Source organism: Cibotium barometz, chromosome 2, assembly GCF_041138505.1.
Source record: "Cibotium barometz isolate CiBa-2024 chromosome 2, ASM4113850v1, whole genome shotgun sequence".
NCBI classification, from domain to species: Eukaryota; Viridiplantae; Streptophyta; class Polypodiopsida; order Cyatheales; family Cibotiaceae; genus Cibotium; species Cibotium barometz.
This window is the reverse complement of record NC_141047.1, coordinates 36135237-36272524: the sequence shown is the minus strand read 5'-3', so window position 1 is coordinate 36272524 and position 137288 is coordinate 36135237. Positions and strand designations below refer to the sequence as shown.

Below are 137288 nucleotides of genomic sequence, written 5' to 3'. Positions count from 1 at the left end.
ATTTATGAAAAATACTTTTTATGCATATTTATTTAATTAGAGAAAAGAGAGATTTTTGATATATTTATTTAAAAGAGGAATTCCCATGATATTGTAGATTCAAACATTTAAATGTTATAAGAGGAATTTTTGGTATATTTCAAAATATGAGTATTCTTATTCATTTATTAAAAGCAAAATTCTGAGTATCATCATTTTCTTTAAAAATATGGGAATGAATTTATTTAATAAATTTTATGCAAAAAGAGGATTTTTGAGCATTATCCAATTGACAGAAAAATAAAGAAGGTTATGCAAATTTTTTTTCTAGAATCATTCAATTTACGAGAATTATGGAAATGATTCATTTAAATTAGTGTTTATATTGAAAGAAGAAATATAGGTATAATTGATTTTGTAAATCCCATGAATATTTTATTCAAAAAAGAAGAATATTGAGTATATCTTATTTTGAGAAATTTGAGAAAGAATGTGAAAATATTTATCGAGAAAACTTGGATAATTCTTAATCAGAAAAGGAATTTTGAATACTTTTGACCTTTGGAAATTTGAAGTATATGTCTAGATTCTCGGAAGATAGAATCTTGGAGTACTTTCTGAATGGGAAAAGGACTTCCTAGAAAAAAACCAGAAACACGCTTAGTTGAATGAACGTATGACTAATTTATTCCTAGTTTTCCTAAAAAAGGAATCTGGAATCTCTGATAGGATCAAGGATCCAAAAAGTGAACGAAAATTTAGATTTAATGGAAATTTAGATTTAAACATGGGATGTCCATCTATAGAATCCAATTCATCGATCAAAAGTCTTCATTAATGAAGCTTAAGGAATGAAAATACAATACGTAAATGCTCTTCCTGAGTTTTTACTATAAATTTCTGATAAAATTCATTTTTTCTTTTTAAGCCTTCAACAACACTCTGATAAAATTCATTTTTTCTTTTTAAGCCTTCAACAACACTCTGATACTTAGATTTAATGGAATCGAGAAAAAGTTACCTTTAACTAAGCCAAGTAATTGGCAAGACCTCGAAAAGTTCTGTCAGTATTAAAAGTAGAGTAACCGTACTCTCAAGCTGATGTGAATGGATCTGAATGAATGAGATGTGATGTGAATGGATGTGATGTGATATGAATGGATCTGAATGGATGTGATGTGATGTGATATAATGTGGATCTGAATGGATGTAAATGGATGCAAATGGATGCGAATGGATGTAAATGGATGCAAATGGATACGAATGCGAGGAGGACGACGACGATGACTATCTTCCCGAGCAAGAGGGTAACTCCAAAGACGAAGATCTCTCAGATCCAGGAGGTAAGCCTAAATCTTCACGGGCTAAGTCTAAATCTTTACGACCTAAGTCCAAACCACATATGTTGTTGAAAATGAAAAGAAAGATTAAGAATGAATTTGTCACACAGTCTTGCATGATGACGGGAGCACACACGATTTTATTTCTGAAAAGATGGTAAAGGCACTTAATCTTGAAATCACTCCATCTCGTTATAAGGTTAAGTCAGCTTTTCAAAACCAAAAATATAATTGCACCAAAGAAGTAAGGAATTTAACAATATCACTTTCACCTTATGAGGGAAAACGAACTTTTTTGGTTGCACCACTACAAGGTGTAGATGTAATACTTGGCATGCCATGGTGACACTAGTACAATCCATATATGAATGGATGTGATGAGATGTGAATGGATGTGATGTGGAACCTGGATGGATGTAAGTGGATGTGATGAGATGTGAATGGATGTGATGAGATGTGATGTGAAACCTGGATGGATGTAAGTGGATGTGATGTGGAACCTGGATGGATGTAAGTGGATGTGATGAGATGTAAATGGATGTGATGTGATGAGGATCCGAATGGATATAAATGGATGTGATGTGGATATGGAATGATGTGAATGGATGTTGGACGATGTAAATGGATGTGATTGGATATGGAATGATGTGAATGGGAATGGATGTGAGTGGATATGGAATGATGTGAATGAGAATGTGGATGTGTTATGATCTGAATGGATGTGAGTGGATGTGAGTGGATATGGAATGATGTGAATGGGAATGTGGATGTGTTATGATCTGAATGGATCTGAATGGATGTGAGTGGATGTGTTATGATCTGAATGGATGTGAGTGGATGTGTTATGATCTGAATGGATGTGAGTGGATGTGTTATGATCTGAATGGATGTGAGTGGATGTGTTATGATCTGAATGGATGTGAGTGGATATGGAATGATGTGAATGGATGTGAGTGGATATGGAATGATGTGAATGGATGTTGAACGATGTAAATGGATGTGATTGGATATGGAATGATGTGAATGGATATAGGATAATGTGAATATCAAGGGTTACGACCTCGGGCATTGGAAAGATCCTCACGATAGTTGCGGTTCTCCAGGTAATCTCTTTTTGGATGTGTTTCAAGGAAGGTTAGGGTGAACCATAACATTTTGACAATTCCTGAATATAGTCAGCAGTACCGGTACTCCTCGCCAACCCAAAGGGTTGATCCACTATACATGCCTATCAAGCGGAGGCTGGCACCATTACAATTCCATCATGCCAAACACTGAGATTCTCATGTTTGCTATAATTTTCCATGATGCCAAACACCTCGGTAATGAAAAGATGCAAGGGAGAAGAGAGCTTGAGCTCTTGCAAGCACACACACACTCACACAAACCCTAGAAGAGAACACACAAGGTGAGAGGCTGAAAATTCTTCTTCTTCTTCACACAACAAAAGAGGTCTATAAAGAAGATAAAGTGACTAACACACATAATAGAGTATATACAAGCGGTCCATAATGTGAACATGCTAAGAGGAGTGAGTAGATATGGACTAGTTAGTGTAGTCCAGCTGTTGAATCTTTGGTGAAGTTATGTCGTTGGCAGTAGCTACCAAACCCGCCAGTGATATAAATGTCAAACGGTCATGCAGGTGCCTCGTGAGTGTCAGCTTATGTTGAGCTTGACATCTGAACACTTCCCCTCAAGTTCAACTCCAGCTCATGAACTCCAAGTATATCTCAAAATCTACGGAGCTTCTTAGCTCCCAAGGCCTTCGTAGGCCAAGTTGATGTCGCCTGCTGCTAAGACTCTCTCCTTGATGAAGTGGTTATGTACCTCAATGTGTTTTGTCTGTGCATGGAAAATTGGGTTCCTGGCCAACTGTATACTGCTAAGATTATCACAATATATGGCAACCTTTCTCTCTACATGCAACCCCAAGTCAGTAAGTAGCTTGCGTAACCAAGCTACCTCACATGTTGCCACCGCAGCTCCTCTGTACTCGAAAAGGCAACTGTGGGCTGCTTCTTGCTACTCCATGTCATAGCAACACTCCCCAATGAAAACATAAATCCACTGGTAGATCTCTTGTCTGAGATGCTACCTACCCAATTTGCATGTGTGCCCATATAGCTCCAATGGTACACCTGTTGCATAAAACAATGCATAATCAATAGTGGCCCTCAAATAATAAAGCGTGCGTTGCACACACTGTCAAGATGTGGTTTGCACAAAACCTACATAAACTGGCTCTCTAAGCCAATAGTGATTCAAATCTGGCCTCCTCATCGTGACATAGATCAAACTCCCCACAATCTTCCTGTATATAGTGGGATCCTCTAACACATAACCTGTATCCACACTAAGCTTGCCATTTTGATCTAATGGCACCGAGATTGGCTTACAATCAGCCATCCCATACTTGGACAACATGTCCAATACATACTGTCTCTGTGACAACCAAATACCCTCAGGTGTGCGAATGACCTCAATTCCCAAAAAGTAGCGCAGGTCTCCCAAATCCTTCATCTCAAACTTCCTTTTGACAAGACTTTTCACATGCTCAATCTCATCCAAGTTGTCACCCCCAATAATAAGATCATAGTGATGATCATATACCCTTATCACTCTTGTGCACCTACAAAGAGTGATCTGCATCTGTCATATGAAAACCAATAGTGACAAGATACTCAGCAATCTTGTCATGCCATGCTCGTGGAGCTTGCTTCAGCCCATACAAGGCCTTACGAAGCTTACATACATACTCTGGGTGACCTGTATCCTCAAAACTAGGTGGCTGATCCATATACACCTCTTCTTGCAAGTCACCATGCAAGAACACATTTTTTACATCCATTTGATGTAAAAACCAGCCTTTAGCTGTAGCCACTGCAATCACAACTCTCACAATTGCCATCTTTGCAATTGGGAAAAATGTCTCCTCATAATCAATCTCATGTGTTTGCGCATATCCTTTGGCTACCAATCTAGCCTTGTGCCTGCTTATGCTGCCATCACTGTTATGTTTCACCTTATACACCCACTTATAGCCAATAGCTTTCTTGCCTTCAGGCAATGGCACCAAATCCCAAGTCTCATTTCCATACAATGCATCCATCTCCTCATCCATATCTTTCTCCCAACACACATTTCCAATAGCCTCATCAAAACATGTGGGTTTTACAACCTGCACAACTTTTGCCATATAAGCATAGTGATATGCTACATAACCATATAAGTCAATCTCTGCATAGGGCTTTTGACTCTTCCAGATCTTTGTAATTTTGCATTCATGGCTTCCATAGCCTTCTTCACACAGGTGTCCTCATTGCTGGAATCCTAAGCTCCTCATCAAGGCTCATCTTTGAGCCACCAGAATCTCCATCAACAAGAGAATGCCCTACAGAAATATCAGGCATACCAAGTGGCTCAACCACTTTCTCTTTGCCTTTATGTGATGCACCAACTACATTTCTAGGACTGGTATTATGATGTAGCCTGCCACTCCATGGTCTATCAATAGAACCACTTGATGAGGACTCTCCTGGTCCACTCAATGAGTGTGATTGTTGCGGACTTGCATTCTGTGTGCAACCACATTTCCACTTACATCAGCCCCAACAACATCTTTTTCAGTAGCATAACAGCTACTCATCTCATCAAATACAACATCCCTGCTTACCCTCAATTCATGTGTAGTAGGATTATAACATCTGTATCCCTTTTGCTCAAGGGAATACCCAATAAACACACAGTTTTCTGCATTTGGATCTAGCTTAGTATGCAACTCATTTGGCACATGCACATATGCAATACATCCAAAAACTTTCAAGTGAGACAAATCAGGTTTCTTGCCAGTAAACTTCTCCTTTGGCATTACATCATGTATGGTTGCAGTAGGAGTCCTGTTCATGATATAAATTGTTGTAGACACAGCATTAGCCTATAGCTATGTGGCATATTCTTCTCTGCCATCAATGCCCATGCTATCTCTGCAATGTGCTTGTTTTTTTGCTCAACAACTCCATTTTGCTGCGGAGTGTATCTACATATAAATTGTCTTTGAATGCCATTCTTTCACAAGAATTCAGAGAACTCATTGGAAAAGTATTCTCCCCCTCCATCCGACCTTAGGTACTTCACATGCATTCTTGTATATTTTTCAGCCACATAACTCTGAAATTCTGAAAATGAGTGAACACTTCACTCTTCTCTTTCATGAAGTATACCCACACTTTCCTCATGTGGTCATCAATGAATGTTACGTAGTACCTGTAGCTACCCATAGACATAGTCTTCGCAGGACCCCATACATCTGAATGCACAACATCTAGTATATTCTTGCTCACATTTCTGTCATGTGAAAATACATGTTTTGTTTGCTTTCCAAATTGACATGCTTCACAAACCTTCTGCATACCTTCAACTTTAAACTTAGGCAGCCCTGTCCACAATTTCTTTAGTATGCATAGACTTCTTCATTCTCTACACATTTACATGCCCAATTCTCTTATGCCAAATGTATGTATCTATAACAACTCCTGAACCATTTGCAAACATTGTAGCACTTACTTTAGGCATATTTACATTCAATGTAAACATTCTGCCCACTCTATTACCTTTTGCAACCAACCTGCACTTATCTTTAAAGTCTCCTACATAGCATCCATCAGGGTTAAAACAGACGTGCAAATCTTGTTCAATCATCTAGGCAACAGGAACCAGATTTTTTGTAATGTTTGGAACATGAAGTACATCTGCAAGGTACTTCAACTTACCATCCTGCATAGACAATGGCACATCTCCAACATGGGCGATCGGATGAGCAGTGTCATCCCCTGTTACGACAAAACTTGGTCTTTCAAGACTCTTCATTTCCTTGAACCACTCACCATGACTTGTCATGTGGTTCAAAGCACCTAAGTTAACATACCATACATCATCATCCTTACATGCTGCTACATCATTTTCAGACACAGCATTAACCACATGTTGCATAACAAACAACCTCTCATTATCCTCATTATTTCTGCTAAAGGATGCATATTTGTTTTGCTGCAATTTTCCATTTTGCATGTCACTCTGTTTCTTATAGCAATCTGCCTGCACTTGTCCAGGCTTACCACAATAAAAACACCCTCGTGTATCATTATGCTACCTTTGCCACCAATTACCACCACGACCTCTTTGACTCCCCCTGCCTCTAAATTGGCCTCTTCCACCTGTATGTTGTTGTTGTGAATCTTGGGACTGTTTTGCTGTTGCTGAATATAATTCTGATTACCTATTCGGCCACTACCTTGGCCATGTCCACGACCTCTACCTCGTCCTCTACCTAAACTTGTGTAGAAGGCATGCTGCTCTAAACTACTTTTGTTTTGTGAAGACTGTTGATCTTCACCCAAGTTCTTCTCTTCAATGATTAGCATTGACACCAATCTATGAAGTTGGGAATGTTCTCCCAAGTTTGAATAGAGATCTTGAACGCCTTGTATTGTGGCCCCAGACCACGCAGACACACTTTCACCTTATCATCATCATCAACAAAAACACCAATTGATGCAAGGGATTCCACAATTTCCTTGATCTTCAAAGCATAATCATTCACAGTCATATTCTTCTTCTCCACAATATGAAGCTCATTCTTCAATTGAATCTTTTGTGCCTTGGTGTTGGTTTCATACAGCTTCACCAAAAGGTGTCCCATGCCTCCTCCTTAGGTGACTTGGCATCCTATATATTCTTCTTCTCTAGATTATGAAGCTCATTCTTCAACTGAATCTTTCATGCCTTGGTGCTGGTTTCATACAGCTTTACCAAGGTGTCCCATGTCTCCTTAGGTGACTTGGCATCCTGTATATGCCCAATCATAGTGTCCTGTATGCTGATAGAAAGCCAATATATGACTTTCCTTGCTCCTTGATTCCAATCCTTGAACTCTTTTATATCTGGAGTAGTTGGATTAATCTTCGATATCTCCGGTGCCTCCTCATGTTCACCTTCAATGTAGTCCTAGTAACCTTTTTCCATCACGAAATTTGTCAATCTAAACTTCCAAGCATGGAAGTTGTTCTTGTCAAGCTTCTCTGCAACAACCTACTTTATTCCATCATTCGACATCTTTTCTCTGTAACACAAATTTACCAACAACACAAACTGTTGTATTCTCTACAGCGGTACTATACTGCACCCAAATTGTCACAACAAGTGACCTCAATTTGCATACATACACCCAATGATAACTTTGAGAGCTCTTTGCAGTACACATAGTGTCTGCACAACTAATCACCTTGCTTGCAGTTCCAAATCATAGTGTCCTGTATGCTGATAGAAAGCCAATATATGACTTTCCTTGCTCCTTGATTCCAATCCTTGAACTCTTTTATATCTGGAGTAGTTGGATTAATCTCCGATATCTCCGGTGCCTCCTCATGTTCACCTTCAATGTAGTCCTAGTAACCTTTTTCCATCACGAAATTTGTCAATCTAAACTTCCAAGCATGGAAGTTGTTCTTGTCAAGCTTCTCTGCAACAATCCACTTTATTCCATCATTCGACATCTTTTCTCTGCAACACAAATTTACCAACAACATAAACTGTTGTATTCTCTACAGCGGTACTATACTGCACCCAAATTGTCACAAGTGACCTCAATTTGCATACATACACCCAATGATAACTTTGAGAGCTCTTTGCAGTACACATAGTGTCTGCACAACCAATCACCCTGCTTGCAGTTCCAAAAATAGAGTTCTGCAGAGAATCAAAACTTACTCGTAGTGCCTATGAACACTTGTTGTGCGAACTGAAAACCGGAGGTCCAGACGTGCCTGAAACGCGGTTTCAACCCCAAAATATCGTCCAACAGACAGTATAGTTGCCTTGTAGCTCTCCTCCCGCAAAGAAAGCCCCTCAATCAAAGCTCGTTTGCCGGTGCCTCCCGAAGAGCTCCCGACAAGGGTGTAGTAGCCAACACAAAGGGGGGAGAGTAGATGAAGCTCTTACCCTTGTACCACTTCCTATTCTTCTCTTGCTTGCCACTTAGCCCTTAGCATAAACCAGGCTCTGATACCATGAAAAGATGCAGGGGAGAAGAGAGCTTGAGCTCTTGCAAGCACACACACACTCACACAAACCCTAGAAGAGAACACACAAGGTGAGAGGCTGATAATTCTTCTTGTTCTTTACACAACAAAAGAGGTCTAGAAAGAAGATAAAGTGACTAACACACATAATAGAGTATATACAAACGGTCCATAATGTGAACACGCTAAGAGGAGTGAGTAGATGTGGACTAGTTAGTGTAGTCCCCAGTTGTCGAATCTCTAGCGAAGATATGTCGGTGTGGCAGCTACCAAACCCGCCAATAATATAAATGTCGAATGGTCATGTAGGCGCCTCGTGAGTGTCAACTCATGAGGAGCTTGACATCTCAATAGGTAACACGTTTTGAGGACAAAACCTACATCAGGTGGGGGGGATGTTAATTCCATTTTGGATTAACAAATATGCTCCTCTATTCGAGGACATTAATAAGCTTTATGCAAAGGCACTATAAAAGTTGTACATTATGAGATACTGGCCACCCAATGCCTTAGTTTAGTAAGTTTTGGGTGCTTAAGTGTGAATAAGGGCTAGTTGTATATAAGGTAATTTCTCATAATGGAAAGACACAATCCCCCTTTGTGCTATGAGAGCTCTTGTACTTTGTCTTTAAAGAGAGAGAGAGAGAGAGTAAGAGTGTTCTCTTGTACATGTGCCTCTTTTATGCATGCGTATGTGCCTCTTTTATGCATGCATGTGTATGAGGGGAGTGAGAGGTTGGTTGCCTTGCATACGTGGTGTGAGCGACTCTGCAGTGACAACGTGGAGGTGGTGTTTGGAGGAGTGAAGCTTTGAGCTTGGGGAGCCTCAAGGGACACGAGCATTGGTAAGTACCCAACGATTGTTGTGTCTATTTCTTCTCCCATTGGTGTTTGTGTGGAGTTCCTTCTTGCGAGGTGCGGTAGCCCATAACAGTTGTGCTCTTTTTTGCTGCTGCCATTGGCTACAATACCTTTTCCTCTCTCATTTATCTATTTGTTTTCCCTTTTCTCCCTCTTTGTGGATTGTGCACCAGCCATATTTTCTTTCATAAGCTTTGCCAAGCTTAAACAAAGGTTTTATCAAAAATAAAAAATGTATCTTTTTACGCTTCCTATCCTCTATGTGAACAGCCCCGAATTTCACTATCTCCCTTTTCTCTTCGCTAAATTTTGTTGCCTCATTTCCTTCTCTCTCTTCCTTGCCAGTCATCATCATCGTCCCAAACCCCTTTCTTCTCTCTCCTTATTACAAATTGTCTGCTCTGTCAACATTTCTCTCTCTTCCCTCGACTGCTTTACTTTCTCTCTCTTCCCCGTGCATTGCAACAATAGCTTTCCATTGTGCCAGGCTTAGAAAAATCTTGAAGCTTTTATATCGTAAGTTTTAATGTATATATTTTTACCTTTCTCTCTCTTGTTACATATGCTGCTGTTGCCCACTCTAGGACCTTCTTGTTTTGTTAGCTAAAGTTACAAAACAAAAAAACCCTTTATTACTTAAAAGCTTAAAGGCTTTAAGAGTTTAATACCTTATAAGCGTATAAGCTTTTATAACTTTTCTTAATTAAAGCTCTAAAAGCATTACGCTTTCTTAAGCTTAATTTTCTATGCTTTCTAGATTTATTATCTTAAGCTAAAAAAATAAAACTTTAAAGCTTTAAAATTTTCAAGCTTCAAAAGCTCTTAAGGTTAAAAATTTAAAAGCTTCAAAAGCTTTATATCCCTACATGCTTGGCTTTCTATATTTAAAGCTTAAAGAGCTTCTAAAAGCTTTACCTCATAAAAATCATAAAACTTTACAAGCTTGAAAGTTTTATACTTTAACAAGTTGTAAAAGCTTGCCACATGAACCTTTTTAGACTTAAAACTAAAACCAAATCCATGAGCTGAAAAACTTTCAAAGGCTCACATACCAAAGTAGGGACTATCAAAGGACTTCTCACAAGGCTTACAAGTAAAAGGAAAATTTCAAAAGACTTCTCACAAGGCTTACAAGTAAAAGGAAAATTTCAAAAGACTTCTCAAGGCTTGCTTTTTTGGAGATTTCATCATGGGATTCAAAGACAATTCCTCATTAAATAGTTTTCATCTTTCAAAAATTTCATCAAAAGGGTTGCTTTTTGCATGATTCAACCATGAGGATGATGACTTCTCTCTCGAGCAAGAGGGTAGTTCTGAATATGAGAAAGGAGACTTAATTTTGTAGAGACCAATCTACCTTCTAATTGGCATATTTAAAATTCTTTCCATATTAGGCTTTTGAGACCTTTTAGAGGATATCTACCTTCTCATCGTATTTTAGGAAAACCTCTTGAATTGGTAGATGAAGAAGAACATCTAGTGCTTGAGTTTATCATTGACCACATGAGACCATCACTACATGCACTGGCAACACTTATGTGAAGTATTTTGTGACTTTTAAGGACCAACCTATTGAAGATGTCAAATGGATGCTAGAAAGGTTTTGTTCTTACCAAAATCTCATCCACTCATACTATCCATGCAATTGAGGTCAATTGCAACTTGAGCAAGAGGGAATGTTAGTCATAACCTCTATGGGGATGCCCATTATTTTATTTTAGGTTCACCTTTTATTTATATCATCTACCAAGATTAATGTGTTTAATCAGTTGTGTGTAGTGGTTTGATATCTCTTAGCATTAATGTGTTTAATCAACTGTGTGCACTGGTATGATATCTCTTAGCATTAATGTGTTTAATCAACTGTGTGCGCTGGTATGATATACTCAGAATTAATGATTTTAATCAATTGTGTGCACTGACTAATATTGTTTTGGATATAGGTGATGATTAAGTGGTAGATATGTGTTAATCATCATAGGTAGAACATGTGTTGGACCACTATGAGATATTTTAGAAGACGTGTGAACACCTATTATGGTCGTATATTTTGGCATTAGTGTTTTTTGTAAGGCTAAGGCCTCAAACATTTGTATATACCAATTAGTATTTTATACTTTTGTTAGGCCTAAGACTTTATATTTGTTACTTGCTATATTTTTTATAGAGATTTTACGCTCAAAAACTCAAACGCACTTGTGCTTTGTTTTTGGAGTTATCTTTTTGAAAAGAAAGCTTTTTTAATACATATAAATATGGGTGAATGGTACAAGGGCCACACTCATCTAGGGGAGATTTAACCCAATCTTGTGTTGACGGTGATATCTTTTCTATTTTCTCCATCTCTCTTGTTTATTTTATTTTGTTTATCAAAGTTTATGCTTTTAATTTATGCGTCTATGGCATGCTCTAATTTTTGTGCTTGAGAATTAGAATTACAAACTAGTCCTGGGCAAATGGAACCATTTTAAGCCATCGATGAGGTGCTCTCTAGTTTGAGAGTTCTCGGGTCGATGAAATTCGCATGGTTGAAATACCTTTCTAGGTGGAAGTACACAATCTTCTAGTGAAACCCTTGAAGAGAGCAGAGGAGGAACTTTTCCTCGCCACACCATTGGGCACATGTTCTCAAGGAAAAAGGGAGAGGAAGATGGAGAATCAGTGAAGTTTAAGTCCAGCCATGTATGTAGATGTATCTTAGTGAATCCAGAAAACAAAAGGATCTCTTAACTTGAGAACTTGGTTCTAGGATCAAAAGACAACATTGTGCCCAAGGTGCTATACAAATTTTTTCTCAAATCTTGTTTTTACTATAAGAGATATAATGACAAAAAATTTTCCTCAAGTGAAGCCATCGCCCACTAGAGAGGAAGGAAGACAAGGTGAATATCACAAATGTGGTAGAAGACACCAAGGTATATCCCTATTCAATATTCCAATACAACACTTAGGGGAGAGTCAAAGAATGTAGAGCTAGAAATAATGGAGGAAAGGATGAGCAGAGAGATCATGGATTCCGTGGAAACACTAAAAAAGGCAAGTGAAGAAGCCATCGCCAAAGAGGGAAGAAGACAAGGTGAATATCTCAAAAGTGGTAGAAGCCACCAAGCTATCCCTTATTTAATATTCCAATACAACACTTAAGGGAGAGTCAAAGAATGTAGAGCTAGAAATAATGGAGGAAAGGATGAATAGAGAGATCACAAATTTTGTGGAAACAATAGAAATAATGGATTCCGTGGAAACACTAAAAAATTCCAAAGACAAAGAAACAAAAATAATGAAGGAAAGGATCAACACATAGATCATGGATTTTGTAGAAATTATGTGGAAACACTAAAAACGTCCAAAGACAAAGAATCGATAGAAGAATTCATCCCTCTATTTTTATGACCTGAAAATGGGCACACCCATTGCTAAGAAGTTTTAAAAAAATCATTAAGCTAGGATGAACATCTTAATGTGAAATTATTGTGAAATGTAACATGGGAGATCACATGCTTGTGATGTTAAAAGCAAGACTTCTCCATAGGAGAGCTATACCCCAAAAAAATTTCAATTTCAAATTAAACTCCAATATTTTGAAGAGTCAACACTTAAAGCGTAATTTTTTATTGATTAGCGTAAAGATATAGATGACCAAATGATATATGGAATAAGAAGATGGAGAGATCAGAATCCTTCTTCCTACAATGGAGAAAAAGAGTGACTAAAAGAAAAAGAAAGAGAAGAGCAATTATCTAGAAAGGGAATGACCTATTGACAAAGACATTTGACAAAGATGCAAGAGGAGGAAGAGGATGTACATCTTGATAAATAGTTATTAACCCCTTTCCATACACCATAGCTTAGCACTATCTACTCTCTCCACATGATAGTGCACATGCACATATATATGCGTATCAATTTTGTGCACATATCCTATATTATTTGACATAGGATATTTGGGTAACATTGTGCTCAATGTATATCTTTTTGAGGACTCAAGTGCTATGCTTGCCATATGGCATTGTGCATATGGGATAGAGAGCATGGGTGAGGGAGATCTCATTCTGCTCTAGCCCAAGTTGTGGATTCCATCCTTGTGTTCCTGCTTAGATTAGTGAGTTGAGAGAGTTTATCTCCTCCTTGTTCTCTTAAGAAAGCATTTTCCTTTACATAGAGAGCATGGGTGAGGGAGATCTCATTCTACTATAGCCCAAGTTGTGGATTCGATCCTTGTGTTCCTGCTCTCAGATTAGTGAGTTGAGTGAGTTTATCTCCTCCTTGTTTGCTTAAGAGTCGAACTTAGGACATGGTGTGTTTAGGCATGGTTTGCTCACTCTTGAGCACTCCACACGTGTGAGAGGATTGTGGTTGAGAGGTTGTGTGTGGATTTGCCATCTTCTCATTGCCATTTGTTGTCATTTGCTTGAGCTTAGGTGAGTATAGAGTGAGAGTGGTTTTTCTTATCATTTGTTGTCATTTGCTTGAGCTTAGGTGAGCTTAGAGTGAGTGGTTTTTCTTATCATTTGTTGTCATTTGCTTGAGCTTAGGTGAGTATAGAGTGAGTGGTTTTTCTTATCATTGCCATTTGTTGTCATTTTCTTGAGCTTAGACTTATGAGTGAGAGGTGAGTATAGAGTGAGAGTGAGAGTGAATGTGTTGTATTGCTTTCTTTTTCCTTATTCCCCTCTTCTTCTTATTCCCATCAGATTAGCCTATTCAACTAGACTACAAATGAACAATCTTTATTCATTATTCTTTTCTCGAGGGATTGGGTGAGAGATAAGCTCTTGATGCTTACTTTCACATCAAAGCTAGGCGTCCTAGGTTACCATTACAAAATTTGGCTTCTCAAGAAGTAATAGCCTAACTTACACAACTACTCTCTTCCCATATAGCACACTTCCTTTATGTGGTGTCCCTTTCCCTCCAAGTGCCTTGTCATCTCCATGGCATCAAGTGTAAAGACTTGAGATTTTGGCTATTACACTTCACTAAGACACTTTTGATGTTGAATTGGTACATGACCGACTAAACTCTAAAACACAATTTTTAAAATGTTAAATTATGAGGGATTATTTTCAAAGATGGGATTTTTTGTGGTGGGATTTATGGGTGTTATGGGTGTTCCTTATATTACATATACACATAAGTTGTCCAAGTGAGCTCTTGAATTGAGCGATTATTATTCAATAATTGTTACAAAATTTTTAGCATGTTGTTTCAACTTTTTTTTTTCAATTACCTTATTAGCTGGCTAGTTTGACACATGCTTCTTACCACTCATGTTTGCCCACCTCTTCCGGTACCCTAGCCTATCCTATACGGATCTCCCAGTTTCATCCTTTCCAAGAGGATTGATTCTTGTTACATCAATATTTCTCTTACAATTATCATTCTTGGGACTTTGCTTGTTGGGGGTACCATCCACTACTCCACTCAAGTCTCGTCACTATCCACTACACATTGTGGCCTATGTCAAAAGAGTAGGCATGTGTGAGTTGTTAATTTTGTTGCTTTTTAGAAGAGAGATGAAGTCTAGAAATATTATGATGGGATCAAAACATGGTAGTTCTTATAGAAAAGAGGTACATGGGATGGATTGCACATTGACTAAGGGATTGCTAACCAAGTGACTAACTCACTCAAGACAATTGAGCTATAACTGTTACTAAGACCACAATCTATTAACCTAGTGTAATGTTTTTTATTCCCCTTGATGAGTGGAACAAGAAACCTTATCCTCCTTATCGAGAACCTGTGCGTTCATAGTTAACATGAATATTCCTCTTTTAGTGAAATTTACTAAGGATACCATTGGGGTGGGTAGTTATTATCACTGCTAGATAGATGTTATGACCCATGTTATTTGACAAATGATAATCATGGTCATTTAAATTTATATTTTTTTTTATGATGCCTATTTCTCATGAACACGTTAGGATTGATTGATGTGATGTCAATTGATTGTTACTACTGACGTGGTTTATGTTTATGAGTTTAGGTGATAAGGTGTGCAAGGGTACCGATTTAGGTGTTGCACAGTGCGAGGGTTTAGGTGTCGCACGGATGGTGGATCGAGTCATGGCGTGGGGACCGATCTCACAATATTTTGTGGCTGTATTATGGCGATTGGATATTATTTTAACATCAGTGTGATGTGTGTGTGCGCATGCGTCAATTTGTTGTACAGTGTGCGTACGAGCACTAGTTGATTTATTTTGTAATGTGCATATGTGCACAAGTTAGATTATTGTATTAGAAAAATTGTGCAAACCTTAGAAGGTTTGAGGACAAAGGTTAATTGAGGACAAAGGCTAATTAAATGGCAAAGTCCAAATATGGATGTGTACTTTATTTTTGGCTTAAAGCCTACTTTTGGAATATATCACATATACCCACGTGAGAAGAAGCCACTCACGTTGGGGGGGGAAGATTGCACCCAGTCTTGTGTTGCCTTGTGTTGATGGTGATGTATTTCTTTCTCTTGTCTTATGTTTTGTTATATGCTTTAATTTTCAATTTAATTCAAGTAGTTGTTTTAATATTTGATAAATTTATGAGTTTTTGATTATTGCTTAATTAAAGGCTTATTAACCAGCATAAAACCTTTATATATATATATATAAGTTGCAAATATTAAAATCATTATGCACTAATTATAATTTCCTCCAAAGCTTTTTTTAAACAAATCTGCGCTGAACTTCATGAATTCCAAGATGATTGAATTCACCTAATCATTTCATTTGAGCCTTTATTAAGCTTGGGTTTAACTGTGCGTTGGATTTAAATTAGTTAAAAAAAATCATGTTAAGCAAAGCTTTTATTAGTAAGCTTAATTAAGAAACTCTTTGAGCTTTAATTAATAAAGCTTTAATTTTAAAAGTACATGGATTATTTCTTGAAAAATTATGCATTTGTGTATTGAGCTAACTTGGCAGGACTCACATCTAGTTCGACATTCCATATGAGATAAGAAACCCTATCTTTTCTCTTGTTTTTAATTTTTTTCCCTATTCCTTTTAATTGTCAAGAAATGGGTGAATATCCGCAGCACCATCGTACTATTCAGGAACAGCTTGATTCTCTCTATATTCTTTTGAATCAAGAACGAGAGCATCGGGATAACTTTCAAAGAAAGATTGAACGACATCTGTCTAGACTGAACAATTATATTAAGAAGAAAGTTAAAACTGTGGAAGCATCTGACATGCATAGCCTGACCAATGACATCATATCCAAGCTGTCTATTGTGAAGTGTTTTAGGTGTAAGATGTTGGGACATTATGCTAAATCTTGCCCAACTAGAAAGAAGAACCAAATTGCACAAAAGGACATGCTTGACACCGAAGAAGTTAGCGCACTCGATACATTAACCAAAGGTGGAGGTATGTATAATTTTTTTTATTTGATACAATTTCTTGTTTGCTTTTGTATCTGTTTTCTGAATATTCTTTTCTTCTAGACCTAGTTAGAAAACTTTAGCTCCTGAAAAGAATTTTAGATACAGTGACCTAACTAGAAAGATCGAGACAAGATTAGCAAATGTTATCTTCAAGATCTAGTTGCCCAAATTCAAGTAAAAATGATTGCTATACATTTCATAGAAGATTAAGACTAATTTGAAGATTCAAGAACCAAGCAAGTTTCTCTAGTCTTTGATTCAAGTTATCAATTGCTTCACCATCGAATTTAGTGATGATGAGAAAAGTAAAGAAATAGTTCTCAAGTGACTAGAAACCAAGCTTAAGTTGTATACCAATCACAATTACGAAGTTTATACCAATTCAAGTAAAGTTTTGTCTAAATTTTCAAGTGTTCTAGTTTAAGATCTATCCAAGTACAAGATTCTTTCTAGACCAAGAATTGCTCTAAGTCAAAGATATATTCAACCACAAGATTTAAACCCCTTAAAAACAAGATTTATTCAAGAATTGCAATTATGATTAATTAAAGACTAATCTCTCAATTTTCGTCCATTCAAGTATTTTTAATCTAAGCCAAGATTCATTACTAGTATATCAAGTTCTTGCTATCAACTAGGACGCAAGATGTCTATCATTATTCAAGTTGTGATTTCAAGTTTAAGATTAAGCTTAAGATCAAGATTCTCTTTAGATTTCATTGTTTACAAGTAAGATTTACAAATTCAAGAATTATATACCTATTCAAAGATTATAATTTTTGAATTTAGTTAGACAATTACAAGATTAAGATCAAGAACAAATCCCTAGAATTCATCAAGTTATTGACAGTAATGTAAGTGATTATTTTTCAATCTTAAGTTGATAAGAATTTCCATTTCGACCTAATTCATTTTTGAAATAAGACTTGTAGACTAATTTTGAGGATAGAGAAAAGTTATGTCGGAATGAAAGTTTCAGAGGGAATTAGCTACTCCGTCTCAAACTTCTATTCTTAAGGTAGTGTCGTGTGGAATTAATCTATGGTATGGGACATTAGATTGGTTTTACATGCCTACCCCAGACGTATCTATGTCTTCTATCTTTCACCAATGAGTGTTTGTATGTGGAAGGTACCTCTGTGGTATGGGACACTTAGATCCCTTTTACATGCGTTCACTTGTTTGGTTTTATTTTCAGAAATTGTTTGATGTGATGATCTTGTCTTCCACTTGTGCCATGAAGCCATCCACTCATTGATTGCATAACTGAGGACAGTTGATTCCCAACAGGGGGGACTGTTATGACCCATGTTATTTGATGAATGATAATCATGGTCATTTAAATTTATATATATATTTTTTTATGATGCCTATTTCTCATGAACACGTTAGGATTGATTGATGTGATGTCAATTGATTGTTACTACTGACGTGGTTTATGTTTATGAGTTTAGGTGATGAGGTGTGCGAGGGTACCGATTTAGGTGTTGCACAGTGCGAGGGTACCGATTTAGGTGTCGCACGGATGGTGGATTGAGTCATGGCGTGTGGAGCGATCTCACAATATTTTGTGGCTGTATTATGGCGATTGATATTATTTTAACATCAGTGTGATGTGTGTGTGCACACGCGTCAATTTATTGTACAGTGTGCGTACGAGCACTAGTTGATTTATTTTGTAATGTGCATATGTGCACAAGTTAGATTATTGTATTAGAAAAATTGTGCAAACCTTAGAAGGTTTGAGGACAAAGGTTAATTGAGGACAAAGGCTAATTAAATGGCAAAGTCCAAATATGGATGTGTACTTTATTTTTGGTTTAAAGCCTACTTTTGGAATATATCACATATACCCACGCGAGAAGAAGCCACTCACGTTTGGGGGGAAGATTGCACCTAGTCTTGTGTTGCCTTGTGTTGATGGTGATGTATTTCTTTCTCTTATCTTATGTTTTGTTATATGCTTTAATTTTCAATTTAATTCAAGTAGTTGTTTTAATATTTGATAAATTTATGAGTTTTTGATTATTCTCTTCAAGAAAATTAAAGGGTCCGGTTGCAATAGATGAAGGTTTCTCCTTTCATTGTATTGGCTTCTTTTTGGACTCTATATGGATATGGTACATCCACGTGGAAAGTGGTAATAAGCATTATGCATGATAGCATGCCTCCCTTCATCCAGAAAGGCACTTCTATATGATTGGTATGAGTGATCTAGTGCATCCCTTGACTAGTCCTCTTGTATTGCTTTGACCTATCTAACCTATGGTATTTCTCCTCCTATGCTTTTTCCTTTCTCTCCTCCTTTCCCTATGATGCTCTGGGTTTTCTCAGAATCAAGGGCCTCAGGCCTCTTGGTCTTCCTTTCCACTTGACTCCTCATCCACAGTTATTGGAATGGAAGCTACCTTCTCTTTTCCACGAATGATTATGATAAGGAAAAGCCCTTGGTATGAAGTCTTTGGGTGTTTCTTCATTTGTGCTTTTATAGTGTCTTTCCTCCTCTTCTAGCCCATATACCCATTCTGTGCTTAAAATGAAGATGGTAGGGTTATCTAAATAAGTCCTTCACTAGAGGAGGTCCCTATTTCTTCCTTAGTCTCACTTGTCTTAAGCTCTAATGTTAGGTTCCATATCTCACCATCTAGTGGGTTCTAACAATGGGCTTCAGCTGACAACATGAGTTTTTTTTTGTGAGATAAACACGAGAGAGAGAGAGAGAGAGAGAGAGAGAGAGAGAGAGAGAGAGAGAGAGAGAGAGAGAGAGAGAAGTGGGTGAAGAGGCTAAAGGAGAGGCTAATGGTAGAACATAGGGCTTGAGAGGCTAGGCTATGAAGAGGAGGGAGGCTTACAAGAGGAGGATTAGTTTAGGGTCATAGGTAGGGTTATACTTGAAAGGTTGAGGGGTTTGGGCAAGTTAGAGAGTGTAATGGGTAAAAGAATCACTTCAAAAGGGGTTTGGTGAAGTGAGTAAGGGTGGAAGAAGCATTTCAAAGGAGTAGGAGGTTTATTTGGTGGAATTGCCACTCTCACGTACTAGTACTTATATCAATTTGCACAATTCAAGGAAGGTAGGTATTAGGACATGCTTCTTTTTGCCACTATCATGTACTAGTACTTATATCAATTTGCACAATTCAAGGAAGGTAGGTATTAGGACATGCTTTTTTTTGCCCAAAATTTTATGAAAAAAAGAAATGCTATTTTTTTCATCAATAAGGTTCAAGGGTGTTGCTTTCCATATGCAAGGTTTGCACTTCATTTTCTTTTAAGTAGGGTCCACTAGGAGAGTGTGTGCGTCTGTGTGTGTGTGTGTGTGTGTGTGTGAGAGAGAGAGAGAGAGAGAGAGAGAGAGAGAGAGAGAGAGAGAGAGATCATATCTAAAGAAGTTGGGGAAAAAACCAAATGGTAGCAAGGTAACTCAAGAAAGAAAGTGGCAGTAGCTCAATTTTATAGATTGAAGTAACCTATATTATTTGTAATGTATAGATTCAAGTAACATCAAGAAAGAAAGTGGTAGTGGCTAAAGGATAACACACTTAGATTGAAGTAGCCTATATTGTTTGTAAAGTATGGTGTACAAGGATATACGAAAGGAATAAAATTTTAAGGGCCAAATTGGTGGAAACTTTATTGAGGCACTTGCACATGTATACATGCATATATATGTACATGAATAATATATGTCATACACTACATGTGAAATATGGGGATTAATTCATTTCTCAATAAAGGACATTAGGTTTCACAAAATTTAGAGAGTTGTCTTGATAACTTAAAGTGGTATCTTAAAACTCTTTATGGTGGAGGGATAAGGACAATGAGTAATAAATATACAAATCTAACATAAGTTGTTTAACTTACAAGACATGTATTAACATGATCTACTTGTTATAAAGATTGCTCCCTCATCAAAAGATATAATATGTACTCAAAAATCCCACTTATAAGACATGTATTAACATGATCTACTTGTTATAAAGATTGCTCCCTCATCAAAAGATATAATATGTACTCAAAATCCCACACTTGTGAATTCGAAAACAAGCATAAGCTATAAAAAAACAGAGTGCATTTGCAAGCGAGAATAAAAGAATCATGTTGCACCGCCTTTATTTCTTCATCGAAATTATATTTTTAAATCATCGAAAAAAAGTCAAAAGTTATTTGAATGATAAGGGTTTGTAACTTTATTCATTACTTTATAGTAAATAAAGTTTGCATTTTTTAATTTTAAAGTCATGACCATTTTATGACTTTTTTTGCTTGATATTTAAACATGCGCAAGTGATGGTGATCCAAAACCAATAGGGATTTCCCTATATATTCATCTTAAATTGCACATGCTTTAAATAGTACAATTAAAACTCCATACTTGTAGCTTGTAAGAATGCATAGAGTCCTTTTGATAAAGAACAATTTTTAAAACCTTCATTTTCTATACATACTTATATAACCAAACAATTCACCTCTTTAGTATTAAAATCATGTGAAATTGTTATGCCAAGCCTAGATGTTTTGGCTAATCATTTTCCTTCTTTGATGATAGTATAATGCTATCATATTAATGACTTTCGAGTTCCTAATTAAAGCATGATGGTTGGATGTATATTTAAAAGGAAAGACAAATTAACCATGTTTTCTATAATACACATGCACTTTTATTTTCTTGAAATCACCCAAATTAGTTTACACTTGATTTCACATTGATTATTATATGAATGAATAGTGTTTTAAAAATGAACAATAGAATGGTTCTATTAAGGTATGGATAAGAATGCTGTTGGTCCACAAAATATCCAATAGTTCTCGTAGTTCATATTCACTTATGTTGCAAGTTGCAAGTTAAAATTTGCAAAGAGAAGCATGCCAAAAGTAATGCATATGAGGTCCATACACTTAAGAAAAAATGCATTTGAAGTCCATGGACTTAAGCAAACATGCACTATAGTATAGGTGATTTTTTAATGGCTTTATATGAGGATGATTTGGATGGAGGCGCACATGCTTAGTTAAGGAAAAAAATAAAAAAATTGTGATTGATATTTTACAAAGAAAGGGGGATAAAGGTAGGCAAGCGAGAAAAATATGGAAAGGAGCAAGAAAAAATTGGTGAAGGTGGGATAATGATGTGTGTACGTAAGCAAGTTTTCCATTAGACATGTGCGCACCAAAGAATATATCACAAATGTTGAGACAACACAACAAAGCATGACAAGTTCATTTCAAATTCAATACTCAAAAAGTTTATGGCATTAAATAATTAAAAAAAGGTTTCATATGCATGTCATTTTTAAACATCCATTACCTTGAGTGCTTAAAGCCTTTACATAATGTCTTCAGTGCTTAAAGCCTTTACATAATGCCTTGAATGCTTAAACCTTTTAAAAATGTGAAAATGGAAGAACTTACCAACTATGCAAAAATAATAAACTGTTTAGAATCATTTGATGAGAGTGAAAGCCATCATATCCTTCATCCTTAAGTAGAGATTATAAGGCAAAAATTGATGGAGAATTTTGGAATCAAGGCATAAGCGCACCCACGTTGATTATCATTAAGGTCTTGAAAGTAAATTGAAAAGCCATGTAGAAATCAAGTAAGTAATTGTAAAATGCTATCAAAACGAGTGAGTTACTATGAGTAAATGCATACAAGGTGTGGATCTATTTATATTGTGAGGGTTAGAGTAGGTAATGCAAAACAAAATCCTATGTGTTAAGCTTGCCAACCACACCAATGTGGACTAATTTGTGTTCTTTCTCTCCGAGTTACAACTAGTTTTTATTTAGAGCATGTGTGGAAACTGGGCCCTAGGAAGTGAGTTAGTAGCCACGTTCCACGCAAATGTTTTATACTTGTAGCAGGACTAATATCTCCAAAATCCAAGTTCTCCTCAGGGAGTGAGTTAGGAGCCACGTTCTCCACGCAAATGTTTTATACTTGTAGCCGGACTAACATGTCCAAAATCCGAGTTCTCCTATAGTCAAAGTATTTTTCCTAGTCAAAAGTCTTTTGAGAAAGGCTTGGAGGACATTGTATGGTCAAATCAATCATCACTTTATATTCTCCATGAAGAATCTTTGGTTTTCCCCCTTTGTGTTGTTTTGGCTTTTTGAAATAAATGGAAGACTTTAACAAAGCATCTTAATTTCTCCTTAAAACTAATAATTCATGAAAAATTTGGATCAGGTGTAAAGAGTCTTACGGTCGCGGTGTAAGTACGCCCTATGAGATAGGGCAGGTGCAAATTGTGGGCGTAGACGGAGGGAAATCTCTCGTTTTGCCCTATGAGATAGGGAAGGTGCAAATTGTGGGCGTAGACGGAGGAAAATCTCTCGTTTTGCTGTTAGATTGGCAGAATCCAGCTCGCAGTTGGGCTCTGACTTGGGTGGATCTCGGAGTTGCGAGCATATATTGGACGGTGGACGCCCCAGATTGGGCGGATTTGAGGAAGCTTCGGCGGATTTTGGCGCACGGGCAGCCACGTTTGCTGGCTTTGAAGCTGCGGGCGCCCCGGGGCGCTCGAATTGGGTGGATCTGGCGAGAATTGGGTAGTCCGCGCTAATTGGGCGCTCAGAAGGATGGCGGTTCATCAGCTCTGGAGGTTTCCAAGGGGTGAAGAGGACCTGGCAGCGATGAGAGGAGAGAGAACAACGATCGAAACAGCGCCGGGTCTGCAGCAGTTGAACAATGAAGAGTTTGCCCACCTGCAGGACCTGATAAGGCGCCACCACACGCACCCTATAACCCAAAACCAGTGCCGTTCCATGGTGGTGCAGCGCATCCGGGCGCCCGTGCAGGTGGTCTGGTCAGTGGTGCGCCGCTTCGACAACCCACAAGCCTACAAGCACTTCATCAGCAGCTGCTTCATGAGCGGAGACGGCCAAGTGGGCAGCACCCGAGAGGTAAGAGTGGTCTCTGGCCTCCCTGCAGCTTCCAGCACTGAAAGGCTTGAAACTCTAGATGAAGAAAGACATGTATTTAGCTTTAAAATTGTTGGGGGCCAACACCGCCTCAGAAACTACCAGTCTATCACCACCCTTCATGAGGTCCAGATGGGGGGCATGCCTGCCACCATGGTCATTGAATCCTATGTTGTTGATGTACCTGATGGGAATACTAGAGATGAAACTAGGGTCTTTGCAGACACCATTGTCAAGTCCAACCTCCAGTCCCTTGCCCGGACCTCAGAGCACCTTGTGTCACCCTCTTAATGGTATACGACACCCATCCGAGAGCCAGAAGCCCGCCTCTTTACTGATGTTGGTTTGCCGCAATGCCATGGCAGTAAGCCTCCTCATTTTGTAAGCTTTAGTGATTTTGTGAGTGCGTGGAGTTGAGTTTTACAACTGCAGAGATGATAGGACCCACCAGAGCACACTCTATGGAGGTGATGTGAGTGATGGAAACCTTATGTGGCTCATACTCAGTCATCTGCTGCTGTTTCGATACGGACTTCATATTACTGGCATTCCACTATGACATCCATCTATCACAGAAGTTTTGTGATGTTTTGCCCCACTGGTTATGGGTTGGGTCTTGGCTTGCATCAATGGCAGCTGCGGATATCAGCACAGGTATTTAAGTGCTCAAACAAGTTGTTTGGGGGACCACTGCGTGTCTACGCTTCTCCTAAGAATTGCTGAACATAGCTATTTATGGCTTTAACAGTTGTGTCTCAGTATGTAAACTAGGTGACTCTTTTTATTTGTCACAGTATGTGTATTAGCTAACATAAACTATCTGTGGGGCTGTGTATATGTGTATTGTGTGGATTTGTATTAGCTAACATAAACTATCTGTGGGGCTGTGTATATGTGTATTGTGTGGATTTGTTTCTCTCTTTGCTTCTGTTAAAGATAAAAAATTGCAGTGTAACTCATTAGTGTTTAAGATGGAGCCTGTGTCTGTCTGTCTTTACATGTTTTTTGGTTATCACCTTTATTGATTGCAGTCTGATGTGCAGGGTGCGTGTGCTTGTGTTGGCGCATTGTGTGTGCACAGAATTAGACCAGAAATTTGATTGATCACAACCATGCTAGCATGTAGATTCTGTTTATGCTGTTATTCACAGGATGGCTTGAATTGTTCCCAAACTTGCATGTGTGCATAGCTCAACTCTCTATTTTAACCATTTGTGAAAGTGGCTCTATGTTGCTTCAACCTATCCTTTTTTCGATCGAAGCACATCATTGGGTCAAGTGGGCATACATGGGTATACATGCACACATAGATGACAAGTTATGGAAGCATTGGAATGGAGGAGACACCTGTATATGTGAAAACTATGTTTGCTTTTAAATATATAGGTTTATGTAAATGTTTAATGAACTTATGAAAGGTAGTGGTGATTGAATTTGCATTGGAGCATGCCTTTTAGTCTGATCCATCATGTGCCATGGTCAACTCTTTGTATCAAGGCATGTGTTTGAAGTTGTGCATAAGGTTTTGCCAGATGTTTCCAAGACCATAATGCTAATCCCTATTGCTCTCATCTTGTCCAATGTGCAAATAGGCTGTCACTTGCATTGAGCTCCATTTGGAAGACTGTGGAGTAGTAGGTCAAGCCATTGTTGCTTAAAGAGTACTTATTCTCTTGTCCTCTGCGGGTATGCAATAAGTGCAAAGACGTCATAATTTCATTCTTAAGTTTTTTGATTAATCAACTGCTAATAGAGATGCAAATGTTTCTGTAATCTTGAGCTGTGATGTCTTTTATCATCTTGTATATTTTTATGTGCGCTAATGTAGGGATATGCGTAATTGACGAAAATGTATCAAACTTGATGAAGTTATCCAAAAATCATGCTTTTTCTTGAAGCTCTTAGAATATATCAACCTTATATAGTGTAAAAAATTGCAATGAGGGCAAATTGATCCTTGTTGGTTCCTATCAAGTGGGTGTCTCAAGAGACAGAGGGGGGTAAATGCATGGGCAATTGAGCCAGTGAGGGGGCTCTTGTACATCCTATGGACATGGAAGTCACATTTCATCCATAGGCCTCTCCTAGTACTAACAATGATTCTAACTAGATATATAGATGCACATCGGGCAATGTACCAAAATTTGGAATGTTTAATGCAACTAGGTCATTAGATGTATTGTTTCTTGACGTCTATCCAAATTTGGAAGCAAGATTTTGACAAAGGAGAGCATTCCATTTCATGGTTATTAGAGGCACAATGAAGTGCTTGGAGTTAAGTATGGTGGTGTTCAAGAACAAGCAAAGCATTGACATATAACCATGCAAGTATTGTAGTTATTTGACTAGCTAATAGGATTTCTATTAATATGTAGCTAACATAAAGATATCATTTAAAAAAAAAATTCTTTTTAAATACAAATCCGTGACTTTTTTTTTCCTCAACTCAACTTGACTTCCCATTTGGTATAGGCTTTTTACTTTTAGTCTAGACTATTTCTAACTTCTTTCAAATAAGTCAACCTTTTCCTTTAAGAACTAGATTGTAAAGAAATTATGAGGTTCCTTGGTATCTTCTTTCAAATATGTCCTTCCTCCTATGAGATAGGTCAACCCTTGTCCTTGCGCATTAGTTTGTAAAGAAGTTATGAAGTTACGAGAGTGCACGTGCGTGTGTGTGTTGTGTGTGCGCGCTCATGTGCGTGCATGCGTGTGTGTGTGTGCATGTGTGTGAGAGAGAGAGGGCGGGAGATAGGCAGGGAGAGAGAGACTTACAATTTAGCACTTAATGGCACACACACACTAGAACTTTAATGGTGAAAATATTGGTAAGCTCCAAGAATCACAATAATGGCATGACAAGACAATGATAGGACTTGGAAAATGACAAGCTCACTACTAGCATTTTAATGACAAAAAGTGTCTCAATCTCCTATGATTGGAATGACAAAGGGTGCTCTCTTTCTAGCTCCAACAAGTGAAATTACTATGAACTAAGGAAAGAATGAGTGACGTTGCTCATTTCTCTTGCATGCCTTCAGTGAGAGAATAGATTTTGCTAGACCATGTGCACACTTCTGCTTTAGATACACACCTTAGTCCAAACATATGCACCATATCCCTTTCTTAAGGCTCAAATGAGAAATGCATAGACAGCGAGGACTTGCAAGCGGTAGCATGTATGGGTGTGAGTGTTGTGTTGTACTTTCTAATTCCAACCAATTCAAAAAACTAGAGAAAAATGCATAGAATTGAGATAATAAGCTGTGTATGATATATCTTTGTCTCAATCTAAGGTAACAATTGGTTCCCCAATTAGAAAATTTGAGTGATGATGCTTCTCTCAAGAAGTATTATTATGTAGAAGTGGCCCTTGCTACAATTATCTTGCTTTTTGTGTACATTCCTTAATAGTGTCTCTAGACTTAATAATATGATTAAGCATAATTTCCAATTAACAAAAAATGGCATGTCTTCAAATGTGACACATTTACGTGTCGGCTTCCATTTCCAACCCATTTCCAACAAACCCGAATAATCAAGACAAAGCTTGGCTATGCGTTTGCCTTTTCTATTGATCAAGTATTATGTCAGATTTGTCATCCTCTCTTCTTGACAAGCCCTCAAGCTGAATGACTTCTCTTGAGAAATTGAGATTCCGCATCATGCAAGCTAGATTTTAATCCATCTACATGAAATACGCGATGAATCATGATCTCATCACATAATTTCCATTGCTATGCAATTTCTCCCATTTTCTACATAATTTGATAGGTCCACTATAACTTGGGGATAACTTGTAATGTTTCCTAGAGTGAACTACTTTTGAATGCTTAGGAAATCAGAGATAACCCCAACCAGCTAACTTGGTAATGATTCTTAGTGTGAATTAGTTGTCAATCCTTAAGAAATTAGAGATAAACCTAATTACCCTCAAAATTTTGAAGTATGCTTTTTAGATTAAAGCAGATATAAGTGCAATATGTATTCCCACTCATGTTCCTTTAGGGAAACATATGCTTGTAGCATATCCTCATGTGATCTATTAGGCCATCAGATTTTGGATGATGTGAGCTATGCTAAAAATAAAGGTAGTTTCCAGTTTAGCTTTGGAAAATTTCACCAAATTGAAAGCTTTTGAAATAAGTAGAATTTGTATAAGACTTGCCAATTTTGCTCACTTATCAAACACAACCCAAATAGCATCATGCCTATTTTGAGTTCGCTATTGTGTAGTCACAAAATCCATCAATAGACTATCCCACATTTTTCTGGAATGCCTAAAGGGTTAACCAACCCAACCACTTTTTAGACCTCTTGGTTTTATCCACTTGGCATTGCTTATATTTTTGGACATAGTCCTCAGCATCCACCTTGATCTTAGGCTAATAAGATTTTTATCTCACAAGATCTAAGGTACGTTGTATGGATTAACGAGCTATATTCACACAACTTCCCTTATAGCATGGGTTTTCACCACCATATTGGGTACATTTGACCACTATATCTACCACTAAGAAAGATCTAGCTAACATCCCTCATGCTTGAGTTTTGTAATTGTCCTCAATTAAGTGTTTTCTTATATGAGTGGATGAGGTCTGGACAAGTGCAGGCATCCATCGAGTATATTCTATAGGATGCTGGTCCTTGAAGGTCAAAAGATACATGGTATAAGTGTTTTCCATGCCTGTGGTGGCAGTGTGTTGATGATTAATGATTGTGTTAGGTTCAATTCTTTTCGTGATCAATAATTGGAGGTGGCTTTCCATAAGTAGGATGTGAAGGAGATGTGAAGGAAGTGGTCCTCTATTTGAATTAGTATAAGTGTTTCCCATGTGTGTGGTACTGTGTTGATGATTAATGATTATGTCAGGTTCAATTATTTTCTTGTTGTGATCAATAATTGGAGGTGGCCTTTCATAAGTAGGATGTGAAGGAAGTGGTCCTCTAACTGATCTCAACAAAGTAACATGGACAGAATTATGAATGTGCCATTGTGATGGCATATCTAATTGATATACAAGATCATTAATCTTTTTACTGACACTAAATGGTCCATAAAACCTTGGTGCCAATTTTAGTATTGGATTCTTCTCAACACTCTTGAGGCGTCTCTTTTTAATTCTTAAGAGAACATAATCACCTTCAAATCTTTTTGAAGTGGATAGAGATTTAGACATAAGTCCAAATCTTCAACCAACGGGTTGATGATTGAGATTAAGATAAAGTCCAAATCTCTTGCCAAAGAGATTTAAACACAAGTGCAATTCTTTAAACCAAAGAGATTTGGACACGTCTAAATCTTAGTCCTCAACTAATTGGCTAGAGATTTAGACTTGTGACTAAATCTCAATGTAAATCAGTATAAGATTTGGACATAAGTCCAAAAAACTAGCCATTCAATTGAGGATTGAGTTTTAAACATATATACATATGTACACACATAGACACATACACACACACACACACACACACACACACACACACACACACACACACACACACACACACACACACACACACACACACACAAATGTGTGTGTGTGTGTGTGTGTGTATACAACACACATACATGTGATAATTTATTCAAGTATCTTAAAATTAAAACTAACATAATTTTTTTAAATTAAATCTTCTATCTAAAAATATACACATATTATCATTATATATTCATAATTAATTAATTAATTAATTAATAAGCATAATTTATCCCCAAGGAGAAGCTAGATTGAAAAAAAGGGTTATATACTATTGCTAAAGTCAAGGGGGCGCGGACCATGGGGTGTCTCTTGAGGCGACAAAAAGAGAGGAAATGACCTAAATTTTGGTGTTTGATTACTCAAATAGTACTAGCAATTTTGACATTTTCTTACCCAAATGTGATTAGCCATTTTGGCCCTCAATGTCTAAGGGAAGATTTGGAGTCAAAATCTCTAGGAATTTGAGGGATTTATACTCAATGCCTATATATTTGGACTCAAGTCCAAAACTCCCCTTCAATGCTGCCTAGAGATTTGGTTGAAGTTCAAATCTCTAGGCATTATGCCTATATATTTGGACTCAAGTCCAAATGTCCCCTTAAAGCCTAGACATTTGGACTCAAGTCCAAATGTCCCCTTAAAGCCTAGAGATTTGAACTTAAGTCTAAATTTCCCCTTAAGGCCTAGAGATTTGGACTTGAGTCCAAATCTCCCCTTAATACTGAGAGATTCTAAATCTCCATCAATCCCTAAATCTGGCATTTGAAATATCACTTAATAATTTGAAAATACCTAGAGATTTTAACTCAAGTACAAATCTCAATGCATTTAGAATTAAGTCCAAATCCTTATCAATGTGTATACACAAGAATATTAAAAATGAGAAATTGTTAATTTCTCATTTCCTATTAGTCGAGTTGTGTATACACTATCTTTCTAATAAGTTACATGGTTCTTGTAAATGAGAAGGTTTAAGTACTCGTATTTCCTATTAGTTGAGTTGTGTGTATACTATTTTTCTAATAAGTTACACGATTTTTGATATTGAAGGTCGCAAACATGTCTAAGAGAATCAGTAATTTAACATAAGCAATATTGATAGGCCTTCAACAAACATGTATCAAACAATCGTTGATTAAACACACAAGTGAGTGAATTTTTTTAATGAAGTTCATGATACTGATTCTTGGGATTAATACTTGGAATTTTATAATAAAGAAGAAAAATGAATGGTGGAGAACATCTAGCTTTTTATGCTCAAGCCTAACATTTCCACCTATAAAGGTGTCGGGTAGTAAGAAGTTTCGTGAGAGCAAGGTGTGCCGTGTGTTTATGTGAATGTGGGAAAAGATAAAGCTTTTTTTCTTGACCCAGTTTGTTATGATGACACATGAATGAAGGCATGATAGTATGATAGAAATGGGGTGGGATGTGGATGAGGAGGGTGAGGAAGCATCAATCAAGCACATAACTAATGATTATGCTAAGGTGAAGGTAAAGCTCAAGCTAGATGTTTTTGTAAAAGAATCACAAAAACCACCAAAGAAACCAAAGATAAGAGGTCAAGGGACATCTTCTGTGCTAAAGGAGGATATGGGACAAACACATCAATGCTAATTTCTGTTTCTAATACTGTGTTGTTTATTGACTTCAAATAAATAAAGAAGAAACTATCTTCTAAGAGTAGTGCCAGACGATCAAGCTTAGTGGAGTATGAAAAAAATTATATTGTTAGATCACGAGCATAATTCTAGATGCCTAGAAATAATTAACTTCCAAGCACTCTCACAATGTGAATAGAAAGATAAACATAGGACACATTAAGAAGCTAGCTTTGAATTTTGTCATTAACTTCACTCACCATCTTCTTCTTATGCAGATCAAATGCCATTTCATAAAGTTGATGTGGCAAAAACATATACCCTTTAATATTGGATACTTTTCATCCACAACACTCTATCTATGTTGCAAAGGTGTTCATTATCAACCCAAATCCAAGCATGGAGCAAAGAAAAAGTTACTACATGACTAGGGCTTCATCAGCAATCCAAATCCACCCATGGTGTAAAGAAAAAGTTACTACATGACTAGGACTTCTAGGATTCTAGTAAATTGTTAGAAATATCAAAGATGGCAAATTTGGAATCACAAACAATTGTCATACATAGATGTTCTAAAACAATAGGTCAGGGATCAATGTATAGCTTTTGATCAACCACTAAGAGCATAACAAGGCATAACAAAAGGAAGTCCACAAATGAGCACAATGAGACATAAGTCCAATACTTTTTCTTGTCTATTAATAATCAATATAGAGATTTTGGGAGTCACGGGTTGAATCACCTTTAATGGGACTAAGATTTGGACTTAAGTCCAAATCTCTAGACATCGAGGGAGATTTGAACTCAAGTTCAGTCTCCCTCAATGCCTAGAAATTATGACTTCTTGAGTCCAACACTTGAAGGATTGAGGAAGAATTAGACCTAAGTCCAACCCTTCCTCAATGCCTAGAGATTTGTACTTGAGTGTAAATCTCCCATAATTCCTAGAGATTATGACTTCAGCTCACTCTTGAGGGATTTGGACTCAAGTCTAAATTTTTATCAACTTAAGTACAACTCTATACACAATAAGGGAGGTTTATCAAGTACAACTCTATACACAATAAGGGAGGTTTATCAAGTCCAAATACCCATCAATGCCTATGGATTTAGTCTTGATTCCAAATCTCTTGAGGGAAGTTATTAAGACCAAATATCCCATCAATGCCTATGGATTTAGCTTTGATTCTAAATCTCTTGAGGGAGGTTTATCAAGTCCAAATATCCCATCAATGTGTATGGATTTAGTCTGTATTCCAAATCTCTTTTACATGATATTCTTCCTTGATCCAATGGAGGAGAGATTTGGACTCTCTAGGCATCAAGGCAAACTTGGCCTTCAAGTCAAATCTCAAGTCAAATTGGCATGAATGCCTAGAGATTTGGAGAACTTAAATTTTTTGAGACAAGTACAATGTAATGGTGCTTTCCACCTGTATGTTCTCAAGTAGAGCGTGGATGAAAATCTAGATAGACTCTAGATGGAGGAAGTACTAAGTGTGGAGGGTTTGGATACTCATAAGCATTTTTGAGACAAGTACAATGTAATGGTGCTTTCCACCTGTATGTTCTCAAGTAGAGCATGGATGAAAATCTAGATAGACTCTAGATGGAGGAAGTACTAAGTGTGGAGGGTTTGGATACTCATAAGCATTGGATGCCTTAGCTTGTGATAATTGTGTCCATATATAGTGCTGCAGATGGTGTGGTAAACGCATATACAACATGGATGGTTATGTGGTATAGAGGTGGTCGCCACCCGTGTATCAAGAACATGGCCAAACATCACTGAAAACTTCTCGACATAAACAAGTTCAAGTGGTACTTGAATGGAGGGTGGGAGACTCAACCAACTATAATGTTTTGATGCTTATAAGGGTTGGTTGAGGAGCACAGTAAAGTGATCTAAAGGGATATCCTTGATGGTAATACTTTAATGAGGATGAAGAACATAATACACAAGATAGTTATATATCACTAAGAAAATGAAAGAAAACAAGGTCTCTTCTTGCAAGATGAGTTGATCACATCTATTAGTGAATTAATGGATTGAGCTCAAAGATCTTGGAAAGAGTGAGAGGAGTATTACAACATTTATCAATGAATTCAATTGATGGAGTCCAAATATCTCGAAAAGAGTGTGAGTATAACAACATCACACCAAAATTATATGAAAAGATTATTAGATGTTGTAATGTTTGGATAAAGAAGAAACTTGCATGAGGAAACGATTTGAGGAACCGTGCCAGAAATGTTATTAAACTGCTACATTTTATGGATAATATCCAAATTATGATCTAGGAATTTCCCATGGAGTATCTATATAGTGGGACCTAACATGGAAGGCATTAAATTTATTCATAGTGTCTATTAGGATCCCATGGTAGTGGATGTTGTACATGGCACTCAAAATATTACTTAGGATTCTCAAAAGTTTAAACAATTTCTCAAGAGTCTAATGTCCATTATCTTCAATCGTGTGAAATTATTACTTGTGGCCTTTGTTTTAAGAAAATAGATGTATGCTATGGAGAATGCTTTGGATATAATGTGGCTAGAAAGTATGTGATGGAGACATGCAGTGACATGAGACATTACAATAATGAAAGAGTAGTGTCTAGTAGAAAAGCTATAGTGCTATGGTGCTCCTATGAAAGAGTTTAATGACAATAGTAGAAAATCTAGTATTACTAGATAATGTTGGTGCTATGTTCTAGGACGATGAGGAGGATGATGTTGATACGAGGATGTAGATAAAGAATTAAAAAAAAGAAAACAAAACTCATTAAATAAACTATTAAGAGTTATCCAAAGAAGACGAGTATACATTTTGATGAAAGAATTCAAAAAAAGAAAGAAAAGCTCATTACACAAACTATAAAAGAGTTATGCAAAGAAGACAATATGCCTTTTGATGTGTTTGCATCTAGAATTGTAGTAAAAATAGGTACAACAACCAAAAGGAAGACAATTGCAATGGTCTTACATGTGTTGGAGAAGAAGAAAGTGGAATCCTTATGTTGGCACTGTGCACAAATTAACCCAAACATTAGTGCTTGGGCAGAGATCATTTCAAAAGAGACACTTGATAAGGAAAGTGATACAAATTTGTTGAGTGGTGATGAAGAAGGTGCTCGACCCCCTACCATGTGATCTTAAGTATCAAACAACCTATATCTATTTTAACATGAGGGAGATTTGGACTCCAGTCTAAATCTATCCAAAATTCATTAAGATTTGGAATCAAGTCCAAACATCACCCTGTCATGGAAATATATCATCAGAGGGAGGTTTGGACTTATGTCTAAGTCTCTTAAACGGAATAATTCAAAACTCAATGCTGCAAGCTGAATGATATTGCACGTTTATCTTTGGTTTCAATTTTAAATAAAAAATCAATATATTATGTGTCAAGTGTTAATCCTCCATCTCAGTTTTAAGATATTTTATGTAATAATTAGATAAATCAGATGATATTTATTTTAGAAGAATTTATACATTTGGATTGTTTGTATATAAAGAGAGATCACCTTTCAATATATTCATTTATATTAAGTTTGTGGGAAAATTTAACTTATTATGATAAAAAAATATTTTTTTATAAGAAATAGTTCATGTCTTGTTAACTTGTGTAGAGGAGGAACCCAGAGGAATTTCACCAAATGAAACTAAACCAAAGATGGCTATTATCTTCGATTTGAATGGATTAATTTTACAATGTTGCTTCACTAAATCAAATAAATACACAAGTTTACATTGTGGCACTCAAGCTGCACATCAATTCTACTTGTCTTTCTTCATCGTGCTTTTTCTTCATGGCACATTCTGCGCTTTGGTGTGTCCAGGTTGTTGACAATAGTAGCATGTGAAGGTTGTAGAACCACCAGCATGTCCTTGGCCTCTTCTTCATGAATAATTTATGTGGCCTCCATTCCCGTACCTTCCCATTCCTGGGGGTCTTCTTTCCACTCCTTTCATAATGTTCACCATGGGAGCTCTATTTTTCATGTACCTGCAGTTCCAAGTACTATGATTGTACATGTTACAAATGGTACAAGTTGGTGGTACAATGCATTTCTCCTTGAGGTGACCTTGTTTTTTTGGGAACAAAACACATTTTTGGGAAAATTTGAGCCTTTTTCCTCTTTCATTTCTTGCATCGGCTGCTTTACCTACATCAATTCTCCGAGGCTTGCTTGTGCCTTCCCAATTTTCTTCTTTTTGTCTTTCTTTTTTTTTTTTTACCGCCACTGTAGTGTCCTATGAGGAGTCGCTTGAATCGTCCTCTTCAGTGTGCTGACCCTCTTCTTGGGCTTCCTCTTTTGCCTTCTTTCTTGATTTCTTTTTTCTCCATTTTGGCCAGCTCAACCAGTTCCTCGAATTCCTCTTCAGTTTTTGCTTGCTTTGTGCTAATTGCTGCTTGAATGTCCAGCTTAAGCCCTTGGACAAACCAATCAACAAACAATTTGCATTGAGGATTGGGTTTGTTCCGCCACTCTCTGCCTCAAGATTAGCAGCTTTGTTGCATAGGCTTCTACATCCATGTCCTCTTGTCGAAGCTCTCTCATTTGATCTCACAGAGTTGAGTTGTAGACTTTATCTTGCAAAATCTTCCTAGAAAAGCAATCATGACCTCTTCATAGGTCTGGAAATGGTTGTCTTGATATCTTGACACCTACTCCGTGGCTCTGTCTTTGAAGGTATTCATGAAATCATCTCTGCGGATTTCACTCAGTTCTGGCTCTTTCAGATCCCAAGGTCTGGCCACTTTCCCAGTATTGCTCAAACCTCCTCACATGCAGATCTGCATCTTCCCCTTTCTGTCCTGAGAACATTGAGAATTTTTTGGCTAATGACACCATGGCTCCCTTGAACCTTCTTCGCGGGTTTTGTTGTGGTTGTTCTTCCTGGTTTTTTTACTCCACCCTTTTTGGGCTTTCTAGACCTAGACTATACACGGCTTCTCGCTCTTGGGACTCCTTTTCTTGGTCTAAATTGTGTCTGAATTATGACACTCCCTCTTGCTCATGCAGGGCTACATAAGTTTTCGCTCACTGACTTCTTGATTGTAATGGGTGCGAGAGGCACTCCCAGCTACAAGCTTTCTAGAGGATCTCTTGGAAGGCACTGCTTTTCTCCATCCTTAGGTTCATTATCTTGCGAAAAGCATGCCTAAATCTAGTTGGGTTGTGTGGTGAAAGGTTCTCCACACTGACTTTTCTGAAAAATTCCTTCCATGTTATGGTTTCTCCACAAACTTGTTTTAAGTGGACTCACAACTTTCTTTTTCAAAGTTTTCTTAGCCTGAAGGTGTAAAATGCTACTCAGTAGAGGTTTTCCTGCTTCGCCACGATTTCCTCAACTTAAGAGATTTCCCGCCAAGATGCTATAGCCTTTCTTCCGCATGAAGTTTCCCAATGAAGTTACAATAGCGGTCCAGTAGAGTTGCAATAAAGGTTTTCCTCTCAGCAGCACAGTTCCCTGTAGGAAGTTTGTCCCCAGGAGGATTGCCAGGTGTTTCTCTTTGCTAATTTCCCTCTCAGCAAAATGGCAAGACAGGAGTCTAGTGTGCCAGACCAGTCAGGCAATGTCGTGGGAGATGTGTAGTCACCCGCCAGAGTTTCTATATACAAACACCAACTCTTAAGTGGTCATGGGACACTCAGAAAACCACTCTGTTGTGCAGACCTTCACTCACACTCTCTTGGCTCTCACTCTGCAACTCACCCATTGCATATCTCACTCACTCTCTCACACATACATGGCATGTTTATTAAAACAGAGACACAACATGCTTAATCAACACAGTGCAGAGGATAATGTAGAGACATGATGGAATGGTAACATCAATCTTGATTACTTTCCAAAAATATTACAAACTATTATAGAGCATTTTCCCAACACAAAGCTATGACTTTTTGAGGACTATCTCTATAACAAGCTTCATAACACTGACTATCAACTACTAGTTGAGAGCATACAATGACTTCACCCTTCATACATCCATTCTATATGTGTGTCTATCTCTCTCTATATATCTCTCAGTAGTGATCAGTCGCCCTTTCAAGCTAAGACTTGTTCTTACAACGGCTCTCTGATGGTTACAGTCTGCCACCTTCCCACGTGTGATACCGAGGTGGTGCTCAGACGTGTGGAGTGGGTTGACTAAGCCTTCTTCCACCTCTAAGTTGCTGGGCGCAACAGTGCCCAAACAAAAGGGGCTTTGTAATTATAGGATATTCTATCGGATTATAGTTTTAGTTTGCTCAAATTTTCATGTGATGTTTCATCAGAAGACCTTGAAGTGAAACTCCTTGGTTAACTAGGAGAGATTGGCCATTCCTTGGTTAACTAGGAGAGATTAGCTATTCCTCTTGAAAAATTGCTTGTTTTTAGGCTAAACCCAAGGGCGCCCACTAAACACAAAACTAGATAACCTCATCTTGCAACCACCCTATTGCTCTTGCTCATGCTTCACCTATTTACATTCAGATTTTGTTTATCAATGTTGCTTATGCTTGAACCTCATATCTTTCTGATCAGATTTAACATAGGTTTGATAAACCACTGGATGGGGTTCTATCCAAATACAGATTGATTCAAAGTATCATAGCCTTGGATTAGTATGATGAGATGTTTTTCCTTAGATGTTTTAATGGAAGGCACGAACCAAGACCACTAGAAGAAGGTAGCCCCCAACACTTCGAAGTAGAAGTTTTATGGTTGGTTGATGTTGTGGCCCTTGATAGTATTATACTAGTATGAATGAAATGCATGCAACTCCAAAAAGAAAATAAATTGAGAGCTAAAATTACTTAAAAATGAACTATTTGTAATAATAAGCATTTGCAACCACACAGGAAGCCCTCACAAGACCAATTTAAAGCTAGCTAGAGTATGCATGGCCTGGCATGTTAAAAGATCATGCTAGTGGAACTCAGGTGACTCTATGATGATGACCGTTCAGTTATAATGATGGCACAATTAGTTCATATGATATGGTGATAATAATGGTAAAAGTAATAATGAGTGTTGCATATCTATTAATGGTCCCAACTAATAGGATCGATGTGGGTATGATGTTAACAAATGGTACAACTAGTAGAATGTATGACCCTTAGATAAACTAGGTCAAACCCATTTGTGATATGTGTCATGATGGGGTAGCCCATGGGCATATAATCACATCCAATGCCAAAAAAACCATGTGGCATGATTGGGTATCCTATCTAGCAAACCTTGCCACCTTTCGTTGGATCAATCCAATGCCAGAAAAATCATATGGTGTGTAACTTTTTAGCTCAATCACAAAGGCAGTGGGATGTCGAGCATCATATCATGCTCAAAAGAATTTGGTTGCTATTAGTAGTTATTGTCCCTATGTTCAGGTGGATCTTATTTATTTTTGGAGCTTCTATGGAAGCAGGTTTATCCATGTCCTTAGATTTCTCTACTACTCCCTTATTACTATTGGTCATTAGAGGATGACAGAACTTTCTCTCTTGGAAATTTCATGGGAACAAGTTTATCTATGTCCTTAGATGCCTCCCTTGTTGCTATCAAAACTTTTGCGTATTGCCTTGGAATATTAGCATCCCCGGGAGGTGTCTTTGGGATTTTGTGGACTATGAAGAGGGGTGATGTTTTGAGAGAATAGAAGGTTCTACCTTTTTCCACATTGGTTGTAGTGGAAGTCCCTTTTCCACCATGTAAGCTCCACAAGAATCTAGGTAATATTCTCCTCTACTTAGTATATTGTAGGAGATTTGTTCTTGCTTTGTTTCCTTATGGGCATTCTCAAGATCCACTCTATGTTTCCAAATACATTTTCCTTTAGTGTGGTTTTCTCTTGATTGAGCTTTTGATTGAGTCAAATTACTATCACCTAAACACTAGAATTTTCTCTTCTGTTTGGTCTCTTTCCAAGGAATGAGTCATTCTCAATAATTAATAGAAACTTTGTATTCCTTATTCTTTACTTCTAGCTTCTTAGCCCATTTATTTAATTGAAACTTCTTGACTGAGTTGAATTATTATCACCCAAACACTAGAATTTTCTCTTCTGTTTGATCTCTTTCCTAGAACAAGCCATCCAACTAATATAAACTTTGTATTCCTAATTCTTTACTTCTTCTAACTTCTTAGTAGCCCATTCCTATATGGCATTCTCTTCCTAGGCCTACATTGTATCCATTCTCACCAAGTTTAATAAATAAACAGATGACCACAATGTGTCTATTCTAAGAACAAGCTAATCCCAAGAGCCTAAGGACACAAGAAACATCAGAGTCATAGGAGTCTTTTGCCTTTATTTCTTTTATGCACATGACAATTTTTACAAACAATGGCGACCTCCCTAAAGCAAAACTAGCATCGACCCTAGTGCCATGTTTACCACAAGGCCTTCTCCAGGAATCTACTAGCTCACCTTAGGCAAGGCTACCCCCTACCAACCCAGGGCATCGATCTGGAGTGGAATACTCCTCGCCTACCAAGTGTCAATAGGGCGATAGGCCGACATGAAAGCACATAACAGACATACGTTGCCATTTTTTGTAGGCCTTTCTTTTTATTTTTTATTTATCTCTTTGGATTTTTTCTCCCAAATTATCATGCGTTCTTACATCCTTTCGACAAAGGGGTAGAAGCTATGTCTTAGAGGTCAACACACACGGCCAGGTTGTTCAAGCATTAAGATGGTTTTAACCCTAAACCTAAGACAACCATATTCCAAGGTTAACTAAAGACATCATGCATTCCCAAGAATATCTAAAATAAGGTTAAACTCAATTAATGATTTACACTAACACCTTATGCAACTTCAAAAACTAAGTAGTGCTTAACAAATTCCATGTGGTCATGCATTATAGTTCATGCAATTAATTGAACAGTAAAAATGAAAGAGAGTGGGCATGGAAGAATTACACCTGTATTTTGGAGATCTCCTTGATTCGATGAGAAATGCCCGTAATTTGATGTAGATATCCATGTATGAACATTGCGGCAGTCCATGGCCTATGAAAGCGAACCCACCTCAAACTTCTCAACCTGTACAATTAACTAACAAGCACTACACTTTGAGAGGCACATCAGTGGGAAAAAATAAGGACTCGTTTAAGGACACAAAACTAGAAACAACTTGAAAACACTAACCTACCTACCAGTCACACCACACTAATACTGAGGATCAAGAGGTAAGAGGATGTTGTAGAGTTCTGGCTGTAGCCCTAAGGCCAAGCCTCTATCCGCATCATCCAAATAAATAAAAATCAGCCTCGGTAGTGCCATGAGTCTCATCCGTCCATTCATCGTCAGGTATATCTTCTTCGTCCTCCCATCCACATAGACTCGTCAAGAATGTAACTATGCGAGGATAGTCATCCTGTGGAAAAGTAAAGACTTGGTCTATCGGGGATACGTCCTCTACGGAGTAGGGGTCAGTCGTGGTCAATAGGCGAATTAGCCATTCTAATTCCTCAACATTTCCCTCGCTGGCTAGTACATCTATATGACCCAATTACAAGATAGCACATGTGAAATATCTGAGAAAGATGAAGTGTGTGACGCTCATGCACTGCCATATCTGCAAACATAGATATAGCATCAGTAGGTTCATGAAGACAGGTCAATCTTGTTTCTAATTGTGTGCGGATAACTCTCCTCTTAATGTGCTCTTGCTCTTTTTACTATTTTTTTTTCTTTTCTTTTCTTTTTTGTGTATGAAGCTATATATATACATTCCCTCGAATTTGGGAGTTACATGGTCAGGGGAGAAGGTTAACGAGGAAGCAATAGAATGTCGAATGTGAGTACATGCTCCCCCTTGGGTAGATCATTTTTTTTGCAATGATGTTATAGCCCCTTGGAACCAATTTGTCCAGTGGGTTATGGGTGGTGATGTGGGCAGATAGCTTTTTATGACCCTTGTGGCCACATCAAGTTGCAGAGATGGTAGTGTATGCTCCCATGAACGAACGGAGGATATGGCTTCCGACGATACATTTACAAGGGGAGACGTAGACTCATTGATTTCTTGGTGGGTGGGTATTGACAAGGGTAGGTGTAGAGCGTGCAAAAAATTCCTTTAATGTGTGAATGGCATGAGGAGCTAGAAGCTTCCTGCTGTGACTCTCCCCTTCCTGAGCTAGGTGTGGTATCGATCGATATCGTTTGGGAATCCAAACTAGCTCTGGAAGAAGTGGTGTGGAGTACTCTGTTACCTTTCCCTTACCACACAGTCTTGAATTGTCGTTGGGGTGGCAACATTTGGCTTACAAGATTTTACAGGTGATGTAGAGGAATTCAGCTTATGTTTAGGGACCCAAATCTGGTCATTCCCTTCGTAGTACCCTTGGGCTCCTAATAATATTTTAGGAATCCAATGTGATATTACCTTGCCTTTTCTAGGGCGGGTAGCTGCTTTCCTACTACGAGGCTTCTTGTCTGAACGAGATTGAGTAGTAGAGGTAGCCGTTAATGAAGCTTTTGGGACCCATTTGTATGTACTCTTTGGTAAAGTAAGTAGAGCCTTGGGGACCACACTACCTGTCTCCACTCTTGGCGTTGAAGCGTTAGAGGGGTGGCAAACAATTAAAGATGGTGTAGCCACTTAACTTTGTGATTTTTCCTTATCTAGCGTTTTGTCTAGAGTTGATGGCTTGGGTGCGGGACCCTGAGTGGTGAGCCGAGCTGGTTCTTGCGTTGTAACTTGTCTGGTTGCCCAATCAATATTGCACTTGGTGGCTAACATCCATTTGCACCCTAAGTTTACAGTTCCCTCCATGGTACCAGCAGGCATAACCAAAAAGCTTTGAACCACAGTCCCCTTGTCATAGGCAACAGGAGTGTGCAGAATTCCCGAGAGAGTGGTTTTCTTCTTATTGATACCCTTAACTTGGATGGTACTCTTGGATAAGGGTGGTTTTCCAAGTTGACACCACACTCCATATGACAGCAAATTGTGTTGAGCTCCCGTATCCAATAATGCATTATATAGCACCTTCCCATAAGGACTCTGTAGCTCAATTGTGTATCATAGAGGTGGGTCAGATTCTAGTGAATCCTCCTCTGCCTCCTTGAAAAATGCTTGCGTAATCCCCAAGTTGGCCTCTCGCGTTGGCACCTAACACACTGCTGACGTTCTTTAGCTTCAACTCTCGCTTGTATCTTCTTAAGCTCAGCCTGTTCTTTAGCTGCCTTCTTCTGATGGATTGCATGTAGTTCCTCTTGGGTTAGGGGGTCATATTATCTTTTGAATTTACTCCCATTGAGGAATCCAATGGTTTCAACTCCGTCAAGAGTCTCAACTCGAATGGTACCTTGCAGGGTAATTTCACATACTCTATACGGTCCCTTACCAGCATATTTTAGCTTCTTCTTTTCGTTACGCACTCCATACATCAGGACTTTATCCCCAACTTTAATGTCCTTGTATTTTAGGTGGCGATCAAACCATTTCTTCCTTCTATCCTTCTCTACAAGGGCATTGTACACCGCCAATTGTCTTTCTTTGTCAAACCGCTGATATACAAATGCTCTACTAAGGGATTACCATCCCATCCCTCTTGAGTAGCAACATGAAGACTAGGAATGACAAATTCTCACGGCATGACTGCTTCTTGGCCATATACCATCTTGAATGATGTGCAATTAATAGCCACTTTCTATGCAGTACGATAGGCCCATAAAGCTGACGTAAGCTTTAGATCCCAATCCGTGCGATGAGTGAAAGAAAGTAACAGGGGTGGGTTAGTCCCTCACCAAGGGAGTGGCTCATGAAGGAGTCACCACTTAGCATCTCACGGGAGAAGCTCACCATTGATTCTTGGAACAGATAACATTATCATGAATGAGCCATAATCCCATTTACATTGGTATTTATACTCCACCCAAGAGTTCACACCTACTTACTAGTTGTCCATGGCCTTGGGCCCATAATGCTTTCTTACAAACCATCCCTTCCCCAATGGTTTCGTCCTCGAAACCTCAAATGAATACCCCAAATTCGGAGAAGAATGTTCCATGTGGCTGAATTTACACCAACCCATATTGCTCTATCAATGCTTCATATCCCTCCAATGCTGAAATAGGTTGCCATGAAGCTTCTTCCTTAGGTAAACCTTTCCATTGAACAAGATACTCCACCAAGGTACGAGTGCGAAGTACCTTTTTCCTTGTACCCAAGATAGCTTCTGGAATGTATTCAATCATTCCCTCTTCATTCATTGGAGGTAACTCATCAACCATTTGATCGATCATACCCACATATCCTTTCAAGTGAGAGACATGAAACACATCATGAATCTTTGTTGTAGATGGAAGTAAGAGTTGATATGCAACCTCCCCAACTCTTCGTATCACTTGATAAGAACCATAATAGCGATGAGCTAGTTTGGTGTTGGTGCTTCCCTTCAAAGACGCATATCTTGACTTTGGTATTCTCAAAAGAACCCAATCTCCCAGTTTGAATTCCAATGGTCTTCGATGAACATTGGCATATTGTCTCATTTTCTCTTGTGCAACCTTCAAATTACTTTTGCATTGTTGCAACAAAGCTTGCATCCTTTCAGCTTCCTCCTTGGCATTATGGTTAGAAGTCTCATATGTACCCACCAACATAGGCAAATTGACCTTGTAACCATATAAAGCCTCAAAGGGTGACATGCCAATGCTCACATGATATGTTGAGTTGTAAGCAAACTCAGCCAAAGGTAACCAATCATCCCATGTGCTTTGAGTATCATGACAATAGTGGCGTAGATATGTTTCCACCCATTTGTTTACTCTTTCTGTTTGACCATCGGTTTCGGGATGATAGGCGGTGCTTGGAGTAAGCTTGGTTCCCATATATTCAAACAATGTTCTCCAAAAAGTGCTCATGAATTTGACATCGCGATCACTCACAATTTGTGATGGCATACCATGCAACTTGAAAACCCCATCAACAAATTGCTTGGCAACATTTTGGGCTGAATATGTGACCTTGGAAGGAATGAAATGGGCCACTTTGGTCAATCTATCCACCACAACATACAAGCTGTCCCACCCTTTCTTTGTGCGCGGAAGGTTAGTAATGAAATCCATTGATATATGACTCCATTTGCCTTCGGGAATGGGCAATGGCTGAAGCAAACCTCCCGGTTTATGTGTAGGATCCTTGTTCAATTGACATGACCGGCACCCACTTACATAAGCATGAATGCTCTTCCACATCCCCTTCCAAAAGAAACTTTTCCTTATTGCATCAAAGGTTTTGTAGACACCCAAATGACCAGCCATAGGAGTACAATGCATCTCTTCCATGATCTTCTTGATAAATGATGAAGTAGGAACCAAGTAGACTTTTCCTTTGTAGTAGAGAAGACCATTTTTCAGCTCATAATGGGGTAACTCTTCACATACACCTTGCTGTAATTTCTGCACTATTTGTGAGGTTTCTTCATCAAACAAGTACTCTTCTTGTATCTCCATGATCCAATCTTTATGCACCTCAGAAATAGCATACAATGAGCAGGCCCACATACGAGACAAGGAATCGGCAACCACATTTTCTTTGCCCTTTGTGTATGTGATTTCAAAATCATAGTTTTGTAGTGTTGCTACCCACCTTCTTTGCTTAGGAGACAAATTGGGTTGTGTGAGGAAATACTTCAGCACCCTATGATCACTTCTCACATAAAAATGACTCCCATATAAGTAATGGTGCCATTTCTTGATAGCATGGAGTATAGCAATCATCTCTTGCTCATACACATGGAGTTCTCTTTCTTTGTCATTCAGCTTTCTACTTTCATAAGCAATGACTCCATGGTCTTGGTAAAGTACCGCACCAATCCCTCTTCCACTTGCATCCGCCCTTATTGTGAAAGGTTTGGTGAAGTCTGGACATACCAAAATAGGTGCTGATGTGAGCATCTTCTTCATATCTTCAAAGCTTTTATTGGCAATGGCATCCCAAAAGAAGGTTTCCTTCTTCAATTTGTCCGTCATTGGGGCTGCAATTTCTGCATAGTGGGCAATAAAGCGCCTATAGAATGAAGATAACCCCAAAAATCCCCTCAATTGAGTAGTGTTTGAAGGAACTGGCCAATTCCTAATACATTCCACTTTCTTTGGATCCACACAAATGCCATCCTTGCTCACAATGTGACCCAAATATTCCACCTCATGTGCCATGAAGGTACATTTTGTCTCCTTAACATACAACTTGTTTTGCCTCAAGACCTCCAAAACCTCTTTCACGTGCTTCAAATGCACTTCCTCATGTTTGCTATAGATAAGTATGTCGTCAAAAAATACCAATACAAACTTGTAGAGGAAAGGTTGAAGCACTTTGTTCATCAATGCTTGAAAAGTTGCCGGTGCATTGCATAATCCAAACGGCATAACCATGAATTGGTAAAGACCCCTTTCTGTACGAAATGCTGTTTTGAACTCATCACCACTTTTCATCCTTATTTGATGGTATCCGGAACGCAAATCAATCTTTGAAAAGCATGTGGCACCCTTCAACTCATCCAAAAGATCATCCACCCTTGGTATTGGAAAACGATTTTTGATGGTGATCTTATTCAAATCACGGTAATCAATGCACATGCGGAAAGTACCATCCTTTTTCTTCACAAGTAGCACCGGAGAAGCAAAAGGAGATTGACTTGGTTCAACCCATCCCATGTCAATGAGTTCTTTGACTTGCTTTGCCACCTCTTCCTTTTCAACCTTTGACAAACGATAGGGAGGCTTGTTGATTGGTTTGGCATTTGGTTCCAAATCAATAGCGTGATCAACACTCCTCTTTGGCGGCATTGATTTTGGCATAGTAAACACATCTTCATAATCCTTGAGTAGCTTAACCATGTCCACATTTTCGATGCAATCCTTTTTGCTATTATCTTCCTCTTTGCAAAGCTGTAGTACATAAACATAGCCCTCTTTCTTGAACTCTTTCTTCATTTGAGTAGCATTGATCATCATGAAGAGCTTGGACCCTTGCATTCCATTCAATGTAATAACCCCTCCATGATGCACAAAACTCATGAAACTTTTCTGTAAGTTCATGGTAAAAGAGTTCAAAGTGGACAGCCAATCACATCCAAGTACTATGTCAATTGGTCCCAACTCAATCACCAAAAGATCAACTTTGCAAGAGTAGCTCTTGGACAACTCCAATTCTGTACTTTGACACTTCATATTACAACCCATTGAATCACCATTGGCCACTTGCACCATGTGCTTGTTTGGTAAAGAAGTTGGTTGCATTTTGAGAGTGTTCAAAGACCTTTTATTGACAAAATATGTGTGCTTCCAGTATCAATGAGTGCATATGCTGTTCTCCCATTCACCTTGATCTTCAATCTCAATGTGTTGGCACCCTTACTTCCCGCATAAGCATCATGAGAGATTGTACACAAGGTAGTATGTGCACTATTGTTTTCATTCCACACGCATAGAGGCATCCCATCATCCATTTTGTCATGAGCAAACTTTAGTTTCCCACCCGGATCAAAAGGAAACTCGGGATTTTCTTCATCAAAACCATCATCATGAGAACCTCCACCCTCATGAGGATCTCCCCATCCTAAGGCATCATTGCATTCAAGGAATTCCTCCTCCTCATGATTAGCATTGTCCTCAGTGATAATGTAGCTTATGGACATATCCTTGGATTTGCATACTTTGAAGTGATCCTTGTTCCATTTTTCTCCACATTTGAAACATAGACCTTTGAGCCTCATTTCATGCAAACGGTCCTCCTTGATAACCTTGCTTTTTGAACCCCCATTTGCTGGCTTGGACTCATTGTATGTAGCTTTGTTGGACATAAATGGTGGTTTAAATGGAAGTCTATTAGACCCTCTACCATACACGGTAGGAAATCTTGGAAGATTAGGTCTTGTGTTTGCATGAGAACCCATGTCAGTCCTTGCGATCACTTCCCCTTTGATATTCCCTTTGCTAGCCCACTTTGTCAAGTACTTCTCTTCATGAATTTCTGCAAGCATCATTGCCTTCTTCAAAGTGGCGGGTTCATAAGACTTGACATCACCACTAATAGGAGCTTTCAAGCCCCTTATATACTTGACAACAAGATAATGCTCATCAAAGTCGTCCAAGTATAATAGAAGCTTTAGAAACTTATGAGAATATTCCTTCACGGTAGTGATTTGCTCTAGCTTGTCCCATTCCACAATGTGATTGTCCCTTTGCATGCGAGAAGTAAACTCTTCTGCCATGTCATTCTTGAATTCTTCCCAAGTAGTGATGACATAACCATGAGATTGCTTCCTCCTCCACCAAGTGTGAGCAAAACCTTCAAGATGAAGTGAGGCGAAGTAGACTTTGGCAATCTCGCTCCTTGGGCTGATTTCGAAGTAGAGATCCATCTTGTTTGCCCACTCTTCAAAGTCTTCGATAGAATTTGATTCTCCTTTGAACTTATTAAATATGATTTTGTCCTTCACAGCATTGTCAAAATCACCATGCATTCTTGAACCCCTCTGCCGTGCTCTTGGATCATCAAATCCTCTTCCTTCACCCAAGTGTCTATGCATTTGCTCATCTTCCAATTGCCAATCACCTGCATCTTTAAATCCCTTCTGTTCATACCCTCTTCTTGCATCTTGCATAAAGGATGAAGTTCTTGGAATACTGGCATTGGATCTCTCATAAGAAGCATCACCCATAGGTCTCTTGCCCTTGTCCATGTAAGAAGAATGTGGCATCATTTGAGGTGGCATCATTTGTCTTACTTTGTTCTCTTCTGGCATAGAAGGCTTTCCATCATGTTTGGCATCATAATGTACACCATCCATTGCATTCATATCGGCTTCTTGGTTGAGCTTGAGAGGAGCCAAAGCACTAATGGCTTTCTCCAAGTCTTTTAACCCTCTTTGCATCACGTCATCCAGGTAGTGGTGTCGCTTGTCGAACCGTTCCATGAGGTGTTCACCAAATTGTTGTTGCCGATTTGTTTGGTTATTTTCAATAGCCATTAACATCATGTCCACTGTTAGCAGAGTAGTTCCCAAAGATTGAGGCATTTCCACTGGCTGAGATTCATCTGGAGATGGTGCTTTTATGGTTGAACTTTCTTCATTCCTCGTTGATGAACTCGTTGCCATCATTGCTTCCGGTTGTCTTTGATCATTTTCATTCCGGGCTCCCTTGTTTTGACTTCCTCTAGTCATTTCCATACGCGTAATTGATCCCTCCTTGCAAAGACCACTTACTTGATTTTTTTCTCTCTATTCAAACGGTATCCGATTTGGGTGATCTTTATATCGATGCGAAGCTCTTGACGAGACGAATAAGAATCCCCAAAAACAGATCTGAAAAAGTCAACAATCTTTGACCAGTCAACTGTACCGGCTGAAAGTCAACTCTTGATGTTAACCGCTCAATTCTTATCCGATTTGGGTGATCTTTATATTGATGTGAAGCTCTTGACGAGACGAGTAAGGATCCCCAAAAACAGATTTGAAAAAGTCAACAACCTTTGACCAATCAATTGTTCTAGCTGAAAGTCAACTCTTAACTTTGACCGCTCAATACTACTCCGATTTGAGTGATCTTTAGCTTGTTTGAAAGAGGTTTTCGGGTAGATTGAAGAGCTTTCAGGACAGATTTGAAAAGCTTTTGAAAAACCTTAGAAATTCAAGGATTTGTCCTGGCTGCAAGTAGGCAAATTTTACAAAAATTTTGCCATGGTCTCCCCTCTTTTTGCACCAAATCTCAATCAAATCAAAGCATCTCAATCAAGTATTAAAAATCCTTATGCATTTGACCACTATAAGCAAATCAATCCTCAATCATTTTTCCATCTGAGCATGTGACCTTATCGCATCAATTTTGTCCTTTTGCATAAGAAGTCGATAAAGAGGATTTGCTAGTTTGCTCAAGTCGAATGAAGTGGTCGATGAAGCGCGTCGATGCTTGCCGATCTCCTGGCCAAGAACTTCTCACCCCTTCACCAAGTTACCAAGGTGAAGGTTGAGGCCATTTCTTTACCACCAAGTACCTAATCCTCTTCCTTACCGCGTTACCCGGCACTAACGGCAAGGAAGATTCAAGACATTCTCCCCTTGGCCTCTCCTCCAAATGCCAAGGTACCCTTACTTCATTCTAGATTCTAGGAATAAAGTGGGGTACAATCGTGAGTGGAATGTGGTTACAAGCTCAAATGAATGAGTAGAGTTGACTTACAATTGATTTATAGCATGACTCATGCTCATTCATATCATAATACATGGTTCATAGTGCTTCCTTCATCACATCCACTCATGGCAATGTCAATACATTTCCACATACATCAACAACATCCAAGTGTCACGGAGCGGTGATCTCGGGTCGTGTTCTGGGCACGAGTTCCTGCTCGGGACTAGAAAATCCAGTACAAAAGTGAAAACAGAGAGCACTTGCTGAATCCTGCACCTCAAGACCTATAGCTCGTCTCGAAGAGGACGACGAGCCGGTCGTTTTGAGTACTAGAACTCCAAAAACGGAGTTCGTATGAGAGAGTTATGACCAAAAACGTGCAACCGGCAATGAAAAACGGTGTCACCAAAAAGTGGGCTTCCAACCCAAAATATTTTATTCAATCCCCCAAATGTGCCAAAAGCTATGCTCACTTATGCCAATATGCAAGGCATAGCATTGAATGGCTATGTGTAGCATTCAAGCATTCATAATGCATAAAGAGCAGCATGAATGGCCATGATTAAAGTCCAATTTCTGAAAATTAGGGTTTTATGTGTAATAAAACCCTAATTCACTCCATAGCTTGAAAGAATGCTTCAAAATTGTAAGGAAGTGATGGAGCAACTCACCAATGTCACCCGGGAAGCCTTAATGCTTGAATTTGTTGAAGAAGATGAAGATTAGGGTCACTTTGGTGAAAAACGTGGGCAGCTTTGGTAGTGATTTTCAGCCACATTGGGAGCCCCATTGCTCATGGAAAATAGGTGAAATACTTCATAAAACATTGCTAGATACATGAGAGACTCAATGCCCTTTGCTCATGTTGAGATTCCATGGCTAGGGTTTGCAAGAAAGCTCCCAAACAAAAAAACGTTTTTGATTAACAACTGCTAATCAAGATTAGAAATTTTTCCCAATTTGGTCCACTCATTCAAAAAAAATAGGTCCATGTGCTCAGATTTGAACCACAAACTCTACCTTAGCCATATCCCCTTCCCCCATGAATCAAATGAAGCAGAAATTTCACGAAATGAGAAGAAGAAAAGAAAAATTAAAAATCATGGATCAAAAGCCATGCTCTGATACCAATGAAAGAAAGTAACAGGGGTGGGTTAGTCCCTCACCAAGGGAGTGGCTCATGAAGGAGTCACCACTTAGCATCTCACGGGAGAAGCTCACCATTGATTCTTGGAACAGATAACATTATCATGAATGAGCCATAATCCCATTTACATTGGTATTTATACTCCACCCAAGAGTTCACACCTACTTACTAGTTGTCCATGGCCTTGGGCCCATAATGCTTTCTTACAATGAGCCTCAACTGTCTTTGTCAGAATAGAGATTAAGGTCTTGTTGGTACTCTCGGCTTGGCCATTTGCTTGCGGATAATAAGGAGTAGATTTATAATGGGATATCATGAAATTTGTTGTAAGCTCCTTAATCACTTCATTTATAAAATGCGTACCATTGTCGCTCACAAGTTCAAAAGGACAATCGAAGCGTGTGATTATATTTTCAAAGAGGAACTTGGCTGTTGTCCTCGCATCTGCCTTACGTGTCGCTTTCGCTTCAGCCCATTTGGTCACATAGTCAGTGGGCCACAATAATATAGCGAGATTGTGTGTTACGGGCCGCTGGGCTAATTGGACCTACAAAGTCTAAACCCCACTTTTCAAACGGTTGGTTTACTTTAATTGGATGTAGGGGCATCTGATCTTTCCGCTGGGGTTTCTTGTAGCGTTGGCATTCATCACAACCCTTCACAAAAAGTGATGCATCTTGGAACATAGTGGGCCACCAATACCCTGATTGCAATATCTTTCGCGCAGTTAAGTCTCTTGAAAAGTGACCATCGGCTACGCCCATATGTGCCTCTTGCAAAATATATAGATACTCATCCTCTTAGGCACAATGCCTAAGAATGTCATCCTTTCTCTTTTATAAAGAGTCCCGGCCATTAGGCAATAGGGTTCACATTCCTTGATCAGCTTTCGAGCTATATCTTTACGAAGTTCTTTGGGTGGAAAACCATTAACCAAGAAGTTAACAATCTTCTCACTCCATTCAGGCATTGTCTCCACCATGAACAAGGAAGTGTCAGGTAAGTCATTCAACTCCCGTAGGAGCTTCACCATTAGGTATGCGAGACAAATGATAAGCCATGACATGTTTTTTGCCAGGTCTCACAACAACGGTGAAATCAAACTCAAGAAGAATCAACAACCATCGGTTTATTCTTCCTGTGGAGCATGGTTTGTTCACTAGATACAATAATGCTTGATGATCCATATAGAAAACAAACTTGGTGGCAAGAAGGTAATAACGAAATTTCTTTACTGCATATATCATTGCCAACCCTTCTCGCTCCGTAGTGGTGTAGTTCATTTCAGCATTGTTCAATTGGTGACTGGCAAAGCTAATGGGGTAGTCTAGTTTATGTTCTCCAGGTTGAGTTAGTATACACCCAATAGCAAAGTTTGATACATCAATATGCACATGGAAGATTAAAACCCAGTTAGGCATTCACAAGATTGGAGCAATCGACAGGGTCTTCTTTAATAACTCATATGCACGGTCACAATCGACAGGGTCTTCTTTAATAACTCATATGCATGGTCACAATCTTCGGTCCAAATAAACTCGATGAGAAGCTTGTACAATGGTCGAGCTATCTCAGCAAAGAATAAAATAAACCTTCGATAATAACCAACATGGCCCATAAAGCGCTGGACTCCCTTATAGTTGGTGGGTGGGGACAATTCCAAAATGACCTTTATTTTATTTTCGTCGGTGGAAATCCCATTTTTGGACACTATATGCCCTAGAGTAACTCCATGTTTAACCCAGAATTGGCATTTGAAAGGATTCAATGAGATGCGATATAATCTACACCTTTCAAATACTTTTCGTAAACACATCAAGTGCTCGTCCCAAGAGGAATGAACACAAAGATCATCTAAGAAGGCTTCACAAAAGTCCCTTAGATATTTCTTAAAGGCTATGTTTATCAATCGTTGGAATGTTGCAGGTGCATTGGTTAAGCCAAAGGCCATGACGCGAAAGGCAAACACTCCAAACTCTATTATAAAAGCTATTTTAGCTTGGTCCTCTACTGCAATTGTGATTTGATTATAACCAGAGTACCCGTCTAAAAAGCTATAAGCCTCCTTGCCTGCAACTCTTTCAAGCACATGTTCCGAATACGGCAAGGGCTAATGATCTCTTCTGGTGCTGCGTTAACCTTTTTGAGATCAACGGTCACTCTGAGTTTCCCATTCTTCTTTGGTATAATGACTATCAGAGAAACCCATTCTGAGTGCTCAATAGGGTATATGAATCCACATTTTATAAGCTTTTCAATTTCCTCTTGTACAACCTTTGCATACTTAGGATTCATTGGGTAGAGACATTGCTGGACTGGTTTAGCAGTGCTAATCATTGGAATTGTGTGTTGCACCACAGAGGGTGGAACACCCTTCATATCATGGTATGTCCAAGCAAATATGTCCTTGAATTCTTTAAGAAGCATCTTAAGTGTAGCTTCTTTTGTCTAGTGAGGTCTTGAGCAATAAAAACTGGTTTAGACTCTTCACCTGGATCTGCTAGTTCTATCTCCTTAACTACCGCCGAGCCATCGTAGACACCACTACTCCCATTGGTGGTAGGCATTCGTTGGGCTTTTGTATAGACAACTTTACATTCCCCCGTGGGTGGTAAAAGATTTGAAATGCTCGGGTGCGGGGTGTAAGTCTACCGGTTCTTGTTGTGCCATGCTTTTTTCTTTAAATTCCGCTTTCTTTTGTTGTTGAGCTAACTCTTAGTTTTGATGCCTTCTCGTAGTACGACTTAGTTTTGGCTTCTCTTCGATTTCTAATTGGGCGATGTCATGAGGTTGCGGACTACACCACATGACACTTTGGAGGTATTCTCCCCAATTATCCACTAACTTCCGCCGATGAGCGTCATATGCTCCTACACAACTAAGCCATTCTGCAGTGGATCTCTCTTTGTTTATTCTAGCTCGTACATTAGCTTGATAGCGTTGTCGCTTATGTATCATCTTCTTCTTACCTAGTTTCTGATTTTTGTTTATATCATATTTAGACTCACTTGATCAATCTTCACTTGTGTCCCCCTCACTCTCGGATGAACTGCAAGAGGTTACTGTCCTAGGCCTTGAGCATATGTCTTCCACAATTTGGGTGAATATTCAATTCATACCCCCTATCAAGTTGAGTCAGATTCTTCTTGAGATTCAGACTCGGAGTCACATTGGTCAGAGTCTTCGCTACTTTTAGTATCAAGGGAGTTTGCCACTTTCTTGCCAGAAGTCAAGTGCATAACACCTATCATGTTTGCTGGCACTAATGGTAGCATATCTTGCCCCTCAGGTGTTACCCAACTTGTGCCTCTATTTCCCCATGTGTCTATGGTTGCCACTAGGTGTACCCAATCTACGTTATCTGACTCAGTCATGCCCGATAGGACATCAATATAAGGAGAATCTTTCCCATCATCGGTCTCTTTTTTGCATGTATAGCAATACTTTAATGGGGCTGAGTGAATAGTGCTATCCGATCAATTATCTCACTGATAACCTTGCTTCCTAAAGGATGCGCGCGACCATTCTCAAGATCAACTTGAATGACAGAGTCCTAGAATTGTAAGTAGACATGGTTTTTCGAACAGTCATGCACCATTTGTGCTTCCCTCATGAAAGGACATCCTAAGATCATTTGATATGACATAGGATGCTTAGATAAATCCATTACAATGAAGGTATGCCTTACCCTTGTATCCCAGAACCTTGATCTTAAGGTCCCTTAGCATTCCAATAGGTTTAGCTATAGTTCCGTTTGCCATCTTAACCACTATGTTTGTGACTTCTAGGTGAGGTCTTCCCATAGATTCCCAGCGGTTTTTAGTCACAATGCTCACTCCAGCACCACCATCAAGTATTCCCTTTAGAGTTAATCCCTTGGTAGTAATGGGGAGGGTTGCATTAGATTCATCACCTTCAAAGTACTGTCCCAACTTGTTAACAGGTATTTCAACGACCGAGTCTTCATCTAAGTTGGGCTGTGGATCCAAATGTTCCTCCACATCTTGAAGCGTGTTGGGTTTATCCATATTTGCAAATTGTGGTAACCCCACCTTCAGTTCTCCATTGAGAAATGCCCGAAGAGCTAAGAATAGCTCAGGATCTCCGTATAACTTGGATATGATCGTGGTTCTGATTTCAGAGGACATGAAATCTATTAGTTTGGACACATTCAACGATACTTTTGAGATATCGGCCCTTGACTAGGGCTGTGACTACATTTGCGGGTACAACAGGTGTGGTTCCTAGTGCCTCATTGGTGACCTCAACCAAATTCAATGGTGTAATCTTGGGTGCAGTTGGATTATGTGGACATATGTAAGTACCAGCATTCCCGATGTGCTCCCTTGATTTGGTTGCATTTGAGTAGCGATCTTCTGTAGCCTATTAGGGCACTCCGCTACACGATGCGGTCCACCACAATCGTAGCATTAAAGAGGTGGTCTCCTGGCAAAGGTATTAAGGTTTTGCCCTCTTGTGGGCGAGAGCAGTCACTTGATATACAGGCTTGACTTGCCCGAAATGATCCTCCATGTAGTACTGGGGAGTCATTTCAAACGTATCAATCCCATATGGAACAGTGGGGTCTATATCCTCTTTATAATCCCCACATACACTATGTGACTCACAACCCATCTGGTTTATAGGGGTAACCCTTGGATGCGGAGGTTGTGGTCCTAGCACTGGCGGTGTGGTAAAACGGCACAGACTGGACTAAATTTGGGTTCCTTGGAACTATGTGTTGTGACGGTTTCTTGACAGGTGGTGCAGGCATCAGTGCGGGTACTTGAGGTGTGTTTGACCAGGCTAGTGGTGCCTGATTTGCTAACATACGCTTAAGTACTAGAGGTAATCCTTAGATTGATGGCCATACTTACCACATGTATTGCAAGTCCCATTGAATTTAACTCTGAATGTGGGACATTCACTCGTGCTATGTGGTCCTAAGCAAACCGAACACCATTGTTGCTCTCTTCTTGGGTACATATGGCTATTTTGAGGAGCTCGATTACCCCTAAAGTATTCTTGGAGAGCCTTAGTAAGGTCAGCTCTATAGACATTTTGGATATCTTGGGCTCCTTGGCAATAGGTTTTACAGTCATTGGCTCGTGCCTAGATACTTGCGAACTAACAGACTTTGTCTCCAAAGACACCTTTTTACTTGCAATCATCAAGTTGTCTTCTAACTGGATTGCATTGGCAGTGACTACATAGTAAGACCTCTAATGACTAGGCCATTGTGTATGTCCTCGTGGCGCAATCCTCGGATGAATCTATCAAGAAGTTGGTTGTTATTGAAGCGCTCATCGAGAGTACAGTGAGAATTTAGATCCTTTAGTCGACTAATAAAGTCTCTCACTGACTCTCCTTCCTCGCGTTCAGCTTTTTGGAGTTGAGATTCAACCCTTAAAGTTTGATACCAATCTCCGACTTTTCCACTCAAGGTTAAGCCTAAGGCTTTACACTTATGTAGCTCATTGTGCTCTTCCAAGGAATCACACACGTGTTCAAAAACTTTAATGTGCTTCCTAACATCTTCGTTATTACCACTTAAGATCTGAGTGAGCTTGGAAACTTGTACCGCCTTGCTTCTAGGCTCTCTCTCAGGTATGCCACGCATGTTTTTCATAATAGATCGTCCGATTGTTTGAGCAAATGCTGCTAGATCACCTAAGTGAGCATGCATAACTTCTGGGATGGCCTGGTTGACAGGAGTTGGCATTGGTCTTGGTATGTATGCAGCTGACGCAGAATATGATATGTGACTAGGCATAGCTCCTCTTGGATAAGGGTTCTGATAAGGCATTCATGGAGCATACGCCATTGGCTTAACAGGAGGCATAGGAGCTACATGAGCATGAGTAGCGATAGGTACATATATGGTCGATATGCACTGGTACACACTATTGTAGGTACTGTGCCACTAGGTAGCGGTGTTGTACTAACTACAGTGGTAACGGGTGCACTTTCCGTCATGCTCATCATCGGAGTAGGCATTGTTGATTCCCTAATGGAAAGTTGAGCCAAAGTTGGAAAGCTAAAGTTACTGCTCGTGGGCTCAACTTGCATTGAGACTCCAGGTGAAACACATACGAAGGATTTATGAGACTCACCGAGGGAGTCTCCAATTGCGAAGGCTAAACACATACGAAGGATCTACGAGACTCATCGAGGGAGTCTTCAATTGCTACAGGGTTGGTTGTTTAGCCTTGCCCGTAAAAATCTCATAGGGCTAGATGAAACTAGGTTCACTCCCGTATTCTACCTCTCGAATTGGATAATTCTATGGATAACTTCACATATTATTTGTTGTTGTTCATCTAGATTGGTTGGACTAGATGTAGATCGTATGACTTCTAACCAACCTACATGGTATGTGTAACCCATGTATAGGTCAGTCAGAGTCTCCATGTGTGTAGGTCATATTCCCAATTTTCATTGAGAAATATCCCATCTAAACTTGGCATGCCAAAAGGTTCTCTCGAAGTGGACGCAATGTCACTTCTTGTGGTTTGACTTCTAGGGGCCTCTACTTTAGGAAGAGCGTCAGAAGAAGGTGGTAGCTCAGTAGGGCCTTCATTAAATGAAGTGGGTAGAATATCCACATGGACACTCTTTGGGAGGGCAGGGTCTACATGAGATGTGAATGGTGAATATACTTCCCCACCTTCTTCGTTTACTTCACTTGTCGTAGGTTCAGAGCACGTAGCTCTACTAAAAGTCTCTATTAGACGACTAAACATGCTAGATCTGGGTTGCGGGGCCCAAACTGGCACATTTTGGCTTGCTTCCTGAGCGTTCTGGGTAGGATACCCTTCCATGACTTCAGAGTCATGACTTCAGAGTCAGAGGACGAGTCACTAGCCGTATTCGTGGATCTTGGGTTGCACTTCCTTGGGTTAACTGAAGGCCAAGATGCTAACGTGGAGGGATGGTGTGAGCCTGCATAAAAACTGAAACGCTTTCTAGTTGCTCAGACTCTAGCACCCAACCAGAGCGTAGATGCATGTGACGTGGGTATCCTACGGGCATTGGTAACTACCCTTAAAGCCCACACAAGTTTCTCAGGTGTTTTGCACCCCGTTTTTACTTGTTTTTGTCTTGTTTTCAACCCGTTTTTACCCCCTTACTTATGGTCAAAATTGGACTAAGGCATGTGATAGCTTAAGACGAGTGTATTGTTCAAGGGGTCCTAGCGTACTTTACAGCACAGTGTTCGCCTATTCGGAGCTCCCATGGCCCTCAGAACACTCTATTTGTGCCTAGGTGTGAGGCTTAAATTAGAAAGTCCAAGGGTGCCTGTGGGGGGAAAGGTGAAGGCTTTGTCCCACATGCCCACTCCACTCCTTAGGGGGGTAGACTCTATATAGAGCTTCACTCCCCTTAAGCTTTCACTTGAGAGAAAGCTATGGAGGTTCACTCTCCTATATATATATATATATATATATATATATATATATATATATATATATATATATATATATATATATATATATATATATATATATATATATATATATATATATATATATATATATCAAAAGACCGAGACCGGGGGTCGGGGTCAATTGGGGGTTTTTTCTTTTTCAATAAAAAATTTCTTTCCACGCGGGTTGGGTTGATTTAATTTTTTATTTTTATTTTATTTTTTAGAAAAAAAATAAATCTTAAGGATAATGTTTTAGCTCATGTGCACCTAGGGCTGGCCGCTTGCCGCCGCGGCGCCCTTTGCGGCTGCCAAAACAGCAGCATAGCGTGCATCGGCTCTTCCACCCTTTGTCTACACATGCGCAGATGCACACACTAACAGCTAACACACGAAACTGAAATGTGTAGAAAATGAAGAAAACAGAACTGAAAAATGACTGAAGAACAGCAGCAAACACACACACAGCTCCATAAACCTGCACACAGCAGCATACACACAAACACGCCTCTCTTTGCCTTTCCTGTAGGATAAAATAGACTTCAAACAGTAGCCCGAGCTGCATCTAGAGCTTGGTGCAGAGGGCAATTCCCCGGCAGCGGTGCCAAAAATGTGCGCTCTTGCCGCACGTGTTGTCGGAGCTAGGGACTTGCCAAGCACCGTGTGCGAGCCATGAATGGCTGCAAGCACACAACCAAGAAACCAGAAAGCTCAAAACAAGGAGCAATGGTGTGTCACTCACCGCTCAGACTGCCATCGTCTCGTGAAGGATTCTCGCGCCGCGATGAAGAAGGAGCCGCCGCCGTCGCTCTACTGCCTCGCCGCCGTGCAATGCTCGATCGCTATACACATACACACACACTGTCTCTCTCTCTCTCTCTCTCTCTCTCACACACACACACACACACACACACACACACACACACACACACACACACACACACACACACACACACACACACTGGAGAAGGAGATGGAGAAGATGAAGCAAGAACACTCCTTGTATTCAACACTCAGAGAATGAGAGGTTTTAGGTTACATTTGACTTTTATATGTGACCTGGCTGTTCACACATGGACGCCCACACATGGCTGGCCGATCCTAACCCCTGATGAAATTCGAGGTGCACCTCTCATCAGCGATCACCCAATCCCCTACCCTTTACATGTGGTGCCGACAAGCCCAACCCATGACTTAGAATACGTAAAATAATTATATGACATAAAAAGTAATACGTCTCTATTCAAGATATCTTAATTTGCTATAAATCCTTTAAGTCTATAAAAAATAACAACACAAGTTAGCATTTATATTTTAAAGACAAAAGATAGCATTAATGTTACAACACAAGTTAGCATTTATATTTTAAAGACTAAAGATAGCATTAATGTTACAAGCTTTCTCCTACACATTAAAAAGTGTTGGATTTTTTTGGGTTTGTGATAAAAGAACATAGTTTCTCTTTGACTAACGTTGATATAGAACTCTTATATTTTCAATATTAAAATCTTAGCTTGAGCTCCTCTGCTAAATCTTTTATTATATCCTAGTCACTCATAGCATAGTACATTACTTCCATGTCTTTTAGTGTAGACACTAAAGGAATTCTTTGCAATTTCACTAATTATACACTTCTTAATGAGAATAGGTGGTGGAGCATGAATTTTACGTGTTATTCTTAGTTGATTATATCTGGCATTCCCTTGAGATTGATTTGATGGAATCTGTCTTTTTTTATAAGCTCAAAGTTGCATCATGCCCTCCTTCTGCAGTTATGTTCTTATTCATCACATCCCATCCTTGAATTGCCATTAAAAATACTCATATAATGAATGACCATATTGGATTGGTTATTCTCCATATCTATTGGTTATGACATCGTGTATATCTTTGGCAATATTTAAATGTAATAAAGATTGTAGTAGGTCTATTACAAAAATGTTGTCTCCATGATCAACATTAAATAATGTAGGCATATAATTTAATACTAGACTTAAGTAACCTTTATAAGGGATGTCCTCAATGACCATGGTTCTTAGCAGCAATCACCACTCCACTAGCACCAAACCTTTAGAAGAGCTTTAAGCATTGTTTCAATCCTAATTTTGTCTAGCCTATAGATCTTCTCATAGTCATTTGTGTAGTAGCTTCTTGTCCCCATACCATGAAAAATGGTAACTCATTTCCTACACGTTTCTTTTGCCAAATTTTGCACCATAGATAGAATATTATTTTTCATTATTGTTGGCCATATCCTAACATGAGACCTCATGATATGCAGATGAAGGTTCATGGCCTCCAATTAGACAAGCATAGAATTTACTTATAGATTAGAGAAATGCTTATGAGAAGCTTCATTTCAATTGAGAATAGGACATAGGAATGACCATTCTTTGGGGGGGAGAGAGAAATTCTTAAAAACCATTATAAATTAAGCATAAATGGAAATTTATGTATTTCTTCATTACAATACATTAAAGAACTTCAATAGTATTCAAAAGCCATTCAAATTAATGCTTCTCAAGCTTGAGAGGTGTTGAGAAGAGAAACATTTGGAGATTTAAGAAAAAGAAGACAATAATCCACACTTTACCTTCTAAATTACTTGATTCTTTGATCACAGTAGAGGCCCCCAACCAATCAATTGGTTTGGTATGTTGTTGGAGTCACCAAGAAGATTGAAGAGAGAGAAGCTCCAATCTCTTCAATTTGTAGAGGATAATAGAAAATATCATTATTTCAGTATAATACTGGCATGGTATAGTTCTCATATTTTTTCACAAAGGGCTAAGGATCTATTTATAGGTGAGGGAGGCCTCTAACCAAGTCCAATTAGTTTCTAGAATTTTCCAGGTTCAGATTGGCTGAATTTAGACAAGATTTGGACCTAGTTTGGCTCCCTTTTGATTTGGTTTGATCTAGGAGAGAGGAGAGATAAAAATATCACAATATTTTTGAGTTTAAAACTCCACCACACAAGTGAAATAGGTGCCTCCTTGAAGAGCTCCCTTCTCCTTACCAAGGTGTCAAAATTGAATCATTATACCCAAAATATCTCATTTTTTTAGTAATACTCATAGTTTTTTTACTAATAAACCTTGTCCTTTAGTCAACTCTTCATCTTATGTGAGCATTTACTCATTTTTGGGGGTTTTTCTTTTATAAATTGGATTTACCTCCTCCCCACACTTGGATTGATCCTATTGGGACATAGGAACCTTAATTGGATCATAATAAAAAAATTTCTAAAAATCTAGACCCTTAGGCTAAGGTCCTTTATACTTCTTTTCAATTAATTCCAAATGCACATTGGAAAGTTCTTTTTGGATTTATGTTTCAAGGAAACCATTTTAGACAGTAGGAGGATTTTTATATCCAAAAATATCTCAATTTTGGATTATCTCTCTCTAGGCATTTTCTCTCTCTCTAGGCTAAAACAGGGTAAAACAAAATCTTTCTTTTATTTCAGAGAGGGGAATAATTACAAGATCAGAAGGGGAGGTTCTTACACCTGTACACCTCAAAAGCTAGAGGGAGGAATCTTACATCCACAATCTCTTTAGCCATTAATTGTGAGAGAAAGAATAATGTTCCGAAGGAGAATAGGGGCTTTGTTTTCTCTTGTAGTTTACAATATGTGATCTAGCAATGTAGTTTGAAAACTTGATTAGTTTACTACTCTTTTAAGCTAACCACACATGGAACAAGTTTTGGAGAGTACATATAGGTCTTTGTGCTTCTAGCACTTACATCCATGCTACTTACATGATGGGCTATAACTTGTCACACATATAACATCAATATCTACTATTTGATTTTTAAACCTTAAATAGGGGGTACTTTAATTTTATAATTGGGACTCATATGCTTAGAAAGGGGTATAGTGTATTTTTTAGAGAAATTTAAATAGGGGGTTTTTATAAGTTTCATGCACACAGGTGACGTCCCCTTTCTATGGAAAGTGAATTCCTTGGGAAAACTTGGATTCTACCTCACCCCTTAAAGGTGAAAATAAACCAATAGCAAACCTATCCCTCTTCAAAACATTTGGTGATGCTTCTTCAAGCGAAAGAGAGGAACTCCATCTAGTCCACAAATCTTGAAATTTAGTTTCATAATACCATTGAAAATCTTGGAGAGACTCATGTTGATGTAGGAGCAACTACTACCATAATCATTGTGGAGTATCTCCTTTTCCATATTTTTATAAGAATGCTTGGCAGAAGATCTCCTATCCATCCTTGTTGGTAGCTTGCAGAAGGGTTCCATACCAAGTTCTAGCTTCCTCCTTTTTAGAACAAGGGGGAAAGCCCTAACCTTAATGTCCTCAGTGTCTCTCCCAGAAATGAGATGGGCCATCTCCAAATCATCCATGGATTCTAGAGCATCTTCATTAGGTTTTCCATGAAAAGTTGGAAAGGGGGTAGCCATTGGTATAGGTTTTGGAAAGGGGGTAGCCATTGGTATAGGTTTTGGAAAGATGAAGAAGGATAAGAAACAAGATGTGGAAAATAACGTTTAGGACATCAAGATGAACATAAACACATAAAATGTGAGCTTGTAATTGAGAAGGGGCAAAATGAAAGACTCAGGTGATGCATTTGTTAATCCAATTCTAGGATTAACAAGAGCTACCGCCATTATATTACATCAAGGAGTCATGGTAAATACACCAAAGGGTCATACATTCAAGATATGAAGCAATAGTGTCCAAATCTACAACTTAGACGAGCGCCCGTAATGGTGTGACGGAGTATTTATGGCGATTCCTGCTTCAAGAGCATGTGGTAGCAAGTTAGGATGATGTCCTAAGTGATGTACTTCATGGATATATCATTGTAATAGCATTAGGCCTCTTATGAGCCTAAAGTGCCTGGCCGGCCATAGTTTGTGGGTGTGAACACTTATGGCCATGTATATAAATGAATTCCTCGAGTGAAGTGAGGTGAGAGGAGGGATGAGGACCAATAGTGCAACACGACTGTGTGACAACGCTCATGGACGTGGTGAAATTGCTTCTCAAGGAGTTGTGAAGCTTGGAGACCTCAAGGGTTACGAGCTCGGCCATTGTGGAAAGATCCTCTCATCATGACAGTTGCGGTTCACCAGGTAATCTCTTTTTGGATGTGTTTCAAGGAGGGTTAGGGTGAGCCAGAATAACATTGATTTCTACCAATCGCTTTGCGCCAAAGATAAATGCAAGGCATTGCCAAAAATCGGCTTTGTGTCTTAGAACCACATGAATTGATAGGGCTGGAATAGGTTAATAAGGATGATTTGGCCTAATTGGCAAATTAGGGTAGTTCATCTTGCTAAGAAAGACCTAATTTGTAGAGAAATTGTAAACTGAAGGTCTTGAGTTTGATCCTTAGTGGGGGCACCAATTTATGAGGGGGATTTTCTTGAAAGGTGGCCTCTATCACCTCCCAACAAGAGAACCACACTCAAAGACAAACACTAGAGAATTCTTAATCTTAAAAGAAGCACAATGGAAGAACAAAACAAAGGCATCCCCTTAATAAACACACACCAAAATCAAGTCACCAATGGAAACCAATGCTTGAAACCATGTGGAGGTAGACCCAAGCTTGCTTATTAGTGGTTGGAGACAAAGTACATGGAGGAAAAAATTTGTGGGCTATACACTAATCACACATGGATGAGTTCTCGATGAGTTATACACACCTATAATGGCATTGGCAAGAATCACATGGTAAAGAAAACACCCCCAAAGCACTAGCACATGGGCTATACACTAATCACACATGGTAAAGAAAACATCCCTAAAGCACTAGCACATTGGTTAATAAGTAGAGATTTGTAGAGAGCTGAGGTGAGGGAGTGAGCATGGGGAGAAGACTAAGAACTTTATGATGGCATGGGTGCTGGGAAGGAGGAGTTTAACATAAGCTTGAGGGCTAAGGAGGAAAGAATAAATATACGTCCCCCCTTGATGGTGATAGTAGATGGCCCCTTTTAATAGGTGGAGGGGGACTCCCTTAGGAAAGATATAAGTAGTGTGAAAGTGGTTTGATGATGAAGAGGTTGTAATTGGACTAGGTCTTAGCTGTTGTTGTTGCTAGGTCCAAGGAAGATCCCAAAAGATGTTAAAATTTTCCATTTGCAAGATATGCATGCACCTCTCAATAATATTATGATATTGGAAAATATTGACTTATTCACTCACTACATAATAATGCATATCAATAACTAAGGTATGGTCTCCCACCCATTCTTGACTTATTGGAAAATATTGACTTATTCACTCACTACATAATAATGCATATCAATAACTAAGGTATGGTCTCCCACCCATTCTTGACTTCATTTTGTGTCCTATTGGCGTGCACTTGGTTTGTCAAGAGTTATTCATAAATGTAAATATTTTCCCTTAAAAGGTTGAAACTTTTTACTCTAGATAAAACCACCCAACAATAGAAATGAGAATACTTAATGTACATATATATATACGTAAATGTAGGGGGGACATAGTGATGTGTATGATAAATAACACGGAAAAAAATGAAAAAATATGTGATTTGTACATAAGTTCTAAGATCTTAAAAAATACCCATAGTAATGACAAGGCGTGAAATAATTGCAAAAAAAGGGTTTCATTAAAACATGTCTCACCAGCTACCACCATTAATGCATAGTGATCCCAAGCTCGGATTATCAACCCCAATAGCTACTATCATTAATGCATAGTTAAATTGCTGATCCCAAGCCTGGATTATTGACAGCATCTGATTTTGATTGTCGAGCCCACTCATAAGTCTCGATCGTCCATCACCGATCCAGCTCTAAGATCATCCCACATTTCAGATCATTTGGAAACTGGGTCACCTTGTGATTCTAACTTCAGATTGTCTCTTTGATCCGGATCGTTTCCATTACACTGAATATTGATCCAATTATCTGATCGTTAAGACTTTCAGATCGTTGATTTCATATTGCTGCTAGATCATAGCTCATGGGGCCAATCAATCCATTCTTACAAAGAAAGACAAGGCCATTGGCACTTTGCCAGAAAGAAAAGCAGTCAGACCTTGCAGCATTATTAGAGAAACAAGCCAAAGTGGACTGCCTTGTGGCCTTTAGCTGCTGTGACACCCATGCACTGCATGCAGCAGAGATCAGAAAGAAAGATGCCATTATCAGAGCTCCAGCATGAGCTTGTAAAAAAGAAAGGGCTCAAGAGCTAGCAAGCCCGGACTTTGCCAACTCGGCTGGAGATAATGTAGAAAAGCCCCACTTGAGCCTTTGAAGTGGCAGTACACTTGCCAAATCTGGTGTTACAGTGCCATGGTCTTGAGCCTTTGAAGTGGCAGTACACTTGCCAAATCTGGTGTTACAGAGCCATGGTCTCACCCACCAATACCTCGATTTAATGCTCCATGTGTCATGTTTATATATCAAGGATATAGCTTGGATCTGTCTCTTAACTTCCACATATACATGTTCACTGAGCTATGACATAAGGTGCCAACAGAATACATGCACCTGGTCAACATGCTTATCTTTAAAGGGGATATGTGGCTGAGTAACCAACATATATCTATATTTAAAAGGTACACCCTATTTTGGCCAACTACCAACAATCATTGTGCTCAATACTAAATAATCCATGTGTAGAGGCTGATCCTGAGCCAATAATAATGAATGCCGATCAGCTTGCTAAGCTGGTTGCCATGGGAAATGAAATGATGGACCATTGTGAGAGCTCAGGTGCATGGGGAAGGCCTTGCCCCCTCAGGAGAGCAATATACAACGTGCTTCAAGCAAGTCGGTTTGCTACCTATGACCCAATCGACGTTGTATTACCACATGATTGTGGCTTAGATTGAAGAGTAAAAGGTAGCCAATTCCCGAGTCTTATTTATTACAATGCAAGTGGCTTATCCAACATTCAACATGATGGAAGGGGATAAAGACTTAGATCTCATTAATGAGCTAGAAAAGTTTGCTTATTTTTTACAAGAATTATAAGTCAAGAGGACCACGACCTGAAGAGCAAGGATATGAGGATGCAAGCAAAGATAGAGAAGAAGGTGACATGGAGCTGCCCTCTGGCACTATCACAAAATAACAACAAAAAGATATCGAAGCATTCTAGAAACCCACAACAGAACAAGGAGACAAGCCCCAAGATGTGAACTTCCTCAATCTTAATGCTGATGCTTTTGAGGAGCCACCACAGTTGTAGGAGGGAAGGAAGCTGCAAGAAGGAAGTGAGGTCTTGCCAAACCCGGATTAGAGAATCACACCACAATGGGTGCATGAGCCCCTGCCTGTCATTTTCACTCCCCCTACTTGTTTTTTAAAGTAGAAGAGAGATTTCCAAAGGATATCACTAAGGACCTCTCACACATAGTAGCCATTCATGATTATGACAAAACCATTTACAAGTTGGTAAAATAATCTCCTCGACAAAGAGCCTATTATCCATGGCATTCATAAACTTGAGGTCTCCTTGATGTGCAACTATACCTAGAGTAGCCCTTCAAACAGAGCACTCTAGTTGAAGAGCATTGTGGATACAGGAGGCTCGTTGATGATAAAGCCTTCAACATTGCAAAAATAAAGAACCAATTTAAGTGATAGCTACCTTTAGAACCTCAGCTATTGGGCAAACTATTGTGTAGTGTTAGTCAATCAATGCATCAATCCTATATATATGCCACTACACAAGCGCATGAGGTGGAAAGAGTACAAGGCAAATAAGAAGATCAATCCTCTACTCCTTAACTTTTTAGAATTTAAATCTCCACCCTTTGGTATAATCCTGACGTAGGAGTAGATGTGTGGGCTAATTGTGTACAATTCATCACTTCATATCAAGAAGCCCCATAGTCCAAGCAACCAAGTCCAAGAAACCATCAATTTCCTAGATATACCATCCGAATCTGTTTACAAGACTTCAAGGAAGAGAAAGGCCCCATGCAATGGCACAAATATGATGATCACGTGTGCAGGGCTTTGCCTTTGACATCAACATCGCGGGCCCACACTTTGACAAATATACAGGCTATTCACACGCATCCAGTTTTTCTAGAAGCTTATCAGGTTGTGCAAGCCTTTGAAGCAATGTTCTCATCTGAGTTCATCCTCTCGGGCTATAATTTCATGTTCATTCGAAACAATTGGAAGCCACTCCAATAATCAAAGATGGTGCAACACTTCCACATGATGAGTTCATCTCGCGAGATAACCAACACATCCTATCACCGGTATAGCCCATTATTCATAGCTTTTGAAAATAGAGTAGGTCCAGGGAGGGAGGGTTGTTTAGCCATTTCATATATCTGAATTCCTTGACTCTAGCCATTTCACATTATGTATGGCTTTGGGCCCAATGATTTAACAAAAGCCAGCCCATAAGCCTTGTATATATGGTCAGAGATAGGCAATGGCAAACTTTTGATAATGTGAAGAGGGAGAATTCAATCATTTCTCAAGTTCAAATCCTTCTTCTTCTCTTGATCCCTCACCTTCTTGCTTGCTTGGTGGTAGGATTCATACTTGTGTGTGTGATGGTAATCTGACAAGTGTACATGCTTGCTAGCTTGAGTGAGAGTGTGATTGAGTAAGCGTGGAGAGGAGGGTGGTTCAAGCATTCTAGCTTAACCATTGCCTTTTGGAAAAATTGCTTAGAAGATCGAGAGTAAAGGGCTTGAACAATAGGGATTGACACACCTCTTGGCCTCTTTTTCCTCTCCAATCGGAACTTCCATGATCGAAGATAAGAGGTCCAACCACTAACACTATGGTTCCTTCTTGCTGGAAAGCAAGAAGGTTCTTGACATGAACACTGGTTTGCCTCCTTCTTTCCTTGATTTTGTGCTAAGACTTGATATGGCTACTCGTCTTTCTTTTAAATGGTAGTGATGGGGGATACTTGGACTACTAAGCCCTTAATTGGTTTGCCTCCTTCTTTGATTTTGTGCTAAGACTCACCTTTCTTTGAAATGGTAGTCTTGGGGGATACTTGGACTACTAAGCCCTTAATTGGTTTGCCTCCTTCTTTGATTTTGTGCTAAGACTGGACAGGGTTCCTCACCTTTCTTTGAATTGGTAGTCTTGGGGGATACTTGGACTACTTAGCCCTTGATTAGTTGGTCTCTTGTATGAATTCAACCCAACATATTTTTTATAAATGGACCTTAAACCACTTATAACTTAGTCTGTTTGCATGATATTTAATTTGATATTGATGAAGTTTAATGCTTCTTTGCTTGATTTCTAATTTTAGCACTTGCTACCACTTTTGAGGATTAGTAATTAGCATGACTCTTTGATTCTTGTGGACCCTTGACTCTAGTTGATTGTTAGCATGGTCCTTAACTCTTATTGACCCTGTATTAGGTGAATAAGGAGGACATCTTGGATTTATGATGCTTGAATCTAAAGACAACTTAGTGGAAATAGGAAGAAGCCATGAGGCATGTACATGGCTCTTGCTCTTGCTCATCTCCATTGAGCTACATCTTTGCCATTTCCATATCCCTATCTCTTTCCCTTCACCGTAAAATAAAAAGAAAAATATACAACTAGTCTCTCTCTCTCTCTCTCTCTCTCTCTCTCACACACACACACACACACACACACACACACACACACACACACACACGCTTGCATGCACACGTGTGTGTGCACGTGCACACACACACACACATAGAGAACAAGGAGAGAGGATGGGAACCTAGGGTGTACTTTCTACAACATTCTTTCTTCCTTCATATCCTTTCTGTTGTTGAGATACACGTGGTGCCAAAGAGCACAAGGAAGAGGTAGTGAGTGAGTCACATGAACAAGAGAAGAAGCATGCACAATAGAAAAAAAGAATAGACTAAGGGTCTAATATCAAATGTTGATTTGTATGGTCACTTGTAAAAGGTGAAGTCAATGCTCAAAAGGTGACACATGGAAAGCACAAGGTTGCACATGTAGTGTGAGCATTAATGAACACATGGTTGGCACTAGGGTGCATAAAAAGCATGGATTGGAGTCCTTGCCAAGACTATAAAAGGTGAAGTCAATGCTCAAAAGGTGACACATGGAAAGCACAAGGTTGCACATGTAGTGTGAGCATTAATGAACACATGGTTGGCACTAGGGTGCATAAAAAGCATGGATTGGAGTCCTTGCCAAGACTATAAATATGGGTGTATGAAACTTGATTATTGCAACAAGATTATTGAGTTTGTGTTTTAATCATTGTCTCATTAATTAATCTTATCTTAATCTTGTATATTAGCATTTTCTTAGTCTTTTATCATGGGCTTAATCACTTGCTATGAGCCGCCTTAGATACACATTTTTAACACTTTCCTAAGGTGTACTACATTGTTACATAATTTCTTGCAATGTTTTCTTTGTACACTTTTCTAAAGTGTACAAGTGTTTCTAAAGGGTTTTCTATAGAAAATTGAAAACTTGTACACTTTTTTTGAAGTATTTTCTATCCGAGTTGGAATATGTACAAGAGTACAAGAAATATACTCCAAAATTACGTGCAAAAAACGAAGGCAAATGATACCCTCAAAGCACATGAAATTATACAAAAGATCAAAAGATCCTTATAAAACCATGGATAACAGCATAGAAGCTTCTCAAATCCATAAAAACCATAGTTGATCATTAAAAAAAACAATGCATACCATCTAATGGACATTAATCATGCCAAAAGAAGCATTAAAATTGGTGGCCAACTCATCAATCCAGTGTATATGAACGTGGTGTCGTTCAAGCAAAACTCCAAAGTAAGCAAGTGAAACACATGTGTGTAGCACTCAATAAAAAACCCCTAGACATAAGTGATCTAGGCAGAATCTGATGAGTTAAAATCAAACTTGGAAAACATCCAATCAAATCCACCAAAACAAACCGATCAACTAACCCATGATAGAATTTGTCTTAGGCTTCAGAAATTAAGCATAGACCACACTTAAATAAGTGCAAATTAAATTATCATGGAAAAGTGTCAAAGGTGAAACACACTTTGAACGCAGATTATAGCCATCAAAAGAAATTAAGAAACATGTCCAAAAAAGAATGGCTAAACAATGGTAAAAAATCATGAAAACATCGTTTAGAATTAATCCAAACAGATATAACTACTAATACAAGGTACAATCGTATTAGAATTAATCCAAATAGATATAACTACTAATACAAGGTACAATCGATTAGAATTAATCCAAATAGATATAACTACTAATACAAGGTACAATCGTATTAGAATTAATCCAAACAGATATAACTACTAATACAAGAAGGTACAATCGTATTAGAATTAATCCAAACAGATATAACTACTAATACGAGATACAATCGTATTAAAATTAATCCAAACAAATATAACTACTAATACGAGGTACAATCGTATTAATAATATGCGAATAACCCACATCTATCTAATGTCAGCACAAGAAAATATACTTCAATATTAAATAATCCTCGAAAATATTAAATTCTCGAGAAAAAGAATTATCATGATTTTTTCCTAATTTTTTCTAATTTTATAGGGCCTCAAAATATGATAATTTTGAATTCCACCAAACCTATCTTATGGCATTCCAAACCTATATTTTTCAGAAAATTTTCAGCAATTTAATTTGCCAAAATACCATTGATATTTTAAAAATATCAATTTTTAGGATTTTTAAAAATAGTTTCTAGAATATTCCTAATTTTTCCTGAGAATCCCATCGTTCACGAAATTTCCAATTCCGCCTGACAATTCTCAAATCCAATGAAAATTTACAATTTTAATGGATTTTCTAAATTTTTGGGTCCAAAAATATATTTTTAAAGGAATTTGAATGGTCGCAGGCGCCTGAATGGACACACCACATGCCAAACACCAACCCCACATTTTTTCAAAATTTAAAATAACCTTTGTCTAATTTTTTACTAATTTTTGGAAATTTTTGGAAATTTTTAATTTACCCCGAACGCATTTAGAATACGAACGGTCAAAAAATTTCGGAATTCCAATGGTTTTCCTGGAATACGGAAAGCCAAAAGTTTTGGGAAAATGAAAAGACAAAAAACAATCGGAATGTGAAAGGTCAAAAGTTTTTTTCGGAATTCGGAAAGCCGAAAGGTTTCGGGGAAAACGGAAAGCCAAAGGTTTTCCGGAAGATGAAAAGCCAAAAGGTTTCAAGAAGAAATTTTCGAAAATTTTTCAGAGAATTTTTATCTCAAATTTCACATTTTCTGGCTTTTTCCCAAGCTTTTTTTGAAAAAGATTTCAAAAGCTTTTTTTTAAAATAAAAAACTCATTTTAAAAAAAGCTTTATTAAGCTTTATAAGGTTTTGATTTTTTAAGCATTAAACTCTCGACATTCCCCCGCAACGTCGATTCGTCCATTGAATTGTAGTAACATGCATTCCAATTGCCATATCGACGATCCACGTGCAAATCATCAACACAAATTAGCAGAATAATATTTTTATTAGTAAATATTAAAATTTACTTCAAAAAAAATCAACAACAATTAACTAGAGATTGCTCTGATATCACTGTTAAAACCCTAAGATCTCTCTAGATAATTGTTATGCATAAACATGCATAAATCAGGCATAAACTCAACCACCCAATCACCCCCGAGCCCAAGGGATGCATACATGAATTATAAATTAAATACATCATACCTCTACCTTGATGTCCCATACCATCAAGAGGTATAATTCCAATCCGATAATATGTAGCTATAGTGTGAAATGGTAGATATGAACCTCTACACAAGAGAGCATAACATAGCCTTGGCCTCACAAGCCCAAGCCTCCAAGCCTCCCTTGAGTGTGTCCCATATCCCTATTATATAAGAGGGCCCTCAAGTGACTCTTGACTCTCCATTTCCCATGTGTGACCCTTGGATGCCTGACCCTAACCTTAACCCTTAAGGTTAGTCCTAACCCATGCTCCACTAGAGCTTGTTCCCATGCTCCCATGCTCACAAGCCTAATGTGGGTTAGCCTCCTAGTATATGCACACATAATGTGCATATAACACATGGGTCCCTTTGTTAGTCTTCCATACTTCCACTTTTCCTACTCCTCGCCCTTCAGCTCTCCTACTAGTACTCAGCGCCCTCCTATCCCATCCCAAGATTATGGTTCTAACGAGACTTACTTTTGCACAACGATAAGTTCCAACGACAATTTTTTTAATCAACATTCAAATGTAAATTTTTATATTGAGAGCTTGGATTTCGGCATTTGAATTTCCTAAGACTCTACATGCTTTTGTCTTATCACACGATGTTTGGTAAAAACACTTCAACTAAAGGTATTGGACAAAAAAGCTTAAGAAAAGATAGATAGCTAATTCGTTTATTTATTTATTTTCGTGAGAATACTATACATAGAGAGATAAAGTTGATAATCATGCAGCCTCAAACTTGGATGTAGAACAAAAGTATGCTTCAAATCATAGGTATTTTTTAAATCTGAGCAAAGTTTTGTTGGATTGATGATGTCTAACAAGGTTTAGTAATTGTGATGATTGGCTAAAGGGACCCTTTTCCCCTTTTCCATCTCATTGGTGTTGTCTATGTGAAAGGACATTTTTGGGTCCCTCCTTAGGCGTCCTCCTATTAGTCATGTTTTCCCACATTCATGCTAGAGCCATTAATTAATTAACGGGGCTGCTAATTAATAAATGTACTAAGATTTAAACCTTAGCAATGTGCTCTTGTTGGAGACGAGAGCAAACAAGTGGGTGGAGACATATTGATGGTGCTGTCGTTAGGTTAGAGACCAGCCCATCACCTCCTGTGAGTGGAGGCATGCTCGGCTTCCTTTTCAATGCATGGTGAGGAAAAGAAGGATTCATGGAAGGTTGGGTAGAACAGATTCCCATTTATTCTGGATCTTAAAAGGATTCTGGAACAGCAGGGGGTCTTCGTCAAAGAACTCAAAACTCCAGCAAACTTACTGTTAAATCTCCGCTAGCATCACAGGTTCTCCTCTTACCAAAACGAGCACAGATATACATTGGGTGCTCAAAGCTTTCTTCCTCCATGCATTTCTAACAGTTGCATGATAGCCTAGAGAGCAGAGATTTTGATTGAACTTTCGAAGTTTCCTGTTTTGTAATACGAAAGGTTTATTAGATTATAGAGACAAAGGGGTTCTTGAAGCTTTTTTAGTTCTCGGGTTTTGGAACTTAGGGGCACTAATTCGTTTTCTAAACCATGGGCCTTGAGCCACTGCTTTCTTCTTCAAGCACTGATCATAGGTTTTTTCATAGTTATGAAGATCTGTGCAGACATCTCATTATTCACTTGGTCTCTATTTCTGGTTCAGTTTTATGGGTTTTGAGATGTTGCGTTCTCAGAAACTCTATTTCTCTTAGTCTCAACTCAGAGGATCTAGTAATAGTAACGATAATGGATCTGACTTTCCATTTAAGCAGAAAACTGGCTTCTATCTTCTGACATGGCTGTTTGAGATGATGAGCTTTTAAAGCTCTATTTGAGATGGTGGGTTGTTCAAATAATATTTTATGGGGTGTTGAGATGATGGGTTCTTTAAGTTGTATTTCTACCTTTGTAAAGTATAAATTATAGGTGTTGGGGTTTGAGCTTGTGCTTCCTCCTGGGCAGCTTGGTACAATAGCAAGAGCCAGCTGACAAATGGGTCTGAGTTTGATTCCTATTTGTACACAAATGGGTCTGACAGATATGGGGTTATTAAGTCTCTGATATCTGAATTGCATGGATGGCTTTCAGAAATGATAATGGGTTCTAGCTGCTCTATTATCTAGAATTGTACGTGGACATTTGAGATGATGGGTTGGGGCTAGAAATCTGTTTAGAATTAATCTGTAAACGAAATGATGGAGATTTGAGATAATTGATTGGTTTAGAGAAAGTTATCACGAATCTTTCTTTTAAAGGGGGGCAAATGCATGGGGATCTTTAAAGATATGGGGTCTTTAAGTCTCTTATAACCTATGCATGCAGAGAACGCTATAAGTCTACAGATCACTTTGCGAAGAAGAGATGTCTGTGGAGGTGGAGGATGGTACCCACACAAAGGATGTGCATGATTTCCTGCATCTTCCTAAAGCGACAGAAGATTATCAGGAGCCGGAGATGAATGGCGATTCTTCCAAGAAAGAGAAGGAATTTTCAGTGGAGGAGCTCTTTGCATCAACAGAGGTTCCCCCATGGTGGGCGCAGATAACCCTCCGTGGAGTCATAGTGAGCATTGTTCTTGGATTCCTATTCTCCATCATTACCCTTAAACTCAGCTTAACCACCGGGATCATCCCATCCCTCAACATCTCTGCTGGACTCCTCGGCTTCTTCTTCTTAAAGTCGTACACGAAGTTGCTGTCCAGGTTGGGCATTTCCCACACACCTTTCACCCGACAGGAGAACACAGTCATCCAGACCTGTGTCGTTGCCTGCTATGGCCTTGCTTTCAGCGGTAAGCTCCATGTTCTTGCTTGGTGCAAGGCGGTCATTTAAATATGGCAAGTTTCACAGGGGGACTTCTTGTTTAGAAGATGCTTCTCTCCTCAATAATGTACTTTTGTTGAACCAGTTTAATTGCACATGATGGACTCAATCTTATCTCTCAACATTTTTAGGAGGCTTTGGCACATACCTGACTGGCATGGATTCAAAAACTTACAATTCAATTAACAATAAGAGTGGCAGCAGCATGGCAGACATCAAAAACCCCCATTTGGGTTGGATTATCCCATACATGTTTGCTGTTGGATTTCTTGGTCTTCTTGCTGTTGTTCCTCTTCGCAAAGTAAGCTTCTCTATCACGGGCTTTAATAATTAAGTGCAAGCATACATGTGAATGCATGTTCTTATGGAAAATCATAAGTGTTTCTTGCATGCACAGGTTATGATCATTGACTACAAGTTGACGTTTCCAAGTGGTACGGCAACGGCAGTGCTGATCAACAGTTTCCACACTCCGCGTGGATCCAAAGAAGCCATGTAAGTAACTTTTCATGCTCAACATGTCCTTTGTTGGTAAAGGTTTGTAGTTGCATCTCTTTATTAGTTTTCCTCTATGTCGTGTCTTCTCCAAAGGCAAGCAGAAAAGATGCGTGTGCATGTAAATTCACGTGTGCATGTGGGAAGTTGAGGGACAAGGCAACAAAAGGACTAGGAATTCTTATCTTTTTATCATCTGTTTTTGTGGTTTACAACTATCTCAAGCAGAAAAGACGTGCGAGTGTGTGTGGGGGGGGGTTTACATGTGCGCGTGTGCATGTATCCATGAAGTTGAGGAGGCAAATTGACAGCTCTTTCTCATTGTTTTATTTGTTGTTTTTCGCAGGAAGCAGATTACCTGTTTGGGAAAGTATTTTACTTTCAGTTTCTTCTTCAGTCTCTTCAAGTGGTTTTTCAGTGGCCTTCAAGATAGCTGCGGGTTTGACAGGTTTCCTACCTTGGGATTCCAGGCCTATGCAAACAAGTAAGTCTTATCTCATTCTAATCGTCAAGGAAGAAGAAGGCAGCACATCGTTAATCGCATTGTGTGTGGCCGGCCAGATTCTATTTTGACTTCAGCATGACATATGTTGGAGCGGGCATGATATGCCCTCATCTAATCAATGTCTCATTGCTACTTGGAGGCATTCTTTCGTGGGGCGTTATGTGGCCACTCATAGCAAAAAAGGCTGGCGATTGGTATCCGGCCGATGATCCGGCCGATGCAAGTAGAACAAATCTGCAAGGCCTTAATGGCTACAAGGTATATATGCATATGCCATGTGAAGCATCATCTTTCAACAATTATTGTATATAGTTTTAGCTTAATTTGGCTCAAGTCAAAGTGTAGCATAGCTCAATGTTGCGGGCAGTTTCTTATTCTGTCCCACATGCTTTTGGTATCAGGTGTTTGTGGCAATCGCCCTTATTTTGGGAGATGGCCTTTACAATTTTGTTAAAATAACTTCTTTTATAACATGGTCGTCGTATCGAAACCGTCATAAAGGGCTTCCGATTAAGGATCAGGATGGTAATGTGTCTCTCTTCATGCATGACTAGTCATCCGAGATTGGTGTTTTTCCTTCTTATCACCATTTTACCATTTTGCAGTGATGGAACAGCTTCCACATGATGAGCAGAGAAGGAACACCTTGTTCATGAAGGATAGAATACCTTTCAAAGTGGCAGCTGGATGCTACATAGTGCTGGCGGCAATCTCCACAGGTGTCATTCCAGTAATTTTCCACCAAATGAAGTGGTATTATGTCTTCCTGAGCTATTGCTTGGCACCTGTCCTCGGTTTTTGCAATGCCTATGGCTGTGGCCTCACTGATTGGAGCTTGGCCTCGACTTACGGCAAGCTGGGCCTGTTTATCTTCTCTGCGTGGGCGGGAGCGCATGGTGGTGTGATAGTGGGGCTTGTGTCGTGTGGGGTCATGATGATTGTGGTGGCGTGCTCGGCGGATTTGATGCAGGACTTCAAGACAGGTTATTTGACGCTGTCTTCACCCAGGTCCATGTTTGCAAGCCAGATACTAGGAACTGTCATGGGATGCATCATTGCGCCTTCAACATTCTGGCTGTTTTGGGAAGCGTTTGATGTGGGAAATCCAAATGGAGAGTATCAGGCTCCTTACGCTGTTATGTATAGAGAGATGGCTATTATCGGAGTGCAAGGCTTTGGAGCCCTCCCCAAACACTGCCTGGATCTTTGCTACGCTTTCTTCTGTATAGCCATAGTTGTCAACTTCCTCAGAGATAAGCCCCTGGCCAGGTGGGCGCCTTACATACCCATCCCGATGGCCATGGCCATACCTTTTTACCTTGGCCCCTACTTCGCGATCGACATGTTCGTGGGCACTGTTATTGTTTTTGTGTGGCAAAGGATGAACATAAAGAAATCGAATTTGCTGGTTCCAGCAGTAGCTTCGGGCTTGATTTGTGGTGATGGCGTATGGACACTGGTCTCGGCCGTGCTTGCCATAGCAAAGAAGCAGGCGCCCATCTGCATGTATTTTCTGCCCAGCAAAGTGGTTGGCAGCTTGAACTTACCATCTTACTAGTCACAGTATGGCCACTTGGAGATTAGGATTATAAGTTTTTCCTATGGGGTTTATGATAATGTTCCTAGTTTCCATGATCTGCATTGTACCAAGAAGTCTTGTACATAAGCCCCCTGCTATTGATGCTCTTGAAAACTTTCATTTTTATATATATTGCTGCATGTTTTTGATGAAAAAAATGTCCCTCTAGACATGATAAGAGTTAAGGCTTGCTCTGCACAAGCATTTGCCATCAAAACCTTGTGGGTGGATGAGGAATCTTTTAAGTTTGTTTGCATTATAACTACTTGAAGGTGATACTTGAGAATTTTATAGAAACTAAAATCTAGCATGACAAACTGATATACAATTGATTTGTTTTACAAGTCATTAGAGCCAACTGTGGTATAACAAATCTAAGTAAATAAGCCATACAAAATAATCAAAAGTTTCAAAAAGGGCCACCCCTTAATTAATTTGATATTCACTTCATTTAACTTTTATGAGAGTAACCATTATTGATTCTTATTAAGGGCGCACCATATATATATTTTCCTTCAACAAAGAGTAGGAAGATGTCATACTTTTTGTGTGAGAGACAGTTATTATATTAACTATTAATCATGTGGGCACAACTTGATTAATGTCAAGCTTGTTTCTTAGATTAAGTGATATATATTTTGCCAATTTTTATTGGGAGAAAATCATATATTAGTAGTTAGTATATACACAAGTATGCTTGTATTTGTAAAGTGTTAATCACATATTCAACTTCCTTGTTAGTCAAGTACACCATTAGTTTTTTTTTGTGAAAACATCTTTTTAACATTTGGATGTGGTTTACTTGAGAAAAGTTTGCCAGTAAGATGTTATCTAAACGTTTTCACTCATGAATGTCTTTTATTTGATTATTTACATTAGAGTCTCAAGATGTAAAATACTAAAGTAATGAATTTGTTGAGAATCTCAACTTTTGCATTTTTAAACAGAATAATATATCCATAAGATCACAAAAAAATGTGGTTTCACATCATCCCACCACAAAAAAAATGTGGTTTAAAAAAAAGTCCACTTGAAAACCATTATCTTTGTTTCACATCCCACCACACAAAAAATGTGGTCACACAAAAAAAAAGTCCTCTTGCAAATCATTACCTTGGTGCTTTGAGTTTTCATTTTCAACCTTTTCCCATCTCCCATGAGTCTACTTTGCTTCTAGATTTAAACATCCACTTTCACTTCTTCTTCTTCTTTTCTTCTAATGTAAAAGCTATATGTCTTATAAACATAATGCTATATTTTTCATTTTCATGACTAAGACTCTCTCTCTCTCTCTCTCTCTCTCTCTCTCTCTCTCTCTCTCACACACACACACACACACACACACACACAAGCCAATCATGGGATACATATCAATATCACTACCCAAAAGGTTTTGATGAAACACGTATATTGTAATAGGTTTTGATGAAATACATATAAAAACTATCATGGCGTAGAACTATCTTGAGGCATCTATGGGTGCATACTAAACTCATGTCCCATGGCCTAGAGCTCTACCATTGGACTATTGTCCCCACCCCTAGGGGACTTTTTCCTATTTTAACTAGTTGGAAAAATCTTTTAAAACTTCTGTTAATTTTACTGGTATAAGAAGATTTGTACAAACATCTATTACTAGACTGAACATTTTCCTGTTGACAAAGTCTCAGAATCTTTAGGAACATTTAAATAAACCAACGCTCCTGGTTCAAAAGACCAAGCTGAGCATCCTCTATCAGCATAGAATTGTGCCCTATCCTGAGCACTCCTGATAGAATCCCGAGCTTCGGTCAGCATTTCCTATATATCACGAAAGAAATCCCTCGATGCATCAAGCTCGATGTCCTTGAGACCGACATCAATAGGTGCCCTGATACCCATACATAAGCATGAACGGACTAAAACCAATAGCCGTATGTTTAAAACTGTTATAGGCAAATTTCATCATTATTGGAAGATATTTTTTCCAATTTGATGCTTTTCTAGAGACATATGCACGAAGCATATTCTCTACAATCTGATTCATACGCTCTGTTTGCCCATCAGACTGCGGATGATCATAGCAATTCATACTCAAAGTAATTTTCTCGTTGTAAACCATTTGGAATAAAGTAGGAAAACATGGCATTATAACAGCAGGAACCACGGATTCATCGGTGCCCTGACGTACCCATATCTACACATGGAATTATCGATGTCCCGAGTTATCCATAATATCAACATAGAGAGTCATCGTCTCGATGAGTCACATATGTTCATCCGTAAACCATCAGGTGGACTGTATAAATCACCTAAAGTACGGAACTAGAGAAAGAAATGCCAACAAAGGAAAAATCCAAATTTCCTTAATCCGAACACAACAAGATAAACTCGTTGAACTCTAAAGAAAGAGATTTCAACAAGTGAAAATGTCGACGAGATTACACTCATCAATACATATAGGCTATAGATAAAAGAAGTTTATCTAGAGAATGCCCACACAACAACTTTAAATGAATTCAGAAAATGAGATTATCTTTGAATGTTGAGGTCAACATGCTAAGTGATGTAAGCAAAGCAACAATCTCTTGATCCCAAATTATCCCATAAGATAATATATGTGAGGGATCACTAGCGTCCCATACCACCATGATACCACCCATACATACCTTACCAATTTGAAATTCCCTAGTATGCCGTCTAGGAAATATGAATAAAATCCTGTATAAAAGGAATAAGATGGCCTTATCCCAGACTTTCACATACTAAAACCTGTCTCTATATACCTGAGACTACATCAAGGAATAACTCTTTCCAAGTATATTATTAGAAAAGAAATTGAATTATTGGCGCCTTTCTAATGATAACTACCCAATAAACTCAATAAAGTTAGGGTAAAAAAATAACAATTCTCCTAGATATATAAGCAACTAGGTATCTAAGTTGGAATATGTACAAAAGTACAAGCAATATACTCCAAAATTAAGTGCAAAAAACGAAGGCAAATGCTACCTTCAAAGCACATGATATTATCCAAAAGTATATTTAAAAAAATAAGCTTTAAATAAAGCTTTTTAAATATAACCTTAATGGTTAAAAAAAACGAATAAGGGGGGTGACGATTTTTCACCCAGTGCTGCACAAGTTTAAAAAAAAAATTGGCACAAAATCGAAAACATACCCGCGGAAAACCCACAAAATGCATTAAAAATACATTTTAACCATAAAAATGCTCAAACAATTTCTAAAAAATTAGAAAAAATTTCCTAAAAATTCTAGAAATTTAGGGAATCCATTCTATCGAAAACATCCACAGTAAAATGTGTGGTATTTTAGTAAAAAATTCCATTAATGCTTATTTTAAACCATAAAAAATAGGAAAAAATAGCATTAAACTCACGAAATTCCCCCGCAATGTCGATTCGTCCATTGAATAGTAGTAACACGCGTGCCAATCGCCATATCGATGATCCACGTGAAAATCATTAACACAAATCAATAAAATAATATTTTTTATTTAGTAAATATTAAAATTTACTTCAAAAAATACCAAAATTACAATAAGAAAGAAAAATCAACAACAATTAACTAGAGATTGCTCTGATACCACTGTTAAAACCCTAAGATCTCTCTAGATAATTGTTATGCATAAACATGCATAAATCAGACAAAATTTTCCTAAGATTTCTAAACATTTAATGCTCATAACGCAATTACCATTCATTAATAAAAGACCACGTTATGCAATACAATACCTACTAGAAAATGCAATGAACTAACAATATTAAACAAAACTCAACTTTAATCTAGTATTGAAATATGAGAATCTTAACAAAATTTGTTGGAAAGCGAGATTACAAACTTCATACACATTCCCTCCATTAAGAGAGAAAGAGAGGGAGAGGGGGGAGAGAGAGAGGGAGGGGAGGAGAGAAAGATATTGCAAAATCGAACCCTCTACAATGAGGTTGCTTCCAATGAGGTTACAGAAGCCCCAAAATACTATAGGACATGAAATGAGAAAATTTGGCATGTGCAATTCCATGCATTCAATGGTCTAAATTAGGGTAGGTTCTCCTATGAGACAAGACAACATATTCTCATTTTGGATCAAGCTAAGAACATGCAAATATATGAAGTACAAGTGCTTGCATGTAAGATAAGGCTTCTTCTTGGATTCTCTATCTGCAACAACAAGGGGATGGTCACCGAGTGAGCTTGGTGGAGGGAGCTTTGGAGGGAGCTTTTCTTGGCTGCCTTCTCTCTCTACTTGAACAATCTTTCTCTAACTATTGCCACCACCACCACCGCCTAGCCCACACCACCCTCTCTCTCCTTCTCCCACCCTCTTCCCTCCCCCTCTCTCTCTTTCCTCCCTTTCCCTCTCTCACTCTCTCTAGCAGAGAGAGGTGTGAGTGGAAGATATCCATATCTATATCCTCCTCTCTATCTTTCCCTCTCTACCCTTCTCTCAGTCTTTCAGTCCATATCTATATCCTCCTCTCTATCTTTCCCTCTCTACCCTTCTCTCAGTCTTTCAGTCCCTTTCTTTGCTCAAGCTCTTTATCCTCGCTCTCTCTCTTGTCCCTTCTCTTTGCTCTCGCTCCCTATCTTGCTTTCTGTCTCACTCACTCTTTCTGTCCTTTTGTTTGCTCACTCTCTCTATATTTCTTTCTCATTTCTCAACAAAGCTTACTTAACTCATGTTTTGTGTACAGATCCTCGAGTCTACAAATGCTTCACTACCTTATTCATCCACACAAAGTGCACGGCCTATCTTCAAAGGACCCCCAACACATGCCATCATCTTTGTAGGATGATGTCCTACCACACCATGTTGAGTAGAGTTATACATCATTTGTTATTACAGGTTATAAAAGACACACCTTTACAATCATTTCACATTTGGTCACAATTGATTATTACACCTATTAACAGCGAGGCTTCCATAACGGTAGAGGAACTAGCACTTTGATGTTCGTTGGGAGCACTGAGGACTATTGTCGTGGTATGACAAGACACTCCTACAAAGCATAAATTTTGTAAGTGCATGCACCACACAAATACTTTACATTATCATTACCAATGAGTAAAATCATACCTAGTGAATTCATTTGGATTGGAGTTAGGTCACCCAAGATAGATGGATGAATTGGTTCCAATGGTGCATTTGGCGTTTCACCTCTTGCCAAGCTTATCTGAATCCATAACTTAATCTATGTTAGTATGAAAACAATGTAACAATAATACCAATGAACCACAAGTAAAAGAGTGCCTTGCTTGCCTGTGTTACTGTATGACCAACTTCTTCAACTTTTGGGATTGCGACATGTGCTATCATCAGAATTGCTTTTGTCATATTCTGATGGAGAGGTATCAGAGTCTTCCTCTTCTTGTAATGCCTTTTCTTTTCCATTTTCCTTCATTGCATCCTTTTTTGGTACTTTTCCCCCTTCATAATTATCATCCTCTTCATCATCTTCATCATCCCCTTCATCTTTCATAAGACCTTTATCTTTGCCTTGAACATGTGATTTGTCACGTAGAGTTCTAGGCTTCAAAATCGAATTCACCATTCAAAAATATATAAGAAACAATATTTAAATTAAAGCGAAATATCTAATTTTATAGTTCATACCATGGTTGATTGGTTTGCTTTAAAAGCCCGAGTAAAAATCTCCTTCTCGCTCTTGGGAAATTTGCCACTTAGAAAGTCAAGGAACAATGGGCATCTCTTGTATATCTTTGCATCCCAAAGGTCTCGAAGTTACTGTTGTGTATAAACAGTGCTTTCATGTCTTAGATTGCACCATTCTTTTAAGATTGTAGGCACATCTGCAATAGATCTCTCCGCACGGCACTTACAAATCCATCTACGCATTATTACATCTGTTCAGTTTACAAATATAAGAGTACAACCAAGTAGTAAGTACGCTTTATGGAATGTTACGCACCTAGACACGCTTGGTAGCCTTGACGAAAATAGGGTTCAAAGCTACCACACCTTGTTTCTTTAGGGATTCCACCATTTCCTCGAAATACATTCTCTTAAGATTGGCGAGGTCATCCAAGAATATATATGAAAAAATTACCTTGTACTTTTTTTATATTTATGTAATGACGGTTACACCCTGCGCTCCAATCTCATGCCATATGACTTCTCTTTGAAGCCAATCCCTAAATAAACTTGCATTTGCTGCATTGCCATTGAAATTGTTATTAAAAAAAATAGAGCACTTTGTAAATATTAAGAAGATAGAAAAAGTAATTATTACATACTTTTAGGGATTTGTGAATCCTTCAACCTCTGCAAATCGCCATCAATTAAAATATCCAAAATCTGTGCTTTGTGGTCATTTGGCACAATGAGCTAGCTGCCAAGTTATAAAGCCTATCCTCTGTCAAACAATCCAATTTCTCGTCCCAATTAACTTGCACTAGTCGTTTGGAACACAACACCATAATTAAACCACAACATTAAAACCATACAATATTGTTGCCTACAAAATACACAGAGGAAATAGTGTAGGACTTCTTACTCAAAGAAACCTTCCCCTTGTGCAAGGTTTGCAATCACCGCCAGCTACCTTGTAGCATGCCTCCACTTTCTTTCACCTTATAGAATACCCTTCTCCATCTCTCTTCAAACTCTTGTGTAGACAAACTATCTACTAGGGGGTCAATATCTCGGGTGGTTGTGACGTACTCATCCTATTATTCACAAATTGCAACATTAGTGGATGATATGCAAATGTTTATCATATATTACAAGTGTCTAAAGATTGAAGGTTTACCTGGAATACTATTTGAGAAATTTTCGAAAGCTCGCAGTTATACCAGGATGGGCGGCCCTTTTTTTCTATGTCGAGACATGCTTGTCCATCCATGCCTTATTCATCTCTCTAGTGTGCTTTATAATTGTTTCTTTGTTTGCCAACCCAAGTGCCCTAATGAGACACACTTTGCCCATAAGGAAAGAAGAAACATAGTTCACTTCATTCATCTCATGGCAACAAAATTTAAGGTTATGATGAAAGATTGAAACACAGTGTGTCGAATATTCCTAATTCAAAGAGTCTTAAAACATATATTCTCTTATGTCGAATATTCCGAATTCAAAGAGTCTTAAAACATATATTCTCTTACCTGTTTAAGCGAGTGATCACTATGTGAGAACCTCCCCCTCACCATCCTCATTGAATTCAATAAGGATAGCATCAACACAAGCCAGGAAAACTTGCACTCTTTAAAGATAACAATTTCAATGCAATTCATTAAATACAGCATCACTCAATTCGTAACTTCATACAATTGATGTGACATTCTTGAATGCTACAGTTAGATAGTGCAAATCTAATTAGTCTCAAAACTATTAAATTATAAAACAAAAGACCGCATTCAAAAAAGTAGGCAGTTTAAGGAGACACATTTATTAATCTCCTCCATCCATGCCACAACTCAATGATTTCTGTCCCACACATAAATCTTATTGCTCATGAATTCCCACTCTGTGCCTTTGATCATATTCTTGAACTCCTCGTTTTTCAATCACTAGATGTCATCCCATGCAATAACAACATCTTGAGTCACTTCTCTAACAAGATAATGGGATGAGGAGATGGAAAAAATGAACTTGCATCTATCGGTAACATAGCCATTCGTCTAAAATTCCCTTGCTATCTTCTTATACCTAAACTGCACTCTTCGTATAGAGGGGTTAGGCACAAGTCTGCACAAGGGAATAGGTGGCAAAGGAGTGGATTTCACCACCTGCAATGCACGCGCACGCGCGCGCGCACACACACACACACACGTTATGCTTGGTAATCCAAAAGATGCCTTATGTAAGATTTGATAAAAAGTGGTTAACAATTACCTTCACTCTGTTAAGACTGTCTTGTAGGAGTTCTAATCGCTAAGCGAGTTATAGGAGTCACCATGAAACCCTCTTCATTCTCGCCTTCTTTTTCAATTTCCTCATCCACCTCTCCTACTTCCTTAGTTTCTTTAATGGTTTTTGAAGAAGCACCTTTCTTCGAGATTTAACAACTCAACTTGGATTCCTTTGAGGAGGACTCCAATCATCATCTTCCTCTTGCACTTTCTTCCTCTTCTTGGTACTTGTCACTTCTTGGCTTTGTTGCTTGGCAGGTGTGCTCTTTACACGTTTTGCATGCTTTGGATGTGGGGTTTCCTTTGATGTGTTTGTAACAATCTAAACACATCGACATATACAAGACAGATTGCTCTCAAAAAAATCACTAAAAAAGAGCATAATTGGAAAGGTGGAGAGGATAAAATAAGACTTACACACTTCTCCCACTTCACCATCTTGTATCAACATGCCAACATGACCATGCGACAAAAAGAGATCATAATTGGAAAGGTGGAGAGGATTCTATGGCTGGCCATACAATGATTTATCCTTTGGTTTGATTTAACTTGTTGAGATCACCATATTCAAGGGAAAAAGAAAGAGGAACTTCTCCCACTTCATCTTCTATCAACACGCCAACATGACCACCATGAGGCAAAGCAATTCCATGGACAGTATCCACGGTGGGGTCTACATACAAAATAGTCCCAGTAGCTACCTTGGTATCACTAAACATCAAGGATACTTGTGTCCCTCTTTGGAATTGGAGAGATGCCATGAGGAGTAACATGAGAAGAAGGAGAGTGAACAAGAAGAAAGAGTCCTAAAAGATATAAGAAAGCAAAAGATAAAAATAGAATAAAAAAGCAATAGATATAAATAGAGGTAATATAAATAGAGCGATAGATATAAATAGAGAAAAAATATTAAATTAAAAAAATTAGAGTTTTGAAAGAAGAGAATGAAGGAACAAACAAAGAAGAGAAGAAACAATGAAGAAAAAAGAGGAGAGGAAAAGGTATAGAGAGAGAGGAAAAAAGAGAGTGAAAAGAGAGAGAGAGAGAGAGAGAGAGAGAGAGAGGTATAGAGAGAGAGAGAGAGGAAAAAAGAGAGTGAAGAGAGAGAGAGAGAGAGAGAGAGAGAGAGAGAGAGAGAGAGAGCTATCTTGAGAGCTATCGTTTCAGGATTTAGGAAAGTAGAGAATCTCTGAGAGAGACAAGATAAGGGTGTGTGAGAGTTTTTTTTAAAGAAAAGGAAGGAGTGTTTTCTATCAGGAGGAAAGAGAGAAGAAGAAGGCATTTTGCTTTTGAGGAGGGGGGGGGAGGGGGGAAGGCGTTTTGCTTTTAAAGAGAGGGAAAGGAAAAAAAAAGGGGTGTTTTGTTTTGGGGAGGGGAAGAAAGTTGCTGCGTTGGGGGAGAGAGAGCGCGTTTTGTTTTGGGGGGGGGGAGAGAGAGAGCGCGTTTTGTTTTGGGAGGGGGAGAGAGAGCGCGTTTTATTTTGGGGGTGGGCTTGCCCACTAAGGGCGATGGGCCCACTATGGGCGACGTCACCCTTAGTGGGCAAACCTTTAGTGGGGCTTTCCCACTAAGGGTGACCGGCGGTCACCTTAGTGGGTAAGCTTGCCCACTAAGGGCGACCGTTACCCTTAGTGGGCAATCCCAAAATAAAACAAAATGTGCCCCCCTCAATGCGGCAGCTTTCTTTCCCTCCAAAACAAAACACGCCTTTCTTTTCCTCTCCCCCTCCTTAAAAGCAAAACGTGGCTACTAACTCTCTTAACCTAAATAAAATTTTTGGCTAAACCTAAAGGAGAGACCTTTATGATGATGATGATGACAATGACCACAATAATGATAGTCATGTTTAAATGTTGCATTTTGAATCTTTTCAAATTTTCCCATGCATTGTTGGGAAATACAAGGATGTACTCTTTATTTGAAATGAAAATGGATGGAATCATAAAATAAATGATAAAAAGGTTAAAACTTAAATTGGTATCATGACAGAGATATAAAAGTTATGCAATCATTATATAGTAGTTAGTTATGGAGAATAATCATTATATAGAAGTTAGTTATGGAATAATCATTAAATGAGAGGTAGTTATGCATGCATTTATTGTATAGTATAATTATTAAAAATGAATTTTAGATTTTGTGTATTAATGACATTATTTAGATTTTGTGTATTAATGACATTATTTATAATAATTATTTTTATAAAATGAGTATAATTTTTAAATTTTTTTCTAATATGTATAAAATTCGTGTTTAGACTTTGAATTTGTTATTAGTTTGTTGTATGTTTGTGAGATGGTTTTTGAGAGTTTGTGTGTTTCTGAGAGCTTTTATTTCCATGGAGAGCACTTCTTTTCACATTCTTGTGGGAGGTTTGGAGAGTGATCCTATTATTAGAATTGTACAGGGTCGTTACGAACCCCCTATCACACCACATCGAGTCGCTGCCCAAGAAGTATCATAGGCAAGGAAATGAGGTAGTTGCTAATCACCCAGGTTTTGAGGTGGATGGTGATGTCTTCATATAGAACCTAAACCTAGAGAGGAAACCCACCCAAAATGACACTGTCGAAATAAAGGATGAGAGAAATTATTGAGCTTAATCTGGGTGGAAGAAAAAGGAGATATGGGAAAAACTGTGAAAAATTTGGCAAAATTTGTGGACAAGAGGAGGGTGAATTAGATGAGAGGAAAGAAGCTAGATATATCCCACATGCAAGATTTGAAAAGGGGGGGTGAAGGTTTTAAGGAAAAGTGATTCACTCCCTTTAGTATCAGAGATGAGAGTGGAAAATAGAGTGGACTTATGCTTACATTCTCTTCTCTAATTCCTTAATTTCACTTATTGGGCCTTAGGGTCTGTGAGTGGCCCGTCGCGCACAAAGCGCCTACAATCAGTTGACATGCTTACATTCTCTTCTCTAATTGCTTAATTTCACTTAGGGTCTGTGAGTGGCCCGTCGCGCACAAAGCGCCTACAATTAGTTGACATGCTTCCCGATGTGTGTTGGGGTCTTGTGGTCTGTGAGTGGCCTGCCACACGGAGCGCCTAGTTTTGCAATCAATTTTTGGTACACTTCTTCCCGATGTGTATTAGCTTCTACAGGTTTCTATACTCCAAGCAACTTTTTGTAGGCCTAGCTTTGGTAGTACCACTGTTGTGTAAGGAGGCCTATTAAGATGGTACTTTCGCAATCGGTTGGCACACTTCCCGATGCCTAGTACCACTATTTTAAGGAGTTCTATCAAGATGTAACTTTCGTAATTGGTTGGCATGCTTCCTCATGTGTGTTGGCTGTGCCTGTAGGTTTGTGTACTCCAAGAAGCTTTTTGCATGCCTAACTCTGGTACCATTGTTGTGTAAGGAGGTCTATCAAGATGGTGACAACCTTTTACAAGCTAATGATTTCCATCACCATCATTCTCTTTCTTTGCAAGATTAAACACATAGACTAATGGAACATAGCATAAAATATTGTATAGCTTTCATCAATAACAAATAGAGAGTAAGAAGCTTTTTACATGCCTAACTTGGGTACAAATAGAGAGTAAGAAGCTTTTTACATGCCTCGGGGCCTCCACCTTCCAAAAAAGTTTGTATCACGTGCGTTCAAAGGCATATTTTAAAACCCCTCTGTAGCCTGATTTCCCCTATTTTATGCATACCTCCTATTACTTTTGCAATATATTATTATAACCCTCCTGTACTTTTAAAATTTCCAGCTCATAGAAATTTTTCCCCCCTCTAGTAAATTTAAATTTAAAGATATCACGCCCCTTACAATTATTGAAAAAGGTGATCACAAGAATAATCGATAAGCCTTTGTCAACTTGCATATACTACTACATCTAGAAGGATGCCGTCATGTTGTACACATTCTCACCTTGACCTTATCTTGGAATTTGTGCATTCCAAGAGAAAACAAGGGAGATCCTTAAGAACATGTCCTTTCTAAATGCCTTGAAAGAAGGCCAACATGCAGACTTAGTGAGATTATCAAGGTCTTCCTAGAAAGTAGGAATGCAAGTTTATTGAAACAAAGAATTGAATACTGATGTCGGGAGTGGATAGTTGACGGGAGAGTAGGAGACGAGAGTCAACAATGTGTGGGTGTGAAGAATGGATAATGGGCACACCACAACCCATGAGTTTTATTCATGTGTTAGAGTCAGGGTGGAACCGGTTCAACGAACCGGTTTCACATTGTATACAAACTACAAATGTTACATAGGGCCTTTACACCCCAACAACCTCCCACTTAAAGGCAATATGCCCGTAGGAGAGAGAGAAAAAAAAGCAAGTATACAATGATATACAAGACCAACACAAATCTGTAAATGGCCTCATCCAACACCCATGAGTGATCTGCAGTGTGTAAACCGCTCAGCATGTAAACTCTTCGTCAGAAGATCTGCAGGATTATCATTCGTGTGAATCTTGACAAGCTGAAGCAACTTGTTATCAATCACCTCACGGATAAAGTGGTACTTCACATCAATATGCTTTGTCTTTGCATGGAAAACAGGATTTCGTGCCAGCTGGATGGCACTCTAACTGTCACAATGCAAGAACAGAACATCACCAGGGAATCCCAAATCTGCCACAAGCCGAGCAAGCCATAAGGCCTCCTTGCAAGCCTCAGCAGCTGCAACATACTCTGCCTCAGTAGTAGACAAGGCAATGCATCCTTGTACACGAGATATCCATGAAATTGCACCACCTGTAAAAGTGAAAACATAACCGGTAGTAGACTTCCGGTTATCTGGATGACCTGCATAGTCTGAATCTGTGTACCCATGAACAAAAACTAACCGCTGCCACATTGCCCATGCATTGGGCATATCTCGTATCCCAGGAAGAAGAGAATCCACAACTGATAGCATGAGTGTGGAACGCGTAAGCTCATCACCGTTGAGCCACTGCTCATCACTAATGGCGGAGGGCTTGACACCCTTTTCCCTTACAGGGAGATGCTGACTCTTTTGCAACAAAACATTGTACACCTGGGTCCTCCAGATGTCATAGTTCTTAGCACCCTCAAGCTTCCGGATGTGGAGCAAAGATGAGCTCTCTCCTGATGAAGCCATATCAGCAAATAGAACCAAGAAATAAAGTGTATGACTCCCTGCAAGCACTTAGAAGTGCTCAGCAAAGTATCTCCAAAGTGCGGAAACACTCCCAGATAAATAACACTTGCCTGCTCAATGTCTGTCAAGCATCCAAAGATGCTCCCACTGGCACAAAAGCTGTATGTACGAGCTCAAAAGCTCAACCAATGAGTAAGAAGCAATGTCGAACTCTTTTCCAATCCCCGATGGTCAATACCTCAAAGCATGTACCCAAGACATAACCCGAATAGCATAGGCATAAGCATACATGAGTAAAATAGCTTCAGCCCACTGTATGTCAGCAGATTCACTGCTCAAAACTGAGTATTCTCAGTCCTAAATCAGGGCCAAAATGATGGCAAACCATTAACATAGCATCTCCATACATGTAGACATCATACGGGCATCAATATGCATCAACAAGTGATCAATCCCGGTAAGCATAGACTTCAAGAGATAAGTTTTTGGCCTGTTTGTAGAGACTGTTTACACAGTCCCAAACCTGAAGCAAAAAGCTTCAATGTTCAATGCCAAGTCTCGGGGTTGTTGGCAAGTGTTTAACCAAGCCAAATGGAGCCATGAAGGTTGCTTCTGAATGCTAGGAAGGAGGGTGGGCTGTAAAACAAATTTGTCATAGCCTGTAAGGCTGGCGCAATCTGCGCTGCTGCTCCTTGATGACCTGCAGCCCACGTGGCACAAGGGAGGGTGAAGGGGGGCTCAATAGGGAGCCAATGAAGCCACAAGTCAAGCCTTAGTGCCCCTTAAGAGGCCCAAGTGGAGATATGAAGCAATGAAGCTTCAATGGTGGCTGCCCCTTCTTTTCTCAGACCTACAGACTGAAAAACTGAAGTAAAACCCTATGGGGGATGAAGCAATACCTTTGTGTGAATGCCGTGAGGGTGCCCAAAGGGGCCGGGAAGGTGCTCGGGAAGCCGGGGAGTGACGAGAGCTCGAAGGAGTCGGATATGGCTACAGGGAAGGAGACCCAATGCGAGTAGGCAGTCGATGGGAAGCTAAGCAATTTGACTACAGATTTATCATCATCATCATACTCCACAGTCCACAGTGCATTCGACTTTGAACCATCCTTGCTCTGTGACACCGTGCACTCATCATCATCTGCACAAATGTATTTTCGATGGCGGCTTCTCAATCGTACTGTGTTAGATTTCTTAAAGAAGTTCATCCTGCAAAGAACCCAACATCCAAGGCTGTCATTGAGCAATACAAAATGACTTATGAAAGTTTATTATATGCATCTATGTGCATCACCCATGATGCCTTTACAAATGTTTTACACATCATCACTGTATATGCATTAAAATGGTGACTGCCCAGCACCCACTGGGTGACTGCCCAGCACCCAGTGGTGAGGTTGTTGAGGCTCCCAGGGCGCAGAGCCCAAAAATCAACTCTTCTAACCTACCACTATGGTGCACTCTATGTCTATATGTAAGTACACATGTATATATGTCTGCATATATGTAAGTATAATGCATCCATGAATGAGTGGATGTATGTGTGCATACTGCATGCATGAATGGATGTAGCATGTGTACGTAGACCAACCAGTCCACGTCCCAACCCACCACACCGACACCAAGCAGCCCAACCCCAATGCCACCTGAACCCACAACCCACCAATTCCACCCAAACCTTCATCAATAACAGCGTCTTTCATCCATCATGGTAGCTGACCCCAACTATGACTTTGTAGCCCAGTAAATCAGCGATGAGTACACCACACTTGGCTAGACCAGCAGATCTCCAAGTACACCAAATTTTCCATGCATGTTGCCCACAGTAGTTCCAAGCACACATCATTTTCCAGCAGCCCCTGACCCGCAATCTCATCATGAAATTTCTTGCCCTGTCAGCTTCTCCCAAAAAAACTATGAGAAAACCACAAAGCTCAATTTCTCATCACATCCAAATAAACTGAACTGGAGTGACTACATGCATTGGGAACACAAAAAAAAAATTGGTTTCATCTGGAGAGATGCCCTCACATTACATCCATTGGAAACAACCCAGAGCTTCCGCAACCAGCCCTTGCTTTGCATATCCTCCTATGAGTGCATTCAGGAAAATGTGTTTGAAAAGATGTCTTGGGTTTGCATCAATGCTCTGAAAAGAGCTTGTCTAAGAGCATCAATCCATTGACTACAATAAAATGAACGAGAGCATAAACATCGTCGAAAGAGCTTGTCTCTCAACAACAAAGCTAGTGTGGAATTTCACAGCAGACATACAATCAAGATGACACATTTTACGTATGGTTGACATCCAAATTGTGAAGCAAACAACACCAACAACTCTCATGCCTGTCAAAATAAAATTGGGCAACAGCTGCAACACAAATAAAAACATATGCATGCACATAAGAACTGGTCTAACAAGGAATCAATAAAAGACATGCACATGCTTTTTAGTAACCTATTCTTGGATTAAACACCTACTCATCATACACGCATATCATTGAACTTCATATAATGTCGTTGACTAGAGCTGCTCAAATGTATATTATACTCAAGCTACCCACATTATAGAAGGGATATACATGACATTTAACAAAAATCTACAATATGTATAAGTGTGTGATTCTTTCTTTAGCCGTTATTGTAGGTCCCATTGCCTGCTGCCAAAATGGATTGCCTTAGGAATGAATTGGATCTGCAAAACAATCTGATAGCAATCAAAAGAGAAATTTTGTATACGTGAGCTAAAGATGTTCCTCTATTCTTTTGAATTAAAGCAATAACTAAGACTTACTTTCTCTCACAAAAACTGTCCTTGAATATACGCTTAGACATGTCATCATACATAGTCATGCATACCACGGCTACAAAAAGCATGAGTCTACATAAGTCAGAGTCGCTAAGTCTTTCAGCCCGCACCCAAAAAACTTCAGCCCCACCAAAATTCAGCCCATGTCAAATCAGCTTCTTGCCTCCCTATGTGTTTGATGACCTGTTGCCTACAATCAAAATGAAAATGAGGAAAATGATGCAAAAATCTGATATAACATGGCTTAAAAATACAATTAAATGCTTCAACACTTACGTGAATCACATGAAAAACTAACCTGAAGTATTTACAAAATCATTAAAAAGCTTGTAGTCATTTTGATGTAGTTCATATTTATCAGTTGTTGTATTGTATGTTAAATGTGCCAATGCAATAACTGACTCTATATCGACCATGTTCAAGTCTGTCAAGTCATAAGTAAATGTTCGACGCCCTTTCACCTTTTGATACCAACCAAGCTGAATCTCTACCCCTTGAGGCCGGTCCGTCAAGTCAAAACCTCGCTTATAATCCACATACCTGCCACCTACCTTCTTTCTCATCTTTTGAACTCTTCCAAGGTACCAAGTGCTATGAAGTGTGTCCATCTTCTTCAGATTTGTAGCTTTTCCAATTCTCTTTGACCTTTTTTATCCCTCTCCATGTGTCACATCATGGAAATAAATTGCACAATCAGACCCTATTCCAAAAAAATTGCCATTACTAGATGACGCTTCTTTTTCCTTGTGGCTGAAATACACTCCTTGCTTCACCCTAGTCAACCTATCCTTTGACAATGTAGAGTTTCCATTGAGTTGGCTTACCAAAGTAGATTTGAAGATGAATTTGCCATCAACCTCTACCACCGGTGAGATACTCTTCTTCTCAGCTTCATTGCTTGCCTCATCAAGAAGCCCATCGATCTCATGTCGAATCTCACTCAAAGATATGACCTCGTCATCTTCATTGCTCTCGTCGCCAATGGGGCTATCATCACCACATGGCTCCGCAAAGTCATCATGCTCATCTGCCCCGCCCATTTCAGTATCTAGCTTTGACCACATTGATTCTGTATCTAACCAAGGCTCTTTCCACCATTTAAGACCCTCACTTGTGCAAGGTTTGAGGCCCAATGTCTCACATAAAGTTTGTGCCTGCTTCAATCCCTCTTTTAATGCATCTATCATCTTTGTATCAGAGGAAACACTTTCGTAGTTCCCAAGATCTGCTTCCAAAAAACCTTCATGCTTGTTCAAGTCCTTCCAAATGTGTTCTTGTTTCTTATGGGCCCTTGAAAAAGTCACCCCATTTGAGCTATACTCATGCATGGCAACCTGATTCAAACTACCAACACAATGCAAAAGATCTCCAAAATCAAACGCTCTTTCCTGCCCAACCATACCGCCAATCTTGCTGAAATAGATCTCCGCTGCATCAGATCCTGTGAGATGTAGAGGACATTTGAAATTTGGATAGAACTCCCGAAACATCTTTATAAGTAGAACAACAAAATGGCAAGAAAGTTGAATGTCTATGTATGCCTCTTTGCTAATGAAGTTTTCCTTTAGTTTGTATGTAGGATGGTGATGTAGCCATAATCTCCACAGCTTGAAGAAGAAGACCACTTTAGCTGCAAGCACCACACACTGTCCCAAGTCTAAATATGGTGATAAGAATATGTCTATGTAGTCAGCAACAACTTGCAAATATGCCTCGGCCCCTTGCATGCTCCTCTCTTTCTTTCGCATTTCCCTCATACATTTTTGCACTTGTCTAGAGACAATCCTTTGGGCTGGCCCCCAGTTTTGACGATCATTTCGTTGTATGTCCCCATCTCGCAACCTGTGCTGATCAACAGAGAAAGTGTTGTAGACCATAGCAACGTGATTGAGTGTAATCCACACACGCCCAACTGCAAGCTGTCGGGTAGGACTGTCAAGAGGACTCACAAGCTTCTTTCCACAATGGACAAAATCTTGATCATGTAAACCATACACATCTCCTCTCACAAATCTTCCTTTCAACTTCCATCCAGGCCAATCAATGAAAAATTGCCTATCTCTCTTTCCTAGGTAGTCTTCAACCATGAGCTTTCGACGTCTACTGTCACCATCTGATGCATGCCCAATTATTGGACCTATCACGTCTTTGAACTTTGCATTCCACATCCGCTCCACAAGCATCCATTGGGTTCTGATGAAATCACTATCAAAGCGTGTGCAATGCACAACTAGAGCCAATCTTGGAAGACTCTCATGAAGAGGGTTGACAATGAGGAGCCTTGCATAGTGTCCCACCACGTGGTTTTGGAAGGCATCTACTATTGTCTCATATCCTTGTGCTCCATCTCCAACGATGATGGCATCATTTGAAGAGCATTGATGATCCTCTCCTTCTCTTCCACAAAACCCAATCAAAGCATCATCTTTTGCATTCCATCTACATAAAGAGAAAGATTTGCTTTCATATTTTTATTTCAGCCCGCTTCATGCACAAAGAACTTTATATTTACAATCAAAGAAAGGAAGAGATATTGAAAAAAGCTTACCTAATGCGCCGCTTGATAGTTGTCTCATCTTCAACAATGATAATTGGCACTCGTGATATTATTCCATGTTTTCTCTTTGCTTCAACATATATCTTCCCGATTGCATCAAAGATATATTCATGCTCCCCTGACTGAAAGTAAGTTGATTTTCTTCGGTGTCTCCTAGTGGTTGACATGGATGGCCCTCCAAGGTTTGCACTCAAAAACTCATGTAAGCGTGGCCCACCCCATAGCTTCACGACTTCAAAAATGGTCTTTGTTGATTCTGTGAATCTTTGACCCTTTTCGGATCTTAATGCATTCTTTGCAATGTCTTGAAGAAAGTCCCATAAAGCTGATTTGCCTCCAAATTTACCTTGCCTGCAAGCCTCAATGATGTTATTGCAAAATCGCCTCACATCCTTTCTATTAATGCTTTCATAGTTGGCCTCTTTCAAGGATCTGATTCTCACGGAAAGCACCATAATCTTTGCCTTCAGCCACCATAAATTTCTACCTGCTTCTCGTAATTTCTTCTTGGTCCCAACTGAGACACTTTTCAGCTCTTCAATTCCAAGGTAATCTAGCCGCATTCCTTTGCCCGTTTGCCTTTCTCCTCTCTTCTCAATGGAAATACTCTCCCGATACACCCTCATGCGAAAATCACCACATGATGGAATTGTCTTGCAATGCTTGCATGTAAAACTTTGAAAAGGCATTCCAATGCTTGAGATACGAAGGCAATGTATATGCCTAAAGCATCCATCTACCATGTACTCCATATCTCCATCATGCAAAGATGCTTTTGTATATGGCTCACAAAACCACTCTCGTCCCATCTTTAGATCTTGTAGGAGAGGTTTTATATCAACCTCACGACGACCACTAACATGAATTGTATGCTGCCATAATCCCCAACACAAGATAGTAAGATTGGATGAAGGCAAGCATGATGTACCTGTGGGGATAGAAGGCACTTTTGAACGCTCTTTTGTTGATGTGAGAAAAGCACCCAAGGTTTGTTGGCGTGGATCTTTGTCAAAATGATTTTTAGGTCGCCCACAAGATCCAGTCAAGAGTGAAGAAGACTGATGTGGTGTGGTCTTGCTCCATGCAATGGTGTGAGACTTTCCATTAATATGTTCCATTAGAATTGTTGGCAAATCTGAACCACGAGGACATAAGTGCAGCCACTTCCCATCATACTTACACACCACTCTGACAGTGCTTCTATCTTTGTAATCATGCAAGGTGGCTTCAACCAACTGAAAATCAGCCCCTACATGAAGAAACAAGATCTTGAGAGAAGAAAAGAAAAGAAAAATCAGCTGAAAATTAACACTAAAAAGAACAAGCAAAAATCCTTTAAAAAAAACCAATACAAGGGGCTGAAATTAGTGTCTTGCATGAGCTTAACAAAGGTGTTACATAAAGAAGATAATAGTTTGGTTGCAAAGAATTAAGAAATAAGTTGATGCTTACCTTCATGAGTGTTATTGAAATTATTCATCTCCTCGATAGCCGCCAAAATTGCCACCGCATCATCACAATCATCTTCTTTGTCCTTTGTACTACTTCCTTGAGTGTCTATTGCATCGATCTTTAGCCCTCGATTGGAAAGGTACCGTTTTGTATGGGATTGTCCTTGAAGAATGTGAAATCTTAAGAAGTTTGATAAGCATGAGTATGCGGTCTGCTTGCCTCCAGTCATTCCCGATCCATAAAAGCTTTTACATTCATCACACCAAATTCGAATCAAAGGCTTGTCATTGACATCTTCGGTTGTAAGCTGAAAATTGTCATCTCTAGGTGGATTTCTGTTCCTCAAATTCTTACGAGTCTTGTCACACTGGACCTCCCAAAGGTCAAGAGTTTCTTTTGGTAGTAAAGAACTCTTGAGCATGTTGACCTTGCTACCATGAACATTCTCACCCTCTTCCCTTGCATTCATGTCACTAGTTTCTAAGGCAACATTTAAGCTTCTACAAATGCGCTTTGCGGGCCCGCCACCATCAGCCATGCTTAAACACCTCTTTATGCCAACACTTTTGTTGCTCTCCACTTGCCAACGCTCTTCTTGTGTGGCATTCAATGTGCACACTCCATCATCATCTTCATCTTCAATAACAAACTCAAAAGATTCACTTACAATGCCATCTTGCACAATCTCTTTGCGTATGGCACTATAGGTATAATCTCCCATCACTCTAACATAACCCAACAACTTCTTTTCACTATCCCCATGGTCAAACACCTTAATGCGAGCCTTGGATGCCATGAATGATCGATCCTACATTCAAAAGAACCATAAAAGAGAAAATATCAAACATTATGAGGGATGCCAATAAATAGTTTAATGGGCATAAAATATCTACAAGGTCTCTATTTATTGAAAAAATATGAAAGAAAAATTAAAAGAAATTTCTTCTCTCTTGCAATAGGACCACACTCATTTTCTTTGATTTCAACCATAAAGCTTGAGAGAGCTTGCAAAAAATAAGGCAAATCTACTTTACTTGAGAGCTACATAAAATTCTATTGGAAAAAAATGCATGAGCATTACTACTAGATTGAATTCTTAGTATTCTAAAACACTATAGAAATCCTTCTCTATAAATTTATATAATCCTTCTTAGTTTATATGAAAGAAAAAATCATGAACTCTAAAGCACACTCACCTTCTCTTTGAGTTGTAAAATTTGTAGATAATAAACTTCTTCTTTGCTTGTAGCCGTAAATATTGCAAATAAGAAGCAATAATTAGAGAATATTTGCCCTGCACAACAAGAGAACTAGCTATTTAGGAAGAAACTTTTCACTGCATATAAAAATTAGTTTTAAAAGAAAACGTTAATACACTTTAATTACACCTGCTTTATGTGATAAGATCAAAGACGTTAACCCACCATTGCTAACACCCATGCAGTTAACTATCTTAATAATCCTTAAGCTTGAAAAGCTGAATGGTTGGGTTAAAGCTTACGTGATTAGCAAAAGCCGATTCCGCAACCCAACACCCAGGCGACCCATAAGCAACATGCCAAGGATCGAACCCACATCGAAAAGCAGGCCTGCAACTAGCAATACCTCCTGTACACCTGATTTTGAAGCTAAAACTGAGTCTAGCGGGAGCCAGGAGCCAGGAGCCTTTTCTGGCCGTGATGGCCGATGGGCAGATGGGGAGCTAGACTAATGGTGACAGGAGCCAAATTTTGCTGCCGATGGGGACAATAGGCGATCAAAGCTTTGCGCGACACATCAGCGTACCTTAGAAAAGCTTCCGCTTAATCAACACCAATAACCTGCCATTAGAAAACCTAAACTAAGAGGATCTTTATTAACCTTGGCCAATAATGTAAAAACCTAAACTAAGGAGCTTTATTAAGCTTAGTTAGCCAGCTTTATTAAGCTGCACAAAGATAGAGAAAGGGGGAAGCGGCGTCCAAAAGGAAGGAGGGAGTAGTAAAGAGAGAGCATCATTACGTGAGATATTTCTTTATTGCTTCTCTCTTTTACAGCAACTAATTTAAAACACTTCACTTCAAATTTAAAAAACGTTAAATAGAGTGTGGAGCAAAAAAAGAACTTTAAAGTGTGGGGCCAAAAAACACTACTAGATTTGAACCCTCTACCTAGACCCCAACAAAATTATATCATACCACTAGAATAGTACCCTACTTCTGAAGTTTTGTGAATAAAAACACTCCTTATTTTATTTTTTCCAGGCACAATTGTAATACCCCTCCTTTCTTTTTAAAACTGTAAGTGAGATTTATATTAAAACCCATCCTTTTGAATTCACGTGCTACACCTACAGGTCTATCAAGGTGGAGGCCCCGGGAACTTGGGTAACACTGTTGTGTAAGGAGGTCTATCAAGATGGTGACAACCTTTTACAAGCTAATGATTGCCATCACCATCATTCTCTTTCTTTACAAGATTAAACACATAGACTAAGCATGGAACATAGCATAAAATACTATATAGCTTTCATCAATAACAAATACATAGTAAAAGAGAGAGAGAGAGATGCACGGCGCCACAATGGGTTGAATCTCCCTCACTTGTTTGATGGGGCTCTCCTAAAACAAGTGTATTTTTATATATTCAAGAATAGCTTACATGAGCTATGAACGTACACTCCACTTTGGGCCTTAACTGTTGTCATATATATATAGGCAGTGATGTGTGTGAACACACTTAGGACCGCCGGGGCACTTTTTCCCTCTTTAGGAGGTTTTTTTCCCTGGCTTGTATATACGCCCATCCTTCTAGGGCTAACTTATCTTTTGTACATTGACACAATCTAACACTTTGTGTTGTGTGCATTCTTGCTTCTTCTTATTCAAGCTTTGTGTGCTTTCCTGCAACCCTAATTCCAACAATTGGTATCAGAGTAGGCATCGGCTCCCAGGGCTACACTGCCAGCGCCCTCTGACTCACGTTCTCTGATTGAGGTGAGCTTTCATGAGCGCTTGCAGGTCCCTATACTCTGCAAATCAGCCCATAGGGCTGTGCATTGTCAGAAATCGCATTTGAGGTCGTTTCGGGCTCCGTTTTTGCATTTCAAGTTCTGCACAGGTGTTTTCGTCATTTTGTGCAGAAATTTTGACAGTGCAGTTTTCTACAAAACAGGCATACGTATTCTATTGTGGACTGTGCTACATAGCACGAGTTGTTTTCTGTTCAGTCTTTGCTTCATTACAGGCAGCTTTTGCATCAGTTTCAGTCAGTGGCCATGGCTGATAACAGCAATGATGTATTTCGCATGTTGTCTGCTGATGACAAACTGGATGGAGACAGCAACTACCCACTTTGGACATACATGATGCAGCATGTTTTGGTTGCAAAAGGAGTGTGGAACATTGTGCAGGGTATGGATGTACGTCCAGGTTCTGTGGATGTAGGATCTGTTGAGGATGTTGCAGGTTCTAGCAGCTCTACTGTTGCTGCTGTTTTACCCACTGCTGAACAAGCGTTGGGATGGTAAAGATGCGCAGGCTCATGCCTTGATTGCACTTTCTGTCAAACGTAACATCACCCCACATATTCGTTCAGCTAAAATAGCAAAACAGGCTTGGGATATTCTAGCTGGTTTGTATGCAGGTCGTAACGAGGCAAAAATTTCTTACCTGCGTAAAGAGCTAGAATTGAAGATTGTGCAGGAAGATGATGACATGAATGTTGCTGAGATTAAAGATCTCAAAGAACAGTTGATTTCTGCAGGTGAGATTATTCCTGATCATTCTCTTGTGCAGACTGTTCTTAATGCTTTACCTGAGACATATCAGACTTTTGCTTCCACGTGGAGACTTCTTGCTGAGGACAGACCTGATGCTGTCAAGTATGATACTTTAGTCAACAAGCTCTTGCAAGAAGCGCAATCCAGGCAAAACAGGGCCAGGCAGCGTGCAGTTGATCAAGCATTTATTGCTGCCCAACAGTAGAGAAGAAGTGGTAAGGCAGCCCCTTCCACTGTTTCTTCTCCTATTAGTAGGTCTGTAACTTCTTCTCCTTCCACAAGTAGCAACAATAAGTCTGAGAAGGCTCTTGATAAAGGCAAGAAAAAGATCAGGTGCAACTATTGTAAGGCAAATGATCATGTCATTAAGAATTGCCCTAAGCTAAAGGCTAAAGAGGCAAAGAAGAAAGAGTCAAATGCAGCCACAATAGCGGATGCTTCTACAAATGCAGATTCTGCAAATGTTGTGCAGGATACAGAATGGGCATTTAGCGTGTATTGCCAGTATGACCCATCTGTACATGATGCATGTTTGGCAGTTTCTGTTGACTCTAATGTATGGTATTTTGACAGTGGTGCTACAAAGCACATTACCTCGCATCGTGATATGTTCACTTCTCTTGAGGCTGTCTCTAATGGGAATACTGTCACATGTGCCAATAATGCTTCTTACCCAGTGAGAAGGGCATTGGTAAAATTATGCTTACTGCTGCAAATGGTAGCACTTTCACACTTTCAGATGCTTTGTATGTGCCAGGGATAAAGAAGAATCTATTGTCTGTCTCTGCACTTGCTAGACTTGGACTTGTAGTCAAATTTATGGATGACAGATGTACTGTTCATGATTTGACTTCTGGTGATACGATTATTGCATCTGGCACCTTGTTTCGTGGGCTGTATAGGCTCAATTCTTATGACAAGTGTGTGGAAGATTCAGCAAATGCAGTTTCTGATATGAAAAGGCAGTTTCAGATGCAAAACTATGGCATGCTCGTTTTGGTCATCTGAACTTTGCTAGTTTGCTGCGTTTGCAGAAATTTGATATGGTTGCTTCATTGCCCCCTCTTGAGGCACCATTGAAACATGTTTGTGAAGGCTGTATTTTGGGCAAAATGCAGCGTTCTACGTTTCCAAAGGATGGTTCTGTGCTAGCCACTCGCAAATTGCAACTTGTACATAGTGATGTATGTGGGCCTATGCAAACTCCGTCATTTGGTAAACACTTGTACTTCGTGACTTTCATTGATGATTACTCAAGGTATGCATGGGTATATCCACTGAAGGCAAAGTCCGAAGTGTTTTTGTGCTTCAAACAGTTTTTTCTTATGGTTGAAAATGTATCCAATTGTACTGTGGGCACCCTCCGTTCTGATCGAGGGGGGGAGTACTTGTCTAAAGAGTTTGATGCATTTCTGGCTAGTCGTGGGATAAAACACTAATGTACAGTGCCGTATACCCCTCAGCAAAATGGTGTTGCTGAGAGGAAAAACAGGTCACTTATGGAGATGGCACAATGTATGGTCAAGAGCCAAGCTTTGCCACATGCGTTTTGGCTTGAGGCTGTCATGTGTGCTGCATATGTACTCAATAGGTGTCCCACTAAGGCTTTGCAGTCTATTACTCCATATGAAGCTTGGCATGGTAGGAAGTCTTCTATTGGTCACTTGCGTGTCTTTGGTTGCTTGGCCTATGCTTTAGTGCCTGTGCAACAACGCAGAAAATTGGATGATAAGGCTGTCAAATGCATTTTTGTTGGTTACAGTGCTGAGAGCAAGGGTTACAGATTGTATCATCCGCAGTCAAAGCGTATCTTGATTAGTCGAGATGTTGTTTTTGTGGAAGATGCTGTGTAGCCTTTGTTATCATGTACCAAAGAGACAGGTGTAAGCTCACGGGATGTATTTGATACATTGTTGCCTCTGTTTACAGGTGGGAATTCAAATGTAAGTCCTAATGAGGCAAATATTCAGCCTATGCAGATTTCAAACGACATCATAGATCAGCCTATTTCTGATGCAGATTTACAGGATGTAATTTCTGAGGATAGGGCTGAAAATGAGCAGGCTAGAAATATGCCTAAATGGCTGGTGCAAACCTTGCATGATAGTAAAATTGATGCACCTATATCTAGTCGTACTCGTTCAGGTTTTGAGCATGCCTCTTATGCATCAGATTGTTATGCTTTGGCTGTGTCTAGTATGTGTGAATATGTGATTTGCCTATTGGTAAAAAGGCCATTGGATGTAAGTGGGTTTTTAAGTTGAAACGAAAGCCAGAGGGCAGTGTTGATCGCTATAAGGCTTGACTTGTTGCAAAGGGTTATGCTCAAAGGGCATTGATTTTGATGAGACCTTTGCTCCCACTTGTCGTATGACTACCATTCGTAGCATTTGTGCATTGGCAGCTCATAATGGTTGGAATGTACATCAGCTGGACATAAAGACTGCGTTCTTGAATGGAGATTTGCATGAGGAGGTGTATGTATCGCAGCCTCGTGGTTTTGTTCAAAGAGGGCAGGAAAACAAAGTGTGCAGGTTGAAAAAGGCTTTATATGGTTTAAAGCAAGCTCCACGAGCTTGGTATGAAAAGATACATGCATATTTGATTGCACATGGTTTTCAGAATAGTCCAACAGAAAGCACTTTATATGTTAAATGTGTGAATGATGTACATCTAATCATTGCTCTCTATGTCGATGACATGCTGCTCACAGGACCAAATGAAAGTCATATTGCTGATTTTAAGGCTGATTTGAATGCCTCTTTTGAGATGTCAGATTTGGGGCATTTGCATTATTATTTGGGGATACAATTTAAGTAGTGTGATGGAGGTATTGCTTTGTGTCAGAGAAAGTATATTGAGACATTATTGCGGAGATTTGGCCTTGAAGACTGCAAGCCTATTGCTACTCCAATGGAGACAGGTTTGAAGTTGAGTCTTCATGATGCTGGAGATCACTTTGATGTCATACTCTATCAGACAGCTGTTGGTTGCCTCATTTATGTATGCATTACGAGCCTCTTCATTTTAGCTAGTAAGAATGGAAAGCATGCCAAAGGACAAGCAACATTAATATGGAGAAGGCTAGAGAATCATTCCTAGGCTCAAGGCAGTGTAGTGTGCTTTACTAAGAGAGTAGTGTTGTTATCTCTCTCAATGGAGGTGAGGATGCATGGGAGCTGCCTACTAGGGTAGTACTAGAGAATTGGAGATTTGTTTTTTCACTTCTATAAAGGAAACTTCCATTCACTATTATTTTAGTATTTATATTTAGTACATAGATTGGCAATTATCACGAGTTAATGTGTTCAGTAGTTGGCCAACTACAGTACCAAGCAATAGATGTTTGTACAAATCTTCTTAGACCATCAAAACTGCCAGAAGTTAATGTTTCTTATAAGATTTTTCCAACTAGTTAAAATAGGGAAAAGTCCCTAGGGGCGGGGACAATAGCCCAATGGTAGAGCTCTAGGCCATGGGACATGAGTTTGAATCTTGACTCACCACTCCCACCTACTCTAGTCAAGGGTGGAACAAAGAGTGTGCTAGGTAAAATCATGGCAGTAACAAAAAAAGGGAGAAGTAATGAATCATGAGTTTTTAAAAATTTTCTTTTCAAATCCACACTTCATTCAATGTTACAAGTAGAATTGTCCTGGCCCTTTATTTTAAGGTCCTTAAGCATCCATAAAAAATTACACCAACGGAACATTGGTATGGAGTAGAGCATTCATGGTGACTAGTGTGAGTGTAGTACTCATCCATGTTTGAACAAAAGGTTCATAGTATTGAGACTTTTATTTTGGGGTTTTCCAAGGAAACAATTTACTTGGGTTATGCATGCCAAGACATGTCTAGTAGTATGTGCCCATGGAACCCTTAAGGCAGTGGTGTGATGTTGACAGGTCGCTTGTATCAATTACATTAGTCTCCATGACTTAGATCTTCAAAATTGATCATGTATGTATGGCTCTTATCACAAATATGTGTTTTATCAACCAATATATGTATCCATATTTATTTCAAGAACATGTGAGGTATACATATCTCGGCATGCTAGATAGCATAACTCATATAAGAGGATATAGATGTTTGAATGAATATTCATCAATATTGAACTTCAAAATCTAGAGAGTGATATTCCATGCCATGTATGGGATAATACCGCCCAATAAGTATAATTGGGCAAGTTGTTTCTGTATTGGTAGTGTTCAATATTTGCAATATACATGTTTCATTGAAACCTATTGCAGTATCAATCAAAACCTTTTAGTAGTGATATTGATATGTGTCCCATGATTGTCTTGTGTGTGCGTGCGTGCATGCGTGCACGCACTCACGCATGTGTGTGTGTGTGTGCGCGTGCGTGCATGCATGCGTGCGTGCGTGCGTGCGTGCGTGCGTGTGTGTGTGTGTGTGTGTGTGTGTGTGTGTGTGTGTGAGAGAGAGAGAGAGAGAGAGAGAGAGAGAGAGAGAGAGAGAGAGAGAGAGAGAGAGAGAGAGAGTCTTAATAAGGAGGTCATAAAAATGAAAAATATAGCATTGTGTTTATAAGACACATGGATTTACATTAGAAGAAATGAAATGGGTGTTTAAACCTAGAAGCAAAGTGGGCTCATGGGAGATGGGAAAAGGTTGAAAATGAAAGCTTAAAGTACCAAGGTAAGCAAGTGGACTTTTTTCTTGTGTGAGCTCTTTTTTTTTGTGGTGGGATGTAAACAAAGAAAATGGTTTGCAAAGTGGGCTTTTTTTTTGTTTGACCACATTTTTTTTGTGGTAGGACGTGAAATTATCTAAGTGATCTTATGGATATAGTATTCTGTTTAAGTCAAAAGTTGAGATTCTCAACAAATTCAGTATTTCAGTACTTTAAGTTAGGAGACTTGATGCTAATGTAAATAATCAATAAAAACATTAATGAGTGAAAACGTTTAGATAATATCTTAACTAGCATACTTTTCTTAAGTAAACCACATCCCAATGTTAAAAAGATGTTTTGACAAAAAATTAATGGTGTACTTGACTAATAAGGAAGTTAAATATGTGACTAAAACTTTACAAAGACACGCATACTTGTGTATGGAAGTAGATTCCATTGAGATAAAAAAATACATAGGCAAGTCCATGCCCAAGAGGCTCTTGATAGACAAGAAATATTTTACTTGGTTGTTGTGATGGTGTGGTATGGGGGACATCATAATGAAAAAGATGACAAGTTCATTATAATTATTTAGCTTTACATACATGAAATGACCAAGAAATAAAAAAATGGAATCTAGACATAAGGTAAATAAAGAAATGAGGTAAGTCCAAGAAAGAAAGAAAATTGGAATCTAGACACAAGGTAAGTGCAAGAAAGAAAGAAATGAGTAGAAAACGAAAGGTTAAAAAAAGGGCAATGATATTTTCCAAGAAAGAAAGGAATGAGCAAAAAACGGAAGTGCAAGAAAGAAAACGAAAGCTAAAAATTAGGGTAATTATATTTTGCAAGAGGATTTCCTTGTGTGACTAGATCTTTTGTGATCTAAAGTGATGCCATCCTAGTGAATGGTCATAGGAATTGATACAATCTAAATATCCTCATTTGAGATTCGCACATAAGTCCTAAGTTTGTATTGTACTTAATCAATCAAGGAATTAAAATAGAAATAGAAAAACCAAGCGTTGGGGGTTGTGATGGAGACTTCATTGAGATGCAAGAAAATCACAAGTGGCTGTAGAAAAGATATCTTCTTTTGGCCCATCTCTATATTATCTTAAGGATCTTCTCTATATTATCTCAAGGAAGAGTTTCACAAAGCTGCCACATGGCAAGAATTTGGAGGTTTAGGAAGGAGAGGAAGAGGCTTGAGGAGATTTGGGTAGAATTTGAATTTGGAGTCTCAAAAGACGTGCGAAGCACGGGTTGCCCACTGGTCTTTGTAAAGGAAGGCCTTAGTGGTATTCTAATTTCCAAGCATTGCTAAGCAAAAGATGAAGATTTGTTTAATTGCAAAATATGAAATTTTAAAACAAGTGAATTTTGTTTAATTGCAAAATATTAAATTTTAAAACAAGTGAATTTAACTTAAGTCCTTGTGGATTAGTTTGCACATCTTCTCTCCTCCTCTCTTCAAATTCATGAAAAAAACATATGGATATCCAAATCATGGAAGATATTCAAAATCATATTTACCTTGGTAAGGATGTAGGCATTAAGGAGAGGATATGAAGGGAATAGAATAATATGGGCAGTTGCACAAACCAATCACATGTTCATGTCAAGTTCATGATTGTTCTTGTAGTCAAACCGTACACTAGCCAATGACCTTTTTTTTGTCAAGCTTGTGATTTTGTTTGTGGTCACACTCATTTTTTTATTTCAAAGCACAAACTAATGTCAAGGTAGCAATAAACAATGAAATATCTTGCAAGCAATTATTGGGGTGGCTGATGGCATGCCCTATGAGTGATGACGCTACTATAGAAATTAAAGCCCACAATCCTTTTGTATCCTTTTGAAAAGGTGGGCATCACGTAGGCATGCCCTATGAGTGATGACACCTACCATAGAAATTTTGGAAGGATACACATTAGTTGGCTACACATATGAAAAGGTTTGCATCATATAGCCATGCCCTATGATTGATGGCGCCTACCATAGAAATTATGAAGGATACACATTATTTGGCTAGTGGGAACTCTAGGTGGCATAAGGACTGACTATTGAGGGGCAAAGTCTCCTTCCAAAATGATGGAATTCCCACAAAATACGAAAGCTTTTTCATCATTGATGTTTGGGGGCCCTCGAAAAAACTTGTGGGTGGAGTGAAATGCCCAAAAATGGGCATGACGACCAGTGCTCGAAAAAAAAAAGACATTCTAGCATATTTGTACTAGCCAGAATTAAGAAAAACTGGCTGTGATTTTAATCAGCCCTTATTGTAAGGAATGAATTTCAAGCTTGGGTGGCATGGTGATGGGAAAAAAGGACGATAAATCACGTGTTGAAGACTTGGGAAAGTTGGCAAGCCACAAATTGGTTTACAAAGTCTAGAATTTGGAAGGATTCATTAAAAAAATACTTTTTTTTAATCATATCATCATATGGATTGCAGGCTAAGAGGCTAGTAGCATAGTATCACATGCTACTAGCATAGTAATATCATACTGTTTTTATGATATCATATGGATTGCATGCTACTATGCTAGTAATATAGTATATCACATGATGGGCTGTCGTGCTCCTAAGCCGGCCATAAGAGGCCGGCTGGGCCGGCCTTACATCTAGTGTGAACGTGTGACTTTTGGTTGAAATCCTCGTCCGTAGCCCCAGCCGGCCTCACATCTCGTGTGAACGTGCTACTTTTGGTTGAATCCTCACTGTCCATTTGTCAATGTTTGGCCAAAAGGTGAATAACCCCTTTAGACTATGGTTTTGTGTTTGAATCCAATGGGCATCCTAACTATATGACGTTCTCCCAATAAAAATTGGCAAAAAATATATATATATCTCACTTAATCTAAGAAACAAGCTTTGATATTAATGAAGATGTGGCCTTTGACCCTTACGAAACTTCTGCATTTAATAGTTAATATAATAGCTGCCTCTCTTTTAAGAAACTCTTTGTTGAAGGAAAATAAATGGTGTGCTCTTAATAATCAATAATGGTTACTCTCATAAGAGTCAAATGGAGTGAATATCAAAGTAATAAGGGGTAACCCTTTTGCATTATTATTATTATTATTTTGCATGGCTTATTTACTTAGATTTGTTATAGCACACCTACAAAAGAGTTGGCTCTATAATGACTTGTAAAACAAATCAATTGCAGATTATTTGACAATAGCTCATGGCTCTCTCTAGAAATATACAACATGTCAAGATGATACCAATAAATGGGATGATTGTGCTCAAATATATGTAGTTCCATGCACAGCCCAAACATTCTTCGGCGGGTTACTCAGGCACCAATGCAAAAGGATTGAAGTTCAATTGAAAGTTTGCCAAAAAAAATTGTGAGGGTTTTTTTTTAACATGTGTGCTTGTTGTTTGGGCGTTTTTTATTTTATTTTTTTGCATGTGATTGTTTTTTTGTTTCTTTTTATTTTTTGTGGTGGTGGTGGTGGGGGGGGGGGGTGGAGGGTGGGAATCCAAGTTGGGCAATCATAGTCCTAACCCTTAAAAGCACCTTCTCTACACTAATGACTTCCACCCTAGTGGCTCAGAAAGTGACAAAATGTGACCATATTTATTAAGGTATTTAAAGAGGTGCCTTAGAGAGTGGAAGTGGAAAGCCAAAGAAGTTGTAAACATGTGTGTGATGCAACATGTCAACAAAAATGTCAACAAGAAATCTATCATCACACTCTTAAATTCCTTTTCAAGGAATTTAAAAAGGTGTCCACATTTTAAGGAATTTACAAAGGTGCCTTATTAGAGAGTGGAAGTGGAAAGCCAAACAAGCTGTAAAGATGTGTGTAAAGCAAAGTGTCCACAAAAATGTCAACAAGAAATCTATCACTCTCTCGAAGGTGTATGTCAACTCTCGAAGGTGTACGTCAACAAGAAATCTTTCATACACCCTCTTAAATTCCTTTTTTAAGGAATTTGAAGAGGTGCTCATATTTAAGGAACTTAAAAAGGTTCCTTAGAGAGTGGAAGTACATGTCAACAAAAATATCAACAAGAAATCAAAAAGCAAAAAGCACAAGAAGTCTAGCTTGTCCTCAAACTAAATTGTAAACAAACAAGAGCCTCTAGACAACCTAATCAACATGCATTTTTACATTAATATGAAGCCTATTCCTTTGATATGAACAACAAACTTTTCATTAGGTGTTTTCATGTTTAACTTTGTCATGCTAAATATATATTAGTTCTCGAGTACACCTCGTAAGAAAGCCATCCAAAACAAAAAAAACAAAAAAAACAAAAAAAACTAACGCCGCCGCTTAGCTTTACTTCTCTCCAACACAATTTGCAGTTTGATTCATGTTTTTTTACCTGAAATTACTAAAATAAATTAAAGGTTGGTCTTTTAAACCATGAAAGATGTTTACATCAAAAACATGAAGCAATATTTATAAAAATGGAAGTTTTCAAAAGCATCAATAGGTAGGGGGTTGGGGAGGCTTCTGTACAAGACTTCTTGGTACAATGCAGATCATGGAAACTAGGAACATTATCATAAACCCAATTAGGAAAAATTTATAATCCTAGTTTTCCCAAATTGTGACTAGTAAGGTGGTAAGTTCAAGCTGCCAACCACTTTGCTGGGCAGAAAGTACATGCAGATGGGCGCCTGCTTCTTTGCTATGGCAAGCACGGCCGAGACCAGTGTCCATACGCCATCACCACAAATCAAGCCCGAAGCTACTGCTGGAACCAGCAAATTCGATTTCTTTATGTTCATCCTTTGCCACACAAAAACAATAACAGTGCCCACGAACATGTCGATCGCGAAGTAGGGGCCAAGGTAAAAAGGTATGGCCATGGCCATCGGGATGGGTATGTAAGGCGCCCACCTGGCCAGCGGCTTATCTCTGAGGAAGTTGACAACTATGGCTATACAGAAGAAGCCGTAGCAAAGATCCAGGCAGTGTTTGGGGAGGGCTCCAAAGCCTTGCACTCCGATGATAGCCATCTCTCTGTATATAGTAGCGTAAGGGGCCTGATACTCTCCATTTGGATTTCCCACATCAAACGCTTTCCAAAACAGCCAGAATGTTGAAGGCGCAATGATGCATCCCATGACAGTTCCTAGTATCTGGCTTGCAAACATGGACCTGGGTGAAGACAGCGTCAAATAACCTGTCTTGAAGTCCTGCATCAAATCCGCCGAGCACGCCACCACAATCATCATGACCCCACATGACACAAGCCCGACTATCACACCACCATGCGCTCCCGCCCACGCAGAGAAGATAAACAGGCCCAGCTTGCCGTAAGTCGAGGCCAAGCTCCAATCGGTGAGGCCGCAGCCATAGGCATTGCAAAAGCCGAGGACAGGTGCCAAGCAATAGCTCAGGAAGACATAATACCACTTCATTTGGTGGAAAATTACTGGAATGACACCTGTGGAGATTGCTGCCAGCACTACGTAGCATCCGGCTGCCACTTTGAAAGGTATTCTATCCTTCATGAACAAGGTGTTCCTTCTCTGCTCATCATGTGGAAGCTGTTCCATCACTGCAAAATGGTAAAATGGTGATAAGAAGGAAAAACACCAATCTCGGATGACTAGTCATGCATGAAGAGAGACACATTACCGTCCTGATCCTTAATCGGAAGCCCTTTATGACGGTTTCGATACAACGACCACGTTATAAAAGAAGTTATCTTAACAAAATTGTAAAGACCGTCTCCCAAAATAAGGGCGATTGCCACGAACACCTGATACCAAAAGCATGTGGGACAGAATAAGAAGCTGCCCACAACATTGAGCTATGCTACGCTTTTGACTTGTGCCAAATTAAGCTAAAACTATATAGTATAATTGTTGAAAGATGATGCTTCACATGGCATATGCATATATACCTTGTAGCCATAAAGGCCTTGCAGATTTGTTCCAGTTGCATCAGCTGGATACCAATCGCCCGCTTTTTTTTGTATGAGTGGCCACATAACGCCCCACGAAAGAATGCCTCCAAGTAGCAATGAGACATTGATTAGATGAGGGCATATCATGCCTGCTCCAACATATGTCATGCTGAAGTCAAAATAGAATCTGGCGAGCCACACAACAATGTGATTAGCGATGAGCTGCCTTCTTCTTCCTTGACGATTAGAATGAGATAAGACTTACCTGTTTTCAAAGGCCTTGAATCCCAAGGTAGGAAAGGTGTCAAACCCGCAGCTATCTTGAAGGCCACTGAAAAACCACTTGAAGAAACTGAAGAGGAAACTGAAAGTAAAATACTTTCCCAAACAGGTTATCTGCTTCCTGCAAAAGACAACAAATAAAACAATGCGAAAGAGCTGTAAATTTGCCTCCTCAACTTCATGGATACATGCACACGCGCACATGTAACCCCCCACACTCCCCCCCCTCCAAAAAAAAAAAAAAACATGCACACACTCTCGCACGTCTTTTCTGCTTGAGGTAGTTGTAAACCAATAAAACAGATAATAAAAAGATAAGAATTCCTAGTCCTTTTGTTGCCCTGTCCCTTAACTTCCCACAGACACACGTGCCAATACATGCACACACATTGCCTTTGGAGAAGTCACGACATAGAGGCAAACCAACAAAGAGATGCAACTACAAACCTTACCAACAAAGGACATGTTGAGCGTGAAAAGTTACTTACATGGCTTCTCTGGAACCATGAGGAGTGTGGAAACTGTTGATCAGCACTGCTGTTGCCGTACCACTTGGATACGTCAACTTGTAGTCAATGATCATAATCTGTGCATGCACGAAACACTCGTGATTTTCCATAAGAATCTGCATTCACATGTATGCTTGCACTCAATTATTAGAGCCTGTGATAGAGACGCTTACTTTGCGAAGAGGAACAACAGCAAGAAGACCAAGAAATCCGACTGCAAACATGTATGGGATAATCCAACCCAAATGGGGATTTTTGATGTCTGCCGTGCTGTCATGGCTACTGCCACTCTTATCTTTAATCAAATTGTAAGTTTTTGAATCCATGCCAGTCAGGTATGAGCCAAAGCCTCCTAAAAATATTGAGACAAGATTGAGTCCATCATGTGCAATTAAAATGGTTCAACAAAAGTACATTATTGAGCAGAGAAGAATCTTCTAAACACGAAGTCCCCCTGTGAAACTTGCCATATTTAAAAGACCGCCTTGCACCAAGCAAGAACACAGAGCTTACCGCTGAAAGCAAGGCCATAGCAGGCAACGACGCAGGTCTGGATGACTGTGTTCTCCTGTCGGGTGAAAGGCGTGTGGGAAATGCCCAACTTGGACAGCAACTTTGTGTACGACTTTAAGAAGAAGAAGCCGAGGAGTCCAGCTGAGATGTTGAGGGATGGGATGACCCCGGTGGTTAAGCTGAGTTTAAGGGTAATGACAGAGAAGAGGACTCCAAGAACAATGCTCACTATGACTCCACGGACGGTTATCTGCGCCCACCATGGGGGAACCTCTGTCGATGCAAAGAGGTCCTCCACTGAAAATTCCTTCTCTTTCTTGAAAGAACCACCATTCATCTCTGGCTCCTGATAATCTTCTGTCGCTATAGGAAGCTGCGGGAAATCATGCACATCCTTTGTGTGGGTACCATCCACCACCTCCACACCCATCTCTTCTTTGCAAACAGATCTGTAGACTTATGGCGTTCTCTGCATGCATAGGTTATAAGAGACTTAAAGACCCCATATCTTTAAAGAGCCCCATGCATTTGCCCCCCTTTAAAAGAAACATTCGTGATAACTTTTTCTCTAAACCAATCAATTATCTCAAATCTCCATCATTTTGTTTACACATTAATTCTAATAAGATTTCTAGCCCCAACCCATTATCTGAAATTCCCATGATCAATCCTAGATAATAGCGCAGTGGCTAGAAAACCCATCATCTCAAATGTCCATGAGCAATTCTAGATAATAGAGCAGCTAGAACCCATTATCATTTCTGAAAGCCGTGCATGCAATTCAGATATCAGAGACCTAATCACCCCATATCTTTAAGAAACCCATGCATTTGCCCCTTTTCCATGATGGTTTTCACTCGAAACCAACCCCTTATCTCAAATCTCCAACGTTTTGTGTACAGATAGGAATAAAACTCAGACCCATTTGTCAGCTGGGTCTTGCTATCGTACCATGCTGCCGAGGAGGGAGCACAATTTCAAACCCCAACACCTATAATTTATACTTTACAAAGGTAGAATTTTTTCAATATCATATGACCCATAACCATGATTAACAACTTGCCAACAGGTTTGTAGCCCAGCGGCACGTGTTTGTGCCTCTTGACTGGGAAGTTAGGGGTTCAAACCGGTTGATGTGTGGCTAGGTGCGGCCATGGCAGATGGGGAGAAAGTGCCTGCGGGTGCTGGAATGGTTAACTATTAGTAAATTTTACTCAACCAGGAAAAATAAACCATGTTTAACTCTCGACAATAGTGCTTCAAAAACCCATTATCTTAGAAAGCCATTATCTCAAAACCCCATAAAATACAACTTAAAGAACCCATCATCTCAAAACCCCATAAGATAGAATTTAAACAACCCACCATCTCAAACAGAGCTTTAAGAGCTCATCCTCTCAAACAGCCATGTCAGAAGAGAGAAGCCAGTTTTCTGCTTAAATGGAAAGTCAGATCCATTATCGTTACTAGATCCTCTGAGTTGAGACTTAAGAGAAATAGAGTTTCTGAGAACGCATCATCTCAAAACCCATAAAACTGAACCAGAAATAGAGACCAAGAGAACAATGAGATGTCTGCACAGTATGAAAAACCTATGATCTGTGCTAGAAAGTAATGCTTGAAGAAGAAAGCAGTGGCTCAAAGCCCATGGTTTAGAAAACGAATTAGTGCCCCTAAGTCCCAGAACCGCAGAACTAAAAAAGCTTTTTCAAGAACCCGTTTGTTTTTAAGTGCAATAAACCGTTCGTATTGCAAAACAGGAAAATTCGAAAGTTCAAGAACCCATTACTCAAAAACCCTTTGATTTGTTTTAGAATTAAGAAATCAAAATCTGTGCTCTCCAGGCTATCATGTAACTGTTAGAAATGCATGGAGGAAGAAAGCTTTGAACACCCAATGTATATCTGTGCTCTTTGTGGTAAGAGGAGAACCTGGGAGATTTAGCAGTAAGTTTGCTGGAATTTTGAGGTTTTACCTGATGGAACAGGCGAGGAAACGATACAGAATGCACCTTGAAGTCAAAGGGTTGAGGCGCGAGGGGTCTCAAATAGCCGCCAAGATCACCAGCCGACAGGCTCGATGGGCGTTCCGACGGTAATAAGCATAGGATTTGGGGTCGGCGGATACCACAAGGAAAACCGTTGTTGGGCGGCGACGGGAATTTGGACGGAATAATGATTTCGTCGGTCGAAGCTCCCGTAAGGAAGATTAAGTAAAATTAAATGGGCAGCTTGCAGGCCTTTGATGAAGAAGGAAATTATAATTCTGAACCAGCATTTTCTGTTTACTTTCATTACAAATATAACTACAACTTGAAATTAAATTTTAGAGGAGGGTTTTTTCAAATTTTGAATCAACAACTTGAAATTAAATTTTAGAGGAGGGTTTTTTCAAAATATGAATCAGCTCTAAGCTTAAGCAAACCTATCTCTTCCCATGTTCTTCTTCCTTTCATTACAAATATTACTACAACTCGAAATTTGTGAGGAAGGGTTCTTCAAATTTTGAATCATCTCTAAAGCTAACGCAAACCTATCTCTCCCGATGTAAACCTGCCACATATCAGAATTTGTTAGAATGCCCTAGTATGTGCTAATATCCCTAAGACTTGGATCTAAAGAGAGATGGGAGCAAATTTGTAATTTGCTTAACAATGATTGGGAGTTATGGTAGGTGCACAAAGAGCTCTTTTGTAATGGTAGCTTTCATCTTATAAATATAAATATCTTTTTGTCACGTAGGCTGTAACGCCTGTGATTGACCGACCGGCAGACCGGATGGCCATGTCCGGGGTTCAGTGGGAGAGGACGCCCATGCGGAGTCATGGGCGGTCAGGCTAGTGTGGACGGCAGGCCACACACTATATAGCCTGGGGGATGAGGGGCAATCCTCATTCTTCCTCTATGGCTGGGTGGTGAGCCAGTGGTGGCCGTCCCCTCCTGTGGTAACGCCCGTAGTAGCGGCGTTACGGATATCTAACACTGGTATCAGAGCGTCGGTTCGATTGGGTCGTCAGGGTCCGCGTGTGAGTGTGGAGGGAGGCGGCCAAGACTGAATTGAAGGGAAGAATTCTCTCTCTCTCTCTCTCTCTCTCTCTCTCTCTCTCTCCCCGTCACACACAACAAGCGAATTGCAGGTAAGATCTCGTTTTTTTCTCTGCGTTGAAGCTTGTCTACGAGGCATTTTCGTTTGGTAGAGAGAAAGTCGCCTAGTGAAACGTTGAAACTGTGCGAAAGACATTTTTTTTTTGCGTTGAAGCTGTCTGCGAAAGACGCTTCGTTTTGGTGAAAAGAAACGTAAGCTGTAAAGAGAGAAACATACTGGCCTAAGCTTTCTCTGTCCTCGGCTGGGAGACATCAGCTACGCCAGCCAGGGGCGGCGGCGGCGGCCAGACTCGGCCCCGTTGTGGACACTCCCCACGGGCGGGCGGCCACGCCCGAAGCGGCGAGGGCCGGCCCGGCCCGTTATTTTAAAAAAAAAACACACAAAACAACGGTACACCCCACGAAACAAACCCAACACGACCGTCGCGCTGTGTGGCCGTAGTGCCCGTTTTCCACGAAAGAGACCCACCGCACACAGCCGTAGCGCCGCGTGCTAAGAGAGAGACAAATCCCACGGCCGTAGTGTCGAGTCCTTCGAGAGTGAGCCGTTCTATGGCCGTTGTGCCTAGTGAACACTTCTATGGCCATAGCGCCTAGAGGAAATTTCATCCAGCACATGTGCACTGCACGTGTGCACCTAGAGGAGAAAACATACGACCGTAGCGCCTGGAAATTCCTAGGCCGTAGTGCCTAGAGCAAGTGGTCGAAGGCCATTGTGCCTTGTAAATTGTTTGCAAAACAAAAGCCGTCTCCTCGACCGTAGCATCGAGTAACTAAACTTGTACAAACACGTTCTTACCTTGTTTTTTCAAGTGTGTTTGTTTTTCAGTTTACTACTTGCTCGTGCCGTCGACCTTCGTGGATCATTGCATCGTGGACGTTTTTTCAACGGGGACAAGAGTCTTGTTGTTTGCAGGGGGTGACTATTACTCTTTCTTTTACTGTTACTGTTGTGTATTTCTGGTTTACTTGCATTGTTTACATTGCAAGTAAATAAAAATGTCTGCCCGTCCTAGTGTGTCCCCACCCACTAGTTCGGTAGGTTTTTCAGGACTTCTAATCCAGCTCATCGACCGGAGCGGGGTCAGCCAGGCCGTCTCCCGTTCGGAGGGACGCTCTCCGGGCACGTCTCGTGACCCGCAGGCGCCTTCCACGTCTCGTGACCTTGCCCTTGACCTTGGCATGCGCGTAGAGGCCGCCGACCTGGCTGACCTCGCTCCGGTCGATGAGCTGGATTATATGGACACTGACGTCGCCGAGGGGGACGATGACCTCTTGGCAGACCACGACTTTGACAAGTACCTTACTGACCCTGCCGACATCCTCACGGAGACGGAGTGCTCTAGTGGGATGTTTAGATATGTTAACACGCAATTGACGACCTTACAGAGGGTCCAGGATGACGTTGTCACGATGCTGCAAGGCATCTCCACACGCCTAGACGTGTTGTCCGCTATTTCGACATCTTCTCCTCTTCCTCATGATAGACGCCCGCCTGCGACGACATGCATCAGCGCAGCCTCACCCGTGGTCCCGGGAGGACAGGCCGCAGTGCCTGCGAGGTTGCCCGTAGAGGCAGCCTCGACGTTACTTAAAGATTTTAAGTTGCCTAGTTTTGGCGGCGAGGAACGAGAGCGTAACAAGGATTCTGTTAATATGTTCTTAGCGAAATGGTCGGACATTCATGAGCTGCGTAAGCAGCCTAGTCATGTGCAGCCCATAGAGGCTAGTTTCTTATTGTCTGGCAAGGCATACCAGTGGTGGATGAGTCTTACCACTCGCCCTACCACTTGGGCAGCTTTCGAAACAATGTTTCGAAAGGAGTTTTTGCTAGGCAATGAAGAAGAGAGAAGTTGGGATGCGTGGGACAAATGTGCGATAGAACACAAGACCCTCACCAGTACATCTCTGACTACAGAGAGCTCATACTCAAGTTGAAGGAAATCGATGCATTCCAAACATTGAGGGGCTTCAAACGAGGCCTAACAAATGATTATCTTAAGTATGTAGAGCTCTTGCAGCCTAAGGACCTCTCTCGTGGCATCAAGTATGTGCAAATCTATGATGACATCAAGCGTCGTGGTGCGTGAGATGCGGTAGGGAGATCAGTGGATAAAGAAAAAAAGGGGTCGGGGTTTAAAAGAAAGGGTTTCCGTAGTGAAAAATCAGGGGAGAGGACGGAGGGGAGTCAGGGGGTCGTTGGTCTAAAAAACCAAGACCCTTCAAGAAAAACGAAGTTCTGAAACCCACAAAAAGGAGCAGTACTTGCAAGCACAAAAGGAAAATCATTGCTTCAACTGCTGCAATGAAGTGGGGCACAACAAGGCTGATTGCCCAAAATTAAAAGCAAGCACTAGTGGCAAGGCGCCTAAGAGCGATGGTAAATCCTCTAGGCAGTTGCACACGGTGCAGACGCTACCTCTCAGTGCCGGAGAGTTCAGAGAGGTTACGGTGAGTCATTGTGACGAGCGTCACGCTTGTTCAGTGACACCAGCTATGTGGCAGCCTAGTGTTGGTCCGCATGACGGTGCGCATGTATGGCACCATAGGTGGCCGTAGAGTCACTGTCTTTATAGACGATGGGGCTAGCCATAACTTTTTGAACTATTCATTGGTCAAGAAGTTGAAATTAAAAGAGACCGCAAGTGATCATGAGTATACCGTTGGTTTGGCCAATGGTTATGATAAAAAGGTATGGAATCGAAGTCCCTTTGATCATGCAGGACTATGAGGCCGTGCTTGACTTCCAGGTCATGCATTTGGCTAGAGCAGATGTTTACTTAGGCAGGGAGTGGCTGTATAACCTCGGTCCTAGCCTAGTTCGGAGTTATTTACACAAGACATTACAGTTTGAGTCTGGGGGTAATATCATCACCCTACAGGGAGACTGTAGTGTCCCCTTTTCACCACTTATATCATCACTCGAGTTATGCCACGCGGTCCGTAGCGGCCAAGTAGCACAAGTATACGCTTGTTACCCTCTTGTAAATTCTGTTTCCGTAGCTGAAACTGAAAGTAATGTTTGCGTAGACAAACATGGAAAACAAAGCCTTGGAAGAGACCCACTGTTTTCTGGAAACCCTGTTTGGCATGCATGTGATGATGAAACAACAAAGTCCAAGGCAAAAGAGACTCTAAAAACAAAGTACATAGATGCTTTGAAAAGTTTATTGCAGGAATTTCAAGATGTCTTTCCTACAGAGCTTCCAGATGATTTACCACCATCAAGATGTCTTTCCTACAGAGCTTCCAGATGATTTACCACCATCAAGGGAAGTAGACCATGGCATAGAAGTTATGCCTCGGTCCAAACCAATGAGCAAGCCTGCTTATAGGTTGAGCCACTCCAAGGCACGCGAACTGGAAAAGCAATTGACCGAATACTTAGAGAAAGCGTTTATTCGCTCTAGTTCGATTCCTTGGGCATCACCAATTCTTCTGGTAAAGAAGAAAGACGTATCTATGTGCATGTGCATAGATTATCGGGCTCTTAATCAAGTCACGATTAAGAATAAGTACCCTATGCCACATATGAACGAGTTGTTTGATCAACTCTATGGGTCGAAATATTTCTCTAAGATAGACCTGAGATCTGGGTATCATCAAGTTAGAATTAAGGTTGAGGATGTTGCGAAGATAGCATTCAGGAAACGATTCGGTCACTTTGAGTTTTTGGTTATGCCGTTTGGGCTAACCAATGCTCCAGCGACTTTTATGACGCTGATGGACAGTGTTTTACGTCCATACTTAGGAAAATTCGTAATAGTTTTCCTAGATGATATTCTTGTGTACAGCAAAACGCGTAAAGAACACTTGGCACATTTGCGATTAGTGTTTCAGTTATTGCGACAACACAAGCTATTTGCGAAGGAGAGCAAATGTGAATTTTTTGAAAGAGAAATTCACTATTTGGACCGCATTATATCCGCCCATGGTATGCGGATGGAACCTGAGAAAGTGGAAGCTATTCTCAAGTGGCTAACCCCGAAAAATCTCGAAGAACTGTAGATTTTTCTTGGCATGTCGAGGTTTTACCGACAGTATGTAAAGGACTACGCGAAGATCGCAGTCCCGTTGGATCAATTGCGCACAAAGACAAAGAATATATGTTGGGAGGGAGACCAACAAAAGAAGCTTCGAAAAACTTAAGGTAGCCATAACAGCTGCACCTGTTTTGACTATAGTTGACCCTACTGAGCCGTTTGTCTTGGGAGACAGACGTTAGTGGTGAGGCCATTGGAGCCGTGCTTTTGCTAAGGGGACGCCCTGTTGCATTTGAGAGCAAGAAATTAGACAAGGCTCAGTATAACTACTCGGCTTACGAGCGGGAGTTACTGGCCATCGTACATGCACTCAAAAAGTGGAGACACTATTTATATGGTGCCACTTTTGAAGTACATACGGATCACGAAAGCCTGACATGGCTTTCGAGTCAAAACGAGTTGAAAGGTCGGAAAGCTCGGTGGGCGGAGCTCCTACAGGAGTTTGACCTTCAAATTCGCTACCAAAGGGGTAAATATAATGTTGTGGCTGATGCGCTTAGCCGCATGCCACAAATTAATGAGTTAAGCTTTACGGTTTACAAGAATGAGTTCTTGAAATCACCCCGTGGCTTGTGTGAGCATGATCCTGTCTTTACAGCGGTCTGGCGCGTTGTACGCGTACCCACTTTGTCACAGCCGCACCCACCTTCCTCGCCGGCACGTAATGCTAGTCCGGAGAGACTGGCCGTAGGTGCCGCGACCGAGTAGCAAAGCGAGAGTTAGTCCGGAGAGGCTAGCCGAGTCTTCGGGGTATAGTTTTGAGCCGGAGAGCTCAGACGTAGGCCCTTCATCATCTTTGTTTTCCGACACGGTTTCAAAGAATGATGCTAAACTTCATCGGGGGGAGAAGTATGCTAACTACTCCATTGGCGACGGGTACTTACTCTACAAGGGTAGGGTGTGTGTACCAGCTAATTGGTGACTTTCGAGCATGCATTCTTAGAGAAAGTCACGATAGTCCAAGTGCTGGTCATCCCGAGATACAAAAGACCTATGCACTAGTCAAACGACAATTTTATTGGCCTAGTTTGTTCAAGGACGTCCAGACTTATGTGCTGCAATGCAATAAGTGTTAGGTCAATAAGCATGAAAGGCTAAAGGTTGGGGGCTTGCTCCATCCTTTAAGCATTCCTCAAGAAAAATGGGAAAGCATTTCCAAGGATTTCATCACCGATTTACCCACGACAAGTCGAGGGAATGACTCGGTCTAGGTGGTGGTGGATAGGTTAACCAAGATGGCAAAATTTATTGCCACCAAGAAAACGGTAAAAACGCCAGAGTTGGCAAACTCTTTATTGAACATCTCTACAAGCTATATGGCTTGCCCACAGATATAGTGTCGGACAGAGATAGAAAGTTCAACAGTCATTTTTGGAGGGAAGTCTTCAAAAAGTTGGATACTACTCTGAGTATGAGTACGGCAGATCATCCGGAGTCTGATGGTCAAACTGAAAGAGTTAACCAAATTCTAGAGGATATTTTGCGTTCTTATGTAAGTAAGAAGCAATCAAATTGGGAAGAATATTTGCCCATATTGGAGTTTGCTTATAACAGCTCCAAGCATTCAGCGAGACTGGATTTATACCATTCATGTTAATGTATGGATTCCAGCCGAGATCTCCAATGGCTGTAGGCCTAGAAAAGGAGAAGATTCAATCTGTAAAGGATTTCCTTGAAAATATGAATGATATGCTCAGAGCCGCACGTGAGAGCATTCGTAGCGCTCAGGATCGCGCTAAAACTTATGCGGATAAAGGAAGTAGAAAGGTGACCTTTGTAGAAGGTGACTTTGTATTCCTCAAGGTTCCTGCGCAGTTAGGAACCATGAAAACGGGAAAGTGTAATAAACTTTCTCTGAGATATTGTGGTCCTTTTAAAATCCTTAAGAAGATTGGGGCCGTAGCATATAAACTTGAGTTAACGGATAGTTCTCAAGTCCATCCTGTCTTCCATGTCAGTAAACTGAAGAAATCAGTTCACGGGTTAGAGAACGCAGTTTCTCCAGAGATTTTGGTGGACTTGATAGAGCCACTAAAGATACCACATGAACCTGAAAAGATTCTACAGTATCGTGACAAACAAACCTGACATAAAATGTACCAGGAGGTACTTGTTAAATGGACAGATAGGGATGAGGAGGTAGCTTCCTGGGAACACCGTAGTGCAATTTCCAAAAGGTTTCCCCAGTTTGTTTTCGAGGACGAAAACTCTTCTTAAGGGGGGGTAATGTCACGTAGGCTGTAACGCCTGTGACGACCGACGGTAGACCGGATGGCCATGTCCGAGGTTCAGTGGGAGAGGATGCCCATGCGGAGTCATGGGCGGCCAGGCTAGTGTGGACGGCAGGCCACACACTATATAGCCTGGGGATGAGGGAATCCTCATTCTTCCTCTATGGCTGGGTGGTGAGCCAGTGGCCGTCCCCTCCTGTGGTAACGCCCGGCGGCGTTACGGATATCTAACACTTTTGTTCCCAAAAAAAAAAACAAACAAACAAACTCGTACCCTTATTGTGAATAAACTCTAAGCTACAAACTCTAAGCTAAAGCAAACCTTATCTCTTCCCATACCCTCACGTACCCTTATTGTGAACTAGCTCTAAGCTAACGCAAACCTTATCTCTTCCCATACCCTTATTATGGCCACATTGTGACATCACAAGCAAGAAAAAAGCACCAGCCTACACCACCACCCATCTGAGCAATTTTTCTTATGACCCTAACCCATTCTCCAGGCGGGACAGGTATGGATACCTTAGAGTAAGCCTTAAATTTGAAGACCATTTTGGCAGTCATGGACGGCTTTGAAAAAAGCATCAAAATTGGCATGCTTGCATATCAAGGCACCATGCTTTGCATATATATCCACAAAGGGAGATCCTCAAGCACTTCGTTTTCTTTGAAAAGAGCACCAAACTTGGCATACATAGACACATGGAGAGAGAGATGTCCTCTTTTATATATAATAAGAAGTGGCGTGACCCATCTCCAATGGGAAGTAGCCATCTAATGAAACATAAAATTAAAAATACTCTTAAGCTTCCACCAAATCTATCCAAATATATTCTCCCCCGTAGGGAGATTATCTTCATGCAATGGAGTAAACAAAATGTCTCAGTGATCTCATAGGAAGGACCATGTTGCTATTATGATTAATCTATGGCTACCTCTCTCTCTCTCTCTCTCTCTCTCTCTCTCTCTCTCTCTCTCTCTCACACACACACACACACACACACACACACACACACACACACACGAACACACACAGTGGCAAAAATACATAGCTATCCCTCCCTCTTTCTCTATTTGATCTCTCTCTCTCTCTCTCTCTCTCTCTCTCTCTCTCTCTCTCTCTTCTCCACATACATAGACAAAGACACGTAGAAAACAATCTCTTTTAAAAAGAAACCAACACAATATCTCTTTGCATTTTCCATGTAAAGACAGAGTAAGAATGAGAGAGATAAACTGCAGGGGGAATGAAGGGTGTAAGGGGGTGTCATAAAAGTGTTGACTTTTTTATTCCCACTTACCTTGGGAAAATGCACATATCTCCTTAATTTAAAATTCAAAAAAATATTCCCTCCACACAAGAAAACTTTAATTTCCCTCTAGAATCTTTTTTTTAAAAATCCGTGAAACGCCCATTTCACGTTTTCGTTAAACACCTGTTTCACGTCGTGAAATAGACCCACGCGTGAAAAAGAAAATTCATGAAACGCCCATTTCACATTTTTGTGAAACACCCATTTCACGTCATGAATAGGCTGGCGTGAAAAAAAAAACTGTGAAATGCCCATTTCACATTTTGGCGAAACAGACTCGCTTGAAAAAAAAATCTATGAAACACCCATTTCATGTTTTTGTGAAACACGTGTTTCACGTCGTGAAATAAGCCCACCAAAAAAGAGAAAAAATAAAATTAATTAAGTCTGTGAGATCCATTTCACAGCGCTGGCCGATTCCACTTGCATAGGTTTCCTTGATTTTTGATTTAGGACTAACTTACGCAGACATCCTCGGGAAATAAAAGAATGTGTACTGCCTCAATCAATCAAAGGCTTGAATTGCTTACCCTTGTACTTGAAAGGTACCTGTACTTTCACAATCATGAAAAGGGTCCCGAGGGGGGGGGGGGGGATCCGTGAAACACCCATTTCACATTTTCGTGAAATAGGCCAGCATGAAAAAAAAAATCCATAAAACGCCCATTTCACGTTTCGTGACACCTATTTCACGTCGTGAAATAAGCCCGCGTGAAAAATAAATAAATAAATTTATTTATTTATTTAAGTCTGTGAGATCCATTTCACAGCGTGAAGGTTCCTGCACTCACGGTCGTGAAAAGGGTCCGGGGCCCTGTTTGGCAGCTCATACCTCCTAAACTGTGAGGACAATGAATACGTGCAAGCCTGCAACAACAAGCTCTTCGAAATTGTCCTTAAGTATCCGAGGGCAAAATCCATTATTTTGGCCCTCTAGCCCACTAGCCTCAAAATTTGACCCAGAAATCGAGGCCAAAAACGGGCCTTAACGCACTAAAAATCGCCCAAAATAGTCTGAAAAAGATCGTGTCCCATATTCAGGCTATTTTTTGAGTGCTTAAATGACAAAATCATAAAAAAATCTAAGAGAACATTGTAGTACTCCAAAAATACAACTCTCTCATACAACGTTTTTCCAAATTCCTTTTGGAACACATTAAAAAATGGGCTGCAAAATAGGGAAAATCTTTTCGGAAAAAAATTTATCTTGATATAGTGATGGAAATAGATTTTAAGACCTCCTCTTCTATCTGGGATGTTACTAGCATGCACCTTTTTCCAAAAAAGTTTATCTTAGGCATTCGCATGTGCTTTTGAGACCTCGACTTCTATCTGGGACACTAGTGGCATGTACTTTTTTCAAAAAAAAAATCTCTAAGAGGTTGTTCACGTGTGCTTAGCACCTACGCTAATTAGGGCAAACGAACGCTCATTTAAGCCAGCGAAGGGTGCGCCATGCCTCCTAAGGCTGTAAAGGCCTGTAAGAAAATCAAAAAACAAAAAAAAAACCATGTGTGCTTGCTCATTAGGAAGCACTTGGCAACGTCAAGATATGGCAGCAATAGAGAGATTATGTAGGCCCACACCCAAACTAAACACAATGGCTAAAATCACCGAGCCATTGAGATCCATGCCCCAAATGCACCTCCCCATACCATTTACCATGCCAACAACAAGCGTATCATCGGGTTTTGCACCCCCTGTCACAATAATCCCTCCAAGATTTGGTCCCTTGCTTAGCACTATCACAAGTCCTAAACCTTTAGAAGGGCTAGATACCAACCCTTTGCAACCCCTAGATGCCCAAACCTTGGACATATTGACTAATCTATTAAGGGGGGTTGCCCAAGGACTAAATGAGGTCCTAACCACATTAGTACCCACACACGGCCTTAGTGACTCACCCAAGAATGTGGCCGTACAGATTTCCAAAATCATGGGCAAATACGATGGAATGACTGATCTTGTTCAATTCATGCAAATGTTTGAACAGAGATGTGAAGTCTTTGGAAATCCAAACTACCCCACCAAGGTACATGCATTGAACCTTTGCTTAGTGGGAAAGGCTAGTCGATGGTTTATCACATTGATGCCGACGATTAAGACAAACTTCAGGACCTTGAAAACAACCTTTATCCATGGCTTTTCAACACAAGGCAGTCGGTGGAGTGCAGCAAGAGAAATCTATTCGATTGAGCGAAAACAAAATGAAACCATTAGAGATTTTATCTTTCGGATAAAAATCTTGAACTCACGATGTGAGCCATGGGAAAAACTAAACGATGCTCAATTGAAAAGATGTTTCATAAGGGACATAAAGAAAAATAGCTTACACAACTTGATCATTGTATCCAATCCAGAAACATTTGATCAATGTTGTAAAGAAGTAATACTTTTAGATGACAACATGATGGAGGATGATTATGATATGAGATGTTCCTCATTTAAACCAAGTGAAGCAATGGCTAAAGAAAAATTGATATCGGAATTATCATTTCCTAAATTCTATACAACCTTGCTTAAAAGCTTTGAACCAGAATCTCCAAGAGAGGATGAGCTCCCTCAAATCCAAACATCCTTAATGCCTCTCAAAGTGATGGGCGAAATGCCTTGTGTTCACTGCAATCACTACGTCCATCCCAATCCCCAGTGTGCGTACCCTAGGCCTATCTTTCTGTACTACATACATTTCAAAACCTTGGGTCATGACACATCTCAATGTCCTAATTCACCTACAGTTACATTAAAACTATAACCGTCCTTGCCTCAAATAGAAACAGTCCAAAGGGTAAAAACTGCTCAGGAAGTAGTTAAGCAAACACTTCAGTGTTTCTATTGTCATGGACCGCACAAAGTGGCAAACTACACAGTTTGGAATACTTCCATGACCACAGTTACTGACACTTTGTAACCTATGTGAACGATGTGGCATCGATCACATATTCCAAGATTACCCAAGGCAAGTTGCTTTAATACAACCTGTCTCATAGAATACACAACTCTTAATATCTTGAGTGTGAAAAACGGGCAATTGTCCACAGTACCCTTGAATGTGCTTACACGCTTGCAAGATAAGGCATGAGAAACAGTAAAAAATAATGCAAAAGAACATACTTCGAAATGGGTAGAGGAACATGTTTTAAAACAGAAACCAAAAGAGGATGCAAAACCATCTAAACCCAAGAAAAACAAGGGCCAACAAACTATAGAAACCAAGGTTGAAACAAAGGACAAAAGAAAGGAGACTGTGGAAGACCTAATTCCAAAAGAGCTAAAAGCTACCAATGATGCGAATGCATCCGCCTCTCAAAGGCTACCCCTGAAACCACAAAACCCACATGCGCGACACATGATTCAAAAGCCCAAAAGAACTTTCTTTCTCATCGCACGGGCAAGCATAATGAATCCCTGATAATCCAAAGAAAGTCAAAAGATGAAACAAGTTCTGGTATGTCACTTAGTGAGGATGAAACAAGTTCTGACTCTTCACTCAGTGCACCTCCCAATACAATCAAGAAACTAGAACTCGCCAACCACCCCAAATTGCAAATCATGATTACATGACATATGCAGAACTCAAAAAGCAAGCTTAGGAGAGTGTGCTTAGCATTGTTGAGTGTCATTGTACAAGATCACCAGTTGTGATTGAATCTCATAATGTCAAACCTAAAAAAGCAACCAAAATACAAAAACCGAAGGAGCATCGCTTCCCCTTTCAAGAGAAAGACATTCTCTCTACATAAATGAACCCATCAAGCCAAGAAGAGTCATTAGGGGAAGATTGCACGAATGAGGCGATTGAAAAAGCATGTGAGGAATTTGATGAATCCTTTATGAAATTTACACAATCTCTCAAATCCTCATTTTGAGGAGTGCTCTTCTCTCATGGTGAAGCTAGCATAGCTTCAGCCCTTACACCTTTAAAGGCTAACCATGAGTTGTACCAAGATCTCCACAGCTACATAGAATAGGACTGTAAGGATTCATAAGTTTCCAAATAGACCTCAATTAAAGTTATCAAAGGACCGAGGGTGCCATTGTATACATTGGGCACTCTTGAAAAAGCTCAGAGCCAAGAAGAGGACGAAAGTGAATGGAAATTGAAACTGAATCGGTGAAACTGAATCGGATACAGGAACATCCATGGTTCCACTTGAAGATTCTGTCATGGTATGGTTAGATTTCCCTATGGGAAATGATGTTAAGCACAAGAGTCCTTTATGTAGAAAGATAATCATTCAAAAGTCATTGATCTAGCTCTTGGATTTAGGCTTTCTCACATATCAAAAATTGAAACTGAATCGGATACAGGAACATCCATGGTTCCACTTGAAGATTCTGTCATGGTATGGTTAGATTTCCCTATGGGAAATGATGTTAAGCACAAGAGTCCTTTATGTAGAAAGATAATCATTCAAAAGTCATTGATCTAGCTCTTGGATTTAGGCTTTCTCACATATCAAAAATTCATGTCATTTTTTTTTAGAGCTACCTCTCCTTGAGAGTTATTTATCGTACTTTTTAAAGATTGGGTCTTCTTCATTCTGGCACAACAATCTTTGCTTTTTTAGATTCTTATTTTTTGTCAAAGTCTCTTAATGTAGCCTTTTTCAAGGCTCTCAATCCTTTGTTGTTTGGGATACACCCTCTTCTTAGTTAGAGTGCTACCTTTCCTTGAGAGTTATTTATTGTACTTTTTAAATATTGGGTCTTCTTAATTTTGGCACAAAAATCTTTGCTTGTCTATATTCTTTATTTTCATCAAAGTCTCTTTTTCCTGAGAGATTCAGACTTAATCTAATCATTTTCGAGGTCAACTAGATTATCTCAAAATGATCCTAGAATGATAACTTATTCCTATGCTAAATCCTACTTTCTCAAGGGGTCATTTAATTTTCTCTCTCTTTCTCTCTCTCTCTCTCTCTCTCTCTCTCTCTCTCTCTCTCTCTCTCTGTGGATATCCTTTATTTGTAACTTCTTCAATTTTAAATTTTAAAGTTCAAAATAAGGTTTGTACCTTCATTTATAATCGAGTTACACACCTTTCTCGCTTTAAGACTATGCCACTCCTAAAATTTGTTTAATTTGTGATTTTCAAGGTTCTCTAAACTTGTTTCAAAGATATAACTCTAAACAAGATATTCTAAATATCTTGATTTGGAGGTTAACTTGACCTTAGGGATTTAACCCTTAGCCTAAATAAAATATTTTTATGTGCACACACATTAGGCTTATTTAAATGTGGGTAAATAAATTTATGTTATATCAATGTTCAAATAATAAACATATGCTAAAATACAAAGATGTTGAGTACACTTACTGAATCCCAATAGGTCTAAGTCATCTTCCTTTGGACTCTCCGTCCCTTGCTCTTTGTTCTCACCACTTGGGATCATTTGTTCATCACCCCCTGGGACTTCTACCGAGACGACCAACGCTCTCATCATCCTCAGCATCAAGAGGGACACTCTCCTCAGCATCCTTATCATAGTCTTCCCCTTCCAACTCTGGTCGTGTCCTCTTTTTTAGCATTTCTTTCATGGTTGCAGGGATGATGGAGATGCATCTACGATTGACTTCTTGCCCTTTTCCTTGGGTTGGTGATCGGCGGTGGGCTGGCTTCTTGCCTAATCCATATAGCAACTATCAACTCCTTAAATGAACTTCAAAGTTCATACAAAAATGCTACCATACACAATGATACTTACTTTGAAACTTCTCAGCCTTGCTAGGGGTAGTAGTCTATCCCCCATGGGCAATAAGAAGTCTATGTCTCCTTACCCCATAGCTCATCAATCCAGTGCTCAGGGTATAATCATGTCTCCTCTCTCCCAGACTGCACCCATGCGTACGGGTGCTCAGGAATACATACCCGCTTACACACAATTTCTCCACCACATAATATAAAAAAATTAGAATACTCTTTCAATACGATAGACTAACAATAAAATGAGATAGATATTATTGATTATGCTACTACATGCCTGTATAACAGGCGTGCCATGCACGGCAAGTGTGGCTACTGGTCAGGGTCTAAGGTAGCATGCATTTGCCCTTTCCACATTAGGAACACCTTTTCAAAGTGCATATTCCTAAAAGCTTTCAGGGCATCCATGATACCCACCCTAGAGTCGCGTATGGATCTCTCGTGCATGCCGGCTATTGCAGGTGAGTTCTCCTCCAACTTCGCATAGAGTTGTAGCATGTACTCCATCAACTACTGGAACTAGTACACACATGGTGATGTATCCACATGCAGAATGTTCTGTTCAAAGAAGGAATCTTAGCGTCTCCAATAGGGAACTCGCCCCACCGTCCAATATGTCAACAAGCCTACATTTCTTGCATTGTGAACCAAATTTATGTGTCTTGCTACATATCAAAAAAGTTTAATGCGTCGAGAGAAAATGTGTGATCTTACTCTACATTTGGAATATGCACACGAGTGATCTCTTCTAGCTTGGGAGTAGTGAGTCTGCTGGCCTTTTCACCCCAACCCTAGTAAGAGATCACCTTCTCTTTACCCGTAGTAGTCGGGGATGGCTATTTGTGCCAACTTATGTCCTCTCTTTGTAAATAGCTCCTCTGTCTCCTTTAGGGCATCTTTGTAATTCTTATTGAACATGTCTACATTCTGGTTATACTCTCTACTCCCTTGCTCAAGTAAGCCACTTACCTTCTTTTGGTATGGGGCATCAAACTCAGCCTGTAATGCATTTCTATTTTAGAAACCACATCTATGGAAATCAAAATATGGCTTTATTGTAGTGTGTTTATGAGGCACACACATACCTTGAAAACACCAATTGAGAGAGGAGTGCCATGGAAAGCTTCCCTAGAGAGACAAACCAGCTTTTTAGTATCACTTTCAAAGCTTAACAGCAGAAAATCCACTTAGATATGTTACGCCCCCGATGCCTAAGAGATTTCTCTACCCATGCATGCTCCTCGTCAACAATGAATGTGGATCGGCAAGCCCCACACACTGCATCATGAAGATTTCATGTGTCATTGTTTTTGGCACATAAATGCTAGTTACCCTAGCAATTTTGTATGCATAATAAATTAGTAGAAAGATCACATATGAGATGTTTGTTCATTTTAATCACAAAAATAACAAGATACAAGTCCACTGACTTATTTATCATGTGCAGCACCATCAAGAACTTAGCCTCCTCCTCCTCCAGGAGAATCGAACCACCCTACAAAGTCACCTTTGGAACCTTGTCTCTATCAGCTTGTGGTTCTTGCCCATTCTTGACAAGCTTTGAGACAATGGTTGCCATCCCAGATAGCAAACATCATCCCGACCATGTGCTGCCATCCTTCCATCTACTCTAGTACCATGTCAAAATCTCCGAACAATGACAGGTCAGGGCTAAGTGCACTTTAACGGTTGAATGGAATGGACTCTTGGCCTAGGAAACTCTCCGAGGAGACAATGAATGCCACCATTATTATCTGGTAGGTGCTCTCTTCCATGCTTTTAATTAACCCTTCGATGCAATCCTCATTCATGTGGATTTTAGGGTTTACGAGGAGGCAACATAGAGGCACTTTAGGAAGGTGGTGTTGATCGTCAACCAAGTGATGTGTCGATCAACCACTTGGCCAAAACTCTCCTTTATGGGCTCCTCTTCATCGGCAATCGTGGCAGCACTGCTCGCAACATGATTATTTTTCGGGTGTTGTAGGAGTAGGCCTAGCTGGAACTTGTAATCTAGATGTATTGGTCATGTCACTTCATGTGGCGACTTGTGACATGCCCACATCATGAGAGTGCAATCTCGTCTAGATTTTTGGTGAAGCCCTTAGATGATAAATGAGTCATCGAGGGGGGGGGGGGGGGGGGGGCATTTGTTACTTTCTTGCTATGCTAGAAGGGATTGTGAGTGAAATAGAACCTATAAATGAGAGGGATTTGAGAGTATGTACTAGAAGGGGTTGTGAGTGAAATAGAACTTGTATAGGAGAAGGATTTGAGGGGTTGCTATGCTAGAAGGGGTTGTGAGTGAAATAGAACCTGTATAGGAGAGGGATTTGAGAGTATGCACTAGAAGGGGCAAGGAGAGGGTTTGAGATGAAGAGATTGAGGGGGTGTAGAGTATTTGAGAGGGAGAGAGTGGAAAGATTTTGAGGAAGAGAGCGTGAGAGGGAGAGAGAGGGGGACGATTGGGGCAATTAGTGGGAGAGGAAGAGGGTGAGAGGGGGGTGACTAGGGTAGGAGGGCAATTAGGAGAGGAGGGTATCTGGGTGTAGGAGGGTGCCTAGGTACAGGGAGGGAGGCTCAAGGGTGATAATGGCAAAGAGGGAGGGAGACGTAGCCATTTAAAAGGGTGCCTACTAGTGTGGCAAGCACCATGTGTATTGCCCGAAGTTGGGCAATACACGTGGTGCTGACACATGTATTACATGCATCCCACGTGTATTTCTCGAGCGTGGGAAATACACGTAACTTGCCACATCATTGCCAGGTGTATTGCCTGAGTTCGAGCAATACACTTGGCACGCCACATAATGCCCAATTGCAGGCATTACACATGGTGCACAAACAATGACGCCACGTGTAATGCTCGTGCCCAAGAATTACACTTGGCGCACCACATGTGCTACATGTAATGCCCGAGCCACTTATATGTGTGTGTGTGTGTGTGTGTATCATTTTGCATATTTCTCAAGAATTATATTAAAATAAAGTTTTACAAAAGATCTGGGTGATAAAGTTTTGGTGAGTCGTGCAAATATGCTCTTAAACTCAAGTCTATCTAGTGGTAAAGGGACAACATAGTTAAACTACATTATGTAAAGCTTGCTCAGACTATCTTGAAAAGGAATGAGAAATCTTTCTCTCAGCATGTGTGTGTGTGTGTGTGTGTGTGTGTGCGCGTGCGCGCGCGCGTGTGTGTGTGTGTACAATATCTATGTATTATATATATATATCGATAAATTTTAAATTTGATAAAAATTAATATTTTGAGGGAAAATAATTATATTAAAATAGTCAATTAAAAAATAGCTACATTATTCAAAGGCGATAATCACCATTCATTTGGTGCGTACTTTGTACCTATTGTGACATTCTTTTTTTTGTTGTGTACTTTTTTCTCCTCTTTCCAAATGAGCTGCACGATCTCCTTCCCATATTCTAAGAAGAAACTATGTTTCACCAATGGCTAAGAAACTTTATAAAAAATCTAATTTAGATAGTAAATTAATGGCAAAGAAATTATGCCAGTAATATTGAGAGCAATGACCTCCTACATGGATATTAAGAGTATTTATTATAACATGAAGATACTCTTTATGATGTCACAAGAGTAATGGCTAATCCCCTCAATCCATGTGTGGGATTCAAGACATTAATTGGATTAGGTAGTTAGAGCTAAAAAGGTATGGACATCCTCCCAAAGGTAAACATAAGCAATTTTGCTCATTCATACAATGTGATATATAGGGACGCAAAAGACAAAAAGTGCCCATATAAGGCATAATTGAACAAGAATAGTTTTTTTAGGGACATAAATTTTTTTATTGACCTTCAAAACCTTAAAGTGTTAACCACCATTTAGAAGGCAATATGGTTGCTCCTGAGAAATAAGAGTTTGTGTGAGCAATTATTATCCATATTAAGGCAATATCATAGGCCACACTTGACAGGTTTTAAAATGTAGTTTTTGCTACCAATTTTGTATAGATTCTAGCTTGTGAGGTAGTTGTGAAGGTAATTAGTGAGGTAGTTGTGAAGCTAATTAGTGAGGCTTATGAGCATATCCTTCTAAAGGTAATTAGTGAGGCTTATGAACATAGTTGTGAATGTAATTAGTGAGGCTTATGAGCATGTTATTCTAAAGGTGGTGTGGAAGATACATGAGGATTAACCAACCTTGAAATTGCCAAATATGGTGAACTTGGAGTCTTTCACCATGTGTGAAACCAAAGAGTTGGAGGTTTTTTTTTTACACTTCTCCAAATGAAACTTCCATTCACTATTATTTTAGTAATAACGTTTAGTACATGGATTGGCAATTTTATCATGAGTTAGTATGTTCAATTGGCCAACTATAGTACCAAGCAATAGATGTTTGTATAAATCTTCTTATACTAGTAAAACTAACAAAAGTTAATGTTTTTATAAGATTTTTCCAACTAGTTAAAATAGGGAATAGTCCCCTAGGGGTGGGGACGATAGCCCAATGGTAGAGCTCTAGGTCATAGGGCATGAGTTTAGTATGCACCCACGGAAGCCTCAAGGCAATGGTATGCCATGATAGTTTTTTTCATAGGTCAGTTGTATCGATTACATTAATCTCCATGACTTGGATCTTCAAAATTCATGATCATGCATAAAGATGTGTTTTAGCAACCAATATATGTATCCATATTTATTTCAAGTACATGTGAGATATACATATCTAGGCTTGCTAGATGGCATAACTCATATAAGAGGATATAGATACTTGTGTGAATATTCATAAATATTGAACTTCAAAATCTCGAGAGTGATATTCCATGCCATGTATGGGATAATAGTGCCCAATAAGTATAGTTGGGCAAGTTGTTTTCGTATTGGTAGTGTTCAATATTCACAACATGTGTGTTTCATTAAAAACTATTGCAATATATGTATCGATACGAATTCATATCATCTGGAGATATGGGCGAGAATCCTTTTAGATAGTACAATATTGCTAGTGTTTCATCAAAACCTTTTGGTAGTGATATTGATATGTGTCCACACGATTGGCTTGTGTGTGTGTGTGTGTGTGTGTGTGTGTGTGTGTGTGATGATAGAGAGAGAGAGAGAGAGAGAGAGAGAGAGAGAGAGAGAGAGAGAGAGAGAGAGAGAGAGAGTCTTAGTCATGACAATGAAAATAATAGCATTGTGTTTATAAGACATATAGCTTTTACATTAGAAGAAAAGAAGAAGAAGTGAAAGTGGATGTTTAAATCTAGAAGCAAAGTGGGCTCATGGGAGATGGGAAAAGGTTGAAAATGAAAGCTCAATGCACCAAAGTAATGATTTGCAAGTGGACTTTTTTTTTGTGTGACCACATTTTTTGTGGTGGCATGTGAAACAAAGATAATGGTTTGCAAGTCGAATTTTTTCTAACCACATTTTTATGGATATATTATTCTATTTAAAAAGTCAAAAGTTGAGATTCTCAACAAATTCATTACTTCAGTATTTTACATCATGAGACTTGGTGTGCTAATGTAAATAATCAATAAAAGACATTCATGAGTGAAAATGTTTAAATAATATCTTACAGGAAAACTTTTATCAAGTAAACCATATCCAAATGTTTTTTTTTGGAACATAAAATATTTATATTAAAGACTTAAAAGCAGTTATATCCCATCTTTCATCCTCCCAAACAAAAGAAGATTGCTCCCAAGAGATATAGTATCCCAATTGCATATAGGCTGTAAACATAGTCTCAGAGGTACAACCTTTTAGAGTTTGTTCCTCTATATACTCTCCTTTAGATCATATCTTCACCACCGGTCTCTTTCCCAAGGGATTCTCAATGAGGGATACAAAGGTGCATACCGGTTGCTTCTCCTTCACAACAATCTCTTGGTATTTGGCACAAACTTGGGAGGTCTTGCCTTCAAATCCTTCCCCGTATAACCTTGCCACATAACAAATTAGTTAGGAAACCATAGTACGTACAAGCATCTCCTCAACCAGAGAGAAACTCATTTAATCCCTATCTGAAGGGTCTGAACCAGCTAAACAAATGTCCAATCATTCATTTTATTAACATGATATACATACCAGCAGTTATACACACATCTATGCATCAACTCTATCACATCGATCCCCAGGTTTGCTGCTTTTTAAAATATTATACTATTCCTAGAGCTCCATATCTCCCACATGTTTGCTCCTAAAACCACGTCCAAATGTTAAAAAGATGTTTTCACCCAAAAAAACCTAATGGTGTACTTGACTAACAAGGAAGTTGAATATTTGACTAAAACTTTATGAAGACAAGCATACTTGTGTATGGAGGAGATTCCATTGAGATAAAAATACATAGCCAAGTCCATGCCCAAGATGCTCTTGATAGACAAGAAATATTTTACTTGGTTGTTGTGATGGTGTGGAATGGGGAGACATGATAATGAAAAAGATGACAAGTCCATTATGAGGATTTAGTTTTACATATAGGAATGACCAAGAAATAAAAAATGCAAGGTAGGTGCAAGAAATAAAGGAATGAATCGAAACACAAGGTAAGTGCAAGAAAGAAAGGAATGAATAGAAAACAAAAGCTAAAAAAGGGCAATGAAATAAAAATTAGAATCTAGATGCAAGGTAAGTGCAAGAAAGAAAGGAATGAATAGAAAACTAAAGCTAAAAAAGGGTAATTATATTTTGCAAGAAAGAAAGAGTAGGAAACGGAAAGAAAAGTGCAAGAAAGAAAGGAATGAGTAGAAAACGAAAGCTCAAAATTAGGGTAATGATATTTTGAAAGTGGATTTCCTTGTGTGACTAGACCTTTTGTGATCTAAACTGATGACATCTTGGTGAATGGTCATAGGAATTGATACAATCCAAATATAATCATTTGAGATTCACACATAAGTCCTAAGTTTGTATTATACTTAATCAATCAAGGAATTAAAATAGAAATAGAAATAGAATCGCACATAAGTCCTATGTGTGTATCCTTGGTGAATGGTCATAGGAATTAATACAATCCAAATATCCTCATTTGATATTCGCACATAAGTTCTAAGTTTGTATTGTACTTAATCAATCAAGGAATGAAAATAGAAGTAGAAAACCCAAGTGTTGGGGGTTGTGAAGGAGATTTCATTGAGATGCATGAAAATTACAAGTGGCTCTAGAAAAGGAGTTTTCTTCTTTCTAAAGGAAGGCCTTAGTAGTATTCTAATTTCCAAACGTATGAACCAATCATATTTGCCTTGATAAGGATGTATGCATTTAAGGAGAGTACATGAAGGAAATAGTAAACAACGTGGGTAGTTGCACCAACAGATTAGCTATCATGATTACTTTTGTAGTCAAACTATACACTAGCCAATGACCTTTTTTTGTCAAGCTTGCGATTTTGTTTGTGGTCACACTCGTTTTTTCCATTCAAAGCACAAACTAATGCTAAGACCTATGCATGGCAAGCCAACAATAAACAATGAAGTATCTTGCAAGCAAATACTGGCTAATGGCATGCCCTATAAGTGATGATGCTACTATGGAAATTAAGGCCCACAATCCTTTTGTATCCTTTTGACAAGGTGGGCATCATATAGGCATGCCCTACGACTAATGACACCTACCATAGAAATTATGAAGGATACACATTATTTGGCTAGTGGGAACTCTAGGTGGCATAAAGGTTGACTTTAGAGGGGCAGAGTCTCCATCCAAAATGATGGGATTCCCACAACTTAGCGAGGCTTTTTTCATCATTAATGATTTTTCGAACGGCCCTCAGAAAAATTGTGGGTAGAGTGAAATGCCTGAAAACGGGCATGATGACTAGTGCGCAAAAAAAAAGACGACATTTTGGTGAATTTGTACTGGCAAGAATTAAGAAAAAGTGGCTGTGATTTTAAGTAGCCCTTATTTTAAGGAGTGATTTTAAGTAGCCCTTATTTTAAGGAGTGATTTTCAAGGTTGGGTGGAATGGTGATGGGGAAAAAGTTTGAAAATGAGGATGATAAATCACATGTTGAAGACTTGGGGAAAGTTGGCAAGGTACAAGTTAGTTCATAAAGCCTATAATTTCCAGGTGCCATTAAAATATATATATATATATATATAATCATATCATCATACTTTTTTTAGATTGCGTGGTACTATGCTAGTGATATAGTACTAGTATTGGACCCGCGCGTTGCTGCGGCGGCAGGTGGAGTTCCAGAAAAAATAGGCTCAGTTTCTCCAATTTAGGTCATGTTTTAAGTAAACACAATACATTATTTCAAGTGACTTCATATATACATATCTCAAAATAACATCCATGTCTCGTAGATTTATAGCGAAAACAAAAATATCATAGTAATGTAGCATACGAAGATGCAAAAAAGGACCAATATTACATATTCTCAAAATACACCACAAAATATGTATTCTCAGTCAGTAATGTTAGAATCAACAAATTGAATTCTTCTCTTGTGGGTGGTGAGTCATCGGGTACTCAATACCCCTCAAATGATGCAAAGCACCATCTCTCTCCAAAACAAATAGACACCCCACTCCTCATCAGGAACACCGATCCCGTACATCTCGATGCCTTCGTCGACAACTCTTACCATAAACGTATCAATGTCATGCAATATCCTAAAATCAAAGCATAACAAATAGGTTATACAGTTATTTATATATATGTTCAAAAAATATTTATACAATGCCTAACAATTACACTTATACTTACCCATCCCTATAAGCATCAATCATAATCCGTGCTACGTGACCTGCAGTAATAGGAGCTGACCATAGCGGTGGCTCTGTAGTAGTACAGATAGACATCAGTATAGAATGTCATGTTCCATACTTTGTAATCAAGAAAAGTTATGCAAATATAGAGAATAACTCACCTACTATCCTCGACAAAGGCATGTCCAATGTAAAGGTAATCTTAGACATGTCTGTCAAAACATAAACAACAAAAATAGGTACTTTTACCATGGACAAATATGTATAAAAAAAGAAATCACAACAAAATCAATCAAATTGCAGAACTTAAATAAGAAACCTGACTTGTCATTATGAAGTCATCAAGATCTCCTTATAAACAATATTGCAGAACTTAAATAAGAAACCT

General features: G+C 39.4%; 3 protein-coding genes and 2 pseudogenes across 5 annotated transcripts; 2 read left to right on the top strand and 3 right to left on the bottom strand.

Annotated features, from left to right (window-relative positions):
* The first annotated feature begins 22891 nt into the window (after positions 1 to 22891).
* LOC147641003 (abscisic acid receptor PYL12 pseudogene) lies at positions 22892 to 24533 on the top strand (annotated as a pseudogene). The gene has a single exon (XR_015268710.1). The product of XR_015268710.1 is annotated as an abscisic acid receptor PYL12 pseudogene (transcript).
* A 47408-nt stretch (positions 24534 to 71941) lies between these two features.
* Positions 71942 to 76507, top strand: LOC147641002 (putative metal-nicotianamine transporter YSL6). Its single transcript, XM_086817132.1, has 8 exons — positions 71942 to 72351; positions 73357 to 73825; positions 73989 to 74158; positions 74255 to 74352; positions 74699 to 74836; positions 74914 to 75115; positions 75259 to 75382; positions 75463 to 76507. The coding sequence occupies exons 2-8, from the start codon at positions 73396 to 73398 to the stop codon at positions 76413 to 76415; spliced, it is 2115 nt and encodes a 704-aa protein (XP_086673258.1). The 5' UTR covers positions 71942 to 72351; positions 73357 to 73395; the 3' UTR covers positions 76416 to 76507.
* A 13337-nt stretch (positions 76508 to 89844) lies between these two features.
* LOC147641001 (uncharacterized) lies at positions 89845 to 94326 on the bottom strand (annotated as a pseudogene).
* A 2112-nt stretch (positions 94327 to 96438) lies between these two features.
* On the bottom strand, positions 96439 to 97498 carry LOC147641000 (uncharacterized). Its single transcript, XM_086811450.1, has 3 exons — positions 97410 to 97498; positions 96568 to 97021; positions 96439 to 96458 (listed from the first exon to the last, which is right to left on the bottom strand). The coding sequence occupies exons 2-3, from the start codon at positions 97007 to 97009 to the stop codon at positions 96439 to 96441; spliced, it is 462 nt and encodes a 153-aa protein (XP_086667576.1). The 5' UTR covers positions 97010 to 97021; positions 97410 to 97498.
* An 11487-nt stretch (positions 97499 to 108985) lies between these two features.
* LOC147640999 (putative metal-nicotianamine transporter YSL6) lies at positions 108986 to 113984 on the bottom strand. Of its 2 annotated transcripts, none has more exons than XM_086817114.1 (8): positions 113775 to 113984; positions 111800 to 112268; positions 111460 to 111638; positions 111266 to 111363; positions 110761 to 110898; positions 110493 to 110682; positions 110225 to 110348; positions 108986 to 110144 (listed from the first exon to the last, which is right to left on the bottom strand). In XM_086817114.1, exons 2-8 carry the CDS (start codon positions 112227 to 112229, stop codon positions 109192 to 109194), a joined length of 2112 nt encoding a protein of 703 aa, XP_086673240.1. In that variant the 5' UTR covers positions 112230 to 112268; positions 113775 to 113984; the 3' UTR covers positions 108986 to 109191. The 2 variants fall into 2 exon arrangements, with proteins under 2 accessions (XP_086673240.1, XP_086673248.1); XM_086817122.1 differs by lacking the exon at positions 113775 to 113984 and adding an exon at positions 113693 to 113712.
* Between the last annotated feature and the right edge of the window lie 23304 nt (positions 113985 to 137288).

What these genes read in the sequence shown, in the direction of transcription:
- LOC147641002 (XM_086817132.1), top strand. Translation starts at nt 73,396, where the DNA reads ATGTCTGTGGAGGTGGAGGATGGTACCCACACAAAGGATGTGCATGAT. An exon ending in CTATGGCCTTGCTTTCAGCG is followed by an intron (nt 73,826 to 73,988) that starts GTAAGCTCCATG and finishes CAACATTTTTAG; the next exon opens with GAGGCTTTGGCACATACCTG. An exon ending in AAGGCCTTAATGGCTACAAG is followed by an intron (nt 75,116 to 75,258) that starts GTATATATGCAT and finishes TTTTGGTATCAG; the next exon opens with GTGTTTGTGGCAATCGCCCT.
- LOC147641000 (XM_086811450.1), bottom strand. Translation starts at nt 97,009, where the DNA reads ATGGCATCCAAGGCTCGCATTAAGGTGTTTGACCATGGGGATAGTGAA. An exon ending in GGTCCAGTGTGACAAGACTC is followed by an intron (nt 96,459 to 96,567) that starts GTAAGAATTTGA and finishes TGAATGTAAAAG; the next exon opens with CTTTTATGGATCGGGAATGA.
- LOC147640999 (XM_086817114.1), bottom strand. Translation starts at nt 112,229, where the DNA reads ATGGGTGTGGAGGTGGTGGATGGTACCCACACAAAGGATGTGCATGAT. An exon ending in CATGGTTCCAGAGAAGCCAT is followed by an intron (nt 110,899 to 111,265) that starts GTAAGTAACTTT and finishes TGTCTTTTGCAG; the next exon opens with GAAGCAGATAACCTGTTTGG. An exon ending in AAGGCCTTTATGGCTACAAG is followed by an intron (nt 110,349 to 110,492) that starts GTATATATGCAT and finishes TTTTGGTATCAG; the next exon opens with GTGTTCGTGGCAATCGCCCT.